This window comes from Amblyomma mixtum, chromosome 7 (genome assembly GCF_055824585.1).
Source record: "Amblyomma mixtum isolate Tamu chromosome 7, ASM5582458v1, whole genome shotgun sequence".
NCBI classification, from domain to species: Eukaryota; Metazoa; Arthropoda; class Arachnida; order Ixodida; family Ixodidae; genus Amblyomma; species Amblyomma mixtum.
This window is the reverse complement of record NC_143018.1, coordinates 86,433,278-86,577,456: the sequence shown is the minus strand read 5'-3', so window position 1 is coordinate 86,577,456 and position 144,179 is coordinate 86,433,278. Positions and strand designations below refer to the sequence as shown.

Below are 144,179 nucleotides of genomic sequence, written 5' to 3'. Positions count from 1 at the left end.
CAGGGGCTTGCTTACGGTGCAGGTGTTGTTGACCGGGTGTACCCTGATTTAGGTACGCGCTGGGTCCTTAAGCTGAGACGCCGCTTGGAGGATGGCCTCTCGTAGTTGTCGGGGTGCAAGCAGGTCCAGCTGCAGCCGGCCTCGTGATCTAAAAACGATCTTGTAATCTGCAGCAGGAAGCGGCGGCTGCTGCCGCGAACGCTGCGCACCTGTGCGCGTTGCTTGCAGGTGCGCTGACTTGTCAGGGCATGGTGATTTGGGAGCACCGGTAGCAGAGTTTGCGGCCTCCTGGCGTCGGGTTGTTGAAAGGACGTCCTTGGAGCGGGCAGGCACACTAAGAATGTGCGTCCAGTCCCTTGGGTCGTAGTCGTGGGGGTTAAGAACCTCTCCCTGCACCTGCACCTCCATGATGGCGTTGGTGGTGGAAGCGTCCGTCGGAGTAGGCCTAGCTCCCAGCAGAGCGAGGCCTAGCTCAGGCGAAGAGGTCACAGACAAGAAATGGCCATGGGTGCCCGAAAAATGGTGTAGTCGGGCCAAAAATTGATTGCGTGTAGCGCTCACATTCGCAGATCAGAGAGTGGTGAAATTTTGGCCAATGGTGGTGGCGATTGGCGAATTTCGCTGTCTTTGTGCGGAGCCGATGTGGGGTGCGTCTGTACTACACGGCCCCCTATCGGCCAATTATTTCGGTGGACACCGGTCAAAAGCGTGACACCTCAAGTGATAAGCTTCTGCTGGAATGCTTGTGCTGAAAACCTTCTGTCGACAACGCTGAGGCATTAAAGGCTTTCGCCTTAAAAATTGTCTCCTCCACCCGTCGGCGAAGCCTGCCAGATTGCGCTTGTAGCACTCAATATGGAACCCGATGAAATTCTTTGTTTGTGTGGAGTGATTTGTGTTGCGGGTGCCAATGATCACTCTTAGCATTTCTTCTGCGTCAAAGCTGGGCACAGTCAAGAGACCGTCGCTGTTAAGATGGCAATAACGTTGTTCGCCTGTGATCCAATAGGGATTGGGCCATACAGCGCTCGACGCCTTATTGTGCGACTGTTTCGTTCCTTGTGTGTGAAGTGCGCTCGTGTTCGTGTGTGTGCGTATGCCACCCGCATTCCTATTTTCCTGTTTAGTTTTCATTAGGCCCCGCGTATTGGACGGCAGTAATAACTAGATACTATTTCTTATGCGTATCTTGCAACGCTCCAGCGATCGTAACCTGTGGTGGTCATAAACTAACTGCCAGTTCTTTCTTTCCATTGATTGCCTCAGAGCGTCTTCGATAGATGGTGAATAGCTGGGCCGGAGATAACGCCCTGGGAGAGAAATGGCATGCCCTGTGCGCAATGTTGTAAATAAGTCCGATAGCTTTGTTCTTAGATTCGAACCTTGCTTCATAGCTCCATGTCCTTTTCAACTGGGCACCATTTACAGAGTCAGGCTAGTTATTCGCTTTTGGGAATTGCCGGGCGGAATGCATTCGTTCATGTTATGGTTGCGTCTATTTTTGGTTAAGCTCTGTTGTTATTAATGCGAAGCATTATATGGCTGTGTCGCCCGCTAAAATTGTGCGAAATGTGGCCCGCACGGTTACGTCATTATCCTAAGATAAATGCATGACAATGTGATTGTGATACTGTGTGATAAAATGTTGCCGTGCGAATAATTTCGGTGATGAGTTGTAATTCGTTAATCAATTAAATGCTTGGAGGGCCAGCTCGGCAGCGGGCCGTGATGCCGATGGTTTCCACGTGCTTCGGAAGCCTTCCTGAAGCGATGGAGAGGAAATCCAGGGACGGGCGAGGCCCTGGACCAGGCCAGGGGCAGGTGAAAGCGGAGCACGATAGGCAGCCAGCAAACTAGGGTTGCGCCCTCCTCGAGGTTCCTGCGGCTACGCCCTGTACCACCCCACCTCCCCGCTCCTGAAACCCACACCAGCGGGCCGTATCTACGACCTCCGAATGCATTGTCCCTCGAGGTCCTCGCCATTGCGCATGCCCTCCAGTCATTTGCCCTCCTGCCCTCTTTTTAAGAGTACACAAGAACCGCTTCTCTCCAACAGGAGGTCGAACGAGCGGTCTCCGCATTGCAGCATTCTATCGTTTTCCTCCGCTGGGTCCCTGGGCATTCAGGGATTGACGGCAATGAGCTGGCCCATCAGCTCGCCCGCGACACACTTTTCCGGGCACCGTTGATCCCCTGGCCCAAGCCCTCGGAGGACGGTGGGAGACTCACCCTTCGCCGCACCATAAAATAGGTCTATCTCGAGATCCGCCTCGACAAACGCCTTTACCTTCCCCCTCATCCATCACTCACGGTGCCAGAGGCTCCCCTTTTCGGCACATCCAAATGAATGCAGTCGTCACCCCGTCTCGCCTCTTTCTCTATTGCTATCAATCGGAACCTTCCTGTTCCAACTGCCCCTATATCTATGCGTACCTGGCCCATTGCCTCTTCTATTGCCCGGGTGCTCAGCAGTCGGGTTCTTGCCCCCCACCTTCTTTATCCATCACCACCTGGCTCGACTGGCTTGGCGCTGAAGGGGAGGAAGAACAGCGACTTCTGGTCGTCCAGGCGGTCGACATGCTCGGCCTGTAAATTATGGCCGAATAAAGGTCTTGTACTACTACTAATACTTAATTAAACGCAAAAAAACGCGAGAAAATACAAATAGACGTCAAAATAGCCATTGACGTTCATATAGTACATGCACGTCAGAACAGCCACCTGCGTCGATATAACATGTGGACGTTTTGCTTTCTCATTGCTCCAATGCGGATCGCAGCAGTGTTCTTAAAGTTTTATCTTTCATGTAGCAGCTTTTGCTTGTTTTTTGGCTTGGTCGTGGTCAAGAAGCACTAAGGATAAGGATTAGGTACTTAATCACAGTGAACATGTTTTAACAGTCCACTTAATTTCTACGATTTGTTTGCAGCTTCAAGGCCTGTGTACTGTGTGATGTCAGCGCACGTTAAAGAGCCCCAGGTGGTCGAAATTTCCGGAGCCCTTCACTACAGCGTCCCTCATAGCCTTAGTCGCATTGGGAAACTTTCAAGCGGCAAATAGTTTCAAACTGGAAACGCGGTTTCTGTGCGAGACTGAAAGCAAACGACTTCGGTTAACAAGATGAGTTATAGATGTGCGACCACAGGTGTTATAAATAAAACTCACTTTCTTTTGTACTCTCGCTAATTTAGTAGTGTTAGCTTTAGGGAAGAAATCTCAGATAATGACAGCATATTCTAGCATTGGACGAATAATAGTGTTATATATGAGGAAACATACACTGTTGGGGTGAGCTTGATTGCACTCCCAAGGAAAAATAATTTGCTAAGCGCGTTAGCTCCGATGCTATCAATGTGTTCTGTCCAGGATAGTTTATTGTAGATTCGAAGCTCTAGGTATGTATAGCTATTTACTTCAGCAAGAAAATTGTTATCAGTATAGTTAAGTAGGAGAGGCGTCTTCTTCGGAGTTAGACGAATGAACACTATTTTATCACAATTAACACACATCTGTCATCGGTCACACCAAGATAGTACCTTCATAATATCGTTGTTTAAACATAATTGATCTTCAGTAGCATTAATATTTGCATATAACACACAAATATCAGCGTATAATCTAATAGACATGAAGATATTAGAAACAATTAATGTTGTTAATAAAATTAAAAAAGAACTACTACTAAGCTTTGCCGCTTTTGAACTTTGTTATTTCTGTTCCCGCACTGCCCACTGTAATGCCTCGGAGCTTGAGGGCATTCAAAAAAAATAAACAGAACCCTGGGGGTGGGGGAGGCAGTATTAACAGGTATTCGACAGACGAAGAATTATTGTAACGAACTGGCGATGGTTCTTTGGATAAGCCGCAATCCATGTGAGTAGTTTGCCATTTTGTAATACATTACCTAGTTTGTAAATACGTTTTGTTATGGGAAACTTTGAAATCCTTTTTAAAACCCGTCAGTATAGCGTCAGTATGTTTGCCTTCGTTAATTGCCAACGCAAATTCACGTATGATTTGAACCAGCTGTGTGTTGGTAGAGAATCATCATCGAAAACCATGTAGGGCAGCAGTTAGGAACTTATTTTGTTCGAGATCATCACCTGTATGTTTATGAATAATGTGTTCGAAAATTTTTCACTCTGTTGTGGTTCATGATATAGGACGACAATTTTGAAAAGACGAACTGTCTACAGTTTTATGAATTGGCTTAATTCCGACCGTTCTGGAGTCATCCGGTGACGAGCCTTCATTTAATGACCTGTCAAACAAGTGTATGAGGTACATAATGTCCTCCTATCTGTACAATTCAGCTCAATAGACCCCACCGACGTCTCGATCAGTTTTCAAAATAAAAATACATAAAGGATAAAAAAAATGATGGCAGTTTAGCATTGCTAAGCACAAAATATTGCGCGAAAGCAGGTTTTCGCAGGTGAACACTGCCGCCATCTGTGGTCGGCAGTGGCGGCAGCATAGTGCTCTCGTGAAGTGGCCTGCGAAGCTTATCTGTTCGCGTCTCCGCGGGTTCGAAACCCCGTCGCGGTGATGTTTATTATATTTCTGCAGGTGTCTGAGAGGCTTCAGACAAATATCGCCTTTTACAGGATTCCTAGGGAAGTAGTTCTTTCGTACTAAAAATCCCGCTTTGTGATAATGCTTATAGGCGGCGGATTTTTTACCGTTTAAAGAATTTTATTTTAAAAACTGAGAGAGGTAGGTCAGAGCGGTATGCTGAGCTGGATTGTAGAGAAAATCGCACATTGTGCACCTCATTATCATCAGCCTGACACGCCCTCTGCACGACAACGGCCTCCTCGATACCCCAACAATCTTTCGCCGGGCAGCGGACACCCATCCCTTCAAACTTCTTAATCTTATGCACCCACATCATCTGGATCAATAATTAATTTATTATGAACTGAAATTAGCTAACAACTTTTGGATTTTTTATTTTAGGAGCCAAGGTTATACGCGAAATTGATGGCTGTAAAAGTCGAAGGTAAGCTGCGGTTTTAAACTTTCTTAATTGGGAATGTCGTTCAAAATATCGAACATGAAAAATACGCATTTGAATGGTAGTTGAAACCGCAACCGTGGCTGAGTGGTTAGTGCACTCGGATACTGAGCCGGGGTTCCGGGTCCGAATCCGGCCGCGGCGGCCGCGTTTCGATGGGGGCGAAACGCAAAAGGCGCGCTTGTGCTGTGCGACATCAGTGCACGTTAAGGATGCCCAGTTGGTCGAAATTATTCCGGAGAGCTCTACTATGTTGTTGTTGTTGTTGTTGTGACTGAGAGAAGGATGAAAAGGAAATTGCACGGGCCTGCTACTGGCTCTAGCCAAGCCACCACCGCTGCCAAAGTGCAGATAGAGGAGAGGTAGGAGATCAGAGGAAAGAGAAAAAGGCAAGAAAAGACGCGCGTCGCAGCAACAACTGCGTCCGCCGGAGCGGACGCTGCTGAAAAAATCAGATAAGCGGCCGAAGCCGCGCTCGCCGAAGCGAGATCAGATACTCTGCTATGGCATCTCTCTTTCTTCTTTCATACCCACCTTCCCCCCTTCCCTTACAACGCGGTTCAGGTTGTTGTTGTGTTGTTGCGACTGAGAGAAGGATGAATAGGAAATTGCACGGGCCTGCCTACTGGCTCGAGCCGAGCCACCACCGCTGCCACGTGCAGACAGAGGAGAGTGAAAAGATGAGAGGAAAGAGAAAAAGGAAAGAAAGACGCACGTCTCAGCAATAACCGCGTCCGCCGAAGCGGACGCTGGCTGAAAAAACAGATAAGCGGCCGAAGCCGCACTCGGTTCAGGGGTCCGCCGAGATATGTGAGAGAGTTACTACTACATTTCCTTTCCTCAAGGAAACAATTTTTATTTTTCTTTTTGAGTTTGCTTTCCTGCATTGCATATTCATAAAATGACGTCCCTCACATCTGTTATGCATCACATACAGCTGAAGTTGGTGTATTTGATGGCTTGAAGAAGTTAACTCGATTTCGGTGACGATAACATGCGCGGTGGCGCCAATTTATAATTACGAAATGCGGGAAATTCAACTCAATAAGTTCTCAGATGAACATTTTTGACGCCGATATTCCGAGCCTCATTGCCAATTACGAAAATTTAACAACAGAGCTCACCTTTGATGTTGACTGCCATCAATTTCGCAATATAAATGTAAGCTTGCCCCTAAAACAAAAATAAAATTGTTTATTCGTTAGTTTAAGCTAATTAATGATCTAATTTTTGCCCATAGGAGGTACCTAATTTGTTCCTTGCTGTACAATCCGCCTCAACAGACAGCTCCGACGTATCTCTCACAGGTTTGAAAATAAAAATCCGTGAAGGTTAAAAAAATCATCCTTCCTTTATACCTTTCTCGTCGTCCCACTTGCTTCTGATATGCCTTCATGGACTGAAGGCCCCAAGTAACACTTGGGCCTTTTTTTCAGCGTTCTGGGGTTAACGTAGTTACTTGGATTTTTAACAAGACACATTCGCGGAAGTTACCAGTAGAGAAAGCACACCGTTCTAATCCAAATTTCCCGAAATGCACCGACTGCAAGTGTCTTCTCACCACGAAACTGGTTCCAGAAATTTTCCGACTTCGGCGATTTATTCTTACTGAGCAAATTACTCAGAAACACTTGACAGTGCTTTAGGATGGCTCGGAAGGTAAAAAATTGGCAGTGGCTTAAGTTCGGCTATGCCAGGATATACGTAAAGAAAGTTAAGGCATGCGACACAGCTGGCGAAGCGAGCGGAGGGGAGCGCAATGACAAGGCAAGCGGTGTGACGTCATACCAAATGGCGGTGGCGGCTCCGCGGCGAAGCGTCCGGTGTGACGTCATGCCAGCTGGCGCGGCGAGCGCGCGGCGTCCGCCAGCTGCAGCGGTTGCTAGGCAACGGCTCAAGGTCGATCTCTGTGCCTCCTCGGACCACTGCCACAGCGAAATCGCAAGTTCGTGACCAATGTAGCTTTCGCTACAAAAAGCATACAGGCCAAATGTTCAAGAAATGACGCTTTATTTGTAAAATGTGTAAATTTTGGAAGATGATCACGGATTGAATATAACGAAGAAAACTGGATTTCCGAGAAAGCGAACGACAGCGGCAAGTGTCTGCAGGCTTCCTTTCTTACGGACTTTTTCATACTTATGGCTTCGGGTACATAGCTGCCTTAGCCATCATCCACTGCAACCACGCCTCTCGTTGTGACGGATTGGAACGAAAGTGCCTCCGGTAGTGATCCTCGTGCACGAGCAAGTCTTCGCAGAGGTCGTTAGTGTCGGGGCAGCCTGGAACGGAAAGACCAGCTGCAGCCGGAGCACAGAGAAATACTGCGGAAAATTCGTAATGGTCAACCTAGCTGCCCCTGAACTCCGCAGAAACTGACTGGATGAACAGAGTAGAATAGTTATGGCGCACGCAGTGAGAAGACAAAACATTATGGGGTCACCTAGGCAACTCCTATAATGCGTAAATGCGAGAACACTGCTTATCGCTGAGTTGTCGGGGGATTGGGGTTGGGGGAGGGTTGAACGTTGTTTTGAGACGGTATTGTACTTCGTCCATAGTGATCTGTCGCCTCTGGCCACGCTTTGCTGTCTCGCCTGACGATGTAGACGCGAGCGATTCAACTTGGACGATGAAGACTCCATAGAGCCGCAACCTCACTCTCCGAAAGCTGATAGCAACTGACGACGACGGAGGAGACTTTTTTTTTTGTTAAGCTAGCCACCTTACCTTTTGTGTAATCTCGAGCCACGCTTACATGAATACCGGCTAGAGTATTCATACTCTAGCCGGAGTACATGAATACCACAGTGGTACATCGTATTTCCTAGGGTATCTCGCGGAGGCGACACGCCATTCTTTGCAGGTACCACAACAAGTCAGGCGGGACAGTGGCACCTCAGCCAGTGCATGCGGCGGAGGGGGCCAGCTGCGCTTATTCTGAGCCTGGTCTGCTTTGTAATTCCCTCATATTAAAAAACTATCACACTGTTCAGTGCATAAACTCAGAGTACAAGTAGTCACTGGGAACTGGGGAAGACTTCGTTCCGAAAGAAGCTTACGCTGCTTGTTAGTGGTTAGGGTAACAGTTAGATAGTCAAAATTATTATGCTACAGAGGATAGAACGAGCCTCGTCCGTGATTCACAGCACTGTGGGACAGCCGGATTCATGGATCTACATCCCTGCAAGAAGTACTGTGGATACACGCCTCTACTCTGCACCCAAACAGCCACGTACTGTGACCATGTACGAGTACAACGTCACCCGTTCAAATCCGGTCGTTACCGACAAAGTATGCTCCTCGCCAAACTTCAGAACGACATTGCTAGCACTCATCGCCTTGTTCAAGCACCTAGCGCGAGGCAGGAGTCAGGCAGTTGGCAAGATACATGGGAAATCAACCTGACCAGTGGCTTCTTGCAGCGTAACCATGAGTCACGAGAGCACAGAACTGATCCCTGGACCACAGTTCAACGAACGTTAAAGTAGGGACGGCGTTGGTTTACCAAAGACATTTTGCATACCCACAACTAACAGGGAAAAAGTTCCGGATGCCTGTCATTTAGGCGAAATTACAAACTGAGAGATAATACACCTAGCGCACGGTGCATGTTTGTAGCGTACCTTAGAGGTCTCGTCGTTAACAACTGAGCGAAGGGAGATGGATAAGAGGCGCAGGAGAAGATGCGAGTAAAGCAAGCGCGCCGCGATGCAGCGCCTGGCGCTTACGCTACGCTGTCAATAGCTCGCGGGTAACTTCGAGTGGGTATGACAAGTAAGAGGTGTAGGAGTCAATCGGGCCGCGGCACTTGTCTCAAAGTCACGGTGCCGCCTCAACGGTTGCTCCGCGAAACACATATAGAGGACGGACGGAGAGGAAGAGAAGCTTGACAGGAGAGAAAAAGCAAGTGCGTCATGTCATTCCATTATCCAAGCGGTATTGGTTCACCGAAAATGTTTTCCGCTCGCTCTTGCGTTCGAAAGGTTAAGGCTTGCGCAATGCCCAAAGCAGGCTGCCGGCATGTTGTAGCGCTGTTCACATTTTTAGCATTTATATCATTTTCTTCTTTCCTCACTGGCTTTTGCGGCGCCATGGTTCTGTTATCGCCAAGACTTCCCAGTCGGCAAGGCGAAAAAAATTACCGAAGACATTTTGGTAATTCTATATTGTGCTTGGCGAAAGCCTTGTGGTCAACCCACTGCATATACCATAGCGCCCCAGTGGAATGGCAACGAGACGTCTGGCGAAGGAGTGGCGGTGCAGCTGCCACCGCCGACGCGTGTGCGCTCGTTTTACCACTACTGTGTGACGTCCCGGTTGCTATGCACAGCTGCGCCCCCACCGGCGCGGTGGTTGCTAAGGAGGAGAGGAGGTTGCGCCACTGCGCGGAGGAGAGACCACACTTGGCACGATTCCAGCGCGCTGACAGACGCGACCGCGAGCATGAGCCTTTAAAGGCTTTCGCCTTAATAAGAAAAGAATTAATCGTAAGGAAATGTTGCCTGCATCATAGCGGCCGCAGTGTAATAAAGATATCTGTATAAGTGGCCGGCTTCCTTCGTAAATAAAAGAAGAACAATAATTGACGAGAAAATGCGGCATAAGTTCTCACCGAGAAGTCGAATGGTACGTTCCAGTTCCTCCCTTAATATGTTCAACACATTGTCGACACCGAGCTTGCCCTGTAAAGTCAGAAATCGATGTCAGCGAAAGCTTGAAGTACGACCACTTTGACAGATATTGTATCGAGGTAGTACATGCAAGTAACGTGTAAATTAAAGTTTTACTGCGAAACATTCTAACTTGTACCGTTACGCCCCTTCAAAAGTTTCATTACCATCAATGAAGCACACATAAAATAGGCGCTTTCAAAACAACTGCATCCATTCCTGTTTAAGTGGTTTGAATGGACGAATGACTTTCAGATGGTGCGTTGCTGGGCAGGTTCCACAAAAACATTCTGAAAAACACAGCCCTGGCAGAGAACGGTCAAGAAGAAGCAGGACACCGAACAGCGCAGTTGTGTGTCCTTCTTGTTCTCATCCACTGTCTGCCCACGCTGGGTTTCTCAGAATCTTTCAGAAACACTGAAAGAAGTACCGTTGCCCGAGTTTTCTTCGGTGCTTGCCGTTCCCGGGCGTCTTTTTGCAGCCAAAGCTGTTTATAGGACATTTCAGCAATGTTCAACCTAGTCCCATTAGGATTATTAGCGTGACATGTGACATGACATGTAGTATAACACGTGACATGGGATGTCATGCATGACGTCACACTTGTTTGGCGAATCGGTGTTTGCAGGAGGTTTACCTCTATCAACTTGTTGGTTTGCTGTCTAGGCCGCGCTAAGTTGGCTAGGTAGAAGACTATTTCCGTACAGCGAGAAAGCAAAGTCGTGTAACACAACGGTTTCGTCGTTGCTTTTCGTGTTAGTAAAAAAAGAAAAACAAATGACTACCAGCAACAGCAGCAACAGCTACAAAGAGCTGTCGCTGATTCTGCCTCTTACCCAGCAAGAGTAGGCACTGTTAAATATTTTTGTAACATTATAAACAGACCTAGTGCAGGCATATGGCATGCGCATAAGGGACGTTCTCACCGCCTCGCGTCTATGCAAGCCCCTTATGCACAACCCATCCGGTTTATTTATTTATTTACGATACCTCTAAGGGGCCTCGTGCGACGGTATAACATGAGGGGGGGGGGGGGTACAAGCATGAATATACGGCACAGGCACTTGAAATAAAATACATGTAATAACGAAATATCAAATAAAGGTAGTAATGTGCACAAATAAAACAATAAACATCGCAGAATAAAATCCTCGGTAAATGCACATAATTCAGCAAAAATACAAAATCTGTTAGTCCATGCTGTGGTTTAACAGATGCTGAAACGATTGTAAGTTAACCTCAGTACCCATTTTTGATGGCAGGTTATTCCGGTAAATTATGGTGCGAGGAGTGAATCATTTTGCGTAAAGCGATGAACGGCATGTTAAGCGTTTTATTTTGTTATTGTGGTCACGGCATCGTGGTATGAACCAACTTCGCCAACCAGACATCCTGCTGAATTATGAATATAGAGGGGACATGGTCCTCTACATTCCACCAAGCCTGCACCACTCGCAACTTTTAGCTCTAGAACGCTTCAGAACACAAAGGCCAGTGCATACCTGGCTGTATAGAGCACCAGGGCGCTCCGTATGCACACCACGCTTGTACATTATTTGTCTAGGATACAAAAACCACAAATCCGACCTCACAGTGAAGTGTTAGTGGCTCTTGCCATAAACATCTGACAGCGCAGAAAGTTGTTAGAACTGCATGCAAGAAGATGGAGACATCCGTTACCAGAATGAGAACACCAGTTTGCACCGTAATATATGTAGCTCTAAGAAGAGCTCCGAAGGCAGGCAAGACCGCCCGCAACCAATAGCATATTTGCAGCAGATGAACTCTTCAACGCCCTAAATAAAGTTGGATGCAGAATGGTATTATCCTGTTCACGATGCCCTTTTCACTAATAGTGGGATTTTGTAAGGTTGGTTTTGATGGGCGTATTCCCCTGAGGGTTCGGACTGGTTTGAAGCTTACCGTTATATGTTGGGTGTTCTTCTCCCCCAAGAAGTGTAAAATAATTATCATCAAGCATCGCAAACTTGTTGCCTACCAAATATTTGTTATAGGCAAAGAGCGCTCGGAATTTCAGTGGAATTTCAGAGGAAACACTGGCAGCGTTTGTAAACACTTCAAATGAGCGGTTAAACAAAGTGAAAATCGACTGCTCTAAAATTCAGCATTCGTAATTTTATATTGCAAAAAGAAGATAGGCATTAGCTTAGAGGCACTGCCATAGCTCAGAGCGAGACCTTGCTCAGCACGATCGATGACGTAGTGTGCTACACCACTGCTTCCGTTGACCTAAGCGTCGCCAAATACCACAATGTCACATTACGTACGAGTACACATCTGCTTTATTCTAAGCTTTCAAAACCGTAAACCTTCTTATGTGCGTGCTAACAAACCCTGCCTGTACCTATTTCCTGCAGCTAATACAGTTATGTTTTTGTTCGCGTTTTATTTAATGCAGAGGGTAATGGGATCACTTGTATACTGTGATACGCACGTATTGCAGATCCGTGTCACACATCGCGCTCTCCTTACCGCGCACTCCGCGACCCTGCAAAAAATTGGATGCCGAATATCGTGAAATCTGGGCCCATTTTAAATTTAATGGCAAGTGCTGCAAAGAAAAAATCCTGATATCTGCTTTTGTGCAGCAGCTAGGATGCTCTGTATGCTTGACGTAATCTGGATGTCTAAAAGCCTTTACCGGGGCAACACTTTGGAACTGAAGTAACGAACATCGCCATGAAGTACCCGTCTGTAAATTGCGCTCAATGTTAGCAATTTAGGCGCTGAAAAACAAGGAAATATGAAGTGCGCACGTCAAAGGCGAGTCCCCAGAGCACCGGCCTTCCTACGAACACGGCCCTTGCGCCGAGCGCGAGCGCCTTGACCACGTCGGCCCCGGAGCGCACTCCGCCGTCCAGGTACACCTCCATGCGGTCGCCCACGGCCGCCACCACCTCGGGCAATGCGTTGATCTGCGAAGTAGAGAGCACAAACATAATATACCCTATGTCCCAGTAGCGTTCATATATGCTGGCGGCCTAAGACTGGAGCGTGGGACAGTGCGCAGCGGATCATCAAGAAATTCTTGATGTGGGCCACCAAGTACGACCACGGCGATCTACCAGGAATAGGGAAGAGGATGTGGGAAGAGGTCGTGGGTTGTGAGGATGTGCTGACTGAGTTTACCGTGAGCAGTAGAAATAAGCATGCGCGTGATCGGTGCAAACACAGCCTATCCTGACCACACACATGCATACGGCTCTCCATATGCTGAAGAGTACCGAGACCCGACGATAGGTACTTATAGGGCCACAGTCATGAACAGAATGTATGGCCAGTCAGCAGCAAAAGTTTACGGGAAGCGTCTTCTCGGATACGCAGTTCCACGATAAATGCAACAGTGGTAGCACGTCCCAAAAGCAGGGGTGCTCTTCTGTAGGTGATTGCGGGCATATCAGGCGATTGGCTTGCTTCACTGAGTCGAAAATAATTTTTTGAAGACGTTCATATTCCGCAGAAAAAAGGAGAGAAAGGCAGTCATAATAAAATCATGCGGGGCAGCAAATGGAACAGATGTAAAATCACAGTGTATGTCACCATGAGTAAGGTTTATGTATATGTTGGACTTATCGAGTAGAACCCGAAACCCGAAACCATGGCTGTAATAGCAATTTACGTATTTTGATGATTGGTCTGTCCAGTATTTATTTTAATGATGCACTCACCGTGGCCGGAGTTCCGTCCAGCTGACGTCCTCCGTGGTTGGACACCATGACCGCTGCGGCGCCGTTCTGGTAGGCTGTCAAAGCCGCCTCGGCTGCGATCCAAACATGCGCCCTTACTGAGCATGCGCGGCCACACCAAAAGAGTCATTACTTCGTGACTACGTGAGGATTTGGATCATGCAACGGCTGTGTCCAAATTTTTACAAAGGACGACTGCAAATGAAAGGGCGTCGTTGTATATCACATGACGTCGTACATCTCGTGATCACTGGAAATTTTGTCGGAATAACAGTTGCATAAAAACACTTCTGAAAACAATAACAACCAATGCAAGCTTTCTGAGAGCAGCAGTTAATTTATGTGCACAACTAATATCGTTAACTTTTCGTAGCCTTTGTTCATCAAATATGGACAGTCACCGGGCCGCAAACTGTCCAGCCAAGATGTGGCTTTGATTGAGATGACGGTATCTATGTGGTGTTCATTTCAAGTATAACCGAGTGAAATTGATTTATCTAGGAATAAAATCTTGACATTTTAAAGCGATAACGTTAAGGAGTTCGTGTTGCAGAAAATTCTGCGTCGTTGAACATGACCGAAAAGTCCATAAAATATTTATCTCTAGAGAAGCAAGCTAGGAGGCAGGTGGGCCACCTTGGTCACGTGACCTCGTGACGTCACCACAACCTGCCCACCGGATAGTGGGCAAACTTGCCCACCGTGGCAGGTGGCAGTTAAAGTAATGACTGGTCGCTCGGGGAAAGCAACCTGCGTCGCACAATCCGCACCGGTCATAGAGTATCTTACTATTACCTAGAGGGAAAGCTGGCAGCCCGTCTATGGGAGTTTGCATGGCGACCCCTCGATACCACTTCAGCCACCATGGGCGCTCAAAGCATCATGGGGCGGTGAGCTACCGACTGCAGAACTTCAACTTTTGGCCAAAAAATAATAGAAAAATTAAGCTGTTTGATAACTACAAACGTCCTAACATTCAATATCTTGTCTAACGATTGCAACAAACGAGCAGAAAAGCATTTAAGAGCAAAGTTTGCCCAAAATAAGAGACGACTCGCTCTCCTATTGGCCAAGTATTGAACATTATAAAAACTAATATTTTGTGCTCAACAGGCGCACTTTTAAAAGGAAATATGTTTTCAAAAAAATTTAGTGGCTTAAATACTTCAAAAGGTTTTTTAATGGCATTTTAGAAAAGTGAAACCGTTTATTGGCGTTGTGTGTCGTTGCGGTTTCACTACTATGGCTTTTGCACACTGCGTTCGCGCGAAAGTCGTCTGCGCACACACGAACTACGTTTTCGGAATGAAACGCCTTAGTACTGCCACTCTGTGTTCCCGAAAAACTACGACTGTGCCGCAACAAGTAGCTCACCGCCCCATGATGCTTTGAGCGTCCATGGTGGCTGAAGTGCAGCGCCGCCAGCTTTCCCTCTAGGTAGTAGTAAGAAACTCTATGGCACCGGTGGCAGCACCTGCCACCTGCCGGGGCAGTGGCGCATCACTTATCCACTGCACCACTGCGCCAGGAGTGGTTTTAGGAATTCTGCATATATGGGAATTAACTCAGTAACGTTCCCGCGTGTTGGCCTTAAGACGGGTCTTAGTGCCCCCTCCAATTTGTCTTCGTGCCAGCGTCCCCCCTCATTTGCTTAGATTTGGAACAGTCTCAAGGCTGCACGGGAACAGAGCACATGGTGGCATCGTGTTACAACTACGCGGAGGCCATCTGGCTTGTGGCGTGTACGTACTTCGAGGGTGCGGTGGTGTTCTCTCAAACGTGAAAGCAAGCCGCGCAGTCTTATCTGTGGGTACCTGGGAGGCTTCGTGTTCGTAGTTGTGACAGGAAGCACTGCGGCAGCAAGGCCGCAAAAGAAATAAAAGCACGTTAGAGTGCGTTTCAAATGCACTACTCACCGGTGAGAACACCCTTGACAACCACGGGAAGATCCGAGAGGCCGCACAGCCACCGCAGATCCTCGCCAGTGGCTGAACCAGCGCTGTCAATCCTTATAGGATACTCGCCGTGGTAGTCATCGCTGCTGCTCGTGGTGTTCTTGAAAGATGCTTGCACGTTGGCGAAGCTCCTAACATGGCGAAGAAGGCGAAATTAGAAGATACGCCTGTAACGCCGCGGCCACATCGAAGTTTAATCCCTGCGGTTTTCGAGGTACTACTGAATTCGCTATATTTTTCAGACCGGATTGAGGCTTGCAATAGTAAAAAAAATGTGCGCATGTAGTCAGTGGCAAAATGTCTGACTAACAACAAAAAGAAAGTTGCACAAAATATTTTTCTGCAACCTGTTTTGCCTTACGACCTGCTGTATACACACGTACTGACAAGCCAAGTGAGTAATAGTGTCTACTGTGCTGCACGCAGAAAAACATTAATCTCCAGCGTGAAGAATCAGGGCTATATTTAACTGCAGTAATTATCTCAGAGACATGCATGTCTTGTTTTCGTTGTCACGCCTGTGTCCCTAGAGTCGTTAGGCCCGACAGTATGTGACGTCCATCTAAGGTGGGCCTCGAAAAACATGCGATGGTAGGAATTCACGCGCATACCTCCAAACTGCCATTCAGTGATTGCTTGTTCGATCTGAGCAGGGGAACAATTTTGATAGGCATCCATATGGACGCAACCTATAGCGGATATCATAGCCATCAATTCTGGACAAAAGCATTTTAGAGCGGGAAACCGTTTATGAACGCCGTTTTTTCATATAATTTACGATTTCAGTATAACGATAAACATATCCGCAGATCACCTGGCGGCAGTCTTCTAGTTTTTCTCCTATTAACGTTTTTACTACCGTTAAAAGCGTCACCCACTGGTTTTCTATGGCAGTCTTAACTTGTCGATGCGATCTATGGAAACACTTTAAAAGAAAGATTTTGCTACAAATAAGAAGAATGGACCATTGCCTTCAACATTTCCTTATTTCCTTAGCGGTGTCTGAAAATTTTCCAATTTTCTAGATCTTTGTCTGAGTAAGGAAAAAGTGTACCTGAGACGAAGGTCGATCAAGAGCTCCTTCCTAGCAGTTTCCCAACATGCTACATGAGGTAATGACATGAGTGGCGTAAGGTAGGGTGAATAAATGTACTTGCTGCAAAAACACGCGGACATATCAGTTGCACTTACGACATGAACTCTTACATGTTCCTCGTTTCTCCTCGTCTATTCTGCACAGATACGTATGTTCAACAGTTAATCACACAGCGAGACCGAAGTGTTAATTGAACATGCGACAGCGTCAAGTGGGATCGCTTACCATCTAAATGCGAAAGCGAAGGTAATCGATTCCGGGTTTAGGGCAAACCGCCCGGTTAATTAAAGAGTCAGCGTGGAGTTTTTTGGAATTGAGCTGGTAAATGCAAAATTTCAGAAAGACGTCCAGATTTCCTTGTCAGCGCATATCGACGCAATTAAAGATGTATATTTCAAACATTTGTTTGTATGCAAATAGGCATACCCCTTCGGGAATTCATGGAAGCTCTGTATACTAACAAAAACCAACTTCTTACCTTCGAGGAAATAGCACGAGGGGTTGTTCTGAATGAGTGCTTCTTGGGTTCTTTTGCTTTTTGTGCGATATGAAATGAAGAATGAAATGACAGTGCCTCCTCGGCACGCGCAGAAGGGATTATTTCCTTCGATCTTTGTTTTAACGGACGCCTATGTATTTTACTTTTATGTGAATAAAAAATCAATTGATATTCAGCGGATTTGTTGTGTTAGGTCTTGAGACTTATGAATTAGAAAATGCGTCGACATTCAAAAATTCTTCAGACTGCACTTTAAGAGGATAATTTATCCTTGCGATTGTGAAGCAGTGGTGGATTTATGGGTAACCTTTTTTTTAGGGGGGGGGGGGGGAAGGAGGCTAGAGTCGAAATGAGGGAGGGCAGTAGTTTTCAATTTATTTCTTGATGTTTTTGACGAAAAAAGAAAGTTGTGGTTTTTCCGTTAAGGATTTGTTGATCAATATGTTCCGGGACAATCACCGCATTCGCAATCCCTTCCTCTAAAACCAGCGCCCGCTTTGAAAACGCATTTCTGCGTGCTAAACCCAGGCTCCTAACAAGCACATTGTCAGATTTCATTCGTCGCAATGTTAATCCACAAAGCTGTCCGCAACGCACAGAGATAGAAAACGGTGCTTCTTGCTCACGGTGACAAAGGGTATCCGCTGTGCACCCTGACCAATCCCCCCCCCCCCCCGGTATGTGCCATTAAGCCTAAGTACATAATCATCATCATCATCAAAGAGAGCCAACCTGAGGCCGTCTGGAAGATGGGCCAAATATTTCAGGCGGGCGACACTGTCCCCTGGAACCGGCGAGTCCACGGTGAGTACGACGGCGGCGAAGCCCTGAGCAGCCGCTCTTTGCACCAAGGACTCGGTGAGGAACCGGTCGCGGAAGATGTACACCTGCTGCCAAAGGACGCAGTCGGGAGCGCTTGCCCTCACGTCTTCTAGGCTCACAGTGCTCAGGCAGCTCAGGATCATCACCGTACCGGCTTCCTGTGCAGCTGTGGTTAAGAGAAGCCCAAATGCTGTTTGGCCATTTGATACGACTTAGAAAAGGTAAAGAAACTGTGCAGACAATTCTGCGATGCGAGGAATCAATAACGTTCCTATTAATATGACTTTAACACTGTTACGGCTTACAGTTAAGGTGAACGGTGTTTCAGCCAACTATAGCAAGACATAAATGTATACCCTAGAATCAAGCTTAGCGAGACTGGGGGCCATTATCTCAGTGCTAAAGCTGGAAATCGAACCAGTGTTGAGCTCGATGCTGGGAAGCTGTACGAGGAATTTTGGGCCGAAACATCAACATTGTTGAAACTTTCTGAATTAGGGATTTAGCTTTTAAAGACAAAAAAGGACGGCACATTTTCAGACGTAAAAAATAAAACAAGAAAAAATATAAGGATATTGCTCGCAGCTATTTCATCTGGGGCATGCTGGTCCAAAGAGGTCGAAGTCTTCAATATCTACTTCTTTCCCTTTGATCAGAACTGTGAATATTGTCCTCTTGGCAACAAATATAACTGTTAGGTTTTGGTTCTATTTTTCACGACGGCGATATGCGGCTGCCAGGTTCATTTTTAGCCAAGACAAAAGCAAGTGGTAGCTTCTTTCGCGATTTCATCAAAATACGCTGCGGGTGCTAGCCTCTAGAAACTTTAGGGGTACCAGAGGCCTTTCTAAGCCATGATGTGTGATAAAAACATTAAGCAACTTGAACCGTAGTGCTGTAAATTTCAGCCTCTATAGCGACGGGTTCAATAACAACCTAAAGCATTGGCCGTTGCGACAAACACATAAGAGCAATTTATTTTCTTTTGGCAAAAACTTGATGTAAGCTAGTTGTTTTGATTTGTGTGACGTCATGTCTGCGTCGAAAATGAAGACAGGCACAACTAGGAGTACTGTAAACAAAAGACAAACACGGGCGGTGAGCTACGCACTAATTTTCAAGTATCGCTTTATGTATCTTTCGCCAAACTTACGTGATGCTACATGCCTATGCATGCCCATTAACAAAGATAACTTGTTTATCAAGCACAAGAATTGAGGCGCTCTAACACATTGTCTAACCACCTTCATTATAATTAATGTTTCTAGAATTTCTCGCCCAGACCTACCTCTTCATATCTCAAAAATGTAGTGGCGTTCATTAGAGATACCCAGTTTCGGGTTTTTGAAAAAAAAAAAAGGCCCGGCCTGGTGGCCTTCGGCTTTGTTTCTGACCACTAAGTTGAGTTCTGATCGGATGCTCGGCCAGCACCCAGGGATTACTCGGCCATACTACAAAACTACACAGGCAGAAGATTGCGGTATCTCCCACCGCACAAATCTCTCAGCAGAGAGGAAGCTGTCACTTGGAGACAATTACAAACAGGCTCTTTCCAAAACCTACATATACTAAACAAAATGCACCCTACCATATACGCGGACAAATGTCCCTGGTGCGACGGAAAACCTACTCTCTATCACATCACATGGGCCTGCCAAAAGATAGACGTGGTCCCCAAAATACAAAACCCGAGTGCGGAGCAGTGGGAGACTCTGCTGTCCAGCGACCGCTGCGAAGACCAACAAGGTCTGGTACAGCGAGCTCAACGGGCGGCAGTGGCCAGCGGAGCCCTGGACTGAGGGCAACCGACCACTGATTAGAGGCGGACGACTTCGACAGAGAAGACTCCTGGGGGTAAAATCAAGGAGAAAACGTCTCTGAAGATGCTCCCAAACCGCAGGAAAAAGGACTAGAGTAAAATAAAGTTTTTCCTTCCTTCCTTCCTTGAGTTCTGATTCTATTTTAATGAAATATGTCCAGCTTCGGTTGATATAATCCTCAATGAATCTTAGTGGGATTTTATACACCGCACCTTTCTTATAGCCAGTGTACTGGGTAAAGTGCTAATTTCAACACTTTGGCTCCTTTTAACAGCATAAGTAGTACGAATGCCATTACGAGAAAAGGCCGGCGTATGCCTCTTTGTGGCCGCAGGGTGAAGCCTCCGGCGCCTGCAGCAGGGCCTAGTAGCTTTCAGTTAATGCAATAAGGCAAAAGGGAAAAACACCAAATATAAAAGCAGCAAGTGGAAAAATACCACCCTAAAAGCAACTTCTGCTTACGCAGCTGATCTTACCAGACCATCTGAGCTTCTGCCCATTTTTCATACTCATCAATATTTTACTTTTTTTTCCGGGGGGTGCGGGGGGGGGATGATTTTTTTTTTTATCTTCATGGGACGTTCTGTGTTTACTAAATAGGTAACGTCGGCGCTCCTTTTGTTGTCTCCTGCTTCTTAGTAACGTCTTTTTGGCTCTTTCTGAAAGTTTGTTCACACTGTCTAATAGTATGCATGGGTGGGTATGCGCCTTTTTTCAGGAGGGCATACTGAGCATTAAAGCTTGCTTTTGTGTCCTTCTTATGTGTCTTGTGTGTCTTTCTTGCCTTTCCTGCCTGTCCCTGATATTAACTACATTGTAACTCCAGTCCTTGGTGTGTCCCTCCTGCTAAGCATTGCATACACCTTCGCGGCAATGTCTGTACAAACCGAGCGTAGCTTGCGGTCCTCAACGTTTCCTCGTTCAGACGCCCCCACACCTGTCTAGAACGCTCTAGCGGCGCGTTCTGTTGACCATTGCTGACAGTCGCCGTTCCGTGGCGGGCCCGATATAGCTTTCAAAGAGATGAGGAGTTGGTTGGTTGGTTTATAGGGTTTAACGTCCCATAGCGACTAATGCTATGAGAGACGCCGTAGTGGAGGGCTCCGGAATTTTCGACCACCTGGGGTTCTTCACCGTGCACTGACATCGCACAGTAGACGGGCCTCGAATTTCTCCTCCAAAGAAATTTAGCCGCCGCGGCCGGGATCGAACCCGCGTCTTTCGGGCCAGCAGCCGAGCACCATAGCCACTGAGCCACCGCGGTGGCTAAATACGATACATGGCAATGTGCATGTGCCATGCGCTCTTGTTTCGTGCTCTCTACGACTCGCAAATGACGTCAGTATATATACTTCCTGATGCGTCATTCCAGTGTTGTAGACAAGTGTGTGGACCCCGGTCCCGCAAGGCATTTCGCTCTCTACGCCGTGCCCTACCGCCGAATACGTCATATCGGCTGTGGCCGGCTGCTTATCGTCCTTTACCCAGTGCGTCGTGCCTGCCGTCACGTCAGCTGGCGAGTACACTAAAATGATCATTTATGACTTGTAACCAGCGCGATCGCACAAAAATGGGGATGCCGCTCTACCGAGCCGGAGTACCCGGGTTCGCAGGATATCGTTAGCAGGATCGTTAGCAGGATATGCTACGCAACCCCATTCCTGAAAATAAACAAAACCGAAGAAAAGGCATTAGACACAATCATCAGAAAATGTGTCAAACGAGCGCTAGAGCTGCCCATTTCCACGTCCAATGATATACTGGAGAAAATGGGCCTGCATAACAATTGGAGAGAACTGACTGAAGCGGTTAGAACATCGCAAATCGAAAGGCTAACATCCACACCCGCAGGAAGGAAATACCTAGAGCTAGCGAAATGGGCAACCGTAGATAGCACAGTGAACACCAGAACAGATCTGAGAAGAGAAATAAGAGAGCATCTTATTATCGCTCCCATACCTAGAAACATGCATCCCATCCACGACAAAGGCAGAAGGAAAAGCAGGGTCGCACAGCTGGCTGCTAAGCTAGGCAAGATGCCACAGGGAACCGTGGCCTACACTGATGCCGCGGTAGGCACGCTAGGAGACACCGTCTCCGTAGCCGTCGGGGACTCAGGCAGAACGTTACGCGTTGTAAGACACCTTGACTTAAAACCCCTTGTGGCGGAGGAGGTTGCAATAGCGATCGCTCTAACTCAGCCAGGTACCAAGTACGTAGTAAGCGACTGCAAAGCCGCAATTAGAAATTACAGCAAGGGACGCATCCACGAAATGGCGGCTAAATATCTAAAAGACTTTATCCCAGCCCACAATATTCTAATTATCTGGACCCCAGCCCGCTCGGGTCTGGTTGGAAACGAGGCCGCCCACAGGCTCGCCCGCTCCTCTTTACCTCGGGGAGCCGTGGACACCTCATACGAATTCAGCACTAAAGAGGAAACCAGTACCTTTAATAGCATCACAGATATTCAGAAAAAAAAAACAAAAGGATCTATCCTCCTCCCGATAGATCGGTTAGCTCGGCTGAGGCCTATGAGTGGAGAAGACTCCAAGCTAGAAACTTCGCATCCCCGCTCTGGAGGAGCTGGACAGGAGGTAACACGAGGGAGGATGCGGAGGTGTGCGAGTTCTGCGGGCATACCGCTACACTCGAACACATACTATGGAGATGCCCCAGTGCCCCAGGATATGGCAGAATAAATAATTCAGAGGAATGGGAGACCATACTCAGAAGTGCCGACCTTAGCATACAACGATACGCTACCCGCCTGGCAGCAGAAGCTGCGCGACTATACCGTTGCTAGTCTTCCAGCTGCGACGCTGCCCCTCCCCGGACGCCTGCGAGCGGACCCAGAGGGGCACGGGTCTTCTTCTGGCGGAAATAAAGTTTCCTCACTCACTCACTCACTCACTCACTCACTCACTCACTCACTCACTCACTCACTCACTCACTCACTCACTCACTCACTCACTCACTCACTCACTCACTCACTCACTCACTCACTCACTCACTCACTCACTCACTCACTCACTCACTCACTCACTCACTCACTCACTCACTCACTCACTCACTCACTCACTCAACCGGGTTCGAACCCAACCACGCCTGCCGCGTTTCAATGGAGGCGAAAAGCACAAGGCGCCCGTGTGCTGTGCGATGTCAGTGCAGATTAAAGATCCCCAGGTGGTCTAAATTATTCCGGAGACCTCCACCATGACACCTCTTCTTCTCTTCCTTCCTTCACTCTCAACTTGGTCACTTCCCTTACGATGCGGTTCGGGTGTCCACCGAGATATGTGAGACAGATACCGCGCCATTTCCTTTCCTCAAACACAAGTTTGCCAATTTCACCGTTCATCACAAACGGTGGTATGCCGCGTGTTTCAGTGAACAATTTCAAAGTTTTTGAAAAGCAGGGTTTCTGGGGCAAAAATATTGCTTTTGCGTCATAGCATTATCAATGTTGGTGGCCAGAAGAAAACTGGTGAATTGTCATAAGTAGTAAGCTGGTTAACTAATTTTTCATAATTAACATTTTAACCAGTACAGTTAGGCGCATAGTTGCAAAGACAGATTTGCAGCCGGTCGTCAGTAATAGCCATATCAATTTTTAGAATTTCGAAAACGCGATTACTGTCGCCGCTGTGGGTCGGAAAAAATTCGCTGCATTGTGCGAAATTATATGCGCTTTCGAAAGTATGCAGGCAAAGCAACGCCTCCAGTGCATGCAACTAGTCGAAAAAGAAAAATTTTGTTGAGCCACAGCGCCAAGAGTAATCGGGTTTTGGAAATTCTAAAAACTAATATGACTACTACTAACGACTAGCTGTAGATCTCTAATTGCGATTAGGCAGGTAACACTATAGTTAAAAAAAGTTAATTTTGAACATCATAAAATCAGCTTACTCCTAAAGATGATTGGCCGGTCTTATTGTGTCCGCCAACACTGGTATACTAAGCCTCAAAAATAATTTATTTTACCCAGAGAGAGAGAGAGAAAACTTTATTTACAAAGGAATTCGGGGCACGCCCCAGGGTCCCCGCACGACCCCACTGCACTCAAGTGTTTATGTTCCTGAGGTCCATAACACTGGCAGCACGGCCGGTGGCGATGGTCTGCACGGCCGGGTCCTCCGAGCGCAGCAGGGTCTCCCAGTCCTCCCAGGTCTTGAGGTTCTCTAGGTCCCGCGGGGGAGGGTCCGCCGGGCAGAGGGAAAGGATGTGGAGGGAAGAAGCGAAGGGTTCTGGGCATAGGCCGCATGCCGGAGTGGGGAAGGAGGGATGATAGTGGGTTAGGGTAAGGGGCGAGGGGAGAGTATGTGTAATCTGCGCCAGAGTGTTGCGTCTCTGTTATCTAGGGAGGGGTGGGGCGGGGGGTAGAGCTGGCGAGAGGCTCTGTATGCCTGGGTCAGCTCACTGAATGAGTGCATGCGATCCTTCGTGAATCCCCGATCCGAGGCCACCTGAGCCCGGTTTAAAGAACCTCGGGCTAAAAGGTTGGCGGCCTCGTTTCCGGGATTCCCGGAGTGCGCAGGCACCCATATCAGCTCCACTTGGCGGGGCGGGGGTGCATCGGGCGAGTCCAGTATGCCAAAAGCAGGGACATGAACTCGGCCTCGAGCAAAATTTAGAATCGCAGTTTTAGAGTCAGTTAAAATATACCGGGCTTCCGTGCGGGTTATAGCAAGTGCAATGGCGGCTTCCTCTGCAGCCTCTGGGGACGTGTCTGGAGGGAGAGGTAGTGTGAGGAGGGTGGATGAAGAGGAGTCCACCGCAGCTGCTGTCGCTTCATCACCCGTGCAGGCAGCGTCCACCCATACGGCGTCCGGCTGGGGGCCGTACGCTCGATGGAGTGCCTTCGCAAGGGCTCTGCGGCGCTGCTCATGGTGGGACGGGTGCATATTCCTCGGGAGCGGCCTGATGAGAAGCTCTCGGTGAAGGGATCGTGGGATGGCGAGGAGGGTTGGGTCGTTGGCCGGTATTTTGATTCCCAGGGAGTCCAGGATATACCGACCTGTGGAAGTTTTTGTGAGCCTGATGTATTGGGCCTGTCGGTGGGCCTCCACCAGTTCCCCGATCGTGTTGTGGAGGCCCAGGCCTAGTAATCTCTCTGTGGGTGTGTTGAGGGGAAGATGAAGTGCTACCTTGAATGCCTTGCGAATCAAAGCATCCAAAGCGTTTATGTCATGTTTGGATAGTTGTAAGTATGGGGTAGTGTACAGTACACGGCTGAGGACAAAGGCATGAATGAGGCGACATAGGTCGCGCTCCTTCATGCCTCTTTGATGTCCCGAAACCCTGCGGATGAGGTGCGATATCGCGCCTGCAACCTGCTTGAGTTTCTTGAGGGTAGTGGTGTTTTTGCCATCGTTCTGGATGTGCAGGCCCAATACACGGATGGTGCCAACCTCAGGTACCGGGTAACCATTCAGGTCAATGGCAATGGGGGAGCGGGGACAGCGGCGGTTCTTAGGCCGGATGAGGAGCAGTTCGGAGTTCTCTGGGGAGCAACAGTCCGATGGTCCGTGCGTAATTTTAGGTGAGGTTGGCTGCTTCCTGTAAGGTGTTCTCTATGTCGCCGTCACTGCCGTGGGTGGTCCACAGGGTGATATCGTCGGCATAAAGAGTGTGCTTGAGGTGGGGAATAGTTGCCAATTTCCGGGCGAGGGGTATGAGGGTTATGTTAAAGAGAAAGGGGGAAAGGACGGACCCTTGAGGGGTGCCGATACTCTGAAGTGTGTAGGAGGGGGAAGACAGAGGGCCGAAGTGTATCTCAGCAGTGCGGTCAGTCAGGAATGCTTGAATGTAGGCATACGTGCGCACACCCACATTCAATGGGGATAGAGCAGTCATGATCGCCTGATGTTCAATGCGATCAAAAGCTTTGGAGAGATCCAAAGCTAAGACTGCCTTGGTGTGACCTGGAAGAAGCGGGTCAAAAAGGTCGTGTGTGAGTTGCAGCATGGCATCCTGTGCGGATAGATGAGGGCGGAATTCCACCATGCTATGCGGGTAGAGATTGTTGTCCGCCATGTGACTTGTGAGTCTCGCTAACACAACATGCTCGAGGAGCTTCCCGAGGCATGAGGTTAGCGAAATCGGGCGAAGGTTTTGAATGGTGAGTGGTTTGTTGGGTTTTGGTATAAATATTACCTTCGCGTGGCGCCAGGACTGCGGGAGGTTACCCTCCCTCCAGCACTGGTTGAAGTATTTCGTAATGTGGGTGATCGATCGGTCATCCAGATTACGGAGCATGGAGTTTGTGATTTGGTCTGCACCAGGTGCGGAGTTGGCGCGGAGAATTAGGAGGGCCGCTCTGACTTCCGTCTCCGTGATGTCGGTGTCGAGTGTGGGATTTGGTTGTCCTGTGTAGTGGGGTAGCGGTGTGGGGCCGCCTGGAGATGTGTACGTGGTTTGAAGTGTACCCAAAAAGCCCATTTTTGAAAATGTTTGAAAGTGTTCGTATATATATGTGTGTACTGAATTATTTGTTTGGTTTGTACACAATAAATTTCTCTTTGTGTGTTCGCTGAAACAGAGGGTATACATATATAGAGAGCTAGGTACACAACACAACGTCATGCAACGTCACCATCGGCCCTCGTCGAGCTCTTGGTCCTCAACAGTCGTCTTGGTTCAAAAGAAGGACGGGAGTGGGTTCCTCAGCGGTGACCACCCAATACGTACAGTTACGGTACATGAAGAATATGTTTACAGGCATCTAGAAGAAAGACAAAGAGCGGCAGGCGCTGTAGCCGAAAGCGGGCCCGAAGAGAAACAAACACGCCATCGTGCACGTCCGCCTACTGAACCAGGCACAGCATATCTTCGTTGTCATCTGCCCATGTCAACGTTCATAAATATACAAGGAATCACTAGCACCGCATACAAAATCATAGAGATTAAACTGGGATGTTAATATCTTTGGAATTTTGTTCTGGACATCGCTACCGTTAAAAGCGTGCATGACCAGTATGCTCATATCAACTCAAATAGAATAATTCAGAGGAAGGCTGTCTGTAGCTACGTTTCCTTTTCTATCATAACTTAGGAGACAGGCGGCCGCCTACCTTGCGCTGTTCCAATCTCTCCGACGGGGTTCGCCAGCTTGTGGGCGGCGGACGGCGAAAAGCCGACCGGGAAGGATATGGTGCGGCCCAGAACTGTGGTCGAGGTGTTCACTGCCTCCACGTCCACAAGAATCCGCGGTCTGAAGCGGAACCTGCACGCAACGAGGGTTCAACATGAGTGAGCTGGGTGAGCAGTGGCACTCCAGATCAACTCTACGTTGATCGTCCATTCCGAGCGATGTTTCTAGAACTCTAGGACTTTTTTGCCTTGCAGGAAGAAAATTTTTTAAAGTAATAGAAACGGTATTGACATATATTTAATTAAATTGAATTCGTAGGTTCCATAACCACCCGACGGGTGCCTTGTTGCCCGCAAAATATCGTCTCCTAGATATGAGCAGCAGCTAGGGCGGCAGACACTAGGACTCGCCAAAGCTTGGTCACTCGGGCGATTTGATGGCCCAGTGCACCGCTCACCAGACTTCCAGCATGCAGCCATGGAAAAAAGAGGACACAGCACTTAAGTGTTCTCCGTGTGCTTTTGGCTTTCGCTGTTCTCATCTTTCCCCTGATATCTTCAACGCTAGGACCCTATCCTGTCCTATCGTGAGACTTGACGACCATACGATGAAGTCTCTAAATAACCTAGACTTGGACAGGGAACGTAAGAAACTAGTAGGAACGAAGAATATCAAGGAGTTAGCGGTCAGAAGCAAAGCATAGGGTCTCAGGATCTCTCTGCAGAACAGGTACTCGGCTCTAACCAAGGACGATGATCGCATTGTTCCAGCAGTGAAGGATAACCGCTGAGTTAACATTACGAAGTGCGTGATAGAATTGGAGGATAGGATCGCTAGACAGGATACAGGTGGACTCTGTAAAGGGACGGAACAAACGCCAAAGTATCAAAGCCTCTAACTGAACATACAGGATAGAACTGCACAGCTATCAAATTTGCTCAATAAGAATAAAGTAAGCGATGGAAGGAAGCATAATATGGAGAGGATAGATCATGCTCTACTCAAAGTAGGTGGCCCGAAGTAGAATGGCGTCGCCTCTTCGCGACGGCAATATGAACAAGAAGCCCAACAGCTCATGCCTCCATCGTTTTCTATGTGATACTGATTTTCAGAGCTGCGTAATAACAGCAGCAATTCATTGCGTTTGCAAGCTTACCCTTGATGAGACGTTCAGCTTTAGACTCAAGGAATCTCCCTCCTCCTTTTGTGCAGAGTTGGTCGCTGTACAAGGAGCGCTTACTTCTGTGGCCGCCATTGTCACGCATTCCATGGTTCGCATTGTCATCCACACCGATGCCCTTCAGACAATCGTTTACTACAGCCGGTCAGCTGAAGCTCGCTTGTTTGTCAACTGGTGGATCACATCCCTCAGTCGTTAGGTATTGGATAGGCTCTACGTCAATTCCTGAGTTCGCAAAGATATGCAGACTCTTCGACCCGCCTTGCAATCCTTACGTCGTCGTCGCCTCGACTCCTCAGACTGGACGACGTCAACCTCCTTTCGACGATGAAGCAGCACGCCCGCTGCCGCACACGTGCTCTCGTGCCGCCTTGTTCTGTAACCCTGCCCATTGGCCTCAACCGCACACAGGAGGTTGCACTTCGGAGGGTTTGGTTCGGGGTTACCCTCGCTCCGGCCGTACCTTGAAACTGGCTTACATTCTGACGTTTGTTTGCCGCCACGGGCGTCCAGTATTCCAATTAGTGGTTTTTAAAGTACGGAGATGGCGCAGTAATTGTCTCACTTCTCAACTGCCTCAAGAAAACCCCAACAATCACCAGGGATTTTTTGTCAGCCAGATGTCAGCCAGAGTAACGCACGGCTTATACGGGGGGCAGTATACGTTCAGTATACATGTATTGACGGGTCGCGGGCCTGAGAGGCAGAACCCTCCCCATGGTATATTCCTGGTCAGCCGCCAGGTAAAGATTGACCTGAATCGCGGTGTATGCTTTATGCACCAGGATGCAGGTCGAGGCCCCCCCCCCCCCCCTCCTGAAACGAGCTATACCCAGAGAATTCAGCATCATTGCCGGGATCTTGCAAAGCAAGAAGCGCCGGCATGTCACCGAGGCACTGCAGGTAGAGCTAGAGATGTGACCTTTTTTTGCAGGCTTTGAAACTCCGGCAGCTCCATTGAATGATTCCGAATTTTTCTGATCTGTTAGCTCTCTGAGAAGGTTTCCTAGCCATATTGATGTTTTTATTATTACGGGGCTGGGTAGCCACTCGGTACGGGAGCAGGCACAGACCCAGCTAGGGGCTGCATCAACGCCGCGGCCAGCGGGCCGGAACTCAGCTGCTGACCCGAAAGACGCGGGTTCGACCTCGGCCGCGGGGGTTGAATTTCGATTGAGGCGCAGTTCTAGAGGCCCGTGTACTGTGCGATGACTGCGCACGTTAAAAAATCCGAGGTGGTCGAAATTTCCGGAAACCTTCGCTATGACGCCTCTCATAGCCAGAGTTGCTTACGGACGTTGAACCCCACAAACCAAACCAAACCAAACCGCTCCTTTTTGAAGCGAAAAGCTTTTCTGGGCTAGTCAACACCACGCTTCGCGTGAGCCGCAGCCCAGATTTGCCACTTTTGCGCATGCGCGTAATAAAGTGACGTCACGCACGGCGCAGGTGGCCGCAGCCGTCGCCGCTGACTCGCCACTACTTAAAAGAAAGAAACTGCGTCGAGGCTTGGAACCGAACCAGGGCGTTCAGCATTTGAAGCGGAGACGCTACCACTCCGTCACGAAGGCTCAAGGTTTGAGCATGGAAAATGGCGGATCTAGTGAATGCATGGATTTCATAAATAAAATAAAAGGAATGAAATAGTAAAAATAAGAAAAAAAAACGAATAAAAGTAAGTAAAGGAAGATAAAAAACAATAACAATAAGGAAAGAAACTTATATAGAAAATAAAATAAAAAATAAAATATGAAAACAACAAAAAAATAAGGAAAGAAACGAAAATTAAATTGAGATGGAAACAGAAAATATGAAAAAGAAAATAATGAAAAGCAATAAAATACGAAAAGAAACAGAAAAATGGGAAAAATTAAAAAAACAAACAAACTGTGCGACAGGAAACGCTTTCGCCTTCCAGCACTTTAGAGAGCCTAGGTGCCCCCGGAATTTTAGCCGCGCCGATTACCGCCTCCTCCTCCGCCTCCGCACCGGCAGTGTGTGGACGGCCGAACGCCTCCACCATTATTGTGGTCCTTCTAGTGCATTGTGCGCGAACTGCGACAGCGATGACGTCAAACAAGCATAGCTGCTGCAGATTTTGTGGCTTAGCCAGAGGTAAGCCACTGCCTACTTTTTCTTATAGCATTTCGTCTTAGAAGCAAAGCTTAAATGTGATGCATTTTTGTGTTAATTGCAAGTCAATGAAATGGTCGGGCAGAGGAAAAGGCCAAGATAAATTTTAAGTGACTTCTGACTGTACAGAAGTGTCACATTATATCACCTGAAAAAAAAAAACGACAACTCATGCGCGTAAAATTATATTTGTTCCAAAATAAAACACTGACGATTGCGGTCTGACATGAACACCGAAATAGTCTGCCGAATTTTCAACAATAAAAATCTATGAAGCTTGGACGGAGATAGCGGATCATCGGTCTCTCTTAGACTTCATTACATCTGCAGCACTGCTTTCATTTATACACCAGTGCTCCTTGCTTCATTCGAACAACCGTGCCCTTTTTATGCCTTGAAGCACTAAACACCACCCAAAAAAATTGCGCGAAATAAATTTGGCTCACGGTGTAAAAACAAGTTATTTACATAAAGTCACAATTTGGCGACGAACAAGTTGTTCATCATGTTTTGCGATAGCGCGTAGAGGCTGTCCACATATTGGTAGAAGACAACGCTCATTTGGCCAAAGGCCTCTCCCATGTATCTCCGATTAACTCTGTCTTTTGCCAGCTGCAGCCACCATAACCCCGCAAACTTCTTAATCTCATCCGCCCACCTAACTTTCTGCCGCCCCCTGCTACGCTTGCCTTCTCTTGGAATCCACTCCGTTACCCTAAAGGACCCGTGGTTATCTTGCCTTCGCATTACATGCCCTGCCCAAGCCCATTTCTTGCTCTTGATTTCAAATAGGATGCCATTAACCCGCGTTTGTTCCCTCAACCACCCCGCCCTCTTCCGATCTCTTAACGTTACACCTAGCATTTTTCTTTCCATGGCTCGCCGTATTGTCCTCAACTTAAGCTGAACACTATAGCCAAACGGGCGAATACCTCGATGCCACGTAGAAACATGGGTTTTGTCTGTGTACTAGCTAACAAGTTGGCCACTTTTTCTATGAAATTGTACTGCTTTCCCTGAATAATTTTCATTTGTGAGTAACAGCGCTTGTCCTGTGTTTTCTTCTACTTTGTCTGCGTCGTTGCGCTGTTGGCCTTCAATTAAGCTGAACCCTTTTCGTTAGCTCCGCGTTTCTGCCACGTAGGTGAGTAGTGGTAAGATAGAGCTGTTGTATACCGCCGGTTTTATGCGTAGCACATGATATAAGTTATTTGAATGAAATCGTGTAGTAAACACGATTTCATTCAAATAACTTATATCATGTGCTACGCATAAAACCGGCGGTATACAACAGCTCTATCTTACCACTACTCACCTACGTGGCAGAAACGCGGAGCTAACGAAAAGGGTTCAGCTTAATTGAAGGCCAACAGCGCAACGACGCAGACAAAGTAGAAGAAAACACAGGACAAGCGCTGTTACTCACAAATGAAAATTATTCAGGGAAAGCAGTACAATTTCATAGAAAAAGTGGCCAACTTGTTAGCTAGTACACAGACAAAACCCATGTTTCTACGTGGCATCGAGGTATTCGCCCGTTTGGCTATAGTGTTCAGCTTAAGTTGAGGACAATGCGGCGAGCCATGGAAAGAAAAATGCTAGGTGTAACGTTAAGAGATCGGAAGAGGGCGGGGTGGTTGAGGGAACAAACGCGGGTTAATGGCATCCTATTTGAAATCAAGAGCAAGAAATGGGCTTGGGCAGGGCATGTAATGCGAAGGGAAGATAACCACGGAGGACTGGGAGACCCTGCTGCGCTCGGAGGACCCGGCCGTGCAGACCATCGCCACCGGCCGTGCTGCCAGTGTTATGGACCTCAGGAACATAAACACTTGAGTGCAGTGGGGTCGTGCGGGGACCCTGGGGCGTGCCCCGAATTCCTTTGTAAATAAAGTTTTCTCTCTCTCTCTCTTACGGGCCTGTCATCTCGGTGGACACCCGCACCGTACAGGAACGGAGGAATGCCACCACCCGCTCAGCGCGATGCCTTGCCATTTGAACGCAAGGTTTTTTGAGGAAAGGAAATGGCGCAGTAATTCTCTGCCATCTCGGTGGACACCCGAACCGCACCGTAATGGAAGGGAGGAACGCCACCGCCCGTTCGGCGCGATGCCTTGCCCTTTGAACGCAGCGCTTCTCACCCGGGCCCCTGTGCGCCTGCGCGGCTTTGCTTCGATGCGCGAAGCCCCTAAGAGATCACGTATGACAACGAAGTGTATAGTAACATTTATGTGCTTTTTGCACGCGTTATTAGAAATCGGAAATTATAATTCCGTGCATTATCAAACGCACAGCGACTGATATCTTGATAAACATTGAGAAGGCACTGGCAGCAGTTACTTTTTGTGACTCCTTTGGAGACCAACCGGCGCTTGCATGCCGGTCGCGTAGGAGGGCTTAGAGAGTCTCGTTAAATCTCAAGTCTCGTACGGTGCCCGGATGTTCTCGTTTCAGAGCCCGGATGACTGGAATTCAGTGCTCGGATGAGTGGATTTCAGTGCCCGGATGATGGCTCTCGGTCTCGGCGTGACGTCACCACACTGCCGACAACGGGGGCTAAAAGCATTTCATGCTTAAAAATTTGCAAGTTCAGCAGGCGATATGCTGTCCAGGGTTCCGTGCATCTACTTCGCCACCTACGAAGGCGACGCACTGAGGCTTGATAGCTTTGGACGCATGGAGTCGAGGCCAAGCGTGCGTCTGGCCCGACATTGGAAAGAATGTTGCCGCCCCTGCTTCTCAAATGAGTCGGCGCCTGCAGAGTGCGCAGACTCAATCGCGTTGCCCGCAAAGGAAATCTCTTACTGCATTTTCACGGCAAATTGTCAAGTTGCGTTCGTGTTTCTTGTTCGCTGTGCGCAATGTGTCAGTGAAAGAAAAATTCAAGACGTGGTAAACTAAATCCGAACAATTAAATTCACTTTATCAGCAGGAAAACCTTTGTTTGCAGTCATGCTTTTCCTCTAGTCGGGTACAACTCAAGAATGAAGCAATAGATACCCCTCAAAGGATGCTGGTTTGGTTTGGTTTTTTGTGGGGTTTAACGTCCCAAAGCGATGCAGGCTATGAGGGAAGCCGCAGTCAAGGGCTCCGGAAATTTCGACCACCTGGAGTTCTTTAACGTGCACTAACACCGCACAGTACACGGGCTTCTAGAATTTCGCTTCCATCGAAATTCCAGCGCCGCGGCCGGGATCGAACCCGCGTCTTCCGGGCCAGCAGCCGAGCGCCTTAGCCACTGAGCCACCGCGGCGGATGCCATCCATTCAGTTTCATGAAGCCCTGTTTATTCCTATTAAGCCGTGGTTAGTCTCCTTTCTTCTGTCACCTGCTGCCGTTTCACGCTAGCAGGTCCAAGGGGATGAACTGTGTTGTCCTGAGAATCAATGGACACTGTTTGCTGGAGACCCCTTTTAGGGGAATTTTCCGCTTTGTGCTTGAGTTGTATATAAATATAGCAGTTCAGCGTGCACCTTCGCAGCATAACACGTCGTGGTCCCACTCCACGCCCAAAGAGGGACACGAGCTGAAATTAGGGCGATTCTTCCTGGGTGCGCCTGGAATGGTTTGGGGCATGCTGACTTAAACTGGGGCGATGATAGGGCAAGAAAGTGGTTATTGTAGGCCTTGGATTCTTTTCGTGTAAGCATCGTGCGCGTACTGTTGGCAGCAAAAGTTTACGGGATGCGCATGTGCGGGAAAACATTATTTAGGCAGCGACGTAGGATTGCAGCCGCCTGAAATGTATCAGGGTATAGGAGGACCGGCATAATCTCTCCGCTGGTAAGACTACCACGTCAGTGGTTTGCGAGGCAGAGCTAGCATGATGTTTTTTATTGCGAAAGCAATACTACTCGCACTTTCAAGCCTTCGCGTGACCCGGCCGCAGTTACGTTTCACCTTTAGCGGAGTGAATATGGGCGACCAACTCGCTCCTTCAGATAGCCCTGCTGCAGTTACGCCGGCACCTTTACCACCCCACGTAAGGGCACGCCGCAAGGATCCGTAATCTCACCAGTGCTTTTCAACATTGCAATGATCGGACTGGCCAGAAGACTCAGCAAGATCGATGGCATCCAGCACGCGATGTACGCCGACGACATTACGGTCTGGGTGAATCGAGGCTCGCTAGGACAAAAGGAAGAGAGACTGCAAGAAGCAGCAACGTGTGTAGAAGAGTACGTGAGGGAAAGGGGCCTAGCCTGCTCCACAGAAAAGTCGGAACTTCTTAGGGCAGGGTCCAACCCTACCAAGGAGGAACTGACAGTAAAGTTAGAAGGCCAAAATATACCAGAAAGGGATATGATACGCATCCTGGGCATGTGGATCCAAGGAAGCAGGAGATGTACCTACACAATTAGCCTACTCAAGAAGTCAACAGAACAAATAAGCCGCATGATAAAGAGGGTATCACAGAACAGAAGCGGGATGAAAGAAAGCGACACGATCAAGCTCGTCAGAAGCCTGATAGTCAGCAGAGTCACGTACTCGTTACCATACCACCGCATGACCAAGAAAGACAAAGAACAGACGGAGGCGCTGCTAAGAATGGCGTACAAGACGGCACTCCACCTGCCAAGAAACACATCAAATGAAAAGCTGCTACAAATGGGCCTAAACAACACATTCGAAGAACTAACGGAAGCCCAGCTATGTGCCCAAATAGCCAGGCTCCAGCAGACAGCCACCGGCCGCAAGCTCCTAAACAGATTAGGGCACGATGTAGAAGGGATCGCAGATAGAACAGCTAGCATTCCAGACGAGGTCCGCGAGACACTGGACATCAGCCCTCTGCCGAGAAACATGGATCCCAACCTCCATGCCGCTATAAGGCAGGCCAGGGCAGACTATGTGAAGCGGAACCTAGCCACAATGGAAAACACAGTATACACAGACGCGGCCCTCTATCCATGGGACCACAGGACCAGAAAGTTCCGAGTCGCGGCAGCAGTGGTAGATTACATGGGGAAACCAATTAGCAGCGCGACATTAAGAAACTGTACGGTAACGGAGGGGGAGGAAGCTGCCGTAGCTCTAGCGGCGGCCGAAGGTTACCGTAGGAACAAGTCTGATAATCCTAACAGACTCCAAAGCAGCATGCAGGAACTACATACAGGGCAAAATAAGCAAGGAAGCGCTGAGCATCCTCCTCGAAGCAAAGCTTCCAAATAAGACCTTAAGACACAGGATTTTCTGGATACCGGCACACACCGGGATAGAGGGTAACTCGAGGGTAGACAGCCTAGTTCGCGAGATCACGAGCCGAGCAGGGCAGTCAGAAACCCTGGAGGACCCCATGACGGTGGAACCAACGTATGCAGAAATATTAAACTACTACAGAGGGCGGAGATTCAAATACCCACCACCCCACACATAATTAACACAGCACGAGGCGGTCTGCTGGCGGAGACTGCAAGCAGGGACTTTCCACAATTTATGCACACTACATAAGATGTTCCCTACACAATACAGGGACACATGTCCGTGGTGCGGAGCAACCCCCACTCTATATCACATCACATGGGAATGCGAACGTAACAGAGCATTTCACAAGCTAAATGACACGAATGCGGAACAATGGGAGGGCCTGCTGACCAGCAGCGAGCTCATGGCCCAAAGGGCACTGGTGCAGCACGCCTGCGAAGCAGCAAGACTCAGCGGTGCCCTGGAATAGGGGCGCCGACCTTGTGAAGAGGCCGAAGACATGACGACATCGGCCCACCGCTAAAACCTGATTTTTGGAGCAATAAATGTTTTTCACTCACTCACTACGCCGCGCCGCGCACCTGTGGCGCTACTGCCGCTTTGACGTCATACCAGCTGTAGATTATGGGCGACCAACTCTCTCCTACAGAGAGCCCGGCTACTGTTACGGTGCGTGTTTGCCGCGCTGCGCACCTGTGGCGCTACTGCCGCTGTGACGTCATACCAGCTGTAGATTATGTTTTCTTTCTCTTAGTCGCAACATCATCAAAAACAAAATATAAAAAAATTACCGAAGACGCTTTGATTCGTCACGCAGCGGCGGCCGGTAGCCACGCGTGACCCGTAGACGCGGTGCACTGCGTTCCTTCAGTTGGAGGCGCTGTGCTTTTGCTTTCGCAACCTACCAGGCTTAACCGAAGCTAAGCTCTGTTGAGACGCGGGTTCTCAGTAGCCGTCGGGACGCGGGTCCGCTGTCGCCGACCGGCCGGAACAAAGAAGAGGCGGGGAGATCGATAAGGATCAGCGTGAAAAAAAGGTATATGTATTTACATATTTACAAGCAGCGAGACGCACGATACATGACACGATGCAGCACAACAGGAAATGACACAGACAAAGGGGACGGGAGCCCTTAAATAAAGTCGGCAGAGACTCCCGCCCCTTTTCGTCCAATCAGGAGCGTCCTGGTGGCTGATTGGCCTGCAAGGCTTGAACGCCAACCCGGGTAGCGTTTCGGTAGCTGTCCGGCCCGAACGCACAACGCGCTCCACTGTGACGACGCGCGGGCTCGGAGAGACGCCGGCTTGGACGCCGTCCTTGGGGAGCGTCTCTGTAGCTGACCGGCCGAACGCGCAACACTCTCCACGAAGACGACGCGCAGGCTCGTTGAGACGCAGGCCTGGACGCCATCCTTGGGAGCGTTCCGGTGTTGGAAATTCACGTTCATAACAGCCCCCACCAACAACAGCCCCACCAATTAGCTAGAGCTACCACTCACGCCGTCGCCGTGGGACCCCCACGTGACACCGTGACTTCACACCACGTGACATCGGATGAGAGAGCCGGCCTCCACCTCGCGCCGTCGCCGTGGGACCCCTAGCCGTCACGCCACGTGACACCGTGACGTCACACCACGTGACATCGGATAAGAGAGCCGGCCTCCACCTCGCGCCGTCGCCGTGGGACCCCTAGCCGTCACACCCGCGCATTCCCGCGCATTTCGAACGCGCGTTCACACTCGGTGTAGGTGAAACGCTCGCTCCACCGGGCAGGCAGACGCGGCTTCCGTGGCAATCCAGGCGCTCACCCAACGCGCGTCTCGGGGTTAGTCGGCGTTCCGCTGTAGCCATGCCGTTGTCTTCCCCCACGACGAAGGCTTCTAGTGGTTGTATTAAAATGACCAAGTATTCAACCAAGGAAAGCCATGTATTACCAAGCCTAGCCACTAATATGCTTCGCATTCCCAGGCTTAGCCAAGCTGAGCCTCAGCAATTTTTCTATTTCCGAGGACACGTGTCTTGTAAACTTTCGATAGTATGTCGCGGAGGTTCACACAGTGAATGAACCTTGTTTTCTTTTTCTTTTTTTTTTTAGAGACGTGTTCTCTGGATGCTCCCGTGCCTTCATGATGAACGAAGGGTCATAGGTAATGGAGTCTCCAGGTTTTGTAGGTCTTTTACCAGACGGCACGGGTAATACATTTGAGGCTGCTTATACGCCGTGCTCTGTGGAGTGGTTTGGAGAGTGTCGCTTCAAGCATCCACATTGTCAGCAGGAAATAATGCAATTTTTATTTAGTTACACAAGATAACTTCCGGAGGACAGAGCGAAATGCGTGTCCCGTAATGAAATTTTTCAATGCAATATAGCATTTTTCTTGAAAGAGGGGTCGAACGTTTCCTGACGTTAAGTCCCAGATCACATGCGTGGTTAAAGGGTCCGTCTACTGAATTTTATCGACCATATTTTCTTTGCGGCAACCGATAGCTCTTCACTCAAATTACCGTTTAGCCAGCTATGGTGCCAAGAAGTGCGGTACAACATTTTAAAATAGGATTTATTGATGTGGGAACACATCTGTATGAGATGGTAGTCTCATCTTGCAACCATCTGGATTTCCGCCGCGCGGCGACAAATATGGCGGCGCCCGTCGAAGCCGGACCTCTCGCTTCGGACTGAATTCTCGTAGTTGCTGCCTTTTTCAGTGCGTTAACTGACCATAAATGGGGCGCCGGTTTTTCGCTTCGTCTCATCTCGCCTATAAGAAAACATATGAGATAAATTTGCTTTATTTTAATAATTAGAATGACGAATCTGCCGCTCCTACGCTTAAGTGGAGAGTTGGTTTGTTTACAGCAATGGTTGCCGTCCTGACAAGCAGATGGCGCCACTATACGCTGAGTTTATTTTTGCGTCTCTGCTAGCATACGCTGAACTAAAAGTGGGAATGTGCCTGCGTTTTGCGTACGTGTAACTATAAATATTCATGAGATTTACAGAAAATGCGAGCGGTACGCTTTCTACAGTTTACTAAAACAAAACGTGCGTTTCTCTGACATTGGGGCATACAAATGGTACGTTGTATATTCACTTATGCTTCTACAAAAAAAGACTACCACCTTCTTGAACAAAATGAACGTTTGGGGTCGCCACCATGCATTTTTACGCGACTTTTAACGCCGAAATAAAATACATATTCCTGCCTAAACCGGGAGCACTTCCCTAGTTATTGGTGTTGTAGGGTGCCAACTACCAGAATATGCCATTATTTATACACTCATCTCGGCGAGTAGAGTGACCCTTTAAGATCAGCCTTAACGCTTCGACACTTACACAGCAGGAGCCTAAAATGATTCTTTACTATACTGAAGAAGCCTTAAATAATAAATTTTATTTCTGCCTGTTTAGAAAAAATTCTATTTACATATGTACACATGCCAAGATTAACAGATACATTCACATTTACAAGAACACATGACATTAAGCATGTAAGGCGAGCCAATTAAAGAGGTACCATAAACATCTCTAAGTAACTAACAGGAATAGGCGATGTAAAACAGGATAGCATATATACCTATTGACAGAAGATCGAAAAGGCAATAATTTGACATTAGAACATTGAAAAGGAGACCTTAGCGCCAGTTTGGCCTAAAAACCAGGACAAGACGACCGTTATTTACAGAAATGAATGGGCATGACCATTGCCGGAGAAACTCTTCCTCACCGAAGAAAAAGAGTTCCTCGGGCAAAAAACTGATCATCTCCAGTCGGAGACATCCGAGAATTGGCCACACAGCGCGGCGTCGAAAGCCACCAGCGATCGCGGCGCTTCGACTGCGCCATAAACTAAAAAGACCCCGCAACTATTAGCAGGCGAGCAAAACGGCCGCTCGGGAAGCTGCCGCGGGAGACGAAGCACGAAATGCCCTGCCCACACAATCCCGCATGAGCCACGCGCCAAAAGACACGCGCTACAACACAGGTGACTGTAGCGTGGCGATTAGATTCCGGGAGCGGGCAATTCGGACAGGTACTGGAGCGTCACACACCCCACCGCTCTAACGGATGACAAGTAGTAAGCACTGCCCAGCCAAGTTTCCAAACAAAGTAATGTAGATGGGCCCCCACACCCCTGCCCTACTACACAGGACAGGCAAATCCCACACTCGACACCGACATCACGGAGGCGGAAGTCAGAGCGGCCCTCCTGACTCTCCGCGCCAACTCTGCACCTGGTGCAGACAAAATCACAAACTCCATGCTCCGTAATCTGGATGACCAGTCGATCACCCACATTACGAAATACTTCAACCAGTGCTGGAAGGAGGGTAAGCTTCCGCAGTCCTGGCGCCACGCGAAGGTAATATTCATACCAAAACCCAACAAACCACTTACACTACAGAACCTTCGCCCGATTTCGCTAACCTCATGCCTAGGGAAGCTCTTCGAGCATGTTGTGTTGGCGAGACTCAAAAGTCACATGGCGGATAACACTCTTTACCCGCATATCATGGTGGGATTTCGCCCCCATCTATCCGCACAGGACGCCAAGCTGCAACTCACACACGACATTTTCGACCCACTTCTTCCAGGTCGCACCAAGGCAGTCTTAGCTTTGGATCTCTCCAAAGCTTTTGATCGCATTGAACATCAGGCGATTTTGACTGCTCTATCCCCATTGAATGTGGGTGTGCGCACGTATGCCTACATTCAAGCATTCCTGACTGACCGCACGGCTGAGATACACTTCGGCCCTCTGTCTTCCCCCTCCTAAACGCTTCAGAGTATCGGCACCCCTCAAGGGTCCGTCCTTTCCCCCTTTTTGTTTAACATTACCCTCATCCCCCTCGCCCGAAAATTGGCAACTATTCCCCTCCTTAAACACACTCTTTATGCCGGCGATATCACCCTGTGGACCACCCACGGCAGTGAAGGCGGCATAGAGAACACCTAACAGGGAGCAGATACCCTCGCCCAAAATTATGCACGAACCATCGGACTATCTTGCTCCCCAGAGAAGTCTGAACTGCTCCTCATCCGGCCTAAGAACGGTCGCTCTCCCCGCTCCCCCATTGCCATTGAACTGCATGGTGACCCGGTACCTCAGGTTGACACCCTCCGTGTATTGGGCCTGCACATCCAGAGCGATGGCAAAAGCACCACCACCCTCAAGAAACTTAAACAGGTTGTAGGCGCGATATCGCACCTCATCCGCAGGGTTTCGGGACATCATAGAGGCTTGAAAGAGCGCGACCTATGTCGGCTCATTCATGCCTTTGTCCTCAGCCGTGTGTTGCACACTACCCCATACCTTCAACTATCCAAACATGACATAAACGCTTTGGATGCCTTGATTCGCAAGGCATTCAAGGTAGCCCTTCATCTTCCCCTCAACACACCCACAGACAGATTACTAGGCCTGGGCCTCCACAACACGATCGGGGAACGGATGGAAGCCCACAGACAGGCCCAATACATCAGGCTCACACAAACCTCCACAGGCCGGTATATCCTGGACTCCCTCGGCATCAGAATACCGGCCAACGACCCAACCCTCCTCGCCATCCCACGACCCCTTCACCGGGAGCTTCTCATTAGGCCGCTCCCGAGGAATATGCACCCGTCCCACCATGAGCAGCGCCGCAGAGCCCGTGCGAAGGCACTCCATCGAGCATACGGCTCCGAGCCGGACGCCGTATGGGTGGACGCTGCCTGCACGGGTGATGAAGCGACAGCAACTGTGGTCGACTCCTCTTCATCCACCCTCATCACACTACCTCTCCCTCCAGACACATCCCCAGAGGCTGCAGAGGAAGCCGCCATCGCACTCGCTATCGCTCGCACGGAAGCCCGGTATATTTTTAGTGACTCGAAAACTGCGATTCTAAATTTTGATCGAGGCCGTGTTCATGTCCCTGCTTTTGACATGCTGGACTCGCCCGATGCACCCCCTCCCCGCCAAGTAGAGTTGATATGGGTGCCTGCGCATTCCGGGAATCCCGGAAACGAGGCTGCCAACCTTTTAGCCCGAGGTTCTTTAAACCGGGCTCAGGTGGCCTCGGATGGGGGATTCACGAAGGAGCGCATGCACTCATTCAGCGAGCTGACGCAGGCATACAGAGCCTCACGCCAGCTCTACCCCCCGCCCCACCGCTCCCTAGATAACAAACACGCAACACTCTGGCGCAGACTACAGACACACACACTCCCTTCACCCCTTACCTTAGCCCACTATCATCCCTCCTGCCCCACTTCAGCATGCGCCATATGCCCAGAACCCTTCGCTTCTTCCCTCCACATCCTTTCCCTCTGCCCGGCGGACCCTCCCCCGCGGGACCTAGAGAGCCTCAAGACCTGGGAGGACTGGGAGACCCTGCTGCGCTCGGAGGACCCGGCCGTGCAGACCATCACCACCAACGGGGCTGCCAGTGTTATGGACCTTGGGAACATAAACACTTAAGTGCAGTGGGGTCGTGCGGGGACCCTGGGGCGTGCCCTGAATTCCTGTTTCAATAAAGTTTCTCTCTCTCTCTCTCTCTCTGGAAGAGGTGTCGACGCTAAACGCACCCACCGAGCGCGGCGCATAGGTGAGCGGCGAGACGCCTGCAAAGCAGGCAACAACAGCGAGGCCATAATGTCCACCACACGGTGTGCCTCAAAGATTCTGGGAAAGTCGTAAACATAAGCTTGACAAGGCCACACTCCCCGTTTTACGGGCAACAGCAGCAGTAAAGCAACGCAAGCAACAGCAGCGGACAAGATGTCGCCATTCTTTCGATTCTTGCGCTTGTCGCAATATTTATCAAACACTACAAACACCATTCAGAACTCTTTCAGAGGTTTCATACGTTCTTAAACCAAAAAAGAAATTAGAAGCGTGATAACGTCTTCAGTCGTTGTGTAAACTACTTCAAAAGGCAGCAATAGATTGCTCGTTTTTTTTTTCGTTTGGTTGATTCATTTGACACGTGCGTTTGAGTGCCTTGTAATGAGCTGCTCGTGCCATTAACTGGGCCATCATTACCACGTCGGGCAGAACGAGTTGCTATCCGTAAAAATATCCATCAAAATTCTGATATCATCGGCTTATGAGCGCAGTAAATGCAAACGACCAAATGGGAACTGCATTGCGGTAAAAAGACTCGCCCAAAAGCGCATTATATGCAGTGAAAGCTATTCCAATCACACTGTTCCACTTTCTGTATATAAGTGATCGGTGCACATAGGGAAAGCCGCCTGAAATGTCCATCTAAGCGCCGAGGTCTACGATCTGGCGCTGAGGTCTCCATTTCAGTGTTTCAATATCAAGTTATTGCCTTTTGACTCTTATGTCAGTAGGTATGCTATCCTGTTTTACATCACCCACGAGCAATTCCTGTTAGTTACTTAAAGATGCTGATGGTACCTATTTATTTGGCTCACCTTACTTGCTTAGTGTCATGTGTTCGCGTAAATGTCAATATATCTGGTAACCTTTGCATGTGTACATATGAAAATAAAAAGAAATTGGCGGGGACCTAGCTTTGGTTAAGCCTGGTAGGTTGCGAAAGCAGGTGTTTTATACTGCATATCTAGGGGCTCTAGTGGGAAGACCGCGGCGCGCCGAGCCAAGCGGCCGCCGTTACCCACCGAGCCGAGTTGGTAGCCCGTGTCTCGCTCCTGGTATGACGTCACACTGTGATGTCATTAGGCATCGAATTTCGAGGCCCGTGTACTGTGCGATGTCAGTGCACGTTAAACAACCTCAGGTGGTCGAAATTTCCGGAGCCCTCCACTACGGCGTCTCTCATAGCCTCAGTCGCTTTGGGACGTTAAACCCCATAAACCATAAACCAAACCATTGTATGTCGTCAGGGGTCACTCTAAAGGTCAAACGTGCCAAGTGGCCGCCGTTACGCGAAATTCTGTTCTTGAGAGTAGTATTGCTTTCGCAATGAAAACTTTTTCTGAGCACGTTCCCTGCAGATTCTGTAGGGTCAAGTGGTTGAGATAGCTGCTTCGCACTAGATTCTTCCGTCAATGAAAGTTGATCCCACCCCTCCCCCTCCCCCCCTTGTCCCCCGCTTTACTGTTGTTTTTTTTCTTCTTGTTGTTCATATGGGAAGAAGCATACTGAATAGGAAGTGTAAAATGGTGCGTCGATAGAGATAGAGGGGGCTTTAATGCGGGGGCGTTAAAAGACGCTGGTATGTAGACTACTTTTACTGAGAAACAGGCCACTAAGTATTTTTTGGGACAGAAGCTTGTAGTTTGGGTTTGAGAGTAGAATAGCCTGCAGCTGTGTGATATGGGCTTTGCGGGCAAGGAGTGCGAGTGCTCACCTTTTGAACGCCTCTGTGTTTTCGCTCAATGTCTGTTCAAAGCCGGCTCCGATGGAGACATAGTTCCTGGCGTCGGCATCCATCTTGGCCTCCCCGAGGCGTTGGATGTCCTCCAAAGTAACCGCCATTGACTGCATTGTGAACAAGGTTCGCATGTTTTCTCCAATTTTATGCTTTCTCCGCAGGACACGCCCATGTTTCGACTCGCTTCTACCGTTCCTGCCGTATATTTTGTTTTCGTATAGTTGGAGCGGCAGATGCATTTATTAGACACTGCGAAGTACCGTCGCGGACAGAATAATATGCACCACGCTTCCGGCTTCGAAATCCTCTGTCGCGTTGAGTGACAGAAATAGAAATGTTTCTTGCCTTGACGCGCATGAGCAAAAATAAATGTTACTTCCATATGCATCAAACCTACATTGGTCTTCACTAAGTAACACGTCAGAAGCCTTTGACCGAAGAAGGGTGGTCCACATTCTCCTGTCTACGACGGTACATCCAGAGTTTCCTAGCGCATTGCATTTCTGTTAAAGAGATACTGCATTTTTTAGGACGTGTAGCTTTGTACTGCAATGAAGGCTGGTGTTCCTAAGTGGACTGAAACCGCACTTTTTTTTTCACAAAAACAGCGGATAGTGTTTGCTTCCTTCACTTTTTTTTTCTTGACCTCGTGCACTCGCAGGGAGCGCCCGAAATTACTGCTACTTAATAGGAAGCTGTGACGTCACGTGTCTTCCTGCCTCCGCGCACAGCCGGCCCGGCGGGCCCGGTCGTTCCGGGGGGGGGGGGGGGGGGGGTGGGGTAAAGGGAGGAGGCACCTTGTCATGCCTTTCTGAAAGGTACTAAGCTCCGAAAAGTGTGCATCCTTGCGGTGGGTGCAGCTTTCATTATAAACTTTCCGGCCCGGATTTTTTTATTGGTGCCATTTCGTTGCCAGCAACTACGAAAAAAGAATCTACCAACTACGGGGGCGCTTAAGTCACCTTAAGAGTGGAATATGCCAGCATTAGATTTTGCATTGGTCGGAACTTCTACTGAAACTTCCGCGAGTGTTTCCTTCAGTTGCTTTGCAATTGCTGGTTCACCAACGGACATATTAAGGCGAAAGCCTTTACCGCTTCATCGGTGCCGACAGAAGGTTGCCAGCAGAAGGTTGTCAGCAGAGGTGTCACGCTTTTCTAGTCAGACCAGAAGAAAGATCATTGTGCCCGATGGGATTCGAACCACCATCCTTCCGTTCCGCACCCGAGCGTGCTAATGGCTACGCTACTACTGATTCTTACTTTTTCTTTGAACCTTGGCGAGTGTATGTTTTCTTCGTCAGTACGATATATATATATATATATATATATATATATATATATATATATATATATATATATATATATATATATATATATATATATCTGTGTGTGTGGGTGTGTGTGTGTGTATACACACCCACAAAAAAACTACTTCCTGCCAACGCATATGTAGTTCTCCTTGTGTAGAACGCCGGGGATTGTTTGCAGAAGGCGTCGTCGAATCAGACGGATGCCTCCCAAACGCCCTCCAGTGTCTCCAGAATTTAAGATTCACAAACAATTTTGCATTTAATTACCATCTCAACCACTCATCAGTGACACAAGCAGCAACACCGTGCTAGAGGCTTTAGACTCACCGCACTTTAGGCACACAAAGTGGCCCCCTGAATTTTTCGGCCCACAAGCTCAGCAACTGGTGTCTACTATTCTGTGATGATGCCCACACTTGCATATATCACTTTTTTATTTTTTATTGTGGTTGTCTATCTGTCTTGCTGTCTAGAAGATAGGTTGCTCACAACTAGTTGGTCAGGTTGTGATGACGTCGCAAGGTCACTTGATCTCTCTCGACCAATGAGCGAACTTCGTGGCATAGGATGGCGTATTTTGCTACTGGCATGAACTCTAATACTCTCGCATTAACCAGTCGTGGCTTGTTGTGAATCTTCCGAACGTCACTGAAAGGACAGCGCCTCAAACTTGAGGGTGTGCCGGACACACTGCCTAGAAAGCGCAAGATAGGAAACATGACAACCGCATTTTAGTGAACAGGGGACTTATAGCTGCATGAAAATTACAGCTCACATAAAAGACGGGTCAGTACGGGGCGAAAAAATGTGCGCTCTGTTGCACAAGTTTAGAGCACGTAATTGCACAGAGCATAAAGGATAAAAACGCGGCAGCATTTGTTGCCTGTGTACTTCCTTGTCAAGAGAGATCGCGTATTAAGTGCGTTAATGCTAGCATACGTAAATAAAAAGAAAACTGAGCGCTGAGCTGCTTCGCTCAGGTCGAAAAAGATCAGAGAGTAACATCGGTGGCTTTATTTACGTAACAGCGGTTGCAATTTAATAACAAAACACATGCCAGGAGAATTATGTGCCAGACCCTGTTCGTGGACGGATGTTTTGCGCACGCAAGTTTCACAGCGTATGCTCCAGTCACAAAAACTGCAGCAAATTTTTTCGCTATGTAGATGCAATTGAGCTGTCTGCTTTTAGACTTCAAGCTCCTACTTTGCTGTTGGCGCTGGTTGCTGGACAATAGTCCTATTTCACTAACCACAACCCCCCCCCCCCCTCTCCCAATCTTCCAACCCCATCCTGGTGCCTCGGCTGCCACCTGGGCGGCTGAACTGATGAAAGAAGGAGATGCCTCGGTTTTACTTTGGCGAAAAAAATTATCAATATACCCTGAGAGACGAACTTGTCTGGTGCGTACCGACTTCTACAGCTACCATTGACTTACGCAGCTAACATTGCACAGCTACCATTTCGCTTGGTGCACACGCCTAGGCGAAATGCATTGCACCCCTGGCTAATTTATTCGTCATCACTTGATAAAGAGGCGGGGTCGAAAGCGTATTGTCTTCACTCCCTGGTCGTTTCGACAGCTAAATGATAACTGTCGCTGCCGCTGCCACTTCTACGCTGTAACTGTCGATGAAGAAATGACACTCAGTACCTGAGCGAAATGCAACGAAAATCGGTATCTGCTTACCATGGTTGCCTGGTGAGCCAACGCCGTTATGAAACGCAGAAACGAAGTTACTTCATAAAATCGTTCAACTTCGCCTGACTGTTTTGCATTCAAGAGCTCGTGTGTGGCGCAGCACGAATGCGATGTTCCGAAAACATAAAAAAAAGCATTTCATGAGCAACAACTGATTGAGCTATTTTACAGGCGAGGAAAAAAAACAAACAAGAAAAGTTCCGTGCGCAGTAGAGCAGCTTTTCTCTGGCACGTGCTAACCATCTGGCTTGTGAGTGCAGTCCAGATAAACAGCTGCTTTCGCGGTGTTTTAGGGCAGAACAAAGAGCGCTGTATGTGCCTGTTCTGCAGACGGCATTTTAGAGTTTCAGGCAGAGCATTCCCCGTGGTATAAGCGTGCCAGATTGAAAAAAAACGCTTATTCCAACAATTTTGCTGCCTACCGGCTGATTGTTATTACTTGCGCGGCCCTCAAAGGAGAAATGACCGCCACTCAACTGGTGTTCATAGGTCATTCCACTTGCGACACTCTACATGGGACCAATGGATCCAAACCTGACGTTTTTATTGGCTCAGAACTCAAAGGCTATAGGTGACGGCCACGCCACCTCCGGAATTGACAGGAATTTCTCAGCGCTGTCGCAAAGATGGTGTAGAGTGCATGGCATTCTTGAAGTTTTGAAATTCCTTTCAGGAAAGTACTGAGATACCCACGCCCAATCAGCGCGATGAAAGCTACTTTTCAATTCCGCCGCTCCACGTGTGATGTCCGCCCTTTTAGATCAATCCGAAGTTTTGCAACCCAGCGCCAGGCGCCGACGAGACAACACCGATTTTTCCGCTGCACGGGGATACCTTAAGCTCTCACTTTAAAAACCCGTTCAGTTTCAAAGGTGACCTGCCCTCCATTTCTTGTTGCCCCATGAATTGAACACAATTGAATTATTTACTAGTTTGAAAAATTTCGAATTCAATGTATGCGCCCTGTTGTTCCTTTTGAGCATCCATACAATGCGGAAAAATAGAATGCCCAAAGCAGATAATTTGTGGTCTCCAATTCCTAGCATTTGTGCACATTTTTTTTTCGAGTGCGGGTGGGGGGAGCACCCCTCCGGCTTTTTGAAGTTTCAGCACGAAATGCTCCCAAAACAAACGTACCACCATCGTCGTGCACCCCGTTAACCGTGGACCGCGTTTTAAACGTTTTCACGTCTAAGGCTGCCCCAGGAAGCCATTCGGAACTACGAGATACCCCCGTCACGGTTGCCAGCATGCCTCTCGAACAGCCCCGGCAAGACGCCGCGGCAACGCCGTTTAGGAGCGGCACAGATAACGCAGCGCTATCTTCAACTGTCCTTGACGCAGCCGGACGCCAGCATGACAGATGACGATTTCAGCCAAGCGGCAGTGGCGATACCTTTCTCCAAACTCTTCTCTGCTGTGGCCACGGAAAAAGTGCCTGGAAATAAGCTTTGTAAGCTAAGATCTTGCTCTCTTCCACCTTGGAAATTTGTCAAGATATTCAGGATCGGGTTGCAGTCGACATATCGCATAAGCATGCAAGGTACAATCTTCTCACACTTCAGTCTCTCATAAACACCAATGCAGGCTTATCAAACTTTTTGCGCGGCCAGATACGCGGTGTAATCTATCGTGCTAATGGGCTAACCGAAGAGCTTATGACCAACCTCACTTACTACTCGTGCTGGATAATCAACGCCAGGCGCATGGACAAGAACTGAGCAGCTCTCAACATGTTCGAGGGCTCAGAGTGCCGTGAAAAATCAATCTATACAGCCTACTCCTACTGGTAGTAGTTTCCTTACCAGGGAATACCAGCATACTCCTGCGGGTAAGCTACCATTTGTGAGACCTGTACGAAAATTGATTGGGCGCAAGAAAGATTTGCGCCCAGTAGTCGACCAACGACGGTTCTTGTTCTGCAGTTGCCCCGTGCATGCCAACACCTCGAAATCTTTCGGACAGACTAACTATGCCGCAACTGCGTAGGTCATCATATCGACACAGACCAGAAGTGTCTTACTTGGCAACGTGCTACCAGAACTCTGAGGCACGGCCTTCTTCATCGTACTTTAGCATCACGACGAAAGGAGCGTCAGCAGCATTCCGAGCTTCGTCGTGACAACCAAACGTTGACGCAGACTGCTCACATGAGTCCTCCTATTACGCTGTCATCATCTTCGGAGCCATTTTTACTTCCTCCTGAGGAGTGCCCTGCAACAGAAAGTTAGTCATAATCAAGAACAGCAGGCGCTTAACGTAAAACAAAAGGCAAGATACGCACAAGCACCCCTCGTCTCCACGAACAAACGATTCTGAGCATTCTGCGTCGGTATCCAAACAGGCACGCGTTCATGGCGCATAAATTTCCGGAGCCCTTAACCACGGCGTCCCCAATAACCTGAGCTGTTTTGCATTAACCGAACCAAACCAAACCAAACCTGTGCGTCACACTCCGCACTACACGACGGCACAGAAACGTATCTTGCGACAGATCGCTTACGCACTGCATGCTTTAGATGAAGACTCGCTCAAGCACTTCGTCAAATTAGTTACTGCCGAGGGGATCAAGGTCATGCTGCCACTCTTAGGAATGCCACAGGTTTCGTCAAAGCAAGAGGTCAATCTTGACCGCACGTCTACAATTCCGTGCGCCGTATTTTAATAATGACTGGTTTTAGGGCGAAAACTCAAATTTTAATGCCAAAGCATTATAGTCTCATTAGCCCAAAAGCCGTCCGCCGTCCGCAACAGTCTATGACCCGAAATTGGGTTGATGCAGTACTCCGGTGTGCGATGTCACAACACATATAAGTTTACATGTGTAGTCATGAATGATGAAACGTTACAAGCTATGCCCTATGAAAGTCATGACTCACACTCATTCTGCAACATGTCATGAATATGCAGTTCACAGATAACCTGACGTAAGGTGTATAAACTTTCTACAAAGTGTGCGTAGTCATAATCACGACTCATGCCTTAAAATCATTCTGAAACGTGGCATGACTCACCACTCCCCCCCACCATCTATGGCACAAAATTCGGATGAAGCAGTATGCTGGTATATGAAGTCACAAGTAAGCGAACGTAATAGTCATGAATTATGCAACATAACGCACCGTGACCTATGAAAGTCGTGACTCGTAATAATAGTCGTGGCTTAGTCATTCTGCAACATGGCATGACTCTGCACTTTACAATTGACTTATAAGGGAAGGCGCAGGCCTTGAAATGATAAAAGTGCGAAAATTTCAGTTTTGCAAAAAGGACATATTCGAGATCAATGCACTTCAAAGTTCCTGCCTGAAAAGGTTAATGGTTTAAATTCCACTTTCAGCTACTAAAATATCTGTATATTTCGCGCCTACGAAGCCCTGGTGTTGCGGTTTCGGAGCAAAATGCGGAAGGGTATTTGCATAGTTACTTGCCACGACCGTGTCCCCGATGGCCGCCATCTTGGTTGTGTTTTGAAAGCTGGGCCCCTTCCCCACTACCTGGTATCACTCACTACACTGAAATATTTTTGGCGGATAACGACCTCTCAATGGCTGGCGAGCGCACTTAGAATCCATTTTTCCCAGCTTCGTGTTTTTGCTAACATGTTTAGCTTTACGGAAGTTTTTGTTAAGTTTTATGGTGCAATGTCTATTAATCTTACTGTACCGTTTATTCAGAAATAACTAAACTGCGGAGCTATGCTGTTTTTGTTTGCATATGTCAAACATTTCAGATTTTGTGAACCGTAATTTAACCTAACTGTAGTTAATAATTATAGTGCCTGGACAAAATTTAACATTAGTATAAGATGGTATACTTCTACAGCAATATAACTAGCATAGCTCCACAAGGCAGGCCTTTAGCTTCAGTCGCATTTCAATCGAAAACAAAAAATACAAAAGAAAAGTGCCTGAACAACCCTTAGAACTTAACTATTTAGGCTTTACTTATTTCTTTTATAATGCAAGACCTAACTGAGATATACTGAAAGTAATTACATTTTTGAAAACAGGAAAATATACACATGAACACATCTAATTGCATTACGATATCCTTAGTATTAAAAATGTTAAAGACCCGCGTCACTCCTTAATGTAAGGTGTATAAAGTTTGCAGAAAGCATACGTATTCCTGACTCGTAGGCACAGTCATGACTGATTACGCATAATCATTCTGCAGCGTAGCATAACTCAGTACTTAACAAGTAGCGTAGCCATGACGCGTCGTCAAGTCCTGACTCATACTCAGCACTTAACTTCTACAGCGTAAACTTGACTGAACACTGTAGAATTACCGTAATTTAAGGTGGATAGAATCTGTAGCAAGTATGCTTAGTCACGCCTGATAGTCATCGTCATCACGCATTATTCATCGTAATTCTGCAACGTAGCACTTAATTCTCACCTCTTTAATGCATTCGCACTCTCATACGGAAGCAGTCTTAAATGGCTCTTACTATGAAACTGCCGAGGAGTCCGTCGCAAATAAGCAGAACATCAGATGAGATTGAGATTGCACTGTACTCAAGTGTTTATGTTCCTGAGGTCCATAACACTGGCAGCCCGGCCGGTGGCGATGGTCTGCACGGCCGGGTCCTCCGAGCGCAGCAGGGTCTCCCAGTCCTCCGATGTCTTGAGGTTCTCTAGGTCCCGCGGGGGAGGGTCCGCCGAGCAGAGGGAAATGATGTGGAGGGAAGAGGCGAAGGGTTCTGGGCATAGGGCGCAAGCAGGAGTGGGGAAGGAGAGATGATAGTGGGCTAGGGTAAAGGGTGAGGGGAGAGTGCTTGTCTATACTCCGCGCCAGAGTGCGGCGTGTTTGTTATCTATGGAGGGGTGGGGCGGGTGGCAGGCTAGCACGGGGCTCTGTAGGCCAGCGTCAGCTCGCTGAATGAGTGCATGCGCTCCTTCGTGAATCCCCGATCTGAGGCCACCTGATCCCGGTTTAAAGAACCACTGGGCTAAAATATTAGGGGCCTGGTTTCCGGGATTCCCGGAGTGCGTAGGCACTGATATCAGCCCCACTTGGCGGGGAGGGGGTACTGCGGGCGAGCCCAGTATGCCAAAAGCAGGGGCATAGACTAGGCCTCGAGCAAAATTTAGAATCGCAGTTTTGGAGTCAGTTAAAATGTACCGTGCTTCCGTGCGGGTGATAGCAGCTGCAATGGTGGCTTCCCCTGCAGCCTCTGGGGACGTGTCTGGAGGAGAGGTAGTGTGAGGAGGGCGGATAAAGAGGAGTCCACCACAGCTGCTGTCGCTTCATCACCCGTGCTTGATAGTTGGATTCAAAGAAAATGGTTATCAGAGGCTGATTTTATGAGGTTAAATTGTTAATCGGTCGCTTTTAATGATTTTTTTTCTTGATGTTTTGACGAGAAAAATAAATGTCAGTAAAATTTGCCTTCGAATAAGGCTACTTGGCAACTACGAATCAGCAAAACGCCGTCTCACCACATCATCAATCTACATGTAGTCAACACCGTTCAGAGAAAAATACAACCGTCTGCATGATTATTTTGTGGAACAAGCAGTTGAGACACTGTGACCATAGGTTTCGGTCATGTGACACCTGTATACCTCAGAGCAAAGTGATGACGGACCGTTTGTAAGAGAAATTTGCCATTACTGCGTGGAATTCTACATATATATGGTGCAATAATAAGATAAAGGGATCCCAAAGAATGTTGAAAAAAGGGGTGCTAACTGCGCAGGAATATATTTGGTAGGCCATCCTCCGCGCTGCTGGCATACCTGAGAATATTAGGGCCCTGTGAAGGGCCCTTACGTCCGAACAACCAATGCAGCATAGTTCTGCTGAATTCGGCGGCCATCACACTCTAAAGTACAGCTACGAAGGAACATCAAATAACCGCTGTCCTTTTCCCGTGCAGCAAGTAACTGGGGAACATAGTAGCAGTTCGTCATTACTTTCGGTTGCCGTGTGGTTAGAACGACAGCATCATGCATGATACGTACTCAAAAGTGCCAGAATATTATTGCTACGAGCGAAACAACTATGCACTGCATAATTCCAGTGCAGTCGCATTATTCCAGTCGCCACGCTACCGCATACAAACCATGCCACACGTACAGTTTTTATCAAAAGTAACCAGGCTGCATGGTTTGCTTCTCATTGGTATAGTATAGCGTTTACGGCTTCCCTAAGGTCGCAAAGTTCTTTGAAGGTGAGGACAGGTGTTCTCCTTACCATATAGAGATTTAGAGCTTGAGGGTAGCGTAATGGTTTAAATATACGACTGAGAAGCAAAACCATGCAGCCTGGTTACTTCTGACAAAGACTGTACAGCGCACTACGCGACCGGCGGGTGGGTGGGACCCAACATGCCGCTGAGAGGTGAAACTGCGGCGCGGGGTAGTGTCCCCACCCTGAAAGGGGCGGTGCGCGGAAATAAAGACAACCTACGCCAGCTGAACTCCTGTCGCCCTCTCTTGGTATTCTCTTTAAATGAAAGTGCCGATGTCGGTGACAGGTTTTTACCAGCTTGCGGCACTTTTAAGGCGAAAGCCTTTAATGGCTCATAGTGTCGTGGCCAAGACGTGTTATCAAATTTGTCCGCGTTTCAGATTGGTAGAAATGGTCGTGACGTCACTGCGCGCGAATTTTGACGAGTGTCCACCGAAATATGTCAGACAGTTACTGCGCAATTTACTTTCCTCAAATACAATTTTCGACTGGTGTCCACCGAGATATGTGAGACAGTTACTGCATAATTTCCTTTCCTCAAGTATAATTTTCATTGCCCCTCTTTCTCTTTCTTCTTTCACTCCCACTTCCTCCCTTCCTGTACGGTGCATGTCAGGGGTCCACCGAGTTGACAGGGAATTACAGCGCCATTTCCTTTCCTCAAAAAGCGTTGCGTTCAAAGGGCAACGCATCGCACCGAACGGGTGGTGGCGTTCCGTTCCGTAGACCCCCTGGCAGCGCTACAACACGCTGTCGCGTTCCACTCCTAAAGGCAAAGATTAAGCGTCATTAATTGGCAGTTAATTAATGCACCAACATAATGTGAAGTGAACATTCGCGTAGCAGAATGCAGCACTCAGGCTTTCGCCTTTCACCACTTAAGCCGCTAAAGTTCCTCGTAATTTTTTTTTACGTAACAGCTAAAATGATATTTTTTATTCGACACTAACTGCGCAGTCTCTACATTTTACTTAAAGATTGAAAGAGCACGTTCAGTGCTATGCTGATAAGACGAGTGAAGCTACAATGTTGCGCAATGCTTAAAATTTTTGACGTGGGCAAATTGTATGTAGCTGTATACCTTGTCGCGCTTACTAGTGAAGCATGCCTTAGAGGGGCGAATTGTCTTCGATGAGCCACAAGTCTTTGTGCTGTTAATTTCATTTGCATCTAGGCTGTAGTGCTGACCTGCACCTTACGTAATGATATTTTTAAAGCAGTCCATATTGTGAACTTGGGGAACATGTCTGTTTAACTGTAGATTTTAAGGCGAAAGCCTTTAATGTCTCATCGTTGTAAGCAGCAGTCGTCGACAAAGAATGTCACGCTTTTCAGTTGGTCGAAACGGTCCTGACGTCACAGTGCGCCAATTTCAAACGGGGCCAATTGTACTTTGGCTAGTAACCATGCAACCAATTGAAGGGACCATATAGTGATGCTCCAAGTAAGTGGGACTGAGCTTAGTTAATTGCTTAATTACCTAGTTAGCCTAATTAACTTCTCTAGTCAGGCCATATAAATAAATAAAACCTAGTAAGAAATTGGTCGAGCTAGGGGAATCGAACCCCGGTCTTCAGAGTGCGAGACGAGCATGCTATCCACTCCGCCATGCCAGCTCGATGGTTTGGAATGAACAAAGGCACGTCTAGTGAATACGGTATCTTCGCTCACTGCCATCCTCCTCCCTTCCCTTCCGGCGAGGTTTAGGTGTCCACCGAGATATGAGAGAGAAATACATTTCCTTTCCTCAAAAACCAATTTACCGACGAGCGAGGCGTAGAACCGAATGGGCGATGGCGTACTATGGACTCCCTGGCAGCGTTGCAAGACGCTCTCGCGTTCCACTCTTAGAGGCGAAGCTTAACATCTTAGCCACACATCAGTGACCACACTTAAGGTCAAAAAAGTGCACCCCCCCCCCCCCTGAATTTTGATGGGTGTCCACCGAGATATGTGAGACAGTTACTGCGTAATTTTCTTTCCTCAAATACAATTTTCATTTTCTTCATTACAGGCCATCTTCGTCAATCTTCTTTCACTCCCACTTCCTCCGTTCCTCTACGGTGCGGTTCAGGTGTCCACCGACATGACAGAGATTTACTGCGCCATTTCCTTTCCTCAAAAACCGTTGCGTTGAAACGGCAAGGCATCGCGCCGAACGGGTGGTGGCGTTCCGTGGCCTCCCTGGCAGCGCTACAACACGCTGTCGCGTTCCACTCCTAAAGGCGAAGCTTAAGCTTCAGCTTAATTAGCAGTTAATTAGTACTCATGCATTAATCAGTAATTAACCATTAATTAGTGATTTGTCATCACTTAGTAATTAGTAGTCAATTACATGTGACGCCACCAGTGCCACAGAAGCACTGAAAATGATGCGGAAAACGCTTTCGACTCTACGCACTTTAGGCAGTCAAAGTGCCCCCTGAATTTTTTTAGATTAACAATAAATTCTCTTAAAAAGCTAGGTAGTGGTTTAGTTTTGGTTAAGCCTGGAGAGAGAGAGAGAGACAAACTTTATTTCAAGATGAATTCGGGGCACGTCCCAGGGTCGCCGCACGACCCCACTGCACTCAAGTGTTTATGTTCCTAAGGTCCATAACACTGGCACCCCGCCGGTGGCGATGGTCTGCACGGCAGGGCCCTCCGAGCGCAGCAGGGTCTCCCAGTCCACCCAGGCCTTGAGGTTCTCTGGGTCCCGCGGGGGAGCGTCCGCCGGCCAGAGAGAAAGGATGTGGGGGGAAGGAGCGAAGGGTTCTGGGCATAGGATGCATGCCGGAGTGGGGAAGGATGGATGATAGTGGGCTAGGGTGAGGGGAGAGAGTGTGTCTGTAGTCTGCGCCAGATGTTGCTTGTGTGTTATCTAGGGAGGAATGGGGCGGGGGGTAGAGCTGGCGTGAGGCTCTGCAGGCCAGCGTCAGCTCGCTGAATGAGTGCATGCGCTCCTTCGTGAATCCCCGATCCGAGGCCACCTGAGCCCGGTTTAAAGAACCACGGGCTAAAAGGTTGGCGGCCTCGTTTACGGGATTCCCGGAGTGCGCAGGCACCCATATCAGCTCCACTTGGCGGGGCGGGGGTGCATCGGGCTAGTCCAGTATGCCAAAAGCAGGGACATGGACTCGGCCTTGAGTAAAATTTAGAATCGCAGTTTTAAACTCACTTAAAATGTACCGGGCTTCCGTGCGGGTGATAGCATGTGCATAGCGGTCAACGCCGCCTAGGCGGCGCACGGCGGAGCGGCGTTCCACGTCAACGCATCATATGGCCGACGCCACTGCCTTCACATCCAGCCACAGTGGGTCGCAATCACTGTCCACGGCAACGGAGGGAGTCCACGAAATAGCCGACATGGAAACGCGGGACGCCACGCCCGGAATTTCTACTGCAGACACAACGGAGGGGAGCCTACCGCACGGGACACCTCAGGAGGACCCGTACTCCAACTCGCATTCCGACTGGACGACACGAGACATGACTGATGCCTACCCGAAGGCTACGCCATGGTTCAGGATGATCGACGCACGTAAAAAACGGTTCAAACATGTAACGGAGGCAGAAGCACGCACACCTGCGGAAAGATCACGACCCGCACGCCCCATCAAATTGCCGAAACTGCCGCATGATGACTACAAGGTGGTAATACGTCTACGTGGAGGGGTGACACTGCACAACAACTCCGGTGGGTCACTTGCTGCTTAACCCACGAGGCTAGGGTGATGACCAAGCCGGAGCAAAACATCGCTATTCTGAGCACCTCGGATCCGGAACTCACTGAACAGATATGCAACATCCAGGCAATCAGTGTAGGAGGAAAAGAATATTCAATGAACGCTTATGCAGCCTCACCACACAACTCACGTAAACGCCTCATTACCGGCGCCGTACCGATACCATCAGAAGAGGAATTACTAAACTGCACGGAAACATATCCCTAACAAATAAACATCATTCAAGCAAGGCCTTTCGGCACAAAGGGGATGCCTGTATACCTTTGAAGGCAAAGTAGTACCACGGTTTGTCTACCTCAGCGGCATAGAATACAGGTGCAAACCATTCCGACCAATGATGCAGGTTTGCGGATGCTGCTTGAAAATAGGGCACCGTGCTGACATTTGCCCCACTCCGCAGGAGAAAAGATGCTACGAATGCGGAGTACGCAATCCTCCACCAGGACACGTCGATTGCAAAAAGCACTGCATCGTCTGCGACACATCGAACCACTCCACCATTGAGACGAACTGCTCGGCAAGACAGAAGAACTACACCAAAAGAGGGAAAAAGACAAGCAAAGCTGATGAAGCCGTAAACCGACGCCATCCTTATGGGGACATTGCTGCACAGCGCACTCTTCTCGATGTGCAGAAGAACCAACGGACTGAGGAGAAGCAAAAGACGACACAGAAGAACAAGGCTGAGCACGAGAACAAGACTGAACATCGACCCAGGAATCAGCATCAGCCCCAGCTAAACCAAACCCAAGTCGACGGGCCGGGAGAACCGCAAGGATATAGCAGCAGCACAACACTGCCCACGGAAGGGAATCAGAACAACGGTCCAAACAAGGCACTCACCGTCCTTCCAAAGAAACCTGGGAACCGAAACACAGAAGAATGGCCACCCCTCGCACCACTGAGGAAGGAAACTCCAGTGGCCACCACGGCTGCCCAGACACCTTTGGAGCAGGCCATGGAGACCGAGAGCCCAGAACCGTCGGACACACAAGATACGAAAAACCACACGGAAAAGCACATCGAGGACTCCGTGAACGCCGGAGATCAGAATTTGGAACGCGATTTCGCACAACTTCAACCTCTTCGGGGGCCCAGTGGTACCAAGATAGACGCCACCGAGCCACGGGCCTGTACATCGAACGCCAGTGATTGCGCAGCCCACATCCAGGAGACCCAGGAGACACAGTTACTCCGGAAGGCTACACCCGAGAAAGGAGCCGGCCCTGCTGAAAAGGGTGAGTTGTCTGTCCAAGCAGCCTCCGCTCCTACCCCATATCCAACCACTGACCCCCCCATTACACCTCAAGCGGCTGTAAAGCAGTACATACGTTCCGCTGAATTTCGCTCAGAAATAACTAGCATAATCAACACTCTAGCTTCTGAACAACTCGGAGCGATGCAGCAACAGCTCATACTAGCTCAGGCACAGTTGATACAGGCCATGACTGACAGGATAGAAGCTACGATTAACACACGCATGGAAAAACATGAAGCCGGCATCAACAAGCTTTTCGAACTTGTACCTCATCAGGAATTTCCTCGCAAGCAGCGCGCAGTTCAACCCGCTGCCTGTCCTCATCCATTATCTCCATACTAGCAACATAGCGCAGAAAAATAGCACGCGAAAAGGTCGGCGACGACGCCAATCCACTACACCAACAGGAACAATTATATGGTAATGGAACTGTCGCAGCATACGCCGAAAACAAGCACAACTAGCCGCATATATCGCAAACTCCCCAAATCCCCCCCCCCCATGTCATTGCTCTGCAAGAGACGGAAACAAATCGCATTCATATCCGCGGTTATCAGACAGCAGCCCTTGCACCAGGTACGGCAATCCTCACACTCGCATCCATGCAGGTGCTAGACCGCACACCGACAAACACGCCCGACAACAAGGGCACTCAATATACCGCGATAGAGCTCAGCTCACCGGGACACACATATGGCCTCACTATTCTTAACATATACAGAAATCCTAAAGATAAAGAAAGGCAGAGTTATTCCGGGCATCCTGGGCTCCTATCGTTCCTCATAGCTCCTTGTGGTGGGTGATTTTAATGCACGTCATACGCACTGGGGATACACCTCGGATACCCCAAAAGGTAACCTCATTTCTACCGCAATGACTGATTACAACCTAAGCCTGATCACAAACCCCACCGTACCCACTCGCATTGGCACAAGTGTCACTCCCGACACCACACCCGATCTCACATGGGCCACACCGAACATAATCGTTAAATCTCACACGGTGCTCCAAGACAGCCTTAGAAGTGATCACTTTCCAGTCTTCACTATTATTGCTTATGATTCCAAAATTTTCAACCATCGTTCGCAGCTTTTCACTGACTGGGATAAATTGTGCTCATACTTTGCAGCTGATTCTACGGAACCCCGTATTGTCACTGACTGGACAGACCGTCTGGTGAAGGCCATCCAGGAGAACAGCAAAATCATTAAAAATACCCCTAAGGCACCGCAGGTTGATCCGCATCTGGCTCATCTATGGGAGGCCCGACAGGGACTTCTCAAGCGCTGGCGTCAACAGCGACACACTCGCAAATTGAGACTCCGCATAGCCGCTCTCACTCGCGAGGCAAAAGAATACGCGAACGCGATAGCCCGCGCAAATTGGGCAACCTTTTGTAACGATCTCAAGGGTACATTAAGCACCAAACAAACGTGGTCCCTCCTAGACGCTCTCTTATATCCAACAACCACTAAATCTCACACACAAGTAAACACACAACGTCTAATACAACTAGAGCTCCAAAAGGGCACCGACGTAATTGGCCAACTACGGGGCACTTATACGGGACCCACAACCCTTCAGTCAGCAGATTCACCCAATATATCTGCACCTAACCCAGCACTTGATGCCGATATCACCTTAAACGAAGTCCTCCGAGCACTCTTCAGTATTCACCGCTCTACGGCGCCGGGGCCGGATGGCATAACGTACAAGGAACTACTCAGTCTGGACGAAGCCTCCCTCCAGAAACTCACGGAGCTCTTTAATAACCACTGGCAAGCTGGGACGCTCCCATCAGCCTGGACCTATGCCAGCATGCGATTTATACCCAAACCGGGTAAACCCCTCACCCTTCAAAATTTGCGCCCGATCTCCTTAACGAGCTGTGTCGGCGAGCTCTTGAGCATGTCATTCTCAATCACCTGCAACCATTTCTAGAAACAACAGGCTTTCTCTCCAACGTTCAATTCGGCTTCCGCCCAAACATCTCGGCGCAAGACGTACTTCTTGCCCTTAAAGAGTCCCTCTTTTGCACCAAGCGCCGTACAACCAGTACGCGAGCCATACTGGCCCTGGATATTCATAAGGCTTTCGACACAATAAGCCATGACCATATCCTCACGACATTAGCCACTACGAGATGCGGCATCCGCATATGGCAATATATTCGGGCCTTCCTTCAGGGACCCACGGCAGAACTCTATATTGCCTCCCAGCTTTTCCCCCTGCCTAACCGGGATACCCCACAAGGGGTGGTTCTGTCACCTGTACTTTTTAACATTGCCATAGCGCCGCTGGCAAAGGCCCTTGCTTCTATCCCAGGGCTCCACACAGCCATATACGAAGATGATATTGCCCTTTGGACAACGGGAGGATCCCTTGGAACAGCCCAGGATATCCTGCAATCTGCCATAGACATCACCACCACTCATTTAGCAAACACAGGCCTCCGTTGCTCTCCAAATAAATCGAAGCTCCTGCAATTGAAGCCCCTCCCTAGTGACCCCCATATTGAACTGCACATATACGGGAATCCAGTGCCCATTGTGCCTCAGGTGAAGATTCTCTACCTTCTCATTAACAACAAACTCGATGCAACCGCCACCCTTCAGCTCTTGCAAAGACAGAACAAATAGGTCGCTGCACTTATCAGGCGGGTGACAGCATGCAATCATGGTCTGACTGAACGCGAGACCCTCAATATGACAAATGCACTAATCATTATCCGCATTACATACCACCTCCCATACCACATACTCACTAAGCGGCAAACACAACAGGCAGACATCCTAATACGCACGGCTGTCACCTCCGCCCTACGTCTTCCACGGACCGTTAGCACGAAACGTCTCCTGGCCACTTGTACCCACAATACAGCGATCGAATTAATAGAGGCTCAACGCACCAACCAATTAGTTCGCCTGAGCCGCACAGAAACAGGACAATGCCTACTGCGACAGCTACGTCTCAATCCACCCATTACCACCCCAACAAGTCCTACACTTTACATGATTTCTCTGCGCACTCAGGATCACATAAATCAGAAGCACAACCCCGCAATATGAGCGCTAGTCTCCATCAGGGTAGGCGGCAGGCACGAGCGAGCTATTACACGAAAACATACAGCAACCGCACAGATATCCTTTATGTCGACGCGGCAGAAAATTCGAAGCCAGGATATTTCACGGCAGTCGCAGCCTATGAAGACGGCACAGTGGGGGCCGCCGCCACTATCCGGACTAATTCGCCTGCAGAAGCCGAAGGAGCCGCCATCGCACTTGCGCTGGCCCACTCCACCACTGACAAAAACGTAACCGAAATTTGCACAGATTCCCAGACCGCTTACCGCCACTACGTAAAGGGCGTGGCGACGCCGGCAACACATCGTATTCTTGCCACAGTCACCTCTCTCGACAGAACGGTTACTCTGTCGTGGGTCCCTGGGCGTGCCTCGATCCCCGGTAATGAGCGCGGTCAGCGCTGGCCCGAGAACTCTCCTCCTTGTCCCCGGATGATCAGGCACCCAACCCTGCGCAAGAGGTCCCATCGGTCCTCTCTACATGTCATCAAATCAAAACATTCTACAAACTCAGCCGCATGACACTGCCATTACCCCGCAGTGCCTTGTCGACCTCATCCAGCGCCAAATGGCGACAATTCAAGACAGGCTGCTTTATTTCCCCTACCGTCTACCGTCTCTCATGCTTTCACCCCACTTTTCCTCCTGATTGTAACACCTGTGGCGTGCCCAGATCCACACTTTTCCACTACCTTTGGGAATGTCCTTTCCCTAAGGCAGTAGCCCCCATCCCCAATCCCACTCATTCTTCCTGGGAGGCTGATTTAGGAACCGCTCAGCCCGCCGGACAGAAATGGTTGGTGGATCGGGCTTTACGTGAAGCACAAGCCCGTGGACTCCTTTACCAGTAGGGGACCACCCTGGAAGATTTTTTTGTGTAATAAAGATGTTCCCATCCATCCATCCATCCATCCATCCATCCATCCATCCATCCATCCATCCATCCATCCATCCATCCATCCATCCATCCATCCATCCATCCATCCATCCATCCATCCATCCATCCATCCATCCATCCATCCATCCATCCATCCATCCATCCGTCCGTCCGTCCGTCCGTCCGTCCGTCCGTCCGTCCGTCCGTCTGTCCATCCATCCATCCATCCATCCATCCATCCATCCATCCATCCATCCATCCATCCATCCATCCATCCATCCATCCATCCATCCATCCATCCATCCATCCATCCATCCATCCATCCATCCATCCATCCATCCATCCATCCATCCATCCATCTCTCTGGGGAGGTGTCTGGAGGGAGAGGTTGTGTGAGGAGGGTGGATAAAGAGGAGTCCACCACAGATGCTGTCGCTTCATCACCCGTGCATGCAGCGTCCACCCATACGGCGTCCGGCTCGGAGCCGTATGATCGATGGAATGCATTCCTTCGCACGGGCCCTGTGGCGCTGCTCATGGTGGGACGGGTGCATATTCCTCGGGAGCGGCCTGATGAGGAGCTCCCGGTGAAGGGATCGTGGGATGGCGAGGAGGGTTGGGTCGTTGGCAAGTATTCTGATTCCGAGGGAGCACAGGATATACTGACCTGTGGAGGTTCGTGTCAGCCTGATGTATTGGGCCTGTGGGTGGGCCTCCACCCTTTGTGGAGGCCCAGGCCCAGTAATCTGTCAGTAGGTGTGTTGAGGGAAAGGTGAAGTGCTACCTTGAATGCCTTGCCAATCAAAGCATCCAAAGCGTTTATGTCATGTTTGGATAGTTGTAAGTATGGGGTAGTGTACAGCACGCGGCTGAGGACAAAGACATGAATGAGGCGACATAGGTCGCGCTCCTTCTTGCCTCTATCATTTCCCGAAACTCTTCGGATGAGGAGCGATATCGCGCCTACAACTTGCTTGAGTTTCTTGAGGGTGGTGGCGTTTTTGCCATCGTTCTGGATATGGAGGCCCAATAGACGGAGGGTGCCAACCTGAGGTACCGGGTCATCATTCAGTTCAATGGTAATGGGGGAGCGGTGGCAGCGGTGGTTCTTAGGCCGGATGAGGAAGAGTTCGGACTTCTCTGGGGAGCAAGACAGTCCGATGGCCCGTGCGTAATTTTGGGTGAGTGTGGCTGCTCCCTGTAAGGTGTTCTCTATGCCGCCGTCAGTGCCGTAGGTGGTCCACAGGGTGATATCGTCGGAATAAAGGGTGTGCTTCAGGTGGGGAATAGTTGCCAATTTTCTGGCTAGGGTGATGAGGGTAATGTTAAATAGAAACGGGGGAAAGGACGGACCCTTGAGGGGTATCGAAACTCTGAAGCGTGTAGAAGGGGGAAGACAGAGGGCCGAAGTCTATCAGCCGTGCGGTCAGAGAGGAACGCTTGAATATAGGCGTACGTGCGCACACCCACATTCAATGGTGAAAGGGCAGTCATGATCGCCTGATTTTCAATGCGATACAACCGAAAAGCTGCATTTGTGCTTGGAGTTACGTCATGGCTGTCGCAGTTGGCGCACAATGCACTGAGCACCACGATAACGGTGGAGGCATTCGGAGGTCCATACACTGCCTGTACGGAGGCGGAGGAGGACACGCGGGTGTAGTGAATACGGTGCTTTCTTAGAAGGTCGCTTTAGAGACATGTACTGTGGTGTCCATTCCTTTCGGGTATACACCAAGAAACGAGAGACAGGCATTTCCTTTCCTTAAAACCAATTTTCAATTTGTTTCATGTTCCTTATTGCCCTTACGGCGCGGTTCGGGTATCCACCACGATATGAGAGAGACAGGCGTAGTTTCCTTTCCATAAAACCAATTTTCTTTTCATTTTCCCTCCCGTACGGCGCGGTTCGGGTGTCCACCGAGATATGAGAGTTTCCAAGCAACACCATGGCGCAGACTACAGACACACTCTCTCCCCTGACCCCTTAACCTATCCCACTATCATCCCTCCTTCCCCAATCCGGCATGCGCCCTATGCCCAGAACCCTTCGCCTCTTCCCTCCACATCCTTTCCCTCTGCCCGTCGGACCCTCCCCCGCAGGACCTAGAGAACCTCAAGACCTGGGAGGACTGGGAGACCCTGCTGCGCTCGGATGACCCGGCCGTGCAGACCATCGCCACCGGCCGCGCTGCCAGTGTTATGGACCTTAGGAACATAAACACTTGAGTGCAGTGGGGTCGTGCGTGGACCCTGGGGCGTGCCCCGAATTCTTCTTCTATGTAAGTTTCTCTCTCTCTCTCTCTTTCTGGCGCACTGATTGTCTTTTATTTTTTATTTCTGGTATTTTATTGCTTTCATTTCTTTTCTTATTCTCGTTTCTGCTCTTATTTTTATTCGTTTTTTTATTACGGAGTCGGCGGCCACCTGCGCTGCGCGTGACGTCACTCGGTTTCGCGCATGCGCAGAAGTGGCAAATCTGGCCTCCGGCTCACGCGTAGCGCGGTGTTGACGACCCTAGTGAAGCTTTTCGCTTCAAAAGTAGAGTGGGTTACTGAAAGCTCCGAGGAGCACTATCAGCCATTAAGCGTTTACAAGAAGAGTAGGCATTACTGGAAAGACCACGCGCGAACACTGCAGCCCTGTGCTCACACTTTAAAGGGACGCTTGAGGGCGAGAGAGAGAAAAATATTATTTGAAGAGGAATTCGGGGCACGCCCCAGGGTCCCCGCACGAGCCCACTGCACTCAAGTGTTTATGTTCCTAAGGTCCATAACACTGGCAGCCCGGCCGGTGGCGATGGTCTGCACGGCCGGGTCCTCCGAGCGCAGCAGGGTCTCCCAGTCCTCCCAGGTCTTGAGGTTCTCTAGGTCCCGCGGGGGAGGGTCCGCGGGGCAGAGGGAAAGGATGTGGAGGGAAGAAGCGAAGGGTTCTGGGCATAGGGCGCATGCCGGAGTGGGACACAAGAGCACTTTTTGGGAAAATCGGGGCTTGGAGCAGCGTCCTGCAGTTTTTCATGCTGTATGCTCAAATATCAAACTCAAATATTTAAGTCAAAACAGCGTCCACAGCGGGGAGCCCGCTCACCGGCGTATCGTTTTGGGCCCCTGCTCCATGGGCCTTGAGGGAAATGTGGCAGCTGACGCCGCCTCCCGTATGCTCTCTCACCGGACATTCCCCTCCGACCCCGACAATCAGGAACTCGAATTCACTCCTGCTTACTCCTCAGAGACATTGTTTTCTTTATCAATCTGGCCAAGGTCTTGATGCCTACCCGTGTAAAGGTCTCTCAAAGGCGGAGGAGCGGCTGCTGCTTCGGCTGTATACTAATACCTTTGTGTGCCCGGCACCTGTAAAACACTTCAACCCTTTTTTCTCGGACAGCTGTCCGCACTGTGTGAAGTCTTCGGACATCTACCACATGGTGTGGGCCTGCCCCATCAACACTGCTATCCCCCTCACCTCAACCCAACTCGGGTGAACTGGGAGGCGACCCTGCTCGGCTGCTCTGACCTGCAGGCCCAACGGGCCTTGGTCGCGCGAGCCCGGGCGGCGGCCGACGCCACTGGAGTCCCGAAGTAGGGACCTCCACCAAGTACTTGTAAGGGCTGACCCCTCTGGGTCAGGCCATGCATAACCTCCTGAAGTGTTTGTGTACATAAATGTTTTGGACCACCACAACACAGTAGAATGAATTACTCAGCGGGCGCGAAAGTTACAAGCGTGCTCGGCTGTCATCGAACAGAATCCCTGCCGCTCTCGGCCGTGCTCAATTTAAAGCTGGTAGCGAACAATCTAAAATCAGCTCCGCTTGGATGCGATCAATCGAGATAAATTCTGTCGCGTCTTGCATCACAAACAAAGCGAAAAAGCCGCGTGCAATACCGATTTTAGAACGCAGCTCTTGGGTGACCGTTTCTGCGTCTCGCGGCGTCGCCGTCGCCGTTGTCCGTTGTAACCAGCAGTGGACACCCTTTAATCTGCGAAAGCAATGGTGCGGGAGCTTGTAAAGGAAAAAGTAAAAGCGCAACCTACACCCCTCTTTAACAACAGGCGCGCCAGTGGGGTGCGCAGCTGTGCATAGCAACCGTGACGTTACACAGTAGCGGTAGAACGAGCGCGCGCGCGTCAGCGGTGGCAGCTACACCGCCGCTCCTTCGCCAGACGTCTCGTTGCAGTCGAGTGAGTGAGACGCACGGCTCTGAAGCGGCCCAGTGACTCCGCGCCAAGGGGTTCCGGAAAGCGGCAGCGGGTTGACCACAAGGCTTTCGCTAAGCACAGTTTATAATTGCCGAAATGCCTTCGGTATTTTAGAGCGCAGTCTTTGGCGCTCTTTTCTGCGTTTCGCGGCGTCACCGTCGCCGTTGCCGTCACCGTTGTCGGTTGTAACTAGCAGTGGACACCTTAGTCGCGCTTTAAGCAGCGAAATCATGGACCGGGAGCTTGGAAAGAAAAGGAAAGTCCCATAACTGCCCTCTTCGAGCAGTAGACACCTCAATCGTTCTTTAAGCTACGTGGCGGTAGTGACAGAAGTGTGCTGCACGCGTTAGCATTGACAAAGGTGTGCAATTTTAAAGAAAGGAAGGGCGCATAACGCTCCCTAGGTCAGTGGACGCCTGATTCGCCCTTATAGGTACGTAAGGTGATCAGAGAGATATGGGCTGCATGCGTTAGCGCTAACGGTGAGCGAACTCTCGCGATCAACCATTAACTGCCCCCTGCCAGGGTGGCAGGGTGGGTGGGGAATTTAATGTATGCATATAAAGACAAACAGGAATTTCTTACGACTTATGCTAGAGAACATCCCGTTCCTCACGCTCGTAACACTTCCCACAGCTGTGACAACTTCGCTAAATACTTGCATAAACCTCATCTTTAAGAACCAGGCATTGGTGCAGCAAGTCGAGCATATACATCTATTTCTCCGACCACAAGGGTTCCTTCATGACAACCAAGAACTGTTTGTGGAGTGTTTTGTGAAGAAGGAAATTGTGGGAAAAAAGCAAGTTGTCTGTAATTGTACATACGTGTCTTGCTCGAATTCAATGCTTCAATCTTTCGAAAAGCTGAAACAGCTGATCAGCTGCGCTCAAATATCACATTAGGAAGTAACGTAATGGTCGGCAATTTTTTGGTAGGGCGGCCGAATGCAATCTGTTTCTCAGCAATAAAATTTATTATGTGCTGCAAATAATCCAAAGAGCTGCAAAAAGGCGCTGTTTGTGTTATCCCCTATTTTTCCTGTGTGTGTCTTTTGCGCGATTCTGAACTACAAATAATCCCGGCCGTGGCGGTTGAATTTCTTCGGAGGAGAAATTCTAGAGGCCCGCGTACTGTGCGATGTCAGTGCACGTTAAAGAACCCCAGGTGGTCAAAATTTCCGGAGCCCTCCACTACGGCGTCTCTCATAGCCTTAGTCGCTTTGGGACGTTAAACCCCGTAAACCAACCAACTTAACAATACTAAACGACTCACAAGCTGCATGCCGTAACTACCTAAACGGCAGAATCAGCCACAGCGCGCTCGCATTCTCCGCTCAAGTGGCAAAACCGAAAACAACCAGGCCAAACACACGATACTTTGGGTGCCGGGACATACCGACATTACGGGAAATCAGGAAGCGGATAGGATAGCTCGAGGGTACGCAACAAACCGAGCATCCAACATTCCCGACACCGCTGAGGAACCCGAGCTGTTAGCCCAAAGTTATACAGACATTCTTAACTACTACAGAGGGTACAGTCGAAAATACCCGCCCCCACACAAACAACTCAATAGAGAAGACGCCGCAGCATGGTGACAGTTACAAACGGGACCATTCCCGTGCCTAAACATCCTAAGTAAAATCTACCCCACACAGTAGAAGAGCGAGTGCCCGTGGTGTGGAGACAAACCAACATTATACCATACCACATGGGCATGCCAGAAAGAAAAGAAGAGAAAAGAAAAGGAAAGAAAAGGAAAGAAAAGATTTATTTGAGCAGAGCAGTTACAGCATCTGCTGCAGGGGCAGAGGCTAAAGGCTGTGGCGCCTGACGAGGCCTCTGTCCCTCTGCAGTCGACGGAAGTGCAATACAAATTTGCGCATGACAAGAAGGTAAGTCACATAATCAAAACAAATGTGGGTAAAATATGCCATTATAATCACAACATGAACACAGTATGATAAGTCCAAAAATATGCAAGGATATTATACAGAGATTTTGTTTAGTATACAATACATTGAAGGACACTTATAACAATATATTGAAGGACACTTATAAAAAAACTCTGCCTCTCCCGTAAACGAAAGTAGAGTAAGCATGAAATGTTTACGGGCCTAATGTCATCTCGGTGGACACCCGAACCGCACCGTACAGGAAGGGAGGAACGCCACCACCCGTTCAGCGCGATGCCTTGCCATTTGAACGCAAGGTTTTTTGAGGAAAGGAAATGGCGCAGTAATTCTCTGCCATCTCGGTGGACACCCGAACCGCACCGTAAAAGAAGGGAGGAACGCCACCACCCGTTCGGCACGATGCCTTGCCCTTTGAACGCAGCGCTTCTCCACCGGATCACGTACGACAACGAAGTGCAACATGCAATTTATGTGGTTTTTGCACGCGTTATTAGAAATCGGAAATTATAATTCCGTGCGTTATCAAACCCACAGCTCCACTGATATCTTGATAAACATTGAGAAGGCACTGGCAGCAGTTATTTTTTGTCTCGTTTGGAGACCAACCAGCGCTTGCATGCCGGTCGCGTAGGAGGGCTTACGGAGTCTCGTTAAATCTCGCTAAGTCTCGTACGGTGCCCGGATGTTCTCGTTTCAGAGCCCGGATGACTGGAATTCAGTGCCCGGATGACTCGATTTCAGTGCCCGGATGACTCGATTTCAGTGCCCGGATATCTGGATTTCAGTGCCCGGTTGACTCGATTTCAGTGCCCGGATGATGGCTCTCGGTCTCGGCGTGACGTCACCACACTGCCGACAACGGGGGCTAAAAGGATTTCATGCTTAACAAAAATAAAGTGAAAAACCATGGTACAAGAGAAGGATACATCCTGTGTATCCATGTCATAGGCACTCGTCACTCCCCGTACAAAACACCTGATATTATTAGGACATCTTTAATGTGCTTTTTGAATGTACTAATATTAGATGCGAAATTCAGTTACCTTCAAGTTTATTAAGAATTGAAGCGATTTGATAAGGAACTGTTTGTTTACCATAATTGGTTCTAGTTTTTGGCATGCGTCTTTTATTGTGTCGGAAAGGATATGTAGAGTTTTCTTCCCTGTCGCAAATGTGCAGCTTCCGGAGTTGTACGAACTGAAGTAGTTTATAGTAGTATAGCTGGTCGGCCGTCAGCATTTTATATTTTAAGAACAAAGGAGAAGTTTGTAGGAGCTGGTAACGTCCATAATAATTTTCATAACAACGTAATATCTTTTTCTGCAGTATTATGAACTTATTGTAATTACCTTTTGTTGTGGTTCCCCACACCATCATCCCATATATTAGTTTTGAATAGAACAGAAAATAGACAAGCTACCCATAATTGAAAACCCGAGTTCGGAACAGTGGGAGAGGATGCTATCCATGCGACATCCTGAAAGTCCAACAAGGACTAGTAAGGTGTGCACGCAGGGCAGCTACCCTCGGCAGAGCCCTGGACTAGGGGAACCGACCCTGACGATAAGATGGAAGACTCCATCTGAAGCCGTAAAAAAGATTTTGTAAAATAGAGCAAATAAACGTTTCCCACCACCACCACCACCAAATTACTCATTGCACAATACTTTATATCCAGTGTTTCTGCAGAGTTTTCGCAACGTTTTTGTGGTATTCGTCTGTAGGCGCTGGAGGCCTTGGTTTAGTCCATCTATAAGTCTACCAGATAGCTTCACGTCCCATGTTTTTCCCGGACAGTACACACCCAATAGTGCATGCATTCTTGCAAGTACATTTAGTTCATGCCTTACCGAGCCTCATTCGAATGTGTCTGATCGTCCGTGTTTGTGGGGATTCGTGCATGAGGAGTATTTGTCTGTTCGTTTCCTACTTGTTTGTTTTCCCCTGAGTTCCTTTTGTACGGTGTCCACGAAACTTTTGTACAAGGACTTAATTTGTATGCTCTTCCCTCCGCCAATGTATCGCTCAGTGGACTTGGATTTAGCGAGAAATGACGTACTCAAGATAGTTCGGAAAATGCCCCTCTCGGTATGTTAAAAAGAAAGTTTTTCTTTAAGCTACACACCGAGGCATTACCAGCTAAAACATGGCTAGAGAAAAAATTGGCAGTGGCTTGGGTCAGCTACGCCAGGATATACGCAGCGAAAGGTACAATATATCCCTGGTTACGTCCAGTTGTTTTGCTTATCGTCGTGGTCCGACGACTCGAGTTTCTCCCGTCTCCTACGCCGCATAGCCTCAGACTCGCTCTCCTTGGCCGCCATGACAGTGCATTTTTTGTTGTTGTTGTTGTGACTGAGAGAAGGATGAAAAGGAAATTGCACGGGCCTGCTACTGGCTCTAGCCAAGCCACCACCGCTGCCAACGTGCAGATAGAGGAGAGGTAAGAGATCAGAGGAAAGAGAAACAGGCAAGAAAAGACGCGGGCTGCATCACCATCATTTATACACCGCTACCCTCCTCCTCCCCGCGCATGCGCAGTAGAGCAGGACGCGCCAGCTGCATGTCGCGCATGCGCAGTCTCTCTCTCGGTCGGAGGCGAGCGGTGCGGCAGCTGTGACGTCACTGGGCGGCTCCTCTCGGTCGGAGGCGAGCGGCCCTGTACGCGGCGCACCAGCTGCGCGGCTGTGGCGTCACTCGGCTCCACTCGTCACTCGGCTCACAAGCGGCGCCGAAGGCCCGCAGAGAAACGGCGAGACTGCGGGTATTGTAGCTGTCGCTACAAGAGGGTATTTTCGTGCCATCTGTTTCCTTTGTGATGCTCCTGAAACGACTGAGCGTTGTGACATCAATTGTAAAGATGCAATATACTCTTCTGGAACATCATGCAAAGGACTGTGCAAAAACAAATCAATTTGACACTGCTTTCCGTACGATATCTCACTGCATTGCCATTTGTTGATGAACCCTTAGATATGTCATTTTTAATTGGTTTAAACAGGCTCTAAAAAACACGCATAATGCACCGACTTTTGAATCTGTTGTTTCTAATTATCGGTTTTCAAGAGAGAGCTGACGCAGTAACTGTCTCACTTATCTCAGTGGACACCGGAACCGCTCCGTAAGGAAAGGAATGAAGGAGGGTGTGAAATATGAAGGAAAAAAAATGTAATAGTGGAGGGAAAAATCGGTTTTTGGGGAAAGGAAATGAAGCATTAACTGTCTCATATATCTCGGTCGACACCCGAACCACGCCGCAAGGGAAGGGTTAAAGGACGGAGTGAAAGAATAACGGAAGGAAGGGGTGCAGTAGTGGAGGGCTCCTGAATGATTTTGACCACCTGGGGATCTTTAACGTGCACTGACATCGCACAGCACACGGGTGCCTTTTGCGGTTACGCCTCCATCGAAACAAAGCCGCCGCGCTACTCCGGCTCAGTAGACGAGCACCTTAACCACTTGGCCACCAGTGCTAAAGACCATTTGTGGAGAATGATTCTACACCTAAAAGAATTTTATGCCCGGACCGAGTTTGAATGTGAGTGGCACTCACTCGTAGCACTGTGTTTTTCATTGCATTTTTTCTAGTTCTTTGTTGCTTAGATGTGTGGTGTTATGATGTGCTATGTGTGGCGCTATATGTGCTCCGAATTGACTCTTTTCTCGCGCTTCGCTGCTTAGGTGTGTTGATTTGCCACTGTTTTCGTAATGTTTGTCGATAACTCAGGTACATGAAACATCGGGTCATTCTAATAAATAGCATGTTGAAAGAAGAGACGACAGCCCTTCGTTGCGCATGCGTTGCGTTCCCGCGTGGCAGACACAAGACCTGGGATCGAACCACAGTGCCGGCCAATTTCTTTTCCTGAGTGGTCATTTTCGTGCGGACAAACTCAGATGATACGCAACGTCCACACCCTCTGCTGGCAGGTCCTGTACACGCCACTCATGAGACAAGAAATTAATTTCCATTCATACATACTTTTATTGCGAAAGCAATACTACTCGCACTTTCAAGCCTTCGCGTGCCCCGGCCGTAGTTGCGTTTGACCTTTAGCGGAGTGAATATGGGCGACCAACTCGCTCCTTCAGATAGCCCGGATGCAGTTACGCCGCGCCGCGCACCTGTGGCGCTACTGCTGCTGTGACGTCATACCAGCTGTAGATTATGTTTTCTTGCTCTCATTCGCAACAACATCAAAAACAAAATACAAAAAATAATTACCGAAGACGCTTTGAGTCGTCGCGCAGAGGTGGCCGGTAGCCACGCGTCACCTGTAGACGCGGCTCACTGCGTTCTTTCAGTTGGAGGCGCTGCGCTTTTGCTTTCGCAACCTACCAGGCTTAACCAAAGCTAAGCCCCCGCCAATTTTTTTATCTTTCGAGACCCGATATATCCTAGGGTAAACTGTCTCGCAGCGCGCATAGTGTCTTGTTTCCCTCGATCAAGAAAAGGCATTCGACTTATTAGAGCATGAGTACATTTACGGTAAGCTGGATGCTTTCGGTTCCCAACCTTAATTCGTGGTCCTCATTAAAGATATGTACAGTCTTTTTCAAAAGTAACCAGGCTGCACGTTTTCCTTCTCAGTCGTCAATTATAGCTATTTAGCCCTCAGGGTCTAAATCTCTGGTATTGTAAGAGGAACCCCTGTTCTCACCTTCAAAGAACTTTTTGATCATTAGGGAAGCCGTGAGGGCTCTGTTATACGAATGAGAAGCAAACCATGGAGCCTGGTTACTATTGACAAAGACTGTACAAGGAAATTTCGAGCACTTTGTTCCTCGATGGCCGGGAAAGTACCGAATTTGATGTTGGCCGCGGCGTCCATCGCGGTTATCCACTCCCCTTATTAGAGGCGTTAAGCGTTACCGCTTGTGCGGGTGATATCACTCTAATTAGCTGTCATTAATTACTCAAAGAGTCATTACATTTTCTGAGGTCTCCACACGCTCGTATCACATCTGCGATACCTTTGCAGCGGCGCTGACATACCCACCGGGGGGTGGACAACCTGCCCGCCGTGTCAAGGGGCCGCCGATTCAATCGTGAGAGGCTGCTCGGGAAGAGCAACCTGGGTCAGAACCCAGGTTCCACCGATGACAACACCTGCAATAGCACCTGCCTTTTGCTACTGCGTCACTGCTCACCTGCCCACTGCGTGGCTTACTTGCCGAGGTGTAGCCGGTGGTAACCAGGCGAGAACCTGAGGAGCCAATTAGGCGGCGCCGCCCCTAAGCGCACCCAGCTAAGCGGGATGAGCAGCAGCGGTTAGGAGGAGAACGTGATTCGGATGGTGGTGGTGGTGGAACTTTATTTCCAGCGGATATAGAGGAGCGACCCGAAGTCACCCCCCGCTTAAACGGCGGCCGCTATCCCTTGGGCAGCGGCGGCGTCTTCAGCCAGCTGGAGGACCTTGATCTGTGTCCCCGGGTCGGGGCTGAGCAATAGAGCCTCCCAATGATCAGAGTCGGTAATGAAGCGACTCGCGGGTAGGGACTGCGGGCAGTTCCAGATCATATGATTTAGATCGGCTTTGGCATCACAATTTTTGCATTTGTCTGAGTAGAGTCCATCCGAATAGAAGCTACACAATTGGGGCGTGATTCGGATGATATTATTGCGAAAGCGCTACTTGCACTTTGCAGGGTGACCACCATGGTGCCGCGGCGGTGACCACCATTGATCTTCATTTGACCTTGATTGCATTAGTTGGATTAGATTGGATTACATTAGATTGGATTGGACTGGACCGGATTGGATTGGATTTATTAGATTAGATTAGATTACATTAGATTAGAGTAGATTACATTGCATTGGAATCGACTGGATTGGATTAGATTGAAATGGATAGCAGTGGACTGGATTGGATTTGATTGCATTGGATTGGATTGGAATGGAATGGATTGAATTTGATTGGACGGGATTGGATTGGATTGGATTGTATAACCGATGCATCAGTCTAACCACAAGCACCACCACCAGCTACACTACCAGCTGTACCATGGCGTAGCTAGCGAATTTTTTTCTCAGTATAGCCATAGTCCTTCAATGCTTTTTAAAAAAGCACTGAAGGACTATGGTATAGCTAAACGGAAGCAGTTGGGATGGTAATTAAGTGCTAGCCTCGCGGCTCCAACCGACAATTGACGTCATGCTAGCGCACATACCCGGCATTTGGCCTAATTACCCAAATCGACTGAACTTTTCTTTAAGGCGAAAACCTTTAATGCGTCATGCTGTCGTTAGCAATCCGTGTCGGTAGCCTTGTCTGCGTCCGAGTCGGCAGCCGTGTCGGCAGCCGTGTCAACAGATGTGTCCGCGTTTTGACGAGTATCCACCGAGATATGCGAGACAGTTACTGCGTAATTTCCTTTCCTCAAATACAATTTTCAATTTCTTCATTACGGCCCCTCTTTCTTCTTTCACTGCCACTTCCTCCCTTCCTCTACGGTGCGGTGAAGGTGTCCACCGAGATGACTGAGAAATACAGCGCTATTTACTTTCCTCAAAAAGCGTCGCGTTCAAAGGGCAAGGCATCGCGCCGAACGGGTGGTGGCGTTCCGTGGACTCCCGCCTTGGCAGCGCTACAACACGCTGTCGCGTTCCACTCCTAAACGCGAAGCTTAAGCGCCATTAACCATCGAAATTCGACCGCCGCGGCCGGGATTGAACCCGCGTCTTTCGGCTGCTGGCCCGAAAGACTGCGCTCGAATTTCGATGGAGGCGAAATTCTGGAGGCCCGTGTGCTGTGCGATGTGCGTGCACGTTAAAGAACCCCAGGTGGACGAAATTTCCGGAGCCCTTCACTACGGCTTCTCTCATAGCCTGAGTCGCTTTGGGACGTTAAACCCCAATCAACCAAACCAACCATTAATTACCAGTCAATTAGTGCTGAGTGATTAATCAGTAATTAGTCATTAATTATTTATTTGTCATTACTTCGCCATAAATTGTGCGTGACGTCATCCAGTGGTGACGTCAGCAGTGTCACATAGGCAAAGTTGCGCGGAAAACGCTTTCGCCTCTGCGCACTTTAGACAGTCAAAGTGCACCCTGAATTTTACTCTTGTTTTTCTGGCATTTCCTGCGCACACAGGATACCACCCCCCTCCCCCCCCCCCCCATCCAGATTGAGCTCTCTGTAATGGTTGTAACCAGCTCCCCCCTCATTTTTATCTTGTTGAGTCCTCCGTGCAACTTCGAAGCATAAATCCTTCTGTTTATAAATCAGAAAGGCGTGCGTTCACAAGCACATTTTACTATTTATTTTATGCGCTAGGCACGTGCGACTATTCCAGCTAGACTCCGTTCTTCCAGGTTCCTTGCCTTGACATAGTGGCATGCAGCGGCCGTAAGTAGCGTTCCTCGTGTACGACGAAGTCTTCCGAGAGGTCCTTAATGTCAGGGCAGCCTGGAAAAAAGAATGGAAGCTCTGTTAAGGAAAAAATAAATCACTGCGTATTCTGTTATGTGGTATTATACTGTATTATACTGGTATTATACAGTCAGCCAAGAGGGATCTAGACATTTACGAATGTGGCACAAGCAAAAGTAGTGACGTTTGTTTCAGCGTATGCAGCAAATTACTTATATTGTTTGAGCCATCCCGTAAGCTGAAGCTATCCTAAAAACATTTCATTTCTTCACATATAAATCGATATGCTGGAGCAATAATCAATATTGGAAAAGAAATGAATTGTACTTTACCGTCGTGCACAAGTTCTTCCCTAGTCTGAAAGAAATAGACAGTGAATATCCTGAGCCGCTGCACGCGGAAAGCTGGAACCACCTCAATGAACTCATAAACCCTGCAAAAACTCCTGGTTGGTTTATGGTTTATGGGGTTTAACGTCCCAAAGCGACTAAGGCTATGAGAGACGCCGTAGTGGAGGGCTCAGGAAATTTCGACCACCTGGGGTTCTTTAACGTGCACTGACATCGCACAGTACACGGGCCTCAAATTTCTCCTCCAAAGAAATTTAGCCGCCGCGGCCGGGATCGAACCCGCGTCTTTCGGGCCAGCAGCCGAGCACCATAGCCACTGAGCCACCGCGGCGGCTGAACTGAAATAAATCTTAATTTTTTTTAATTCATCACGAAGGGAAAAGGGCGAGGCTGTAAATTTCGTAGGCACTGCTGCCACTTTGTGAAGGATGACGGTAGAAAATCAAATGTTCGGAATGGGTCATATAGGTGCGATCTTTTCACAGCATTACTGCGACCTTTAAAGCCTATCATAAATTAACGGCTTGCGACAAGCGGTGTTTACAGTCCCATCAATAACATGCCAATTCAATGCATCATCCAAATTTCTGCCGAGATCTGGTGCGCTTGTGGTTGCGTTTCTAGGCAACCTAAGCTGCCGGTAACAGCATCTCTGCTTTTGTAACTTCCAACTGCTCTGGCTTTCAGCAGCCCCTGAAGCGGCTGCTTATAAGTTCGGAGAGACGCTGTTATCTCCGTTCTTGGCATTGCAAGATCGTCGCGTGGGTTGATTAAACTAGGTTTTAGAAAAATGTTTCGGGATTAACAAAAAGACTTTAAATGAATGTCGCCACCCTTGCTGCCGAGTAGTAGATTTTGAAGGCCTCAAAAAAGAAAAAGTAACAGACTTTTTGCCTTTTCAAGGGCCACCGGCTCAATATGTCCGATGGTAGAACTATCGCAGAGAAAAATAAATTGTAGCGTAGAATGCAGTACAAAATTAGTAAATAAAAGATGACATCACTTTTGCGTATATCAAATCTACACCCTGATTATTTGGCCTAATGCAAAGCAACGCTACTCATTATAATCACCGAAGTAGCGATCTTAACAGGGTATCGAAATCTGAGTTCTCGAAGGTGCGATTTAAATTCCGCTGCGTAAAAAAAATTTTTGCTGACGTTTACTGTTTTCTAAACGCGAATTTGACCGAAATCGGCTGGTAGTTTCAAATTATCAGGATTCACTTTTATTGACTATTGGTAGTGGTGTCTTCTGCTGACGTAGTGTTGCCGCAGCCGATGGCTGCAACTATTCATGGAGTACGGAGGCGGTGAGGGGGTGTATGGCTGGTGGGGACGCTGGTGTAGGTTAGCCCGATGGTTGTGGTGGTGGTGAAACTTTATTACTAGCGGATATACAGAAGCGACCCGAAGTCGCCCCCCCCCCTCTTAAACGGCGGCGTCTTCAGCCAGCTGTAGGAGCTTGATCATCTGTGTCCCTGGGTCGGGGCTGAGCAATAGAGCCTCCCAATGAGCAGAGTCGGCAATGAAGTGACTCGCGGGTAGGGACTGCAGGCAGTTCCAGATCATATGATTTAGATCGGCTTTGCTATCACAATTTTTGGATTTGTTGCTTGGAGAGCGTTTTATCTGCTGGAGGAATCTACTGGGGGCAGGAGGAGCGTCTTACGTGCGATCGATTTACGGTCCCTTACCCATTCATCCGTATCCATCTATACAAGGCAGGCGTCTGGATTAACAGACGCAGCGGCGGCGGGAAGTGTCATCTTTGTGCTCGGACTAATCGGCGGGGCCCCTTGTCATGACGTCATGCGTTACAACGCCAATGAAAACGCTCTGTTGGACATTCATGGCGTCTGCTCCGCCTTGAATGTCAGCCCGTGAACTCCTACTCTAGAATAGAAAGTAAATGCGGGTACTGTCCTGCGTGTTCTATTAATATCCTCGTTCGCCGCGTGAATTACATCTTCAAGCGTGAACCAACTAGCCCAAGTAAAGGTTTTACTTGAGCTAATTTCTTCTACATTGGGCCCTTTCATTCGTCGAAGTTCACCCACCGATACTGCCATTTTGTGCGTTAACCTGATCGTCGCCTCAACCTGGCGGGTTCGATTGGTGTCGCATTGCTTGCGAAGAAAACTGGTGCCGATGGAAGTACAGTACAGTCCATTGTTAAAGGGAACATGCGATCGCGTGCCCTCCGCGCTTCACGAAGCCCTGCCGCCTAGATGCGGTGAGAACAGGCGGCATGAAGCGCATGCGCGGAATGACCAGCCGTTATGCTTACTGCGCATGCGTCTTGTTCCGACAATTCCCATAAGTTCTCGGCGGCAGCGCTCCGCGAAGCACGGAGTGCACGCGATCGCATGTTCCCTTTAATAGTGAACAGTGCTGTACAGTCTATCTTCGGCGTTTTGGAGCCATGTTCAGGACACATCAGGGGCGCATGCAAAATACTGAAGTCCGAGTAGCGTTGGTTTGGTCCTGTGTGTTCTACTAAATGTGTTCTACTAATACTAGGCCAAGCACGAGTTTTACTTAATAAGCGGCCACTCGATGCACCCTGGGTATGGTACTACGGGGGACAGAATACCAGGGTGAAATGCCGGTTCGCGAGCTCGAGAACTACCACTCACTTTTGGTTGATGGGGTGGCAAGGCGTTTGCGAAATTTGATATCCGACTGAAATGTTCACGATGTGCCTTCTGGGAGAACACGAATTAGGAAGAGCATATTGGGCAGGAGTGCTAAAAAACATGAGAAGACCCTTACCTAGAAGACAGATGGTGCGTTCCAGTTCTTCTTTCAGGATGTTCAATACCTTGGCGACGCCCCGTGTTCCCTGCGAAGACAAAAAACCGCGCAAAGAAATGCAAAAAAAAGTAAGACAAGTAACCATCCGGGTGTGATAATCACTGTACATGCAAGCGAGAGCGTAAGCTTTTGCCCGTTTTGTATCTTTTGAAGCTTTGCAGTATATTTTTCACGCCCTACAGCAAGCGGTTTGACTGTAAAAAAGTAGCAGGTAAAAAAAGTTTGCGTCCACTTGTGGGCAATATCAGCCTAAAACAATTTTTATAGCTTTGGGGGACCGCGCAGAACCATAAATAGTTAGTGCGGGTGAAGAGTTTGAACAACAATTTTGTAGTTATTGTGTCTGCGGTAGTAGCGGAAATTGAATGCCTGCGGTAATAGCTGCATTCCTATGCGAGATTCAGTAATACCTAAAGGTCGGTTTAGGGACACGAGAGAGTGCTGCCTTTGATGACTTCTCACTGTGGCTTGTTACAGGTTTTGGCATCCTTCTTCATTGAATTATTTCTCTTGCATTGCAGGCTTCTGAAAATCATACAAATGGCAGAGCTGTTCACGAGATCTCTTTTTATTTTGAAAGGCACATTGTGGCTACAGCTACAAAACTGCGCCGCTTTCTCTTCGCGGCCACGGACATCGGGTTACGAATACTTGACATGAAACATCTACGTGTTTGCTGACAGCCCAAGATGTAGTAGCATTTCCTACAGACTGTCCTGCCTCCCTTATAGAGTTTTGTATTGTTCGCTCTGCCGAAATAATCCTCAGTAACCATGACTATTACGTTGCTCTGGTTTTTATCAATTTACCTTAGAACAATTTGAGTGCATTCGAGGAATCTTATCTTGTTTCGGTATCCATTCCGTTACGACTAACAAACATCTGTTACATCTCCTCATTACATGCCCTGCACAAGCCTATTAGTTCTTGATTTCTATTAGCATGTCTTTAACCCGCATTTGTTCCCTGACCCAGTATGCCATTTTCCTGTCCGTTAAAGTTGCACCTATCATTTTCCGTTCGAAATCCCGCCGCGTTGTCCTTAACTGAAGCCGCACCGTTTTCGCTAGCCTCCATGTTTCTATCGCGTAGGTGAGTAGCGGTAAGGTACAGCTGCTGTATACTTTTGTCTTGTGGGATATTGTAAACTGCCATTGATCTGAGAGAACCTGCCAAATGCGCTCAGCACCATTCTTATTCTTGTAGCTGTTTTCTCTCTCGTGATCCGGATCAGCGGTCACTACATGCCCGATGTAGACGTATTCTCTTACTACTTCCAGCAGCTTGCTACCAATTGTAAAGTGGTGTTCCTTGCAAAACGTTGGTTTTCTGCCTATTGATTTTTAGACCTACCGTTCTGCTGTGCCTGTCCAAATCATCGATCATGCTTTACAATTCATCCCCTGAGTGACCTAGAAAGGCAATATAATAGCGCATCGCAGATTACTAAAGTTCTCTTCATTAACTCTTATCAAAAACTGTTCCCGGTCCAGGCCTCTGAATACCCCTTGCAAACAGGCAATGAATACCATTGGTGAGATGGTGTATCCTTGCTCTACTCCCTTCCTTATAAGATTTTGATCGCTGACTTTATGAAGACCTATGGTGATTGTGCAGTCGTTGTAGATATCTTCCAGTATTTTTACAAGGGGCTCATTTACAGTCTAATTCCGTAATACCTGCACGGCTGCGGAAATTTCGACTGAGTCGAATGTTTGCTCGTAATTTATGAAAGCTATATGCAGGGGCAAGCTATAATCTGTGCATTTCTCTGTCACCTGATTGAAACTACGTTATGGATTGTCCAGTAGCCTCTCTGAAATCCTGCCGGTCATTTTCTTGACTGAAGTCTAAGGTTTTCCCGACTATGTTAGCGACTACCTCAGTAGATACCTTCTAGGCAATGGACAGGCAGTTGATCGCTCTATAATTTTTCAAGTTTTTGAAGCTGCCTTTATTATGGATTAAAATGACGTCGCTCTTTTTCAGAGCTTCCGGTAGGTTCTAGTTCATAAGGCTTTGCGTATACAAGCTGGCTAGCTTTCCTACGACACTCAGCACCATCCTTCAACAGATCTGCCGTTACCTGACCGTCACCTGCTGCTTTCCCCTATGCTTTGCTCCTAAGCCCTTCTTTACTTCTCTGGTTGCTGGCGGGATGTCCTATTGCTGTTCGGTACTACCTTTCTCATTAACGTCCTGATTACGCTGACTACTCTAGAGATTAGTGTAGAACGCTGCGGCTACGTAAATTATCTCATGCATATTGCTATTAACGTTGCGCTTTGTCTCTTAACGCGTGCGTCTGATTTTTGCTATGCCTATAGTTTTCTCTGCACCGCTTTCAGACTACCTCGGCTCTTTAGAGCATGCTAGATTCTCTCCATATTCAACTTCCTTTTTGGTCAGTTACTTTGCGCCTATTGATTATATTTGATAGCTTTGGCAGTTGTATTCTGTGTGTGGGGTAAAAGGCTTTTACTGATGTATATTTGGATAGAACTCAAAAGCAGCGGTGAATGCACCTTACCGGAGTCAATGACGTTGAACGGTTCTCGTGATGTCACGCATAATACCCTAGCGTGACATCGAAGGTGACAGGCAGGTGACTACGTTAAATAGGATTAATCATGACGTCGTGGATATTGGTAAGCGTCATTTGCAGGTGGGACTTCTTTGATGGATATTTACCACTGCATTCTTGAGTTGTATGCGACTTTAGTTCGTTTATCATGCAGGCTTGAAAAGATCATTAGAGGATGGCGTCTCTTATGAGCAAGACAGCGAGCTGCTGGTGATGCTGTGCAACTTTTGCTTCTAATCCGTAGACCTTTAAACACAGACATCGTGGGCCGCCGCCATATTCAACGCTGTACTTAGTAGCTGCGAACACTGAATCACACACTGGAGAAAGCTGAGACACAAAGCTCCTACACACTCTGCCCCGAGTCCAAAATGCAGTTGCAGCGAATGTCATGAAAAGGCCAGTATTCGCGTTGTTATGAAGTTCTGCGCAGATTGCAGAACGCCGGTGGTCGTATGACAGTATGCTTAGCTAAGAATTTTGGCCCAATCAGAGCGCTAATTTCAATACATGGCCATGACGGGTTGGTTATCTGCTCTTCCATTCAACGAACTCTGACCAATGAGCTATGTCTCTCCATCCTAATATATCTAAAAGCTGTCCATTCCCCCGATCAGTGCCTGCATAGTGCAGGAGCCGTGACAACGCTTCTGAAGCTATGAGTGCGTATTCGTATGTTCCAGCGCTGATATCCACCTGACATGTACTGCTGCAGTTGCTGAGAGAAGTTTCCTTTTCACATTTAGTAGCGCTCGTTTAAGAGGATCCAGTATGCACACCTTGAAATACAGTGGTGTTCATACTTCTCAACAGACATAACACGTCTGCAACTCATTAGGAGCGAGTAAGTGCACGTACGTCGTAGGCGAGTCCCCAGAGCACGGGCCTTCCTACGAACACGGCCCTTGCGCCGAGCGAGAGTGCCTTGACCACGTCGGCCCCGGAGCGCACTCCGCCGTCCAGGTACACCTCCATGCGGTCCCCTACGGCCGCCACCACCTCGGGGAGGGCGTCCAACTGCGACATATATATTAGTGTGAGCAGAGAAAAGGAAAGGAAAATAATGTTGCCCAGCCCGCACCGCCTAAGGCACAACGGGCTATCCAGCTGTGACAGAGAGAAGAACTGTTTTGCGGTTTAGCCTTAGCATTAAATATTTTGCGAAACATGTATTTTTTTGCAGGTTGGCACAGCCGCCACGCACCTGAAAGCCCGATTGAGGTGTCCACTGACCCCAAGAACCCATGACGCGCATTTTAGTTTCTTAAAATCAATGGAGTCTACAACGTTGTCAACGCAAATGTCAATGAACCCAATGAACGCCGACGGCCTATTGCTCCGGTGCTCCCTTTCTTCTACACCGTTGTCCACGCCAACGCATGCAGCGCACTTCTCTCTCCCACTACCGCCACGCAGCTCAAAGCGCGATTGAGGTGTCCAATCACACAGGGAGCCAGTTATGCACCGTCTTTTTCTTTCGCAACTCTTTCAGAGGCTTCACGTCCACCTTTTGGCTTTTCGGGGTAGGAGGCTAATAGTGCTGTCGCACGGAAAATCATTCCTAAGCGGTGGATGCCAACTGAGATGTCGGATTGAGAAGAGATGTCCTTTGTAACTATTGTGAGATCACCCAGAATCAGAGGCTAGAAAGGCTAATCTCCCCACCTCTGTACAAAAACCTAACCAAATATCAGGAGGTACTGTAGAGACAACTCTAAACTAAACCTCTTCCCAACCCCGCAGTTCCAAAGCATCTGTAACCCGGATAGATTTAAACCAGAGTGCAACAACTGTAGACCACGTCTTCTGGAGCTGTTCGACAGATCCCCCACCACTTCAGAGACTCGCGCACGGGCGCCTATGGGAGACTTTGCTGCTCAGCTTCGACCTGGAAACACAAGTGCATTTTGTGACAAGAGTCCAAGAGGTCGCCGCCAGTCTCTATTGACCGGGGCCTAGCAAAATCAACTAATCCATTTGTTTCTCAAGCCGATAATAAAAATTTTCCGAGCCAATCTTCCCGTGCGAGGTCGTGGAACTAAGTTGAATGTTGCTCATCCAGCACATCGTTAAATGGGACACCAAAATTGCCCGAAGACCGGACAAAGTGAAAAAGTCTGAGTAACCGTGCCCTCTCAAGAATAAGCAACGCTTACAGTCAACGTGTTGTAGTGACTGAATTTTGCGTCGAGAGCACGCTTTTTGTGGTATAGCGGCGTGCGCCCCATACCCCACACTGGAGGTAGCCTGGGCTGTTGAGTATCTAGAAGTTGCAGGAACCACATGGGAGGGAATTTGTTTGCGACAGACATAGTGTGCCTTCGATTCCGAAAAGCTACAGACAAAAAAAAAAAAAAACAGAAGTTAGAGATTCTCCAAGCGGCCGAAGCGTCCTCGTTAGCAAATCCGATTTCAATTTTCCATTGGAAAGCCTCTTATTGCTTTGTTCAACAAACGTAACAGAAGTAACTTTTCTAAGTTCATTTTTTAGTTTTTAAAAGTCTCAAACTACGAATACCAGTACAATATATTGCAACGGGCTAGAAAAGACGAAGTGGACAGTGTCGCGGGCAGAGAGCGCTCGCGTTAGGCCTGCACCAATAAATGATGCCATCACCATTCTTCAAGGCGTTCTGTTTTCAGCGACCTGCCGTTATGCAACAATATAAAACATTTAACCTAATGTGGACGCCTAGAAATGGATGGCTGCACAGATTGTATGTGGTAATAGTTTGGTAAAGAGAATATTATGAAATAAAGGAAATCTGTTAAGAAGGCCACCCGAGAAAAGACGATTTTTAATTACTATTAAGGCGACTCAGAGTTTTTTAAATAAACATAGCTAAGAGCCTGTAGGAACGAAGCATACACAAGTACGCATGCTATTTTGAATTGCCACAAGAAGTTTTCAGGTCCTGCTCTGAGGTTGTTATAAAGCTGTGGAGAGTATTTATTCATCACCTTGAAGAGCGTTTGTTCAAAGTCGATCGCACTTGCCTAGAGTGCTCGGACGCTGTGCTGCGGAGCAAATGAACTGAAATATATTCGCGGCCGCTTTGCTAGCGGTAAGGCGCTGGTGCCTGTGCGTTCACGTCTCTATCCAGCTGCTCTCCAGCGCAAGCATTATCAGTGAAAGTCAATACCTGCTTCATAATTTCTCTTCATTCCCCCCGAACGGCACATTTCCAGCGCTCTAGACAAGCGTGCCCGACTCTGTACTCCAACAGCGCCACAGAAACTGCCAAACCTAAGATAGCTACTCAGAAGAAATTTCAACTTGCCCCGTTAGTTTCATCGCAAGGTGGCGGTAAAATGCTTTGAATATACTGAGATGATTTGCCAAAAGTTCTACTGTCGGCTCCAGTGCATTTATTTGCATATTTTTGTTCATACTCGTGCTTCGAGTGTTTTATGCTCAATCGGCGCTTTTCTTTACCATACACTCACCGTGGCTGGGGTTCCGTCGAGCTGGCGTCCTCCGTGGTTGGATACCATGACAGCTGAGGCACCGTGGCGGTAAGCTGCCAGCGCCGCCTCGCCTGTGACGAAAGTAAGGGGGAGAAAGAATAACCTTTATTTATATAAAAGAGAAAGCTATTGCTTCCCGGGAGGGCTTTAGAAGTACTGGAGCCCTCTGGCCTCCTACTCACGCCTCACCCGGGTGAGCAGTCTTCTATGGTTTATCGGGTCAGTGGAAAGCAGAGCGGCCTACCAGGAAGAACGGGATAGGTTTAGGAAGGGGACGAAAGCCCGCGGTTGTTGGCAGGCCCAAAGGTAGTGGTAGAGGTCGGCTGCTTGGGCCGAGCAGGTGGTGCAGTGAGTGGGGCAAATAGTAGGGTGGATGGGGTTCACTATTGCCGGTGTATATAAAAGTTGGTCTGGAAACGGCTGGGATGAACTGGTATGTCGCACGTCCCATTTACCAGTCAGTCTAGTCTCATATCACCACGACTACCATATTTGTTTATGTGGTACTTGCATCGCCCTGTAGGACAGGTGTGAAATGTGGGCATGACAAATTTTTTGAAAGAATGAAAGAAAGCATCATTTGAGGAGATATATACAATGCCAGATGGCAAGCTGTTCCTGTCTCGGACAGATGTAACAAAAAAGAATAACCGAACACGCTACCACTATGAGAAAGTTCCCTGGCCTTCAAGGCGTGGTCCAAACGTTTCGATGTGTACTTTGGTACCTGAACATACGTTGCGGAGTTGATACCTATTCGAGAGTAACTAATATTTTCGAAAACGTTTAGTTTCTTCCCTCTTCAGTTTTGGCCATTTAAGTTTATGTTAGCTTTCTGGCGTGCTGAGTTGTTATAATTTGCTGGAAGAAATTTGAAAGCCCCAGTCAACCTATCCGTTGTAAGAGTCGATGCTCTAAACCTGGATCTGGAGAAGTTGATCTTTTGAAAGTCGTATAAGTCGTCCAATAAAACCTTGAAATGTTGGCATACGATTAAGATGGCTCGGATGTCTTATGGCATATCGTTGAAGCCGCGTCTCCTTGGCAGACGCTTTACTAGAAACTGCGCTGTATTTGCCCCCAGCTCAAAGACGAGCCTAAAAAGGGAATATGAGGAACAGCGCGGTAGAGGCGGCGAGAGGAAGGCGCCTTTTTGTCTTTCTTCTAAATTTCGGTAGACAGTCTTCGGATCGCCATCCTCCGTGATGTGGAGCAATAACGGAAGTATTTTATCGAGCGACGAAGTACGGGGAAGTTCGAACGCGCAATCATCGAGGCGAAACCTCAGTGGACGAAGTGCTAACCTCCAGATCGACCTTATCTCTCAAACTCTTTCGCAGCGGTGTGAAACAGATGGTTCTCGTGAAGCCTTAGCTCAGTGCCGGCAGCGAATGTCGCAACTCGAGAGGCTCGAAGTCGGCCGTAAATAGAGGCTTTCCGCACTCACCAATTCCTTCGCTCCCACTATTCATTTTACATGCTTGCAGCCGGGATTGTACCTTGACCACCAGCCTGCGACCTTAACCTTGGCGAAAAAAAAATTTTCTTACTACTTCTTTAAATTCTTCCAAAATCCAGGAAGATTTCCATTTCCTTCTAGTCGCAAGTGTTGGCAGAAACTTCACTGAAAACGAGAAAATTCGAGGAAGGGAACGTCAATGGTCCCAAACGCCACTGAATATCCTGAAATTCTACCTGAATCGCACATTTATTATGCTTACCAAAAAGTTCTTGCGCAAAAAAAAACGTCTTTGGAGCAATACAATGCTTTCCAAGGGGAACTCATTTAGGCTGACTTGTAAGAAAATTAAATAAAAATTTACGCGGAAAAATACAAACATTCGGGTTGCAGCAGTGGCGGCGGCAAGACAACAGGGCGTATCCTGAAAATTTCTTCGATCGTTTCAGAGCCGCTTCACCGTGGAAAATTCTTACCCGCTAAAGCCGACACCAGGACGACCAACGTAAAGCCTGCTGCTGACCTGGCTATCCTGCTTGTCACGTGGCCCGGTTATCATCAAGGCAGCTACAAAAGGACCACCACCGATCATCGCCGTCACATTCGGGTTGCAGCAGTGGCGGCGGCAAGACAACAGGGCGTATCCTGAAAATTTCTTCGATCGTTTCAGAGCCGCTTCACCGTGGAAAATTCTTACCCGCTAAAGCCGACACCAGGACGACCAACGTAAAGCCTGCTGCTGACCTGGCTATCCTGCTTGTCACGTGGCCCGGTTATCATCAAGGCAGCTACAAAAGGACCACCACCGATCATCGCCGTCACATTCGGGTTGCAGCAGTGGCGGCGGCAAGACAACAGGGCGTATCCTGAAAATTTCTTCGATCGTTTCAGGTTGGTTACAGCACCTTTGCGTTACGCACGCTTCTGTCCCTTATTGTCACCGCCACTGCTATGCTCCCACTTGTAGCTTAAATGCTGTAATTCCGTTCTGCTAGTGCATTGTATTAGTACTGTTTTGTGATGTCTTCAGATGACGAGATTGCCTGCGCATCATGCAGCCTCCAGATTGTTGATGAATTTATGACATGCGCAGAGTGTTGTGAAAAATTTCACTTGGGAAAATGCTGCGGTGTAAGTGCAAAATCTTTTAAGCAGATGAAGAAAGTGACGCAGAAAGCCCTAAAATGTGCAAGCTGCAAAGACACTGCGACAAATAGTGATTTATCCAAACAGCCCAGTGATCTCACAGACCAGTTAACCCAGATAAACAGAAAGCTGTCCCAAATACAGGTGCTGGAGTCTAAGCTCAACAAACTGCTCAGCTTACAGGACACTGTAAAGAGTATTGAGACATCGGTTCAGCATCTGTCTGATACATACGATAATCTGAATGTCAAGCTCGAAAAGCAGAATAAAGACATCAACGACTTGCGCCAACGGGTGGAAACACTTGAGCAGTCATCGGATACAGCAGACATTCGCGCAATGAAACAAGAAATGAATGATTTAGAGCAGCGTATGCGTCAACACAACCTTGAAATCCATGGACTGAAACCTTCCGACAACGAAAACCTGATGGATGAGCTTAATAAGATTGCTACCAAACTCGACCTGCCACAGCTATCCGACGATGACATTGAGGCACTGCATCGCTTGCCGCATAAAGAAGGGAAAATTCCGGCAGTCCTGGTCAGGTTTGCAACAAAAAACATGAGATCCAAATGGTTCGGAAAACGGAAAGACGTGAAAGACGCAGTATCGGGAATTTGGTTTCTGGAGAACCTTACCGCGACAAATCGGCGACTGCACTGGCTGACGAAAAACAAGGCGAAAGAACAGAGCTATCAGTTTGTTTGGGTGACCGAGGGCAAGATATTCGCGCGGAAGCAAACCGGCACACGCGCCTTAAGGATCTCAGCCGAAGATGACCTTGACAAGATAGCATAATCTTTTGATAGGACTTTTTTGCTGTTTATTTTTTTAATGATAAGATGGCTTATCATACTACCACTTCATTCAATAATTTAATGCGCACAGACAACCACTTCAAAGCGCAATGTCTTTCGTTATTTCATTTAAATGCCAGGAGCTTAAGAAACAAACAAAATGATGTCGAGGCATATCTATCTGTGCTGCAGTACCCATTTGATCTTATGGCCTTTTCCGAAACATGGTTTGTTGATGATTCTGATGCCATCTGCTTTCAGAGTTATAGGCACATCTCTGTAAATCGTGAAAACAAAAGAGGTGGGGGCGTTTCCATATATGTGCGAAACCAACACCGTTTTGATGTACTCTCAAACTACACGTATATCTGTGAAGACTTTGAATCGGTAGCAATCACGATGTACAATGTTGTTGTCATTGCCATTTACCGACCACCCCAAGGCGCTCCTCAAGCGTTGTTTAATTTTTTAGACTCTCTTTTTGAATTTGTAAATAATTCAAAAAGGCACGCGGTAATTGTGGGGGACTTTAATATTGACTTGCTTTCAAATTTACCAGCGAAGACCCAGTTATTAGAATGTATGCTAGCAAATGGTTGTGAGAATATAATTCATGCGCCCACAAGAGTAACCCCAAGTTCTAGTACACTAATTGATCTATGTTTTAGTACCTTTTCAACGAATGCTACTAGATCTGGTGTTTTAAGCTCTGGCATTAGTGACCACTTACCAATATTTGCGGCTTTTCCAATACGACAGAGTGTTGTACATGAAACTGTTCATATACGGTTCATAAACACGCAGAAGGTTGAAGCCTTTATGTCTGTGGTTGAGAAGGAGAAGTGGGAAGATATATACGATATTATGGATCCTTCTAAAGCCTACGATGTGTTTATTACTAGACTGAAAAAATGCTATAATGATGCATTTCCTTATAAACCTGTGATTAAGCACAAAAAGGCTCGAAAAGAATGGGTGACTGGCGAACTTTACAAGCGTATTAAACACAAGGATAGATTATTTAACTTGTTTTTGCGTACACGTGATACAGTACTACTACAGGAATTTAAACAAATCAGAAACAAACTGAGCAGTGACCTAAAGAAGGCGAGATCAGAATTCTATGCTCGTAAATTTGATGCTTGCAAAAATGACTGCAGTAAAATATGGAAAACATATCGCGAACTAACCGCCAGCAACGCGACTGGCATACCAGCTGAACTGATTCTTAATGGAAATGCTTATAAAGGTGCAGCGCTTGCAGATGCATTTAATAACCACTTCTTAGACGCGGGGGCATCGACTTCCACTTTTCATGTTTCTTCACAACTCAGCTGTGAACGGTATATTAAGCAAACAATCAGCGACTCTTTATTCTTCCAACCCACGTCAGAGGATGAGATTATTTCTATTATTAATTCCTTAAACAACAGTTCGGCAGCTGGCGAAGATGAAATAAGAGTGATACCAATCAAAGCAGTTGCTGAATTTATAGCAGGACCTTTAACACACATCTGCAATCGTATGTTCGAGACCGGTTGTTTTCCAGAAAAAATGAAAATCGCTCGGGTTGCTGTAATTCACAAAAAAGGACCATATAATGATCTAAGTAATTATAGGCCTATTTCGGTTCTTCCGCTGTTTTCGAAAGTCGCAGAACGTGTTATATATGTCCGTTTGACTAGCTTTCTTTCGTCACTGCATGTAATTACGAACAGTCAATATGGGTTCCAAAAAGCCAAGTCGACTGAATCCGCATTACTACGAGTTAAAAATAGAATTCTTAGCGATATAGAGAGCAAGCTTTTTACTGTAGGAATTTTTTTAGACTTTAGAAAAGCATTTGATTCTATTAAACACAACATTTTATTACGAAAACTTGAGTTATATGGAATAAGAGGTATTGCACACCAACTAATGCGTAGTTATCTTCAGTCGAGACTGCAGTTTACATCAGTGCACGGTGTTTCATCCGCAATGAGTGTTATAAAATAGGGAGTTCCACAGGGATCTATACTAGGTCCTTTACTTTTCATTATTTACATTAATGATATAGTAAACATTCCTTTAACCAATGATATAATTTTATATGCCGATGATACTAACGTTTTCTTTCATGGTGAAAATCTTAAACAACTTGAAATTATTTCTAACACTTGGCTACTGGAACTTAGCACATGGCTTTTCCTAAATGAACTTGAATTAAATACAAATAAAACGAAGTTTATGTTGTTTTGTGCAAAAAATAAGCCCATATCCCATGTTATGCGACTGTCGTTTCGAACTTCTGAGATTGAACAGGTTGAAAATCTTTCGTTTTTAGGAGTTACTTTTGACAGGAAGCTTAGTTGGTCATATCATGTTAATAATGTCCGCATCAAGATTGCAAAATCAGTTGGCATTCTATACAGGCTTCGTAATCTGTTGCCCGTTTGGCTCAAGAAGCGACTGTATTTTTCTCTTGTTCAATCTCATATAAATTATTGTCTGTTGGTATGGGGAACTACCACAAAAACTGATCGCGAAAGACTATGTGTGCTCATTCGGAAAGCTGCACGTTTATTTCAGCCAGCAAATGGACAAGCTAGTGCTTCTGAGCTTATGATCCGCCACAATCTACCGTCTTTCATGTATTCATATCACCTGAAACTGAGTCTGTATATATATAAACAGATGACAACAAATTCTGCGGCGTTTTGTAGTCAGTACCTTGATAGAGATACCGGTTATTCATTGCGCCATACTACTTTACTGACAGAAAGGCCAAGAACAAATTATGGTACTCAAACTATCGAATATCAAATTTCAAAGTTCTGCAATTCCTATCCAGATATAATAGCTACTGCAAAAAATGTTACATCTGTACATCAGTTTAGGCAAAGAGCACGTGCCTTATTGTGTCATTGATGTTCTGGTTTGTCTTTTTGTTTTGTTTTTATTAAATATTCCTGTTTCTTCATGTCGCTATTAAGCAAAGTGCCATTTATTTCTCGCAGATTGTGCATATGTATATTGCATGTAGAATTATATAATCATCTGATCTGATCGTGATTAGGATGTATGATTATGGCGATATGTTATGTACTACTGCCTCTGCTGCGCCCGGCGAGGCCAAGACCTAGTCAGGAGACCAATAGTCTCCTTTTGTCTTGCCTCGTGGGCAATACTTGTATTGCCTAAAAAATGAATAAATAAATAAATAAAAACGTCTTGTTGGCTCCATTCTGCTGATACGAGGTACCACAAGCTCTGCAGACTGTTTCACTGACGGGAAGCAGAAGAGGGTGTTAGTAAGGTCTTCAGGGCATTGTCATATGACAACGTATGCCTATAGTTGAGAGCACTAAGGAATCCAGTTCACGAAATACTATAATAAAAAAAATGATATCTATCACCGATGCAAGCAAACACTAGGGTCATTTTTTTTTACCTACACTGGCTACACTGGTGTAGCAAGTGTATAATGAAATCAGTAAACACTGGCTACACTAGTGTAGACAGTGTAGGTAAAAAAAATGGCCCTACTGTTGCCGGCAGCAGGATGGCGATGGCAGTGCCGCTACACGCATAGCGGTGGTGTAGGTTGTGCTATTTAGTTTTGAAAAATATTTTAGAAGATGATCAAGTATGTTAAACAATAAAATTGGCTGTAATTAATTGAAGATTGGTTGTCAGGAAAGCAAGTGGCGCATTAACTGTTACACTTTATCTCGGTTACACTTTTCTCGGTTACACTTATGTCTGTTACACTTATCCGGAACCGCGCCGTAAGGAAGGGATAAGGGAGGGACTGACTTCGCACAGCACACAGGCGCTTTTTTTGACTTTCAACTCGATCGAAACGCGGCCGCCGCGGCGGTCGGGTTCGAACCCAGGTACTGTGGCACAGTAGCTGAGCGCGCTAACCCCTGAGCCACCGCGTCGGGTCCTATTCAGAGAGCGGGGAATTTATTGAGAGAGCGAAAAGTACTCTGCCTCAAGTTTATATGCGCAAAAAATAATACACTGTGTGATGCTGGGGCATGTCTTGAAATGCAGTATATCCGCTGCAAGTGAAAACACAGAACGGAAATCGCAGAAAACACAACGTGGTGTTACCATCTACTCTGATCTCACTCTATTTGGCAATCGAAAATATAAATTCCTTCCTATAAACCGCAAATCGTGGTCTCGTTTTTGCTCCACTGGGCCAGATCTACCAGAAAAAAACCACTGTTTTTATACTCGTCTCCGAAATGAATCCCTTTAAGCGATAGATACCATGAACTATAAGGTTGAGTTTCTTCTTGCTAATGACCTCGCTACGAATCTCACGACACAACTAGTACCGCATAAAATTTAATTCTAATGCCATTCACATCAACAGGTTTCCATACGTAAAGCGCTCTCTACTAACCTTTTTTACGCTCTCCATTCCGCTGTGGGTTTGTGCATCCTTATCATGGACAGTGCAAGGCAAGGAACACTTAATCCATAGTTACGCGCCACCCAATGTGGGCGAAGAAACTACTGACCTCCATTTCTTCGCCAGAAAGTACTTTCTGAACCAGCATTCGCCTGCCACGCAGCAGCTAGCGCACTTACGTGATCCGCCACTTCCCACTGGTAGGTCCACATTGCGACAAATGAATTAACAAAAGCGTCCAAAGAGGACGCATTGCCTCGTGGCCGACGTGACTAGAACTGAAAGAATAGAGGAGGCGCTTTTTTAAAAGACTCCTAATGCCAACTGTGGTTGGAAGAACAGGCCTCAAATGCGACGATTGGCTCAACGGCCAAAAACGATACATATTTATTTCGAACTTCGAATATTGTTTGCAATGAATTGTTCTCTCATTTGAAGTAATATATTTGAAAGTAAACGGTGCATTATTCTAGATGCATCTCTAGAAATTTCCGACTCAAAGTGCGCACGAATGAAAACTGGCAGATGTTGCTAACCACGATGTGGCTTGGTTTCAGATTAGTCCCCCTAATAATATGGCGGGCTGTCGACAATTATTGGCATGATGGCTACTTTACAAACGTAGCGCATGAACCGTAGCTTATTAAGAACTGTTCTCGAGTCTCACTTCAAGATCACCGAGCAGAGCAAAAGCGCGGAAAAAAAGACATCTTTCTTGTCTAGACAGCCATCATACATGCGACGCGAATAGCGGACTTAATTTCAATTTATCGAGCGTTTTATATTTCCAGTAAAAATTACCGAGGACATTTGGAAATTCTAAAGTGTGCTTGGCGAAAGCCTTGTGGTCAACCCACTGCCGCTTCCCTGAACCGCTTGGCGCGGAATCACTGGGCCGCTTCGGAGCCGTGCGTCTTGCTCACTTGACTGCAACAAGACGCCTGGCGAAGGAGCGGCGGTGCCGCGCGTTCGTTCTACCGCTACTGTGCGACCTCACAGTTGCTATGCACAGCTGCGCTCCCCACCTGCGCGCCGGTTGCTACGGGGGGGAGGAGGTTGTGCCGCTGCGCGGAGGAGAGGCCACAGTTGGCAAGATTCCAGCGCATGGACGGACGAGACCGCGAGCATGAGCCATTCAAGGCTTTCGCCTTCAAGGCACACTGAGGAGAAATTGAAGTTGGCTTGTATCGACAGAATACCAGTTCCTGATTACAAAAATGCCACTCATACTGACAACAAAGCTTTTGTAACGTAGAAAAGAGCAAGAACCAAAATACAGGTATCGCCGCCGCAGGCCAAACTCGCAAGTACAAGCGTGATGACGTCATAGGACAAAACAATGTTGCTAGAACCAATAGTTCTAGCAACACTTAGACACGAGAAGCCACGAATCGCAGAGGCGCAGCCAATGCATGCGCAAATCTGCTTGACGTCGCCAGATGGCGCCACGTACCCGGCAGCTACGCGCGCGCCTGCAGCATCGGGACCAATCAGCGCCTGCTCACCGGTGGTAGGCGTGCTCCCGGTATTCTGCTAACGGTAACAAGGTACACGGTATGCTAAAGGTGTCTATTTGCGAGAACTTTGTTGACGACTTCGACAACGGGATCCATCGTAACGCTGGCAAAACGCCGGTGCAAATGCAAACGAAGCGACGGTAGTGACGGTCGTAAGAGCCGAAAGATGTCTTCAACGTGCGGCCGGCGGGAGCTTTCTTTTCGGCTAATGCTAGGCCGTACTGCTGGCCGCCAGAAATCACGGAGTCTGCGTTACGTGATGTGAACGTCATGCTTCACATCACTTAGTCCTGTGTCGTCATAAGAGAGTCCCAGGTTTGAATTAGAGCGACGGGAAAACCTTTTTCAACTTCGAATCCAAATTTCTTAGAAATAAATGAATCTTTCACTGCCGACCAAGTGACAAAATGCCAAACTACCGGATCTTGCTTTAAAAAAAAATATCGATAGAGCTCTCCTCACTGTCCCATAGTGAAAGATGCATTTATTTCTAACATATAAATACCAGCGCAAAGCAGTACGACACACGACGAAGCACGAGGACACACAAGCGCTGTCTTCCAACTGACGTTTATGGGTGAAAAATGGGTTTAAATACTGGTTACAAACCACAAAAAGAAAGGGAATATCTTTGCTTGCCACTTCTTCAAGAAGCGCAACTCCGCATCGGGCAAGGCGATTGAAGGCGCGCTGACACAATTATCTTGCAGCCCGGCTATCTCAGCAGCCTCCTTGATCTCCCGCACTATCTGGTCCGAGTGCCTGCTGATTACCGAACAGCTGGTCAAGTCCGGACCAGCTCTTCTTTCCCTGTAGTTCCGTCTTTGATGATGCATTTCCGCCGGTGCAGCGCCAGATTGCCTGTACCTGTCTCCAACGTCCTGTACCGATGTTCTTTCAGCCGCTCATTCAGGCAACGACCCCTCTGACCGACGTAAACCTTGCCGCATGAAAGGGGAGTGGAGTACACCACAGCCTCCACACATTCGACGAAGGGGCTCTGATGTGCCGTGTTACACCGCCGACGCTCGCCATCTCCCTTGTTGACACGTGCGCATAGAGTGCCTAATTTCACAGGGGCCGAAAAGACGACGTCAACCTCACTATGCCGACCAATCTTCTTGAGGCGATGTGACACATTGTGTATGTACGGCACAACGACCACTCTTCGTTTCCGCGGCGGTTCTTCGATCCCGTTGCTGGCTCGTGCTTCTTGTTTTACTTCCTTCAGAAGGCGTTGACTAACGGAAGTCACAATGCCCGGAGGGTACCCAGCGTCAAGAAGACGGGCCACCTGACCGCTGAAACTTTCTTGCATGAAATGAGCGCAAGATTTTTGGATAGCGTTCTTCAGGAACAGGCCGGCGATCCCTCTCTTAGTCAGCTTGGAGTGAGCCGAACGGAATGGTAGCAGCTTCTTGCAGCTCCGAGGCTCATACTTCCAGCAAGTATGACCTACTGAAAACCTGAGCCTTAAATCTAAAAACCGAAACGAGCCTTCCAACAGGACCTAGTGTGTCACTTGCAACGGCTTCAGGCATTGCTTAAAGATGTCAAAAGCATCCGAGATCGCGGTCTCAGCCTCAGTATCCGTCGCCCCAGTTCTCAGCGACCTGTTTCTTGCCAGGAAGGACAGAAGCTTGCTGTCACCCTTATCAGGGTCTTCCGTGGTCAAGGTATTTCGTTTCGTAGACGACTACCTAGTCCTCTTCGACATACGACGGATACTGAGGCTGAGACCGCGATCTCGGATGCTTTTGACATCTTTAAGCAATGCCTGAAGCCGCTGCAAGTGACACACGAGGTCCCGTTGGAAGGCTCGTTTCAGTTTTTAGATTTAAGGCTCAAGTTTTCAGTAGGTCATACTTGCTGGAAGTATGAGCCTCGGAGCTGCAAAAAGCTGCTACCGTTCCGTTCGGCCCACTCCAAGCTGACTAAGAGAGGGATCGCCGGCCTGTGATAGAAGAACGCTATCCAAAAATCTTGCGCTCATTCCATGCAAGAAAGTTTCAGCGGTCAGGTGGCCCATCTTCTTGACGCTGGGTACCCTCCGGGCATTGTGACTTCCGTTAGTCAACACCTTCTGAAGGAAGTAAAACAAGAAGTACGAGCCAGAAACGGGATCGAAGAACCGCCGCGGAAAAGAAGAGTGGTCGTTGTGCCGTATATACATAATGTGTCACATTGCCTCAAGAAGATTGGTCGGCATAGTGAGGTTGACGTCGTCTTTTCGGCCCCTATGAAATTAGGGACTCTATGCGCACGTGTCAACGAGGGAAATGGCGAGCGTCGGCGGTGTAACACGGCACATCAGAACCCCTTCGTCGAATGTGTGGAGGGTGTGGTGTACGCCATACAATTTCATGCGGCAAGGTTTACGTCGGCCAGACGGGTCGTTGCCTGAATGAGCGGCTGAAAGAACATCGGTACAGGACGTTCGAGACAGGTACAGGCAATGTGGCGCTGCACCGGCGGAAATGCATCATCAAAGACCGAACTACATTAGACGCTTTGGGACGTTAAACCCCATAAACCAAACCAAAGACCGAACTACAGGGAAAGAAGAACAGTGCAATCCGGACTTGACTAGCTGTTCGGTCATCAGCAGGCACTCTGACCAGATAGTGCGGGAGATCAAGGAGGCTGCATAGATAGCCGGGCTGCAAGATAATTGTGTCAGCGCGCCTTAAATCGCCTTGTCAGATGCGGAGTGGCGCTTCTTGAAGAAGTGACAAGCAAAGATATTCTCTTTCTTTTTGTTGTTTGTAACCAGTATTTATGCCCATTTTTCACCCATTAAACGTCAGTTGGAAGTCAGCGCTTGTGTGTCCTCGTTCGTCGTGTGTCCTGCTGTTTTGCGCTGGTATTTATATTGTTACGTGCTTAGCACGCACGGGGCAATATTCACAGAGGGGATCGGTCGGAGCAGGATGGAAGCAGGAAGCCTACCAGCGTCCTTCAGCTCTTTCTCTTCCTTTCTCTCTGCTGGTCCTTCATCTTCTGCTTCTTCCGTCGAGGTTCTATGGAAGCACGTTACATTTCCCTCCTCGCAGACGAAGCCCGTCGGGCGAGTTAAATAGACCGTCTGGGATGGAATCGCTTGAGGCGGGCTACATGCACCACCTGAGACTGGCGTGACCGTCGACCACTAGCAGTTAGTCGTGATATAACGTAATTAACGTCACTAATGCACTCCAACACAACAAACGGTCCAGTGTAGTGGGATAGCAGTTTCTGACACAGACCACGCTTGCGTAGAGGGGTCCACAACCACACAATGTCACCAGGAACATAAGAAACTTCTTGGTGTTGGACGTCGTAGCGGTTCTTGGAACGCTCTTGCGAAGATAAAATTCGAACGCGGGCAAGCTGGCGAGCTTCTTCAGCTCTGCAGAGTGTGGTCGCAAGAGAAGGTTCGTCGTGGATGAAAAATGGTAGAATGGTGTCAAGGCCACAGCGAGGCGAGCGAGCATAGAGCAGGTAAAAGGGGCTGTAGCCAGTTGTCTCATGTTGCGCTGTGTTGTATGCATGAGTAACGAACGGGAGGACGCCATCCCAGTCTTTATGATCTGCAGCGACGTACATAGCAAGCATGGTGGTGAGCGTCCGATTAGTGCGTTCTACCACACCGTTCGTTTGGGGATGATATGGCGTGGAGTGGCGAAAACTGCAGCTGCTGAGGCGCTGCAGTTCCTTCGTTTCGTCATTCTTCAACAACGTCCGCTGTAAATTGGCGTCCACGGTCGCTAATGAGAACTGCAGGAGGGCCGTGCCGAAGAATGACGAAACGAAGTAAGAAGTTAGATACTTCAGACGCAGTAGCAGCTGGTATCGCGGCTGTCTCACAATAACGGGTTAAGTGGTCTACGCACACAAGAATCCATCGATTTCCTTTCGAGGACCGTGGGAAAGGTCCAAGGAGGTCAATGCCAACTTGCTCAAACGGGGCTGTTGGAGGTGTGATTGGCCGCAGTTTTCCAGGTGGACTTGAAGTCGGCAGCTTAAAGCGCTGGCATTGCACACAGCTGGCTACATAGTGCTGGATGGTTGAACGCATGTTAGGCCAGTAAAATCGTTGCTGTGTGCGGTGGAGTGTGCGTGTCACTCCCAAGTGCCCAGACGTGGCGTCGTCGTGCATCATTTCAAGAACTGTGATGCGTAGGTTTTCGGGTACGACAAGAAGCATGCGTGCTCCTCCAGAAGCGAAATTCTTCTTATAAAGCAAACCGTTGCGAATGCAAAAAGTATTCTTTACAGAATCTTGAGCGGCATCAAACAAAGAGGTTAATGTTTGGTCTTTGCGTTGCTCAGTTCGGAAAACTTGAAGATCGGGGAAGGCTTGTGAAAGTGACGCCAAGTATTCATCAAAGTTGTCTGCGTCGTCATCAGTCGTTTGAAGCGGCAAACGGGAAAGACAATCGGCATCTGAGTGTTTACGGCCGCTTTTATGCACCACAGTGAAATTAAATTCTTGTAGGCGCAAAGCCCATCGAGCAAGCCGGCCACAGGGGTCACGAAGACTCACTAGCCAGCAAAGCGAGTGGTGGTCGGTCACGACGGTGAAAGCATTACCGTACAGATAGGAGCGGAAGCGCTGTACAGCGAAAACAACGGCGAGACATTCTTGCTCAGTAACCGTGTAATTTCTTTCGCTCTTACTCAATGACCGGCTGGCATATGCTACCACGTGCTGATCGTGACCATGGCGTTGTATAAGTACAGCGCCGATACCGATACCACTTGCATCAGTGTGCACTTCAATTGGTGCAGATGGGCAGAAGTGGCGTAGGATGGGGCCCGAGGTCAAAAGAAATTTCAGATGTCGGAAAGCTGCGTCACATTCGCTGGTCCAATTGAACGGTGCATCTTTATGCAGCAAACACGTCAGTGGGTAAGCGATGTCCGCAAACCTAGCTATAAAGCGTCGAAAGTACGAGCAGAGCCCTAAAAAACTCTGCAGCTCTTTCACTGATTGAGGCACCGTAAAACTTTTGACAGCTTCAATTTTCTTTGGATCTGGTCGAACACCTTCTTTATCAACTAAATGACCAAGAACAATTGTTTCACGGTTCCCAAAATGACATTTCTTGGAATTGAGGATAAGGCCAGCTCGTTCCATGCAATCAAGCACAATATCCAGGCGGCTGTTGTGCTCACTAAACGTTTTGCCAAAAATTACAACGTCGTCCAAATAACATAAACAAATTTGCCACTTAAGGCCACGCAGGATTGTATCCATGAACCGCTCGAATGTTGCAGGTGCGTTACATAATCCGAAAGGCATAACGTTAAACTCGTAAAGTCCGTCTGGTGTTATGAATGCCGTTTTTCCCCTATCTGCAGCGTGCATGGGGATTTGCCAGTAGCCGGATCTCAAATCAATAGAAGAAAAGTATGAAGCGGAGTGCAGACAATCAATTGCGTCATCTATACGTGGAAGCGGGTAGACGTCCTTCTTCGTGGCCGTATTTAAGCGACGGTAGTCAACACAGAACCTCCATGTGCCATCTTTTTTCTTAACAAGGATAACTGGAGCTGCCCAAGGACTTGAAGACTCTCGAATTATGCCTCGCTTTAGCATCTCTTGAACTTGGTCATCTATTAACTTACGTTCAGTGGCTGAGACTCGATAGGGCTTCTGGCGTATAGGAGGTGCGGAGCCGGTGTTGATCGTGTGATGAATACGACTGGTAGGCGGTGGTGTAGAATCGTCTTTGGCAAAGTCGAACACGAACACGTGCTTCAGAAGGAGTTCCACTAGAGTGCGACGCTCGGTTGTGGGAAGAGCCTGATTAATCATAGCCTTAACTTGGGTCTCCATATCTCTTTTCACGTGCTGCTCACTGACAGAGTTGGTTAACGTCGCGACGGAACCTGACACACCTTCCTCTAAACGGGCGAGTTTGAGGCCCCGGGGCAACACAGCTGGCTCTTCAGAGTGGTTCACTGTCCACAGCTCAGCACGGCCTCTCACCACGGGAACGACGCAACGAGGCACGACGATACTCTTCTTAGAGCAGGCGAGTGTCGTAGGCTCTACCACAGCTTCAAAAGATTCGCACTGATTGTGAATAGAGGAAACCCGCACGAATGCTGCGGAGAAAGCTGGTACAATAGTGTCTTCTTCCACCGCAAATGCTCCAAAATCCGGTGTCGAGTTATCCACAAGAGCTGAAAGTAGTGAAGAATTCAAAGCAATTTCTCCCGTACGACAGTCTAAAGTTGCACCACACTCTTGCAGAAAATCAATTCCAAGAATCACATCATGCGTTGACCGTGGTAGCACTGCGAATTCTGTTCTAAACGTTAGACCACCAATAACAACATCCGAAGCACACACACCAAGTGGAACCAAAGGTTCACCACCGACACCACGAAATAACGCTGCACGGTCACCACTAAACATAACTTTCCTACCTAAACGGTTCTTAAACCTCAAACTCATAACGGATACGGTAGCACCAGTGTCCACAAGAGCCATTGTTTTCACACCATCAATAAACACTTCCAGTTTGTTCTTCAACATAAACACGGGCAGAGGTATATTGGACGTCATCGACTCGCCGGCGGCCTCACCTCCATTGGCCGCGCCTCCTAGTTTCCCGGAGGCGGAGGGGATGCACGACGTCGAGGAGAAGGTGACCGCCGTTGGCGCTGAGGTGGCGGCGTCACACTGCGGTCTGATGCAGGTGATGAACTCCGCAAAGTGCTCGGACGGTATGGGTCCCAAGCGGACGCTGAGGGTCGCTGCTGCGCGGTGTGCACTTGTCCGTAAGTAGGCGCTGGGGGTTGGCAGTCTTGAGAAGTCGGGAAACGACGGCGGCAATATCTAGCGATATGCCCTGCAATGCCACACCGGTAGCACAAAGGTTGAGAGCGCCAGCGACCGCCATAAAAGTCCTGGCGAACAAAGTCGCGACGTTGGCTGGAGCCAGGATCTCGCTGCTGACGAACAACGTCTTCTGGGTAGGTGGGCCTCCTTTCCGCCGGCTGGTGGCCATAACGTTGGGCAATGTTCCGATCGTCCATGGGCAAAGTGCCGTTAGGTTGAGCCCACGGAGTCGACAGGGCGGCAACATCTTCCTCCGGTGCAGAACTGTGCCGCAGATATTCTGTGCGGCAGAAGGTGTCCCGGGATCTGGACAATTCCTCGCGCACAATCTCTCGAATCATATCAGCCATAGAATTTGGAGGACAGGCTTCAACACTGGCTATAGAGGTGACATTGGCCAATCTTCCGAATTTAGGGGTAATTCGACGCAGCTTAAGAGCTTCAAATGTTCTGCAATGTTTTATAACGTCAGCGGTGGTGCTCAGGCTCTCTTTACTAATCAGGAAATTGTAAACATCTTCCGCAATTCCTTTTAGAAGGTGGCCGACTTTGTCTTCTTCAAGCATACTGGAGTTAACTAGCTTGCATAACTTTAAGATGGCTTCGATGTATGCCGTGCAAGTTTCTCCGGGTACTTGCGCGCGGTGAAGCAATGTCTGTTCCGCACGCTTCTTTGTTGCCGATTCATCCCCAAAATTTTTCTTGATTTCGGTCGTAAATGTTGCCCATGAACTCAGTGTATCCTCATGATTGTCGAACCAGTCAAGCGCAGTGGCGGCAAGGAAAAACACCACGTTAGCCAGTTTGGTAGCAGCGTTCCAGCGATTGTATTTGCTCACCCGCTCGTAGTGTTTCAGCCACTCGTCAACGTCCTCTTCAGGTTTTCCAAAAAATGTGCGGGGCTCTCGGTAATGTGGCCAGTTGTTCGCTGTGGATGTCCCGGGTTGCTCGGCATTGTCATCTCCAGGCATGTCCGATGGCAGTGGTGGGAAGCCTGCGAGTCTACGGCTCCTTCGGTAGATGGAATGCTCCGTGGTCGATACCCCGCACCTCCACCAAACTGTTACGTGCTTAGCACGCACGGGGCAATATTCACAGAGGGGATCGGTCGGAGCAGGATGGAAGCAGGAAGCCTACCAGCGTCCTTCAGCTCTTTCTCTTCCTTTCTCTCTGCTGGTCCTTCATCTTCTGCTTCTTCCGTCGAGGTTCTATGGAAGCACGTTACAATATGTTATGGATCACTAACTAGCCCGCACCCTTACCGTACTGTACTTTATTTCTAAGAAATTTGGATTCGAAGTTGAAAAGTTTTTCCTGCCGATCTTATTCAAACTTGGGACTCTCTTATGACGACACAAGACTGAAGTGAAACATGACGTGCACATGACGTAACGCAGACTCTGTGATTTCTGGCGGCCAGTAGTGCGGCCTAGCAGCAGCCGAAAAGAAAGCTACCGCCGGCCGCACGTTGAAGGCAACCGCACGTTGAAGGCAACTATCGGCTATTGCGGCCGTCGCTACTGTCGCTTCGTTTACGTTTGCACCGGCGTTTTGCCAGCGTTACGATGGAACCCGTTCTCGAAGTCGTGAACGAAGTTCTCGCAAATACCTTTAGCATACCGTGTACCTTGTTACCGTAAGCGGAATACCGGGAGCCCGCCTACCGCCGGTGAGCAGGCGCTGATTGGTCCCGATACTGCAGGCGCGCGCGTAGCTGCCGGGTACGTGGCGCCATCTGACGACGTCAAGGAGATTTGCGCATGCATTGGCTGCGCCTCAGTGATTCGTTGTTTCGTGTCTCAGTGTTGCTAGAACTTTTGGTTTTAGCAACACTGTTTTGTCCTATGACGTCATCACGCTTGTACTTGCGAGTTTTGGCCGGTGGCGGCGATACCTGTATTTTGGTTCTTGCTCTTTAGTACGTTACAAGAGCTTTGTTGTCAGGATGAGGGGCGTTTTTGTAATCGTGCGCTGGTATTCTGTTGATACAAGCGATCTTCGATTTCTCCTCAGTGTCCCTTTAATATCTACGTGATAGTTTTATAAGTTGGCAATACGTGTTATAACAACACAAAAAAAAGAGACGCTCACATACCCGGTGCCATCGCGAGTCTGGTTCTCAGCCTTATGTCATGCTGATTCGAGAAGACATGACCCACCAAACAGCCCCACTGTGCTAAAGGTAGTGTAGTCGTAAGGACTACACATGCGCTTGATAGATGTGGTCCATAGTAATATTTGTGTCGTCAAGTTGAGGCACCGGCTTCGAATCACTTCAGTAGCATGGTGACATCTTTGGAATCTTTCCACTGAATATTGTAACGGAAAATAGGGCGACAGGTCGCTAACCAGCAGAATACAGCAAGCAGCCAGCCAGCCAGCGCGAGACACTTCAACATCTTCGAAGACACTTCTGCGCCACCTGAGAACACCATGTGGCAATATTCACCTGCCTGCGGCATTAATATTGCCTTTCAGTCAGCAGCGTAATAGCTTTATACCTGACGTGACTCTCAAATAAATTGGTCGTTTAAAGGGGTGGAGACACCAAATTTGTGGTTCGCGCGTTCTTAGTTTCAAACGTTTCTTATGGCTCCAGGAAGCATGATACACACTCAAAGATTCGTATATTCACAGTGAATAATTTATTATAGCATTTTTAGGTGAACGATTTTCGGTTTCGGTTTCGGAACGCCGAGTTCTACAGTGACGTCACAGAGGGGGAAGATCAACTTCGCTTGGTCACGTGGGCCCACAAAAGTTGTGACGCACCTACTGCTGCATCGTCTGCTTTCCCACACACGTGCTGACCAGCGCATGAAGACAAACAACTGCACGTCTAGTCCCAGCAGCACGGATTCTGACAGATCTGATTCCAATGAGTGAGGACATCGACTTTTTTTTTTGTTCGCACGCTCATATCGCCTTCGCGGGTTCGCGTGAGGATGCGAAACACTTCGCAAAATGCCAGTAAGCATCGCTGCGCCGCTCTACCCAAGCTGCGCTCACAACCGGTGTCGCACTTCGCTGCCGTGCAGCAGTACCTGAGCGCTGCTTGGGATGGTGTACAAATATCACAAGAAAACACAAGATCGCCTTGTTATCAGAACTGCCAGCTATACTCGAGCAGCGACAAAGCATGTCTGCTTATGTTGGGAGCTTTCGGCAACGGCACCGCTCGCGGGCGCTCCGGGGGACGAGCTCTGCTACTGCCTGGCTGCCGTGCTCGTCGCTAGGCCTATAGCCTGTTTAGCAAGCGGCCGGCGCTTCGGAAGTCGCCTGCGCTATAATAAAGGGTCTACTTTTCACAAATAGCTGTAGTGTTAACAGAATCAATCTCTCAATAAAATAATAGTATGGTCAATCTCCTCGACCCTTCGGCAGCGCAGCTAGCGGGCGCCAGGCGAGCCGGACCCCAACGTCGCGCCAGCGGCAGCTGCTAGGCGCGGTTGTGAGAAATTTGCTCATATCACAGTTGTTACCTCTACTAGCAGCTCAGTATTGGTCAGCGATCCTCAAAAATGACACTTTTTTCGCATTTCTTGTCCCATGGTTTATTATTTACGTCAAGAACACTCTTTAGCTCGCTTTTATGACGTCGGCAGACGGTATCCAGGCTGACCTACCGGCCGGCAGGCTCGGCGTACTTCACGTCCGCACAAGAAAATACAAAACAGCCATGCTACCAGAAAGGATGCTTTCTAGATTCGAGATACGACAGCATGACTGTGCTAAAAGTGGATCATTTGGCAGCGACACTGCCTGCGGCAACGCCGGCCGACGACCTGCGCGCTGGTCCCAGACTGCCCTAGTCGTCGCTAGGCCTAGCTGCTTTCGTATATCGACTCCGCAGCTGAGGGCGCTTCGGGACTGGCCAGCGCTCAGAAACGTGCTCCGCTCGGCACCCCTTTACTGTGAACTCGTCCCATAATAAAAGATATTTTCGATTTCCACGACGTCTTCAGCAACAGAGCTAGCAGACGGCAGGCGAACCGCACCAGGTCGCAGCAGCACAAAACCGGCTGATGAAATTTGCTTGCATCGCAGTCATCACTTCTACCAGGAACTCGGTATTTGCCAACGATCGTCAGAAAAGATGCATTTTTGATGTTCATATATCCCAGGGTTTGCTATGAACGTGAGCAAACAATACTATCGCGTTCTTCAGATGCCGGCGTTCGGCACGAAGACTGGCGCAGACCGCCCGGCTCCAAGGAGTGCGCCCTATGTCATCATGACGCTGCCGCTCTCCGCGCTCGCATTGGCTACCGCTTCCCGTCGTTGTTGCCGCGAGCGGCCCGCCGTTGATATCTAGCAGGCCGGACGCAGGCAACGAGCTGCAATCGGACGTTGCGACGCTGTTCGCAACGGCGCGCCGCAAACCGAGCGAGTGGCGGTTAGCAGCAAACGCGGCTCGCTGGTGCGACTGCGCTCACGCGGCTGTGCCCCGCTCATCGTACGTCACTGTATTTTAGTATGACGTCACTAAAACTTTAATTTTTCTACACCTCTTGTGACGTCATGGTTGATGGCGCTAGCGATGGGTCTAGATCGTGAGAGTGAGCATTTAGGTAATCTTTGGAACCAAATTAAAATATTTTTTAAACGTTTGTTGCGTCCAACACTTGGCTGTGAGTGCCCTTGCATACATAGGAATCCCATAGCAGGCTTTTTATAGCTTCAAAATTTGGTGTCTCCAGCCCTTTAAGCGTAATAACTTGTAACAGAAACGTAATTTCACTTCGTTGGAGAGAGCTTGAAACGCGCCACTCACCGCTCAGAACACCCTTGACTACAACGGGCAGCTCCGAGAGGCTGCACAACCACTCGAGATCCTTCAGAGTGGCCCCCACTTTAGTGTCCATTCGAGACGAATATCCGCTGAAATCTGCCCTTGTACTGCGCGCGCTGTCCTCGTAAGAAGCCTGTAGGTTTGCAAAACTGCGAAGACCACAGAGGTAGCGAATTTTCAAACTACAGGTGTAGCGGAGTGCGATATAAGAATTTATCACTATTCACTGACATTCCCGTTAGTCAAAATGAAGCGTCAAATAATGATAAATAAACAATCATAAATTCGCCTAAATGAATTAAACTGATATACTGAAAAATTACATTGCATTAAAATAAATTAGCAATAGTGCTTACCCCGTTAACCCAAAGAAAATAACTCGAGGCTGGGGTTTCTTAACATGAGCAAGCATATTGCGTGAAATGAATTGTCTTTAATAAACGAAAGTATTTCCCACTTCCAACATTTTACGTTCGTCGCTCATAAACTCCAGCGTATAAATCATTTCAGCAGTGCACGCGTAATTTTTATGTGTGTCTCAGTTGCGGCTGGGTCAGTGCACGCCACATCCGGGTATTTAAAAAACAGCGGAAGCTTCGAGCATCGATAGAGCACAAAGTAGCATTACATTCAAGCATTCGCTTGAATGTGGTCGAGCAGGTACGTGGGGAAGTTAGTGAGCGTTTGGACATCGTTGAAGACGGAAGAAAGTCTCCTAACACAAGGACCGATCTAGAGCTCCTGGCTAGAACGTTTTTTTTAACATGTAAAAAGAATGGTCGCAGAATATGATAAGAGAAACCCATAAGTTACACGGAAGGTTAATGTCAAGTCTGTTGTATAACCTACGAAATGCTAAAATTAGATACAGACGTTTAGATTTTGTTTTTCCTGCGTGACAAGAACCCAGGTACTTGCGCTTTGTAACTCATACTACGTCTTGTGAGTGTTCCGAATACCGTGCACTGCAAAATGCGCAAAAAAGGAACGATGTTTCCATGTCACGGTCGAAACAAACACAAAAAAGGCCCTACTATACTGATGAATTTTAGAGCATCTGTATGGATGTTTCTCTGTTTTTCAGGCAATCGTGATATGTGTATGTTTTAAAAAATTCAGGGTGACGCTTTGTTGACCTAAAGCGTGGAGAGGCGAAAGCCTTAAGCGCGGTGTTGCTGCTTGTGTCACACATGTGTGGTTAAGGTGTTAAGCTTCGCTTCTGAATGAGGACCGCGATAGCGTCTTGCAACGCTGCCAGGGAGTCCACAGAACGCCATCGCCCGCCGCCACAGTAGTATCTCACTCTCCGACAGCAGCAGAAGAAACCGCCATCGCGCTGGCCATCGCTGAACCACGTACGCGCACAGTCCTCAGCGACTCCAAAAGAGCGATACAAAATTACTCGGCAGGTTTTATCTGCCGCCCCGCTGCACGCATCCTTCGCGGCTGCACTCCCGACCATAAGATCAATCTGGTCTGGGTACCCGCCCACGCGGGAAACTCTGGAAACGAAGGGGTCGACCGACTAGCCCGAGGACTAACCAACCGGGCGGCTGGCCCCACGGACCCAGACGCTCTTGCCGAGGCTCCCCAGACCTTTGCCGAAATTACCAACCTCTACAGAGAGATGAGACGCCAGTTCCCGCCTCCACACCCCGACTTGAATCGAGCGCAAGTCACCTTGCTCCGCAGGTTGCAGACACACACCATCCTTAGCCATTCTAGACTTTCACTCATCACAGACGGGGAATACGACCCCGTCTGCCAAAATTGTTACCAGGGAGAAATCGCCACCCAGGCTCACATCCTCTGGGGTTGCGCGGGAAATCTGCCCCCTCGAACCTTACTGCCAGCTCCCTCCGAAGATGGATGGAACCAACTCCTCAGAAGGCCAGACAAGAGCATCCAACTGGCACTCATTTCGTGGGTACAGGAAGTCGCCCCCACCTGGGCGCCACACCAAGCCCACCTGCCCTAAATCCCGCCAATCTATGGCAATAAAGTTGTTTCTCTCTCTCTCTCTCTCTCTCCCGTTCGGCTCTACGTCTTGCTTGTCGGTAAATTAGGAAAAGAAATGCATCTGTCGCGCATATCGCGGTGGACACCTGAATCTCGCCTTAAGAGAGAGAGAGAGAGAAAACTTTATTTACAAAGGAATTCGGGGCACGCCCCAGGGTCCCCGCACGACCCCACTGCACTCAAGTGTTTATGTTCCTGAGGTCCATAACACTGGCAGCACGGCCGGTGGCGATGGTCTGCACGGCCGGGTCCTCCGAATGCAGCAGGGTCTCCCAGTCCTCCCAGGTCTTGAGGTTCTCTAGGTCCCGCGGGGGAGGGTCAGCCGGGCAGAGGGAAAGGATGTGGAGGGAAGAAGCGAAGGCGCGCCTTTGTTCATTCCAAACCATCGAGCTGGCATGGCGGAGTGGTAGCATGCTCATCTCTCACTACGGACACCCTGGTTCGATTCCCCAACACGACCAGTTTCCTACTCAGTTTCATTTATTTATCTGGTCTGACTAGAAAGGTTAATTAGGCTACGTGGCTAATTAAGCAACTAACTAACGTCAGTCCCACTTGGAGATTCACTATACCATCCCTTTAATTGGTTGCATGGTTACTACCCAAAGTACAATTGCCCTTTTTGAAACTCGCGCACTTCGACGTCACGACCATTTCGACCAATTGAAAAGCATGACATTTCTGTCGACAAATCCTGCTTACAACGATGAGGCATTAAAGGCTTCCGCCTTAATAAAACTTGAATAGCGGACCTCATGCCCACTGGGAGATGGGACAGGTACTGGTGACGTGCGACAGCATTTCCTGGAACGTCGGTGTCCACAGTGACCACAATGGCCGCGTAGCCGTGGGCGGCCGCCCTCTTGACCAGGGACTCGGTGAGGGAACGGTCCTGGAAGATGTACGCCTGCTGCCACAGGACGCAGTCTGGAGCACTTGCCCTCACGTCTTCCAGGGACACGGTGCTCAGGGAGCCCAGGATCATTACTGTGCCCGCTTCCTGCGCAGCTGAGGTACGAGAAAGTAGAACAAACAGTGTTCGGACACTGGACCAACATGTTTAGAAAAATTTTATTTACATATGTACACATGCCAAGGTTACCAGGTACAGTGACATTTCCAAGAACACATGAGAATAAGCATGTAAGGCGAGCCAATTAAACAGCTACCATAAACATCTCTAACTAATATGAATTGCTCGTGGGCGATGTAAAACAGAATAGAATACCTATTGACACAAGGGTGAAAAGGCAATAATTTGACATTGAAATATTTAAAAAGACACCTTAGCGCCAGTTTGGCCTAAAAACCAGGACAAGACGACTATTATTCACAGAAATGAATGGGCACGACCATTGCCGGAGGAACTCTTCCTCACCCAAGAAAAAGAGTTCCTCGGACAAAAAACTGATGAGCTCCCGTCGGAGACGGCCGAGAATCGGCCACACAGCGCGGCGTCGAAAGCCACCAGCGACCGCGGCGCATCGACTGCGCCATAAACTAAAAAGACCCGCAACAATTAACAGGCGAGCAAAACGGCCGCTGGGGAATCGGCCGCGGGAGACGAAGTACGAAATGCCCTGCCCACGGAATCCCGCATGAACCGCGCGCCAAAAGACACGCGCTACCACGCAGGTGACTGTAGCGTGGCGATTAGATTCCGGGAGTGGGCAATTCGGACAGGTACTGGAGCGTAAAACACCCCATCGCTCTAACCGATCACAAGTAGGGAGCACTGCCCAGCCAAGTTTCCAGACAAAGTCGCGTAGATGGTCTGGGAGAGGTGTCGACGCTAAGCGCGCCCACTGAACGCGGCGCATAAGTGAGCGGCGAGCCGCCGGCACAACAGGCAACAATAGCGAGCCCATAATGTCCACCACACGGTCTGCGACGATGCTGACATCAGGTGCTACTGCTGTTACATGCCTGTAAAAGGCCACTGACGAGGCATAGAAAGCGGAAGGTTGCTCTGACTGAGGTCCATGATTAACAGGGGCCGCGGGATCCAAAAAGCGCAAAGAAGGGCCCAAAAAGTACCGAGTCAGGGTTCGCGCCGGAGACGCGTTTCCTAGCAGGATACGCAAAATACCCTTTAAAGCTAACAGCGAGGACGTAACAGACAAATTTGGAAAGGCAAAACCTCCTCTCTCCCGCGGTTGTCCAAGAACGGCACGAGCCACAAGCTCGGTACCGCCTGACCAAAAAAAAGAAAAAACTGTAGTCTGCACCCGCCTTATGACACGGAGGGGTGGTTTAACAGTATAGCAAAGGTACCAGAAGGCACCGAGAATGACTGACTGAACCAGGTAGCGCCTCTCAAGCAGAGGCAGGTCGAATGTCTGCGCCCTTCGCACACGAGCTGTAATGTCGTTGACGACCGAAGACCACACACCATCCCATATGCCAGAACAGTCGTAGGTCACACCTAAAATGCGCATCTGCGCGCACCACTGCAAAGGTATTGCAGATGAAATACGAGTCTGGGTAGACCCCACAAAAAAGTAGCAACTCTTCGAGTAATTAAGAGCAGCTCCAGACAAGGAGGCGTACTCACGAAAAACATTTAGAGTTTCAAGCAGGCTGCGTTCATCAGCTAAGTACAGAGTGATGTCATCTGCATAAGCAGTGACGCGTACCGCTTCGCTCCCTGGCAAAGCCAGACCTCTAATAAGGGAGTGGCGATTCACTGCCAAGAGGAAAGGCTCTAATGCTAAGACAAACAAAAGGGGGGAGAGCGGACAACCTTGACGGACGCCACGGCGAACATCAAACGCGGTACTTTCCCGGCCATCGAGGAACAGAGTGCTTGAAATATCTCTGTACATCTCTTTAATGAGAAGCACGAAAGAAGCTGGGAAACCGAAAGCATCCAGCGTCCCGTAAATATACTCGTGCTCTAAAAAGTCGAACGCCTTCTCTTGATCAAGGGAAACAAGAAGACCCTGGGCGCGCCGCCGTAAAGTATACGTTAGGATGTCTCGCGTTACAGAAGATAAACTATGTATTTCACGGCCTGGGATGGAGCAAACCTGGTGGCAGGAAATAAGCAACGGGAGGAGAGCTCGTAGACGACGAACGAATAATTTTGCTAATACTTTGTAATCTGAATTTAGCAGGGTGATAGGGCGCCAATCTGCCGGGAATGTCGACATAGGAGACTTTTTAGGAATAAGGACAATGCGGCCTCTTTTGAATGATTCAGGAAATACGTGCTCAGTAAACCATATTTTTAATACTTCCGAGAAAATAGGGCCCACAATATCCCAAAATTCTAAATAGAACTCCACAGGAAGGCCGTCTGGACCAGGCGCTGAGCCTCGTTTCATGGAGTCCAACGCCTCCTTAATTTCCCTTGTTGTTGGCAGAGCCATCAGGCCGTCATGGAGTTCAGTGGAAACCTGAGGCAAGCCTGCTAAAAATGGGTTTGCGGAAACTACATTGCGATCAAGTAGAAGGAGCGACTGAGCAATACTCCTGAAATGGTTATAAAACGCACTGAAATTCCTGCCACCTGTTTGGGACATAGCCCCTGCGGTAGGTGTAAAGGCAGGGGCACCTTGAGGGGTCAACAGCTCTTGACGCGCAAAGCGAAGTACCTCGGGATGAGCAGTTGGACTGCGTCGACAACGCCATGCAGAAGCTGTCAAAGAGGAGGCGCGTAAAAGGCGCTGTAGGCGCTCCGAAAGCTCCTCTTTCCATGCGCACATAAGCGACGAAGGCGACGGGGTGCGTTGAGCAATACGCAACTTCGCCGTCACCACGCGCACCTCATCTGACACGCGAGCCCTAAGGGCTCGACCAGATGCGGCGCAATGGTGACGCCACTGCTCCTTCAGACGGTCCCAGTCACCAGGCACGGCCCCAACAACCGAAAAACGCAAGACGCGCGTGAGCCCCTCTTTAGTGCTGGCGTCGTGAAGGATGCGTGCATCCAACCGCCATGGTCTCTGAGGAGATCCTGCAGCCGCCGGAACCGCGAGCGATAGAAGAAAAGGGCGGTGGTCTGATATGTGCACCGGCGAGGATGGTAGCATCATTACATTGGCTGCACACACTGTCCGCGAAAGGCTCGTCGGAACATACGCCCTGTCTAACCGACTCGCCGATAACCCGCGACGCCAAGTCCACACAAAGACGTTGCCATAGAGGAGCTCATAAGCGTCCGTGAGCATAAAATGGCTGATTAGGCGGCGCAACTCGCGCGCATTCCAGCCTGGCCTACCCCTACCAGGGCCTTGCACATCGGCGACCGTATCGAGCACGCAGTTGAAATCGCCCAACATCACAACATTACGCCCTCCAAGAAAATACACATCTAAATCTTTAAAGAATGCGTTTACCAAATTAGAATGAGCAGGCGCATAAATGCAAAGAATTCTCAGCTGAAGTGCGTTAAACGTGCAGTCGAACGCCAGCACGCGTCCAAGCGCATCGTAGATAACATGATGATCTCGCAAGAGTGAGCGGTTCAAAACGAGAACGCCAACGCCGCTAGAACGCGTGCTGGCGCACGAAAAGAAGGCATCGACGCCAAACCTACGCTTGAATTTCAACACGTCACTGAGGCGAAAAAAATTGGTTTCCTGCAGACAGACAATATCGCAACCCGAGGAACGAGCGAATGCGACCACCGCTGCCTGCTTCAAAACACTGCGGAACCCCTGTACGTTAAGAGTAATAATTTGAAGATGAGTCATTTTGGAAATGAAAAATTAAACCTGAAAAGTCGTGATGTTTAGGCAATACAAAGCGCGCCGCGAACGGCGCTAAACCACCTCACTTTTTGCGGAGGGTCGGACCAGAGGAGGCACGAGGCCTCCTTGGCCGACCGGCAGAATTGTCCGAGTCCGTAGTTGACGCATGTGGACGCTTTAAGCTTGAACTCAAAGCGACCATCTCAACATCGGAAGACTGTGCGCTGGAAGTGCTGGCGCTGGTCCTCGATGTCGAAGAGGACGGCGATTGCACAGGGTCAGCGTCTGGAGATGATCTTGGCTCCTCTCCAAGCGATGTCGACGACGACGACGGCGGCGTCGGGTCCTCCTCAGGCGTGATGACAGTCTCGTCAATGACGAGGTTGACTGAAGAGGCTGAGGATGGCAAGCTGCTGTCGTCACCGTCAACCTCAGCTATGTCGGTGTCCCTGCTCAAATCCGCAACGCTGGCCGCGGGCTGTAGCACGGGCTCCGAGAGGGGCACGTTCTCAGCATCATGGTTTTCCAGGGCCACAGTAGGCTCGACCCCCGTGGCATCAGGGACGCACGGAGAGACGGAGGCTGACGCAGCACGCACATTTACTGTCTGCTCACTTGGTGCAGTATTGGACGCATCAAGAGCAGACTCCGGTTCTTCAACGCATTGAGGCTGGGACGCAGCGGAGGCAACCGTAACGGCGTCGGTGTTGGATGCGCCGGGCTTCTTGATGGTTTCAGCGGCTCCCTGAGCGGCCTGCGGGGGCGCAGGGCGGGCCGCAGCCTCCGAGTACGAGGGCTTGATGGCGCACGCCACGGTAGCGTGTGGATCGCCACAACGGCGACATGGGAGCACGCAACCTTGACCTTGGTGCCCAAAGACCCCACAGCGGGCGCAGAAAGGAGCCGTGCACTGTGCCCTGAAGTGCGCAGTGGACCCACAACGCCGGCAAACGCGCTGCATTCCCTTGTAGTCACACGTGACGCGGTGGCCCGCGACCTTGATGTAGTTTGGTACGGGTGACTCCGGCTTCATCTCAATCCGCACATAACGGGTCCCGGTGGTGACAGTGGGACGCGACCCCATGACGCCGCGACTTATGTGCAGCACCTTGCCATAAGGGGAGAGAGCCTTGGCAAGGGCGTCACTAGGTACACGGGCGGGCAGAAAAAGGACAGTCACCTGGGTCACCTGCGGGCTCAGGGGAACGATGGCGACGCGTTCCTTGCCGATGATGAGGCAGGAAGCTTCAACGATTTTAGCCATGGCGGCTTCACTTTTCACAGTGACTTGGTAGTTGCGTCCACCGAAGTGCTGGACGCAGTACACTTCTTCCAATCCAACAACGGAGGCTGTCGCATCGACGACATCCTCCGGACTAGCCCCCTCAGGGACGACAACATCAAAGGCAAGAGCCTTTGTAGGTGGCTGGCTCACCATATTGAGGCGCCCGCCAGCCGAAGGACACCTTAACAAAAGCGCACGTCCAAAGGTCGAACACCGGCCACCGACGCAAGCCGGCGGCCGGAACACACACCGCAGGAAGTACGGAAATACGAAGCCGCGTCCCCTCCACCACCACGCACTTCCCCACCATAGAGGCTGAGCGAAAAGCTTCGCAAACCGTTCTGATGAAAGCGTGATGAAAAAAATTCACGGGGCACTTGATTGTCTAAAGCGCGTAAAGGCGAAAGCGTTTTCCGCACCACTTTGACTGCCTCTGTGCTACTGGTGACATCCCTACTGGATAACGTCACACATAATCATTGACTAATTACTAAGTAATGAAAATTACTAATTAATGGTCAGTTATTGATTAATGACTTAATAGTAATTAACTGCTAATAAATGACACTTAAGCTTTGCCTTTAGGAGTGAAACGCGACAGCGTGCTGTAGCGCTGCGAGGGAGTCCACGGAACAACGTCACCACACGTTCGGCGCGATGCTTTGCCCTTTGAGGGCCACGCTTTTTGAGGAAAGGAAATGGCGCAGTAATTCTCTGTCATCTCGGTGGACACCCGAACTGCACCTTACAGGAAGGGAGGAAGTGGGAGTGAAGGAAGAGAAAGAGGGGCCATAATAAAGAAAATGAAAATTGTTTTTGAGGAAAGAAAATTACGCACTGTGTCAGATATCTCGGCGGACACCCGTCATACGTTTGTAGAGAAGGGTGGAAGTGGGAGTGAAAGAGGAATGAGAAAGAGAGGCCGTAATGGAGAAAATGAAAATTGGTATTTGAGGAAAGGAAATTAGGCAGTGACTGTCTCACATATCTCGGTGGACACCAGTCGAAAATTGTATTTGAGGAAATGAAATTGCGCAGCAACTGTCTCACAGATCTCGTTGGACACCCGTCAAAAGCATGACGCCTCTGCTGATAAGCTTCTGCTGACTGCCTTCTGTCGAAAACGATGAGGCATTAAAGTTTTGGTTTGGTTTATGGGGTTTAACATCGCAAAGCGACTAAGGCTATAAGAGACAGTGTAGTGAAGGGCTCCGGAAATTTCGACCACCTGGGGTTCTTTAACGTTTACTGACATCGCACAGTACACGGGCCTCTGGAATTTCGCCTGCATAGAAATTCGACCGTCGCGGCCGGGATCGAACCCGCAGGCATTAAGGGCTTTCGTCTTAAAGGTCCCGTCACCGGCGTAGCTTGGCCACTGTTACCGCTGGAAACACTGCTTTTTGAGCCAAGTCCTGCAAGACCTCTGTGATGCTGGATAGTGGTGAGGTAGCCAAGAAACACTGGGCAGGCATGTAAGTCTTGTTTGAGATTCAGGGATTCCACATTAAGAGTCACGCAAGTTAAGGAAAATAGCTCAGCATGTTGTTACTTGGCGGCCAGCTGAAGAATGAGGCGCGTTGAACGATGGATAAGAAAGGATTTAAAGACCGCTAGCCTAGCGCGAGCTCTCCGTCCTGTGCAACTGGCAGCTTCGTCCTCTTGGTCACACTACCCGGGGCCGCCAAGCGATCATCTCGATAGGTGGCAACCCTCCCAGACACTCCCATCGCGGACATCGACGCATGGGTGCAATCACTCAGGCATGACGTTCACCACAACACGCGACACATTGAAACTACAACCGAAACACCTACACTCGACACACGCCTAGCTCACCTCTGGGAAGCTTATCACAGCCTCCTGGAACGCTGGAAAGGCAACAAACTTAACAGGACACTTAGAAAGCGGCTGGCCGCGCTGCAGATATGTGACGGCATCGCAGGAAACCTGTCCAGAAAACGCGCCAGGCAACGCCTCCGACACCTCATTGACCCCACACGCACCAAATCAACAACACAGCACCACGTTACACGCCTCACACACGAACACATTGACGATCCCGACACCCTCCTAGACACACTTCAAACCATGTACACCTCTCCAGGTGTACCCACACCTCTACCCCACTACAAAGGACAAGCAAATCCCCCACTCGACACCGATATCACGGAGACGGGTCAGAGCGGCCCTCCTGATTCTCCGTGCCAACTCCGCACCTGGTGCAGACCAAATCACAAACTCCACGCTCCGTAATGCCGACGACCGATCGATCACCCTGATTACGAAATACTTCAACCAGTGTTGGAGGGAGGGTAGCCTCCCGCAGTCGTGGCGCCACGCGAAGGTAATATTCATACCAAAACCCAACAAACCACTTACCATTCAAAACCTTCGCCCGATTTCGCTAACCTCATGCCTCGGGAAGCTCCTCGAGCATGTTGTGTTAGCGAGACTCGCAAGTCACATGGCGGACAACAATCTTTACCCGCATAGCATGGTGGGATTCCGCCCCCATCTATCCGCACAGGACGCCATGCTGCAACTCACACACGACCTTTTTGACCCGCTTCTTCCAGGTCACACCAAGGCAGTCTTAGCTTTGGATCTTTCCAAAGCTTTTGATCGCATTGAACATCAGGCGATCATGACTGCCCTATCCCCATTGAATGTGGGTGTGCGCACGTATGCCTACATTCAAGCATTTCTCACTGACCGCACGGCTGAGATACACTTCGGCCCTCTGTCTTCCCCCTCCTACACGCTTCAGAGTATCGGCACCCCTCAAGGGTCCGTCCTTTCCCCCTTTCTCTTTAACATTACCCTCAACCCCCTCGGTCGAAAATTGGCAACTATTCCCCATCTGAAGCACACTCTTTATGCCGACGATATCACCCTGTGGACCACCCACGGCAGTGACGGCGACATAGAGAACACCTTACAGGAAGCAGCCACCCTCACCCAAAATTACGCACGGACCATCGGACTGTCTTGCTCCGAAGAGAAGTCCGAACTGCTCCTCATCCGTCCTAAGAACCACCGCTGTCCCCGCTCCCCCATTGCCATTGAACTGAAAGGTGACCCGGTACCTGGGGTTGGCACCCTCCGTGTATTGGGCCTGCACATCCAGAACAATGGCAAAAACACCACCACTCTGAAGAAACTCAAGCAGGTTGTAGGCGCGATATCGCACCTCATCCGCAGGGTTTCGGGACACCATAGAGGCATGAAGGAGCGTGACCTATGTCGCCTCATTCATGCCTTTGTCCTCAGCTGTGTGCTGTACACTATCCCATACTTACAACTATCCAAACATGACATAAACGCTTTGGATGCTTTGATTCGCAAGGCATTCAAAGTAGCACTTCATCTTCTTCTCAACACAGCCACTGACAGATTACTAGGCTTGGGCCTCCACATCACGATCAGGGAACTGGTGGAGGCCCACCGACAGGCCCAATACATCAGGCTCACAAAAACCTCCACAGGTCGGTATATCCTGGACTCCCTCGGAATCAGTATACCTGCCAACGAACCAACCCTCCTCGCCATCCCACGATCCCTTCACCAGGAGCTCCTCATCAGGCCGCTCCCGAGGAATATGCACCCGTCCCACCATGAGCAGCGCCGCAGAGCCCGTGCGAAGGTGGTGGTGGTGGTGAAAACATTTATTCAGAACAGGAGGTGTTTGGATCGGCCCGTAAGGGACCGATCCTTACAAACACTAGGTGGAGGTCCCTAGTTTGGGACCCCAGTGGCGGCAGCCGCCGCCCGGTCGTGCCCGACTAAGGCTTGTTGGGCCTGTAAGTCGTGGCAGCCGAGCAGAGTCGCCTCCCAGTCCTCCCGGGTTGGGTTGGGGATAGGGGGAATGGCCGGGTTGGAGGGGCAGGCCCACATCATGTGATAGGTGTCCGAAGACACCGCACCACAGTGCGGGCAGTTGCCGCTAAAGGAGGGGTCAAAATGTTTTAGTGCTGCCGGGCACAGCAATGTATTGGTGAAGAGGCGGAGAAGAAGCCGCTCATCCGCCTTCTTGAGGCCTTTACATGGGCTAGGGTAAAGGCGATGGCTATCTTGAAAGTAGGTTGCGATATTTTTGAACGTATAAACCGGATTAAAATCGGGTTCCTGATCAGGTGGGGAGGAGAAAACAGCCCGGTGAGAGAGCGCGTGGGCGGCTGCGTCTGCGGCCTCGTTTCCTGCCAACCCCTGATGAGCAGAGGCCCATATGAGGTGACGGTGTGCGGGGTCCGTATCCCGTATGCAATTTTGGTATATTCGATAGGCTAGGAAGGGAGTGCTGCCTTGTTCGACGTTCCGACAGGCCCCTCGCGAGTCGGTAATTATGTATTTTGAATTGGAATGTGAGGCCGCGAGAGCAATCGCGACCTCTTCTGCTTGTGTTGCACTGCGGGCTCTGAAAGTGAGGCCGTTAACTGTGTTGCTGTTGTGAACTACCGCGGCCGTGTACCATCCCCCGTGGTGAGGGCCGGAGGCGTCCACGTAGTATACACCTGTTTTGTTGCCATAATATCGGGCTAGCGCTTCCGCGCGTGCCAGGCGCCGACCATTATGGTCTTCATGTGACATGTTTGCTGGAAGAGGCCGCACGTGGAGGGCACGTCTCCACAGTTCCGGGATGCGAAACCTGTCTTCCATTGGAGGGGTGTGTTGTATATGGAGTCGAGCAAGAAGGCGGCGACCCGACTCCGTTAGCGACAAACGCGTGTACTCGTTTGTAAGGTGCGCCTCCCGGAGCTCCCGGAAAGTATTCACCACCCCAAGGGCCATAAGCCGGCTGTTCGATGTAGTGATGGGGAGGTCAAGGGCACGTTTAACAATTTTGCGAAGGATGACCTCAAGGGCATCCTCCTCTTGTTTCCGTAGGTGGAGATAAGGAGTCGAATAGAGAATTCGACTAGTTACGAAGGCGTTTGCCAGCCGCAAGGCATCCTTACTTCGTAACCCTCCGCGTTTGTTGGAAACCCGGCGGACCATGCGGCCCACCTGGTCCCCCACCTTACGGAGTTTGGCCAATGTAGTGTCTGGCCGCCTGTGTTTGTGGATGTAGAGTCCGAGTACCCGTATCTCATCACTTTCGCGTATGGGACCACTCTCGAGAGAAAGAGATATTTTAGTTGTGCACTTCTGTGAGGGGCGGAGGTGCACAAATTCCGATTTTTGAGGGGAACATTGAAGACCGCAGCGGCGGGCGTAGCGGTCTACTATCGTCGCCGCTGTTTGCAGGCTGGTTTCAATATCCCCTGTGCTGCCCTGCGTGGCCCACAGAGTGATGTCATCGGCGTACAGGGCGTGCTGCACGCCGGCGACACCACTCAGCTGGGCCGGCAGGTGCATCATGGCCAGATTGAAGAGCAGCGGGGAAAGTACCGCGCCTTGAGGGGTTCCCCGCGTGCCGAGTAGGTAAGGACCATGGTCTCTATCTTGAATTCGAATGTAGGATTGACGATCCATTAAAAATTGGCTTATGTATCGAAATGTGTTGAGGCCACAGTCGGTGTGACTTAGGTTAGTGAGTATGATCTCATGTGTTACATTGTCAAATGCCCCTTTAAGATCCAAGGCGAGTACGACCCGGTCATTATGGGGGCATTCGAGGGGGTCAAGGACTTCCCGATTGAGTTGCAGGAGGACATCCTGTGCGGATCTGTGTGGACGGAATCCGAACATGGTGCTCGCAAAGACATGTTTGTATTCAATATATGTAGATAACCGATCCCGCACCATCGTCTCCATTAGTTTGCCCACACATGAGGTAAGAGAGATGGGGCGGAGGTTATCTGTGTCAATTGGTTTGCCAGCTTTAGGAATAAAAGTGACCAAAGCCGTTTTCCATTCGATTGGCAGGGGGTGTCCCCGCGCCAAATCGCATTGACGTATTCCAGGAGGGACTGGTATGCCAAGTCGGGCAGGTTCGTCAAAAGCTTGACGGTGACCTTATCCCGTCCTGGCGCAGTGCCCCGTTTCATTTTGGCGAGAGCCGCCCGCAGATCATGGAGCTGGAAAGGTTGATCCAGCTCCGTGTTCTCTCTGCCTGCATAAGAGTACGCAGATCCACGGGGGTCTTGGGCTGTACACAGATACTGGTCCCGAAGTTTCTGTGCCAGTTGAGTCGTGTTGCCAGGAAAAGCGTGCATGGCTCGCTGCAAATGTTTTTGTGATTCGGTTCGTGTTTGGGTTGGGTCGATTAGGGCTCGAAAGAGACGCCACGTGTTTCGGCTGGACATTTGTCGCGCGGCCGTGTTGCATCTATCTACCCAGTTGGAGTCGGCGAGTTGGGCCGCGTACTCTGCCGCTTTCTGGGTAAGCTCGGCAATTCGAGCTTTAAGCTTTCTATTGTGTTTCTGGCGTCGCCAACGGCGGACGAGGCTGCGACGGGCTTCCCAGAGGTGTAGAAGGTGGTTATCCACGTCCGTGACCGCCTCTGAGAGCTGGATGTGTGTTTCGTGCGAGGAAAGGTGTGCCAGCAGCTGTTGGGACCATGCTGTGTAGCCTTGCGCGGAAATGGGTGTATTATCAAGTGAGTTAAAATTTTGCCTGAATTTCGTCCAATCTGGGATACGGGCTTGTGTTCTAGGACGCTTGAGAGGGCGTGTGCGTAGTGTAGTGTTAATGATGCAGTGGTCGCTACCGAGGGTCTCCTCGGTGTTGAGCCAGTCTGCGTGTTGTATGTTGCGAGTGAAGGTTAAGTCCGGGCACGTATCCCGTGTCACGGAGTTTCCTAGCCGTGTTGGGTGGACGGGGTCCGTGTGGAGGGTGAGGCCCAACGTGGACGCAAGCTCCGCCAGCCTACGTCCGCGCGACTCCTCCTTGCGATACCCCCACAGCTGACTGGGAGCATTAAAGTCGCCCACAATCAGCAGGGGATCGCGGCCCGCTACTCTTAGCGCGCGGCTAAAGAGGTCCGCAAAAGTCACTCGCTTGAGTTTGGGAGCGCAGTACACGTTGAGTATATGCAACGGCGGGTCCCTGCGGCGGAGTGGTAGGATAGTCACCATTACATAGGAATACTCGAGCTTGAGGTCGAGATCCACTAGGTTGGCTGTGTAGTCTTTGTGAACGAGAAGACAAGACGCGGGGTCCTGTTGGAACGTCGTGTAATTTGAAATTGTGGCGCCCAGGCCTGGCTCTTGGAGGGCAACCACGGCTGGTAAGGACCCGAAAGTTTCAAGGTAGAGGCGGAAATTGGCCCGCTTAGTGCGGTCCTTAAAGCCTCTACAGTTCCACTGTGTTATTGAAGCTGACATGGCCGAATTGGAGATGGCGGAACTCCTTTGATTAAGGTGTCTCGCCATGATTTAAAATTCTTGGGGGGGAGGAGGAGGGATTGGCTGCCTCAGAGCAAGCTACTTGCGCCATCAAGGGGGTGATGATGGAAGGAGCGGGGCAGCTGTCCTCATTGTCCGAATAAATAATCAGACGGTTGAATTTTGAAGGACGGGATACGTCCCTAATGGGCCCCGTCCGACGGAGGAGGCGGGGGTTGTCCAAGATGTGTTTTGATACTACCGCGGGCACGGCAGATTTGACCTTGGTAAAGATTTGGTCCATGGCGGTCTCGATCATAGATCGTAATTTAGAGGTTAAGCGCTCCTCCATCGCGGAGATGGCTGTCACGAGGGCAGGCGAGATCTCCGCGTCGCTCTCCATTGCGTCCGAGTTCTGCGGGCTCGGAGCGGCGGACGCCAATTTTGATTCTAAATTTTGAATTTTGTTGAGCAAAAGCTCATTCTGTGCCCGGAGCACGTCGATCTGTTTTTTGTATTCCGCGTCGAGTGCGGAGACGGTAACTGGGGAGGCGGGGGAATGGGAGGAGGAGGAGGCGATCTCAGCCCAGCTGCTCACCTGTTGTTTGCCGTGTTGAGACGCTGATGCCCGGGCGCCGGCAGCGCCATTTGTCTTGAGCGCAGGGAAGTGGCCAGCGTCCCTGCCGCTGGGCGGTGGCGGTGGGGGCGTAGTCTTGTTCCCGGGCGGTGACTTCACCGAGGATGATGATGATGACGTTTTGTTGTCGATGCCGTCAGCCCCACGCGGCGTTCCGCCACCGGCACCTGAATTGGGATGACTGGGCTGCCGGCCAGGTCGCTGTTTTCCAGGGAACTCGGAGCGCCTAGCCTTGCGGCCGGGCACCTTGAGCTGCCTGAATTTCCCCGTGCATTCCCGGGAGGTGGTGGCGTGGGCTTGCCCACAGACTGCACAGGACGGAGTGCACTCATGCGGTGTCTCCACCCCGTCGACGGTCGACACCGCACTGCCACAAAGGCCACACTTTTGATCCGGGCAGGGGCATGTGTCCGCTCGGTGTCCCACGGTACCGCACCGCACGCAGGCCGGGACCGTTTTCTTATAGGCACGCACAAGGTTGACTTCTGAGTTGTAATGAACGTATCGCGGCACCACTTTGCCCACAAAGGTGAGCGCCGCGACGTCTGATTTTCCAAGCTTGCGGATATCGGCAAGCTCTCCAGCACGCCACTGGATTTTGTTTTGCAGAGACTCACTGGTCTCGTGCTTGGCCACGGTGATGACGCCGCGGCACACGTCACCAGTGAGCTTCAACTGGCCGTACATAGAGAGCTGGCCTTTCGGTGTTGTTAGTTCGAAGTCCCGCAATAGCTTGTCTGCGACGTGCGGCTCTCGGGTGCCTGCCACGATCAGGTTTTGCTCCCATGTGGGGAGCAGGCTGAGCGATGCTGCGGCCTTGGCGCCCAGGTAGGCCGCGAACGCTGCTCCCAGCTCACCATGTTGAAAGACATCCTTCAGAGCGACGGTCACCCGGGGCTTCAGGATGATAACGATGTCTTCGGGATGAAGCCGCGGAAGCCGCTTTGGTTTCCAAGCAGGTCCCTGGGGCCCACCGTGAAGCGCTGCAGCGCGCGCAGTAGCGCTGTGCCGTGTTGAGCGGCCTGGCGACGTGGCGTCCGCTTTCTTGGAGTTAGCGTTCCGCTTGCGGGAGCGGCGTTCCACTAGCTTGAATAACTTCAAGTTCTCGATGGGCGCAGAGTCCGGGCTATCAGGCGCTGGATTTGCTGGAACCTCGGACCAGGCCATGGCGTCCGGGTCGTAGCCACGTTGTAAGCTTGGCGAAGCCATCTTGCCGCGGGTGGGCGACTCACTCACGGCCGGGCGCCGGCGTAGACGTTAGGCCTAGCGCCGCCGCCACGATACCCAAGTGAAGATCGGCCCTAAATGGCCTAAATTTTGCCCCACCTGTGTGCGAGAGGTATGCACAGGTAGCTGTCGTCTTCGGGAAGCCAGCCGCGGCTGTGTTGACGGGGTTTCGGTCGAAGATCCGTGGCTCTAGCCAAAACTTGGCGGAGCCGATGCACTGACGTCCTCTCGCTCCGCGCGCTCACAGCGCCCCTCCCGTGCGAAGGCACTCCATCGAGCGTACGGCTCCGAGCCGGACGCCGTATGGGTGGACGCTGCCTGCACGGGTGATGAAGCGACAGCAGCTGTGGTGGACTCCTCTTTATCTGCCCTCATCACACTACCTCTCCCTCCCAGCACCTCCCCAGAGGCTGCAGAGGAAGCCGCCATTGCACTCGCAATCACCCGCACGAAAGCCCGGTACATTTTCAGTGATTCAAAAACTGCGATTCTAAATTTTTCTCGAGGCCGAATCCATGTCCCTGCTTTTGGCATACTGGACTCGCCCGATGCCCCCCCGCCCCGCCATGTGGAGCTGATATGGGTGCCTGCGCACTCCGGGAATCCCGGAAACGAGGCCGCCAACCTTTTAGCCCGAGGTTATTTAAACCGGACTGAGGTGGCCTCGGATGCGGAATTCACGAAGGAGCGCATGCACTCATTCAGTGAGCTGACCCAGGTATACAGAGCCTCATGCCAGCTCTACCCTCCGCCCCAGCCCTCCCTAGATAACAGACACGCAACACTCTGGCGCAAATTACAGACACAAACTCTCCCCGCGCCCCTTACCCTAGCCCACTATCATTCTCCTTCCCTACTCCGGCATGCGCCCTATGCCCAGAACCCTTCGCTTCTTCCCTCTACATCCTTTCCCTCTGCCCGGCGGACCCTCCACCGCGGGACCTAGAGAACCTGAAGACCTGGGAGTACTGGGAGACCCTGCTGCGCTCGGAGGACCCGGCCGTGCAGACCATCGCCATCGGCCGGGCTGCCAGTGTTATGGACCTCAGGAACATGAACACTTGAGTGGAGTGGGGTCGTGCGGGGACCCTGGGGCGTGCCCCGAATTCCTGTTGTAATAAAGTTTTCTCTCTCTCTCTCTCGGTGGCGAAGAGACGCGCGAGACGGTGATCGACTTCACAGGAGGGTTGAACAGTAGGCAAAAAGTGGTTAGGTGGTGGCCTCCGCGATGAAGGAGATGGGCGAATGATTCCTGTTCCGCGAAGCTTCCACGGCACAGGTGAGCTGGAGCCTACAGTCGAGGCCCTTGGACACACCAAAAGTCACGAGCAGGGGGTCCGTGTGGTTACATCTGGGCAGCGTATCGCATCGGTGGGGTCATAGTTTTTGGTCGCGGCAGCGTCGTCATTTCTTCGTGTCTTATGGTCGAGGCGGGGGTCGGGGCTGGGGTGAGCGGCAAAGTTACTTCTGGTCTGGCAGGTTGGGGACAGGAGAGGAGGAGAAGGAAAGGCAGGGAGGTTAACCGGAAGAATAATCGGTTTGCTGCCCTGCACATGGCCGATGGCCACTGCAGACAAAGGACGCCGTAGCTTCAGGACCAGGATGCCGATGATTACCCAGCACCTCACATCAAATGGTATGTGACGGCCAACTGAAGAATGAGGCGCAATGAGCTATGGACAAGAGATTATTTAATGGCCGCTGGCCTAGCGCGAGCGCTCCATGATGATGATGATGATGTCCTCAGGCTCAATCGCACATACCCACGGCGGGGGATTGGCCAGGGTGCATAGCGGATACAAACGCACACATGTACAAGGAATGGAGTATTTTGTTAATTTTTGGCCGTAGAGCTAGAATTTGTCCAAAACAAAAAATACGGAAAAGGAAAAGTAGTGACTTCACACTCTACCAGAGGAATCTACCAGACGGAATTATATAATCGTGAATATAATCGCACACTGGTTTCAGGATATATCCCTTGGCGCTTGCCCTGACGGATATGAGACTCGGAGTAGATAGAGGAAGCCCGAGTCGAGCGAGGGGGATCTCCCAGTAAATTCTACGGGGAGCAGCGAACCGCCGGCAGGAGAGGAAAAAGTGTTCTAAGGACTCAATTTCGCCACAGGACTCACAAAGGTTGGTTATAGAGAGCCCCGATCGGAATAAATAAAATTTAGCCGCGGTATTCTGCAGCGCAAAGGTCATGGCACCTCACGTTGCCTCGAACTGCACATCCGCACGCTCCACGAAATGCCAAGTGTTGAAAATCCGCTGCAGCAAGAAGAGGCTCATGGTTCAAGGAGTAGATGCTGGATGCTCTGAAAGCGTGCTAGAGTCTAGTAGACAGTATTTGGGACGAACGGGACAATAGGTCCATCCAGGGCAGACTCTGCTAAAAAATCAGCCCTCTCATTAGAAACAATGCCACAGTGCCCAGGGACCCAGTGAATGCGTACTTCTGTATTATGTGGAGGAATAAATAATTGAACGGAACGGCTCATAGGAGTATCCGTCGAGTTTTCGAGCGCTGTCAAAACGGAAAGGTTGTCTCCGACTATAATAACCCGAGTGATACTGCAGGGAATCCTTATTAAAGCCAACTCAATGGCCAGAAACTCAGCGACAAAAATAGGGGTATAGTCAGGGGCCCGAAATGAGTAGCTCCAGTCAGGAGCCTTTGAGTAAATGCCAATCGCTGCCTTTTCATTTTGCTGGGAGGCATCTGTATAAACGACAATATGGATAGGAAAATTGTCCAGGTACTCCTCAATAAGCCCATTTAACACATTAGCGGGCGGCTTCTTAGTATTCCTAGGGAGGGTGTTATGAAAGAAAACTGCCGTATCAGCCCGCCTGTGATTACCTAGCACTGAAGATATTATTGATACAGAAATATTTCACAGCAGGGATTTAGTGAGCAGCACTTGATGGAGCTTAAACCGAGCCCATAAGAGAGTTGGGTTCGTTGTAAATATAGGGTCAGCCGATCCAGGAACAGGCTCCAAAGACCTTAAAAATGTCCGCACAGTGATAAGCTCAAACCCCGAATGGAGATCAGGTATCCGCGCTTCCAAGTACAACACAGCATTAGCAACTGTTTTAGGCAGACCTAAGCAAAGGCGCAGAGCACGTCGTTCCATAACAAACAGGGCTTCACGCTTGTACTTTGGGCACCAAGAAAAGAGAACGGAGTCGAATTCAAGTATTTGCCGTACATGGGTCTTATAAAGAAGGAGTAGAGTGTCCCGTCGCATACCGAATTTTTCGTTGCTGATCCTCACCAACCGGCCAAGGGCACGCTCACCCTTAAGCTCAATGCTTCTAATGTGAGGGTGCCAGTCTAAATGCGGGTCATATATTATACCCAAGTATTGTGTTAAATCAACTTGCGGGATCAGGATAGAGTGATACGACAGAGAGATGTAAAGAGGCGTTGCCTGTGGGAAAACAAGGATGGCACACTTGTTGACATTTAAAGTTAACTTCAGACTGTCTAGCCATACTTCCAGAGCATTTAAACACTCTTACAGCAATCAATGCAGGATATGAATGTTTTTGACAGAAGCGAAAAAAGCAATATCATCCGCATACACATAAACTTTGACGGCTGGGTGAATAGGGATATCACGCATTAGTATGTTAAACAATAACGGTGAAAGAACGGAGCCTTGTGGGACACCTCTAGACTGGGCGTATGTGTTAGAAGTTAACGTACTCTTAGAGCAAGAGAATGCTATATTCCTTAAGAACTCTGTTATCAACGCGAAGAGGCACAAAGGAGGTTGTACATTAGCTAGTTTATGAAGCAAAATGCTGTGTTCAACGCGGTCATAAGCCTTTGCAATATCTAAAGTAACCAGAGCTGATACCTCATTTTGCCTCATAGCAACTTCAATACGGCTCTCCAAGTGTATGTGCGCGGTCCAAATGGAATACCCCCGGCGGAAACCAACCTGAGCCTCGCTAAATCCTTGAAGACTCAGAATATGACTCGTGAGGCGGCTGAAGACTACCCGTTCTACAAGCTCAACGAGATTTAATGTGAGAGCAATCGGCCGAATATTGTCCAGATCAAAACCCTTCCCCTGTTCTTTCAACAATAAAATAATTTTCGCTGTTTTCCAATGTTGTGGAACCCAGGCTTTTTCCAAAGACCAGTTCACAATCTGCAAGAGGTACGGGGCAAAGTGTTGCATTAGTATTTTCAGCGTTCCAACTGTTACTCCGTAAATCCCAGGGCAGCAGATTGTAGGCAATTAACTACCGACACTAACTCAGATATAGATACCTTAGTGAAGTCTCTACCCAAATGAAACGGGGTTGGTGGAAAGGTAGTATGAGCACAAAAGCGCACAGAAAGGCCGTGAGCTATGGACTCTAGTCGATCTTTTCCATCCCGAGGTGGCAATACTGTGGACTGAGAGATACGAGAGGAGGGCAGCACATTAGTACGTTTCATGAATCTATAGAGAGACTTCCGGTTGACTGGGTTAGACAAATAGGTGTGCAGACTGGCATTGTGATCATCCTTAGCCGTAGATATTGTTCTTTTAAAAGTAGCTGCAAAGAATTTGCAATTTATCCAGTCCTTTGGTCAATGGTTATGCGCTAGACTCTTCCATGCGGCTTTCCTTTGGCGATAGGCTTTTTCTCAGTCTTCATTCCACCAGCTCGAAGGAGTCTTACTTTTAACGCCTGACCGGACTGTAAAGACTCTAAAGCGCTCCATCCTACGCCACTCCCAACTTCTTTTTCTTCGTCACAATATTTTAGAAAATATAAAGAAAAACCCCAAAATTTAACAAGGAAGGGCTCCATAGAGAGAACTTCATCTTACAGCTTTCTTGCCTCTACGCCGCCGTAGATAGGCTTATGTTTAGCTCCGTCCACTCCAATATTAGCGATAAAAATTGCAACGTTCTAGCACCTGTGTCGTGACATTTTTTCTACATGCAACCACCATGAGAGTAAGGTTATTTCTTAGTCATGGCAAGGAAAGCCTATATTGTCGCTGCGATTAGTAAAGTTTATACCGCTTAGAAATTTGTGGCTGCAATTTGCCACTTAAACCTCATATCAATACCAGCACAAGATGGGAGCAGGGTAATTCTTTGTCATGATAACAGCATTATATACTGTCGCTGCGGTGAGTTCGTTTGTTTTTTTATTGCTAGGAATTTTGCGGCTGTAGTTCGCTGCTATGAGCGTAAACTGTTAAACGCCCCATTTGAGTTGGCGACGTGTGCTAGACGCTTTCAGCCCCCTGAATTACAGCACTGTATGTTTGGTTTGACAACATATTGGAACTTGGTTTGCTTGGTTTATGGTTTGGTTTATGATTGTTGTTTAACGTCTCAAAGCGACTAAGGCTATGAGGGACGCCGTAGTGAAGGGCTCCGGAAATTTCGACGAGCTAGGGTTCTTAACCTGCACTGACATCATACAGTACACGATCCCCTAGAGTTTCACCTCCACCGAAATTCGACCACCGCGGCCGGGATCGAACCCGCGTCTTTTGGGTCAGCAGCCAAACGCCATAACCACTCAGCCACCGCGGCGACGGAACTTGGTTTGTGTCTTGAAAGGAACACTAAAGGGAAACAGCAAACTTAGAAATATCGAAACAGTGTTCCTCCAATACACCCTTCAACGTGTTTTTTTTTTCTTGGAATAATTGTGGCCGTGTTCCTGAGAAAACCGCAAATGAAATTGCCTAAATATTTTCGCATTCAGATCTGCCGCGAAATTTACTTTCGTCGACATCGTTCTCACAACATCGTCGTACAGTTACTCTCCGGCCAGTCTTAGTGAGCATGCTAAGCCTGCGTCACGTGACCTGACGCCTGCCAACTATAACTGGTAAATCGGCTCGATCGCATTCCGTACCAAGCTTCAAGGCTCCCGTGTTTGCTATGTTTATGTGTGATCCACCGGTGGTGGGCGTTTAGTCATCGATGAATCGATGTTCCACACACATGTGGACGTCAACAGGATAGTAGTTTCGTCGATTAAAACCACACAGCAAGCGAGCGGAACGATTTGTCGTAGGCCCATTTCCGAGTCAAGAGAAATCAGGGACGTATTCTTCTGCAGTGTTTTATTGCACTTTTAGGGTGACTCGCCGACAATGTGCTCTTAGAGATCGACGAATTATTGTACCATTGTATTTGGAAGCTCTTTCGTGCCTTTTTTTTTTTAGTGAGATAGTAGATAGCACAGCGAAGGACTGAAGAGCTACTTTCTGCTGGACTTCTTTTCGCGTTTTGCTCGCAGTTCAGCAGTTCAAGAATAAGAGTGCAAAACGTGTTCTGATGCAGAAACTGCTTCTGTATTGCGGCTTCAAGGCCTTCCCGTTCTAGGCAGGTAAGAATCGTGAAATGGAAGAACATGCCAGGAAAAAAAAAAACTTCAGCTTGTGGATGTCCGTTTGTTCGTCCACAAGCTCGTCGACAAGTGATGAGAGAAAGTAAATTGGACAAATCCCGAAGTAGTGAATGCTCTTATGAATATGCCCCATCCGAGTGCATTTTGTTGTTTGCTTGTCGCTTCGAAAAGATCCTTAGAATATTTGCAATAATGCGGCGACGAACAAGAAACGTGCACAACGCTTATCCGTTTGTCGTGGGTGAGAATAATATTACATTCTCCTGGAGCTGCAGACGAAAATAAATTTTGTCGGTGCTGCCCCTTCGGCTGGCGTATATTCGTTTGTCTTTATTCCTTGGTATGCTGGTTAATTTTACGAGGACTTATCGCTGGGTTCCTCGACGGAAGCTGCACATTGCTGTCGAAATAGCCCAACACGAGAAAGCGGTGAACCAATCGTGGCCAGGCTTATTTGGAGGAATCCAGAAGTGGTGGTGTCATATGTACTTTTTAAATGCTTTTACGCAATTTGTGGCTTATCACTGCTCTGTTTTCAATAATAATTATCTAACTGCTATCACGCAACGCCAGCCTCTCAGTGTATCTTAACTCACTCTTTCATTTTAATGCACCCAAAACCACCGGAGGCAGCACCCACTGCACCAGAGCTGCTCTGTTTTTTTAAGCATGAAATGCTTTTAGCGCCCGTTGTCGGCAGTGTGGTGACGTCACGCCGAGACCGAGAGCCATCATCCGGGCACTGAAACCCACTCATCCGGGCATTGAATTCCAGTCATCCGGGCTCTGAAACGAAAACATCCGGGTACCGTACGAGACTGATCGAGATTCAACGAGACTCTCTAAGCCCTCCTACGGGACCGGCATACAAGCGCCGGTTGCTCTCCAAACGAGTCACAAAAAATAACTGCTGCCAGTGTCTTCTCAATGTTTATCAAGAGATCAGTCGAGCTGTGCATTTGATAATGCACGGAATTATAATTTCCGATTTCTAATAACGCGTACAAAAAGCACATAGATGCCACAATACACTTCGTTGTCATACGTGATCTGTTAGGGGCTTTGAGAGAAGGCCGCTTAGAGAAATTTAGCTCCCGTTGTCGGCAGTGTGGTGACGTCACGCCGAGACAGAGAGCCGACATCCGGGCACTGAATTCCCCTCATCCGGGCACTGAAACGAGAGCATCCGGGCACCGTACGAGATTTAACGAGACTCTCTAAGCTCTCCTACAGGACCGGCATACAGGCGCCGGTAGCTTCGCGCCGAACGGGTGGTGGCGTTCCTCCTTCCTTTACGGTGCGGTTCGGGTGTCCACCGAGATGACAGAGAACTACTGCGCCATTTCTTTTCCTCAAAAAGCGTTGCGTTCAAAGGGCAAGGCATCATGTCGAACGGGTGGTGGCGTTCCTCCTTCCTTTACGGTGCGGTTCGGGTGTCCACCGAGATGACAGAGAACTACTGCGCCATTTCCTTTCCTCAAAAAGCGTTGCGTTCAAAGGGCAAGGCATCATGTCGAACGGGTGGTGGCGTTCCTCCTTCTTTTACGGTGCGGTTCGGGTGTCCACCGAGATGACAGAGAACTACTGCGCCATTTCTTTTCCTCAAAAAGCGTTGCGTTCAAAGGGCAAGGCATCATGTCGAACGGGTGGTGGCGTTCCTCCTTCCTTTACGGTGCGGTTCGGGTGTCCACCGAGATGACAGAGAACTACTGCGCCATTTCTTTTCCTCAAAAAGCGTTGCGTTCAAAGGGCAAGGCATCATGTCGAACGGGTGGTGGCGTTCCTCCTTCCTTTACGGTGTGGTTTTGGTGTCCACCGAGATGACAGAGAACTACTGCGCCATTTCTTTTCCTCAAAAAGCATTGCGTTCAAAGGGCAAGGCATCATGTCGAACGGGTGGTGGCGTTCCTCCTTCCTTTACGGTGCGGTTCGGGTGTCCACCGAGATGACAGGGAATTACTGCGTCATTTCTTTTCCTCAAAAAGCCTTGCGTTCAAAGGGCAAGGCATCATGTCGAACGGGTGGTGGCGTTCCTCCTTCCTTTACGGTGCGGTTCGGGTGTCCACCGAGATGACAGGGAATTACTGCGTCATTTCTTTTCCTCAAAAAGCGTTGCATTCAAAGGGCAAGGCATCATGTCGAACGGGTGGGGGCGTTCCTCCTTCCTTTACGGTGTGGTTCGGGTGTCCACCGAGATGACAGAGAACTACTGCGCCATTTCTTTTCCTCAAAAAGCGTTGCGTTCAAAGGGCAAGGCATCATGTCGAACGGGTGGTGGCGTTCCTCCTTCCTTTACGGTGCGGTTCGGGTGTCCACCGAGATGACAGGGAATTACTGCGTCATTTCTTTTCCTCAAAAAGCGTTGCGTTCAAAGGGCAAGGCATCATGTCGAACGGGTGGTGGCGTTCCTCCTTCCTTTACGGTGTGGTTCGGGTGTCCACCGAGATGACAGAGAACTACTGCGCCATTTCTTTTCCTCAAAAAGCGTTGCGTTCAAAGGGCAAGGCATCATGTCGAACGGGTGGTGGCGTTCCTCCTTCCTTTACGGTGTGGTTCGGGTGTCCACCGAGATGACAGAGAACTACTGCGCCATTTCTTTTCCTCAAAAAGCGTTGCGTTCAAAGGGCAAGGCATCATGTCGAACGGGTGGTGGCGTTCCTCCTTCCTTTACGGTGCGGTTCGGGTGTCCACCGAGATGACAGGGAATTACTGCGTCATTTCTTTTCCTCAAAAAGCGTTGCGTTCAAAGGGCAAGGCATCATGTCGAACGGGTGGTGGCGTTCCTCCTTCCTTTACGGTGTGGTTCGGGTGTCCACCGAGATGACAGAGAACTACTGCGCCATTTCTTTTCCTCAAAAAGCGTTGCGTTCAAAGGGCAAGGCATCATGTCGAACGGGTGGTGGCGTTCCTCCTTCCTTTACGGTGCGGTTCGGGTGTCCACCGAGATGACAGGGAATTACTGCGTCATTTCTTTTCCTCAAAAAGCGTTGCGTTCAAAGAGCAAGGCATCATGTCGAACGGGTGGTGGCGTTCCTCCTTCCTTTACGGTGTGGTTCGGGTGTCCACCGAGATGACAGAGAACTACTGCGCCATTTCTTTTCCTCAAAAAGCGTTGCGTTCAAAGGGCAACACATCATGTCGAACGGGTGGTGGCGTTCCTCCTTCCTTTACGGTGCGGTTCGGGTGTCCACCGAGATGACAGGGAATTACTGCGTCATTTCTTTTCCTCAAAAAGCCTTGCGTTCAAAGGGCAAGGCATCATGTCGAACGGGTGGTGGCGTTCCTCCTTCCTTTACGGTGCGGTTCGGGTGTCCACCGAGATGACAGGGAATTACTGCGTCATTTCTTTTCCTCAAAAAGCGTTGCGTTCAAAGGGCAAGGCATCATGTCGAACGGGTGGTGGCGTTCCTCCTTCCTTTACGGTGCGGTTCGGGTGTCCACCGAGATGACAGGGAATTACTGCGTCATTTCTTTTCCTCAAAAAGCCTTGCGTTCAAAGGGCAAGGCATCGCGCCGAACGGGTGGTGGCTTTCCTCCCTTCCTATATCCACCGAGATGACGGAGAATTACTGCGTAATTTCCTTTCCTCAAAAAGCGTCGCGTTCAGAGTTCAAGGCATCACGCCGAACGGGTGGTGGCGTTCCGTGGACTGCCTGGCAGCGCTACAACACGCTGTCGCGTTCCACTCCTAAAGGCGAAGCTTAAGTCATCAATTAGCAGTTAATTAATTAGTTATTAATCAGTAATTAGTCACTAATTCGTTACTAATAAGTAATTTGTCATTACTTCGTCATCAATTATGTGTGACGTAATTTAGTGGTAACGTCACCAGAGTCACATAGGCAAAGTGGTGCGGAAAACGCTTTCGCCTCTACGTACTTTAGACAGTTTCGAACGCGTTGCATGTAGTACATTCTTGTCAGGCCTGCGTCTCGTCGTGTCCGCGTACGCTTCGTGTTATGCCCGTAAACATTTCATGCTTACTCTACTCTCGGTTACGGGAGAGGTAGAGATTTTTTTATTTTCTGTGTCTGCGTTTAACATCGGGCTTCGCAACTTTCGGCACGAGTCAGAAAATATCCTCAAACGAAATCACTCGGGCTTTTTGTAGTACGTTCCATGGAGAGGACACCCATAAATCAATCGAAATCAATACGTGTGTATTTCCATCACATGCTGTCATAAGCAGCCGCACATGAGATAACAATGCAGTGACAAGAAATTATAAGGATGACTGCAGCTCTCCCCAAAGCGAAATCGGAGCTCAGCTGTATCAGTTCCTAAGGCTCTGTAGGCCCATGTTTTGCTTTGCTGGGTCGTCGGTACGCCTGGTGAAGATATTGGTTCTACAGTAGTATTAGTTGAAGACGACGACGCTGTGCAATGCACAGCGCGAGATTGTGTTGCAGTTTAATACGAGGCGTGATGGGCCGCGGCGGTAGCCTCGTGCTCTCATGCAGTGGCCAGCGAAGCTGATTAGTTCGCTGCGCCGCGGGCCCGAACCCCAGTCGCGGCGATGTTTATTTTAATCAATTTATTTCTTCATTGCTTGGCCCAGTTACACCAACGGCGGCGACTCGGTTTTACCAACGAGCGGTGCTTAAGAGCTGTGCTATAAAATTTCTTAGCGGCTTTATGCAGGTACGGTAACAAGCGGGATCATACGGGATCATAAGCGAACGTTCGGGAACAACTAGATAACGAGACGAAGCGCTTGCCCGCACTCTCGTCCCGGTGAGTCACTATCAATTCACTTTTCTTGCTACGCGGGGATAAAGACGATAGTTATCGGGGAGAAGACCCTCGCCATGGCACCCTACGTCGCGGCTCCCGACGACGCAATTAAGGGCGTGGTATACAACGCCTATGATATCGGAACACCGGAAGAAGTCCGTCAAGGATTCATCAAACGCAACCCGGACATCGTAGTACTCAACGCCAGAAGAATTGGCAAGTCGAGATCTATTCTCATCACCTTTGGAGAGAAAAAGCTTCCCAGACAAGTCTTCTACTGGGGATCAGTGTTCATCGTCTACCCGTACCGAGAGCGGGTAGAGACCTGCTACAACTGCAGGAAGACGGGACACAGGACGGATGTGTGCTATAATCCATGGTTAAAGCGTTGCCGCAGATGCGGCGAAGACCATTCAGACCCACCGGAGCGAGAACTGCCGACATGCAAGCCCGAATGCATCGTATGCGGGGGGGCCACACAACACCGGCAGCCGGAATTGCAAGTATCGGCTGGCAAAGAAAGAACCTTATAAAGCCAAGAACGACCTGGGGCAACTTGACTCCGGACAACAACCAAGACCGAAGAGCAGGGACCACAGCGGCACCCGCCAAGGCCACTAGGGGAGAAGCAGATCGAGCTCCTTCCCACCATTACCGGGGACTGGAGGCGCCAGCTCGGGTCCTGACAGAGAAAGTAGCTCGAGCAGAGGAAGAGGCTCAAGCAAGAACAGAGGCGCGGGCAAAAAGGTGAGCTGGCCAGATAAGGCCTCTTCTTGGGAAACCGCTCGGGAGAAGGAACTGGTAGAGCAGCTCGCTAAGAGAGACAGAGAGCTAGACACCATAAAGAAGCAAATGGCGGAGCTAAGGAAACTCATTAGCGCTAACACAAAACAGCCGAAGTCGAAGAACCCACCTTTGCAACAATCACAAAACGCGAGTCAGGCGCACCCGCGTGACACATATGAAGGGGGAGACATTCAAAACGCATTGGATACAGACACCAGAGTCCCCTTGAAAAGACCTCTACCCAGAGGGGGAAACACAGACGACAGTTCTCCCAAAAAGGCGGCAGAAAGTCCTAACGAGGACGCATCGGCTAAAACCCACATCAAGGTTAGGTCGGACATGAACACACTATTGAAGCGGGTTGACGCTCAAGATGCTAGAATTGATGCCTTTACCGCTAGGGTAGACAAAATAGCAGAACGTGCTGACAATCTGACGGCGGAATTCGTCATGTTCAGGGAACGAACCATGGATTGCTTCCAGCAAATTCTGGAACAACTAGCAAACATAGAAGCCAGGCTTCCCCTGTTGCCGGCAACACCCTCCCCTCGCTGCAACCGCACCAGCAGCCTCTATAGGACATCATGCCCCCTCGCCAACAAATTAGAATCTGGCAGTGGAACTGCAGAGGCTTCCAGTCCAAAAGATGGAACCTGCAGGCATACATTCAAAAAAACATAACCACACCGGACGTAATCACGCTGCAGGAGGCAAGCGGCGTGGTCAAACTAAATGGCTACGCCGCGTACACCCCGCTAGAAGTCCAAAAAGAGCACAAACCCAAGTCGTTCACGGCCACGCTAGTGCAAAGAAATCTAACGGCAACACAACACGCACTCGAAAACACAAGCGAGGACTACGTGATGTTAGAAATAATCCTAAACAAAAAAGGGGACAACAGTCTCTTCATACTGAATATATACAACTCACCGAAAAACCGGGGCACGGGGCTGGCGGACCTATTACATAAAGCCATTAGACTATCTTATAAGAAGGGATTAGTAATCACGGGGGACTTCAACGTCCCGCATCCGGCATGGGGATATCGGACGGCCTCCCCTAAGGGAAACAAACTATGGACAGAAATCCAAAACTTAAGGCTCACGCTACTAAACAACCCGCAAGACCCCACGAGGATAGGCAATAGCGTCAGCGTAGACACGTCCCCAGACTTGACGCTAGGCAAAGACCTCGAGGGTGAAAGATGGTCAGACACAGGACACACCTTGGGTAGCGATCACTACATCATAGAGATTGAAACACAAACCAGGCCGATGAAGGGGAAGCTGCGCGAAACGAAGCTGACAGACTGGGACACACTCCGAAAAGTCCGGGACAGAACCGCTCCGAGGGAGATATCGGATCTAAATCAATGGGTTGAGACACTCAAAAGAGACGTAAACAGTCACACTAGACAGACCCCAACCACCGGACATGACATTACAGACTCGAGGCTTTCCCACATGTGGGAAGCCCACGAGAGCCTCTTGAAGAGGTGGAAAAAACAGAAACACAATAGAAGGCTAAAGAAGAGAATATCGACACTCGAAAAACAGATAGAAGACTACACAAACGAGCTTCAGCATCAACACTGGGGACAAATTTGCGATGAAATGAATGGAAAGCTATGGTGCAAGAACACGTGGCATCTTCTTCGCCACTTACTAGACCCAGGACATACAAAGTCGGCGGCACAAGGGCAGCTTAAACGATTGATTCACAAATACCAGGGAACAGCCACGGACCTAATAGAGGAACTGAAGAGCAGATACCTTAACACAGACAAAAGGGGTTCATCTCCAGCTTACCAAGGAGCAGAGAACACACAGCTAGATGAGGACATCTCGATAGCGGAGGTATGGAGAGCAATGAGTCAACTAAGAACCACGTCGGCAGCGGGGGCAGATGGGGTAACCAACAAAATGCTATGGAACCTAGATCTAGTCTCGGTCACGGCAGTCACAGATTACCTAAACGAGATATGGAAACGAGGTAGTCTACCTTCACAATGGAAACATGCCAAAGTAATCTTCATTCCAGAAACCGGGAAGAAACTTGAAGTAGGCAACCTCAGGCCGACATCGCTAACGTCCTGCCTGGGGAAGCTGACGGAACATGTCATATTAAACAGACTCCAGGAATACGCAGAGGAACCGGAGGTATTTCCTGAAACGTTGCTAGGCTTCAGGAGCAAGTTGTCCACGCAGGACGTCATGTTCCAGCTCAAAGCAGACATCATAGACCCGCCCAACAAAGGGGGCGCCAAAACTATACTGGGCCTAGACCTACATAAAGCCTTCGATAACGTCAAACACGAGGTCATACTAACTAATCTGGCGGAGATTGCCCCTGGAAAGCGGACCTACGATTACGTAAGGGACTTTCTAACCGGCAGAACCGCAGAAATAAATCTAGGAGACATCCAGTCAGAAACTATTAAGCTGGGAGACAAGGGAACTCCGCAGGGCTCAGTGCTCTCTCCTTTCTTATTCAACCTGGCGTTGAAGAACCTACCGCCGCTATTGAAGACTGTCGAAGGTATAAACCATACGCTATATGCGGATGACATAACAATATGGACGCATACAGGAAACGATGGGGAAATAGAACAAAATCTCCAACACGCGATCGATATTGTCCAGGAATACGCGGAATGGGCAGGATTAAAATGCTCGCCAAGCAAATCCGAACTTGTGGTTATCCGGGGGGCTAGCAAACGCGATACCAACGCAGGAGACATTCACGTACTGGTAAATGAGACTCCGGTAGCCAGAGTTGACAAAATCAGGGTCCTAGGACTTATAATACAGGACAATAGAAAGAACACAGAGACAATAAACAGGCTTAAGTCCACAATTAACATGACAACCAGACACATAAGGCGAATAGCTAACAAAAGACGGGGAGTCAAAGAGAAAGATCTCTGCCGAATGGTTCAGGCTTTCGTGATAAGCAGAATAGTTTACGCCGTTCCCTACCTCAAGCTAGGGCTGGCGGAACAGAACAAAATAGATGGGATAATAAGGCAGGCATATAAAGCAGCATTGGGGCTGCCCCACTGCACTCCTACGGAAAGACTTCTCAAACTGGGGATCTACAACACCACCACGGAACTATGCGAGGCACATATATTTGCGCAATTAAGGAGGCTTGTGACCTCACCCCCGGGGAGAAAGATCCTGAGCAACCTAGGATTACATGATAGAATTCCGGAAAGAAACGCGCAGGCAAAATTACAGACCAAAGTTAGAAAATTACTCACTATTAAACCACTTCCAAAAAACATGCACCCTGCTTTTCACGAAGGCAGGAGGAGAGCCAGAGCAAAGGCCCTTGAAGCCAAGCTCGAAGGCTCGGAATACACAACCTATGTAGACGCGGTGGAATACGAAGGAGGCGACTCCTTTTTGGTCGTGGCCGTGAACGACTCGGGTGAAACATTAACGGCCGGTTCGGTCAAAACAAAAAACTCAGGGACAGCGGAGGAGGCGGCTATCGCCATGGCAATGGCGAGCACCAAAGCAGTCACAATAATTAGCGACTCCAAGGTGGCTATCAACAATTTTGCGCGGGGTATGATCTCCCAGGAGGCAGAACGAATATTAAGACATAAAGACTGGGACCAAAGAGAGGTGGAACTAATATGGGTGACGGCACACTTGGGGAACAGGGGAAACGAGTTGGCTCACAGTATAGCTCGAGGTTATGTCAGCCGAGCAGGGAGCCGGGTTGAGTCCCCAAATTTCACGAGAGATGCATTCATATCATTTCACGAATACACCAATCAGTTTAAACTGGAAAGGAGGATCTATCCGCCACCAGACAAAAAGCTCGACAAAAGCCAGGAGGTAGCGTGGCGTCGGCTCGAGACGCGAGCCTTCTTTAGCCCGTCGAGACTAGCACACATGTATCCAACACAATACAACGCTACTTGCAAACAATGCGGCGAGATAGCCTGATATGACCACATTTGATGGAGCTGCAAAAAGGCGCCGCCACCGGCGGACCTACTACCAGTCCCTTCTCTAGAGCAGTGGGAGGCTATACTGGCCAGCTCAGACCCGTTGACGCAAGTCCGGGCCACTGAGTGGGCTCACAAGGTCGCCAAGAGCCATGGGCTCGAAGCCACCTAGTATAATGCCCACTAGGGCTCAGTGCTGACAATAAAGGTTTTCCAATCCAATCGAATTGCAGTATGGCGCCACGGACAGTTGCTCGTCATAGCTTTGTCATTTCGGGATCGGTTCTCGGTGACCGTACATTAATTTCCATGCGAACATACTGAGCTAATAAATAATGTTACTAGTCTGCCTATCGTATGAAGAAGTTTCAATTTTCTCGGTTGACATACGGCCCGAACATAGGTGCACGTTCAGATGTTTTTGTAGCTGCTCGGTGCGACGGAGAGTTGTTCGTCATAGCTCTGTCATTTCATGACCGGTTCTCCGTGACCGTACATTAGTTTCATTTGAAAAATAATGAGCTATCAAATCATCTTGCAGTTCTTTGACTGTAGTTTGACAAACCTATAATTTTAAGAGATCACTTGTGGTACAAAGATACGTTCGGATCTAAATTAAAAAAAAAAACAGACACACAGTGACAAGTAGACACACCTGATGAGGTATACATGGGTACATGACCCGGTAACTGTTTGCAAATGGATCCCATGTACTTTGTGATGTATTGCGTTAACTTGTTCCTGCTGTGTCGGTTTTTCTTTGTTGCACTGCAGTTCTTCATTCTTGAAATAGTTGTCATCCTCCTTAATCTAAAACATTCACAGGGATGCTTTGCTGCATCTCATGGGTCAACTTAAGCAGCCTCATGAAGGTTTCTCGAGTTTTCGGAGCAAGTATATCTGCATTATTATGAAAGAGCCGTATCGGTCCAATAAATAAATCTCCAGACATCATCTTCATCAGTTGCATGCTTCTGTCTCGCATGCTCATACCCACCAGCTTTTACCACTAACCTACCCCGAGATTTTCCTACACGATACACGCTTCTTTTAGGAGAGGTGGGAAGCTCCATCTACTGCACTCCGCCCAAACGTTACGGCCGCTGCCAGCCCTTGTGTCTTGTGCTTTGGGTATGTCTCCCACCTTCCGTCTAATCTTCAACCTGATAAACCTATCTGCTTAATTCCCTGAGCCGGAACTCGGAAATTTAATTCTTGTCTCTTTCACTTTTTCAACGTGCGTATTCCGTAGATTGAATTTCTCGCAGCATTATTTAAATACCTTCAGCAATTGCTGTACTGAGAACATAACTCCATTAAACTGTGCGCCTGCGTAATCGCATGAGGGTGTTCTTTTTGTTTTTCCTCTCGCAATCACTGCCGCTAAAAGTGTGCATGAGTAGGCTGTTGGAAAGAGCTTCGATCGAATAATTCAAAAGAAGGCTGTCCACGATTTTCTTGGCGCAAGTTAAACACTGCGACTAAGGAGCCCATGTTTGGCAGCTTTACCTTGCGCGGTGCCGATCTCCCCTACGGGGTTCGCCAGCTTGTGGGCGGCGGACGGCGACAATCCGACCGGGAGGGATACGGCGCGGCCCAGCAACGTGGTCGAGGTGTTCACTGCCTCCACGTCCACAAGAATCCGCGGTCTGAAGCGGAACCTGCAGGCCACAGTTTTTAAGAAAATATTTGTATACAGTGGGTAGCTTAGAGAAAAATTTCTTGTACATCACATGACTTGTTCTGCTATCTTTCGGAGAATTTTCAGATAATATTTCTCTTGATATTGCCTATTTACAGTGCTCATAACCGTAGATCAGAGATCAATGTGTTGTATGTTACGTGCCATAAACTCTCGATGCTCACATGGTAATTCTATTAATGCTTTCAGTCCCGAGAAGCTGTCAGTGAGGTCATTTCTTTGATTGAAACCATCCCGACTAATCTCTTAGAGCATGGGCTTCTTTGAACATTTACTGCCACTGAAACACACTATTAAAATTCCCTCGTTCTCCCGTACCCCCTGTCGCTTCCTCATTCGACTTCTTTAAAATAACATACACCGTGTTACCTTTACCGTTACTAAAGTACCCGAAGTCCGCCCACCGCCGGTGAGCACGCGCTGATTGGTCCCCATGAGGCCATGGCGCCCACAAAGCGATTTGCGCATGCGCAGTATGCTTTATTTGTTCTGCATATCTTTTGAGCCTATTAATGAGGACGTCAGTGCATGTTAAAGATCCAGAGGTGTTCGAAATTAATCCGGAGTTCTCGACTACGGCACTTCTTTCTCTCTTTCTTCTTTCACTCCCACCTTCCTCCCTTCCCTTGCAGCAGAGTTCCGGTGTCCACCTAGATATGAGACAATTCCTTTGCTGAAAAACAAATTTAAATTTTCTAGTACGTATATTTTAAAAAGACAAGATGAAATGCACTGGGAACTTGTAGCACTATTTGTACCACTCTTACGATAATTATGCCATTTATGCAACTTGCTTATCACGCTCAGTTCTGCAAGTGTAGGTTTTAAACCTTGTCTCGTGGGCTAGTTCAGCAACCTCTTGTTCCGTCGCTATTATGAATATAAAGTGTGTATTTAGGACTTCCAATACTAAACAGCGATGTTTGAAAAATATTTGCACCATTGATTCTTTTATGTGAGCAAAGCTAGATTAACACAATTCTGCTTTAGCCCATTGCTCTTGAGTGCCTGACGACAGCTCCCATAGACAGAATAAGTCTCTTAGAATTTGGCACTACGGTGGTGAAGAGCAATAGGTGGGCCTGTTGGTGCGTTAAAACCTTGAAATTCAGGGCACACACCAGGCGAGTATTCAGGAAAAACAGAACGGCAATTGACTACCTAAACATTGTGTTGGTATCTCGCACTCTGTGATCTTTCTTTGTGCTTGTCTCGTAACGCGCTCAACGTCGAATTGTTCGAACATTTTTCCCCGCCGAGCAACGCGAAGACTACTACAAAACGTTTGGTTTTTATGCGTTGCATATTGCAATCACTCAGTTCAGCCCTTGGGCGCGGCCGGGCAGCCACCAAACCACGTGACGTGACGTCACGACAGCCGGAGGATAAGCTGGGCCCCAACTCGCACGGTCACGCGCGGCAGCAGCCACCACCTGGCTCCCGCTCCTCCCGCTAGGGGCGCTGCGCCGGCGCGTGACGTCAGGGAGGAAAAGCTGCTGAGAAAATCGAGTGCCGCCAAGCAATACCTCGCGCAAAAAGACCGCGCAATATGCAACGCATTCTTGGCTTAACCGAGCTAAGCCTGGGCATCTTTTTTTTTCATGATGACGTCATTTTTTTGTTCGCCATTCACTTTGAAGGTGGCACTGGCTCCAAAAAACTCGCTATGTTTTGAACCCATGGGCTTCTACGCAAGCTACACTGGTACTCAACACTTACATTGAAATGGACCTGAAGTCGAGCACACGCAATGGATACCGCTATTGGCTACTCCCACGAGCCATTTTCGTACAATGGGCGAAATTTGCGACTTACGGCGTCGGAATCTTCCCTTGATGGCACCGCGCAGCATGCACCAGCGAATTATCTCCTCATGTGTTTTAAGTGATGTTTCAAGTTTGCATCCTTCATTTTCTGCTGTTTCGTTTTCTGTACGCCTCAACTCTGAATACCTGTACTCGTCTTTCATTCGGTATTCTAACACTACGTACCGTGATTATGCTTTCGATTTCACAGATGCCAGCCAGCTGTCATCAGACGTCTGCGGAGAATGCCGGTATCAAGGGCTGTTTCGGCGCACTGAGTATAGTGTTCTCCTACTTGGATCTCAATGGGCATTATATAAGCGACCAGCGGGCACGCCAAGATTGGACGTCCTAGAGTGTAATATGAATACCGCTCACATCGGCACAAAGCACAAACCTTTGGCGGAAGGGAAGTCATTGTTGCCTCAGGATTTGGGGTGGACGTACGGAAATAATCTGTACCTTTTCGGATCGCTCCATTTATATAAAACATGGAAATCGCGAAGTTGCTTTCATAATTTATCCTTGAACGAATCTTGGGATGAGTGTAGGGTGGCCGTGCGGAGACCCTGGGGTGTGCCCCGAATTCCTCTTATAATAAAGTTTCTCTCTCTCTCTCTCGACTTGACCATGCTCCTTCTTCGTGACTACGGAGGGGTCGCCAGTGAGGCAGCCTTGAGAAAGATCTACTTTCCTAGATACACTTTAGTTTTCAACACGGATTTGCACACCGGGCGTCGCTAAAATGATTTTACTTTTACTAGTACTTTCAGCGTTGGGCTCGCGTAACCAAACAGCACCGCGCCCTTAACTGCACTGTTGTTTTTCGATGGCCCTACTCGCAGCAGGCTACAACGTGGCATCACCTGCTCTCCCTCTCGGGAGAGGAGGTGATGCCTCGGGGTCACGGTGTAAGAATAGTATTCTTGCACCGTGCTCGGGGTATATACCGGTGCGCTTCGGCTCGGCTGAACACTCTCGCCATGGATAAAGCTAAGGAGAGGGCAAGAAGACAGACGGAGGCGAGGAAGACGCAACGTGCTTTCCCATTCACCGCCGCGGTGGCTCAGTGGTTATGGTGCTCGGCTGCTGACCCGAAAGACGCGGGTTCGATCCCGGCCGCGGCGGCTGAATTTCTATGGAGGAGAAATTCTAGAGGCCCGTGTACTGTGCGATGTCAGTGCACGTTAAAGAACCCCAGGCGGTCGAAATTTCCGGAGCCCTCCACTACGGCGTCTCTCATAGCCTCAGTCGCTTTGGGAAGTTAAACCCCATCAACCAACCAGACCAACCACTTTCCCATTCCTTTAGGTCAAACAGAGTTAAACCACAGCCTATTTTTTTTTCTCAAATACTTGAATTTCGAGTTTGGGACTAGCAGTTGCCGAGTCTGTGTGAATGAATAGAAGAGCAGACCTTTTGAACGCCTGCGTGTTTTCTCTCAGTGTCTGGCCTTGACCGGATCCCGTTGAGATGTAAGTCCTAGCGCCTTCGTCCAGCTTGGCCTCCCCGAGGCGCTGGATGTCCGACAAGGTGGCCGCCATAGACTGCATTGCTAACGAAGAGCGAAAGTTTTCTTCGATTTGGCCTTTTCGAGCACTAGCTGTACTACTCGTGTTATACTCAAGGTTGTGTGAGTATGCAACACAAGGTCAAGTTCTAAAAATGGCGGCCAACGTGGTTAGCGTTTGCATAAACAAAATTTTCGTACCACCTTACCAACATGGCCGCCATAATACGTAACCACACAAGTGCCCATATACTACAATACCTTCGTTTCCTTATAAATACCCTAGTGTGCAAACAGCCGAATTGGACCACTAAGTGGTACCATTGGTACACAGATTGTGAACCATCTAATTGGCGTAGAATATTCAGAGTAGTATAAAACAATTCAGCGGGTTATGGAGTATACAAGTGCTAGTTGAACCAAAACATAGCCTAATATAGGGATTCGTACCGACGACCTGCGCTTTCCAAAATTATAATTTATTCGATCTTCATAAGTCCATTACGATCAATCTACTTGACGTGGACATTCAAAGTGGTGTCAAACGATTTGTCTTCTAATGCTGTATACGTTGGTATCGAAATGGTTCGTGCAGAACAAAAAGATAAAACACAGCTAAAGCTCGATCATACGCTGCCGCAGCGTCCGGTAATTTTTCTCGGCATAACACCCTCATGTCATCATTGTTTTATACCCTTATCTACATCTAGATTTTATTCGTGCGAGTGTGATCATTCCTCTCAGGCAAAAAAAAAACAGATGTCATCATGCGATTGGTGTCTTAGGATACCGTTGC

At 49.1% G+C, this 144,179-nt stretch overlaps 2 protein-coding genes and 1 pseudogene across 2 annotated transcripts; 1 reads left to right on the top strand and 2 right to left on the bottom strand.

Moving 5' to 3' along the window:
* Positions 1–7,156: 7,156 nt before the first annotated feature.
* LOC149336716 (uncharacterized) lies at positions 7,157–46,673 on the bottom strand. Its single transcript, XM_089554221.1, has 9 exons — positions 46,548–46,673; positions 43,522–43,652; positions 26,663–26,814; positions 17,680–17,935; positions 15,314–15,483; positions 13,380–13,471; positions 12,468–12,626; positions 9,633–9,702; positions 7,157–7,299 (listed from the first exon to the last, which is right to left on the bottom strand). Exons 1-9 carry the CDS (start codon positions 46,548–46,550, stop codon positions 7,157–7,159), a joined length of 1,176 nt encoding a protein of 391 aa, XP_089410347.1. The 5' UTR covers positions 46,551–46,673.
* LOC149336717 (uncharacterized) lies at positions 39,681–41,660 on the top strand (annotated as a pseudogene).
* Positions 46,674–75,074: 28,401 nt separating the features above from the next.
* Positions 75,075–143,426, bottom strand: LOC149336715 (uncharacterized). Its single transcript, XM_089554220.1, has 8 exons — positions 143,290–143,426; positions 139,876–140,027; positions 108,140–108,395; positions 105,351–105,517; positions 84,397–84,488; positions 81,808–81,966; positions 78,324–78,393; positions 75,075–75,235 (listed from the first exon to the last, which is right to left on the bottom strand). Exons 1-8 carry the CDS (start codon positions 143,424–143,426, stop codon positions 75,123–75,125), a joined length of 1,146 nt encoding a protein of 381 aa, XP_089410346.1. The 3' UTR covers positions 75,075–75,122.
* Between the last annotated feature and the right edge of the window lie 753 nt (positions 143,427–144,179).

What these genes read in the sequence shown, in the direction of transcription:
- LOC149336716 (XM_089554221.1), bottom strand. An exon ending in AGAGATTGGAACAGCGCAAG is followed by an intron (nt 17,936 to 26,662) that starts GTAGGCGGCCGC and finishes TCTTAACCACAG; the next exon opens with CTGCACAGGAAGCCGGTACG. An exon ending in TGGACGGAACTCCGGCCACG is followed by an intron (nt 12,627 to 13,379) that starts GTGAGTGCATCA and finishes TCTACTTCGCAG; the next exon opens with ATCAACGCATTGCCCGAGGT.
- LOC149336715 (XM_089554220.1), bottom strand. Translation starts at nt 143,426, where the DNA reads ATGCAGTCTATGGCGGCCACCTTGTCGGACATCCAGCGCCTCGGGGAG. An exon ending in AACACGCAGGCGTTCAAAAG is followed by an intron (nt 140,028 to 143,289) that starts GTCTGCTCTTCT and finishes TGTGGCCTGCAG; the next exon opens with GTTCCGCTTCAGACCGCGGA. An exon ending in CATCTCCCAGTGGGCATGAG is followed by an intron (nt 105,518 to 108,139) that starts GTCCGCTATTCA and finishes TGGTCTTCGCAG; the next exon opens with TTTTGCAAACCTACAGGCTT.